We start from the raw sequence: 140,813 nt of genomic DNA, 5'->3' as shown, positions 1-140,813 counted from the left end.
CTTAAATGACTCAGTAACATGGGAGCAGTAGTTTGACTTTTAAGGAGAAATGATTTTCCCTCTGTAAGTATATTATATTGTAATACTTTTTCCTGGTTTCTTCTGTAACTTTTCTTTTTTAGATAAGCTAGTATTAAAATGTAACTTTTAAGAATTCTTGTGTGAGGGGGACAGACACTCCCCCAATATAAATACAAGCACCTTATATGGTATCAAGTATTCATGAGGCAGGCAGTAAAATGTTGTCATGTATTAGGTATATTTAAGTGAACCTAGCAGAATGGAATTTTGAGGGTGTTAAGTCAGGGAAGTTGCATTTACACTTTCTGACTTGTTCCTCCATTGTACAAATGAATGCCTTGAAATAGGACTGTATTTAAAATTTGAATAAAAAATATTTTATGGGAAATATTTGTACAATTATCATCATTTCAGTGCACCTATGAGCAGGGTAGGGCCAAAACTCTGCTCACACTTTTCCCACAGATCCAAGAGCTAATCATATTCTATGAATAGTGCCCAACTCAGAACGCCGGTTAAAGAATAACTTAGCATGCATATTTTTCAGTGACAATTTTTCAGCACCATGTACAGAGTCCTATGGCAGATAACACACTAATCTTTAATGAAAGACCCCTTTAATGTATTTACCTCTTCAGACCACATCTGTTGGCTGCTGACACAACAGATTAACCCAGAAACTCTTCACGTTTAAGTCTGTTCATGCACATATGACAGAAGATCTGGAGGACCTGCACAAAGCCAAAGGACTGGAAAAGATCAGTTTTTATCATACTGCTGAAGAAAGGCAATGCCAGGGACTGAAGCAACTATAGAACAATTGCCCTGATCCCCCATGCCAGCAAAGAAGGAAAAAAAAAACCCCAACAGCAAAGGTGACCACTGGTGCTCATTCACTTTATTGTTTAATCAAGACTTGGCACGATTGTGTTTTGGCCCAGAAGCCCTGCCTCAGGAGTCTGGATATTGATTGAAAAGATCTCAAAATGTGTAACATACACTCAATGCTTGTAGGATTTGTGTAACCTTATTCTGTTGAAGACATGTTAGTCAAAATGATGATAAGCCAGATGTGATTGAGGACTGTTGAGTCTTGATTTTACAATAAAGTGACTGAGCACCAGTGGTCACCTTCGCAGTTGTTTATTTGCTTTTCTATTCTGAGAAGATGACATCTCTTTTTTTGTGGCTTCTAAAGATTATCCAGAGGCACTTGGGCAACATCCATAGTCAAGAACTTCCTGATGCCCATGCTGGATTCCGTAAGGGCAGAGGGACCCTGTGATCACATTGCAAACTGGAGGCGGATCATAGAAAAGGCGAGGGAGTATCAGAAGAAGCTCTACCTGTACTTCATTGATTATACCAAAGTTTTTGACTCTGTTGAGCATGACAGGCTTTAGGATGTACTGAGTGAGGTAGGAGTGCCAGTGCACCTGATCAGGTTAATCAGATCACTCTACTATGATCAAGAAGCTTCAGTGTGAACCAGGTATGGAGATACAGAATGGTTTAAGTTCAAAAAGGGTACAAGGATGCATCTTCTCTCCTTTTCAACCTCTATGCAGAAGTAATCATGAGGAAGCTGGACTTAGATGACTCGAGTGTTGGGGGTGAAAATAGGCAAATGAACCATCAGCAATCTGAGATACGCAGATGATACTACCCTGCTGACACAGAGTGAGAAAGACCTTAAGAAGTTGATTCTGAAGCTGAAAGAAGTAAGAAGATGGGACTTTACCTGAACATCAAGAAAAACAAAATCATGACTGCCAACAAGGAAGTCCACATAAAGATCAAGAATAAAGAAAGAGAAATGATTGACAGCTTCGTTTTCTTTGGGTGCCTTCAACAGCAGAGATCAAGTGTTTACTAGCATTGGTGAATGCAGCCATGGTGAGCAAATATGGACCAAATATGGAAGTGCAAGGAAGTCTCAGTCACCATCAAACAAAGACTGATCACTGCCATTGTATTCCCAATCGCAACATATGGCTGCGAGACATACACTCATGAAAGCAGACAGAAGAAAAATTGACGTCTTCGAACTGTGGTGCTGGAGAAGACTTCTAAGAATCCCATGGACAGCTAAGATTACCAACAAATATGTTCTTGATCATATAAACTCAGTGTTGTTCCTGGAAGGCAAGCTTACCAGACAGAAACTGACCTATTTTTGACATATGATGAAGGTGAATTCACTAGAAAAGGAGATGCTACTCAGAATGGTCCCTGGTAAAAGGAAGCAGGAGAGACCAAAGGCCCATTGGCTGGATACCATCAAGAATGACACAGGAATGAACATCAAGCAATTGAAAGAAGCCATGGAAAATAGGGAAGCATGGTGAGGACTGGCCTACAGAGTATCCAAGGGTCTGACATGACTGAATGGAGAGTAGTAGTAGTAGTATGGACCTATGGGTGTAATGTGTCACCATTTATTCAGAACACAATATAAAATGCAAAAAAAGGAACAAAAAAAAAAAAAAATCCCCTGGCTTTGATTTGATCCTCACACTTTACCAGAAGGATTACATGGATTCTGAAAATAAGTCTGAGTATGCCAGTCTTTTCTTGGCACCTGCATAAGGTGATATAAGATGAACTCTGAGATATCTTTATGAATAGGAGAAATCTAGCATATGTCATATTAACTGATGATTTAATAGTGAGTTCTTTTTCTAAAAATAAATAAATATATCATTAAAACTACAGCATTCATTTAAACAGCAGATGAAAACCAGTTAGTCTACCCAGTCTATCTAACAGATCTGTTACAGTCTCTGTCCTTTTTATTATATGTATTTGTTTTTTTGTGCCTTGTTAACATTCTATTTTTTGTTTTTTATATATGCGTGTCAATTATTTGTAGACTCCTGCAGCAAGCCAAGTTGTCAAGTCATTGTGTCAATAAAGTGCATCAGTTTTTTGGACACCTCTGCTGTTTTTCTGTACAGTCTCTGTCCTTACTACCCTTGCCCTAAAGTTCTCCTTGGTACGCACCTCCATTTAGGTGCCTTGAGGCCATATAATAGAAGCCTATAACAGAACCTAGGTTTCTTTATAGAATACTAGTGTAACTCAGTCTTGATGCACTTAACCTGCAGTTACATCAGTCTTAGAGATGGTGTAGATATGGGTACTTAAATGCAGCAAGGGTGTGCGTTAACTCTCACAGAATAATTCTACCATTGTGGTATAGTCTAATGTTCCATCTATTACTCCAGGTGCCCATGGCCCAGATTCATTAAAGATAGCGACTCAATCGCTGTTGGCCAATTCTTTGGCCGATTTTTAAACAGCGATTGATTCACTATCAAGTTTGCATGCACTAGGGTGGGGCCTAAGGCCCGCATTGCGCAGGAGGCCGGAGGAGCAGGAGGGACTGAGCATCCCTTCTGCTCCTAATGTAAAGGTACGGGGAAGGGGAGGGGGCGTCCGGTGGCAGGAGGGAGTGGGCATTCCTCCTGCCATATTTTTCAACGCGGTGCGGGGAGGGTCGGGTGGCAAGAGGGAGGGGGAATCCCTCCTGCCATGTGTGGGTTGCTGTTTGTTTGGGGGAGGGGGGTTGACAGCTCTGCCTGTGTTTTTTGTTTTGTTTTTTTTTAATAGGGCAGAGGTTTTGCATGTGTAATACATGCAAAATATCTGTGCCATGGAAAAAAATAGGAACCCCCCCCAAAAAAAAACCCAGGCAGACCTGTTGGTAAACCAACAGGCCTACAGCAGTTGGGTTTTAGAATCGTAAAACCTGATGCAAAATAGCCAAGCAAATGTTAGTGAATCAATCATTTGGCTATTTTGTATGGAGTTTACTCATTTGCATGGGTTGGATCAGATCGAAAAATGGGGAAAAACATGCGGTGGGCTGTTTAGTGAATCAAGTGGGTAGCAGCAATCAACAATCGCTGACTTTAATGAATCTGGGCCTTCTTGCTAACCTAGGCACCTTTCAATTAAGTCCAATTAAAGCCAATTATGAGGTGTTAAGTTCCAATTATCAGTGCTGATTAAGCCTATTAATCAATTAAATTAGGCACCTACATCAGCTAGGTGCACTAATGTAGAAACCAAAGTTTAGGCAGACTTTATAGAATTTGCCAGTTTGTGATTGCTGCTCAAATAATATATCTGTCTCCCTAGCTGACTTCTCTGCCTCACAGAACCATCTTCCCTGATCTAGCAGAGTGCCTACTGCATGAAGTCTGGCATCACAGGCATTTAGAACATTTGAGAGATGACTGTTTAAACAACCAGATTCCATCTGTTTTCTAAGGTCTGTCATATATTTAGTTATACTGAACTCCTGTGGCAATGCATTCCGTTCTGTTGCGCCTGTTACTAAAAAGGCACAAGCATGTGCTTCAACTAGGAGATATTGTCTAAGTGACAGAATGTTCTGTTTTTGGGAACATTCTGACCTTTGTGGTTTTCACTGGCCTATAGTGGTTCAATGCTGTATTTATGTGTGGATAACATGAGGCGGGATCTGGTGAAGCTTGAAGAATGGTCTGGTAACTGGCAACTAAGATTTAATGCTAAAAGGTCATGCTCTTGGGCTGCAAAAATCCAGAATGGTATAATATACTACTACTACTGCTATTAATTAATTCTATAGCGCTAGCAGATGTACACAGCTTACAATCTAAACAGACAAGACAGACAAACAGGATGCTATGGATACAGTTAGGAGGAATGGTTAACCTGCTGGCTAGGACAGTGGGGAGTAGGATTATGGATTGAAGGCTACATAAAAAATGTGGGTTTTCAGTCTGCTTTTAAGCAAGGTAAGGAAAGAGGTGTGGCAGAAAAACTCAGATAGTTTATTCCAGGCATACGGGGCAGCTAGATGAAAGGAACAAAGTCTGGAATTGGCAGTGGAGGAGTAGGGTACAGCTAAGAGCAGCTGATCTTAGGTACAGAGTTCTCTGGGAGGTATATATGGAGAAAGAAGAGAGGAGAGATATTGAGGGGCAGCAGAATGAACACATTTGTAGGTTAGTAATAGGAGTTTGAACTGTATGTGAAGGCAGATAGGGAGCCAGTGCTGTGTAGCAAGGTTGGTAGAAGATGAGTCGTGCAGCAGAGTTTGGCATAGAAGGTGACCAGTTAAAATTAGATTGCAGTAATCTAAGCATGAGTTACGAGAGTGTGGACAAGGATCCAGGTTGTGTGCTCAGAAAGGAAGGGACAAATTTTGGTGATGTAGAGACAAAAGTGACAGGCCTTAGCAGTTGGTTGGATGGATCTGCGTAGAAAATGAGAGGTCAGAATCGAAGATGACTCCAAGGTTGCAGGCAGTGGAGACTGGAACGATGACAGCTTGTATCCATTGTAGGAGCAGAGTGCGGAATAGCGTATTAGAGGTTTTCAGTAGGTATGGTGGGCAGTGGTTAAGTTCACAGGCTGCATGACTGTATTTGTTATATAGTTTGTTGAAGTCTGACCATTGTATAGGTGAGAAGTGGGACCAGGTTCTGTCTGCTGCTATTGATTCTTTTTCTGTGGGGAAGGTTGAGATTTCTTCTAGGTGAGTGGGTGTTCCATTGAACGTGGCTCTGATATTTGCGATCTTATTTTTGAAGAATGTGGCTAATACGGTGGCTGAGGGAGGGGGAGTTGTTATTGGTCAAATATGGTGTGGTGTCTGTGAGTTATTTTAGTAACTGGAATAGCTTTTTTGTGTCTTGGGATCCTTCTCCTATTTGCTTTGTGTAGTATGTCTTTCTTTTTTCTTTCAGCTTTTCTTTGTATTTTCGGTGTAGTGTTCTCCATGCTGTTTTTGTGGAATCTTGGCTACTTTTTCTCCATTTTCTTTCTGGTTGTCTGCATTGTCTTTTGAGTTGGAGTAGTTCATTGTCAAACCATTTGTCAGATTTTCTATGTATTCTTGTTTTGGATTGTTCTGGGGCTAGCTCATCTAGGGTCGCTAGAATGTTCCATTGTGGGATGAAGTCTTTGGGGTTGTAGTCTTGGATTATGGCGTATGTCTTTGTCCAGAATTTGGTGGGGTCGATGTGTGGGCATGAGTTGTAAGTTATTTTTGTGTAATTGGTTTGCTTTTGTTTTTGGTCCAGTTGATTTTGAAGGAGTACATATAATGGTCAGACCATAGGGATCGGTACCAGTATCCGTTTGATGTGTAGCTTTCTGGTTGAGTGGGCTGGTGGGACATGTAGGCTGCAATGTCAAGTTGGTGACCTTTTTCATGCGTGGTTTGAGGGTCTAGTATCTTGTATGTTACGGCCTCGAGGTATGCTAGTAAGTTTTCAACTTGTTTGTGGGATTGGTTTTCGAGGTTGAGGTCTCCTAGAATTAAGTTGTAGGTTGTCATTAGTGAGTTTTGGTAAATGAAATCTTCGAATTTTGGTTTTGCTGTGTTCCAGTTTCCTGGAGTTATATAGCAGAGCATGCATGTTAGTGTTCCTTTAAGTGATATGCTTGAGAGCTGACAGGCTAGTAGATCCATGTATGGGGTAGTTGTTTTGTCTTGTATTTTTAGGTCTAAGGTGGTTTTGGCTATTATGGCGATACCTCCTCCTCTTTTGTTTTCTCTGCAGACCACTATTATTTTGTATCCCTTTGGGCAGACTTCCGTTATTCTGGGGTCTGAATCTGAAGTAAGCCAAGTTTCTGTGAGGAAAAGGCAATCTATGTTTTCTTCTTCGATCCAGTTCTTTATGTGTTCTGTTTTGGGGCCTATGGCTCTGATGTTCACATATGCACAAGTGAGAGTGGTATAGACTGTTTGTGTGATCTGAGTTATTTTCGGGTAGATGAGTGATCTTAGGTGCAGTTGCATTTTGGTCTTGCAAGGGTTAGCCGGTCTTCTTCTTGTAGTTTGCGTGGTGGATTGGTAGGTGTAGGTCTGATAGTTTGTGATTTTATCTATTGAAAGCCGTCTGGTAGGTTGGATGGTTCCCTTGGAGTTAGATATGGTTGGTATTGGGGAGATGTTGTTTGCTGTTACCTTCTGGTTGGTTAGGAGTAGGGTAATCAGTAGGATAGCTTGATATTTTTGTGGTGTAGTTTTCATTGTGGTGCCGGAAGTGGTGGGTAAGTTCTTTTTCTTCCTTAGCTTGTTGGGAGTCGATTCTGGTGATGGAAAGGTTGTTTTGTGGTGTTGTGGGTGGCTGGTGTTGGAGTATGTCTTTGTGAGGGCTTGTTAGGTGGACTTGAGATGGTTGTGTTTTGGTCGCATCGCAAAGGCGCTCGCTAAGGCACCTTTGACGGCGCACCGAATGGCTGCGTGTTGTTGGGTGCTGAGCCTTTCAACTGGCTCAGCAGTGGAAAGTTGGGGGTAAGGGGCGGAATGCGCTCCCACGCTTCCTTCCCTCTGCTCTTGGTCCAGGTGAGGCGGCAGCACCGTTGAGTAAAACAAAAAAAAACCAAAGCCCTTTTTAAATTAAATTATATTAAGCGTTGCCGCTGAGCCTTTCAACTGGCTCAGCGGTGGAACGTCGGGGGTAAGGGGCGGAGTGCACTCCCACGCTTCCTTCCCTCTGCTCTCGGTCCAGGTGAGGCGGCAGGGCCGGTGAGTAAAACAAAAAAAAACCCAACAAAGGCCTTTTTAAATTAAATTAAGCGTTGCCGTTGAGCCTTTCAACCGGCTCAGCGGTGGAACGTCGGGGGTAAGGGGTGGAGTGCGCTCCCACGCTTCCTTCCCTCTGCTCACTCATCATTCCAATTTCCAGATCATTTATAAATATATTAAATAGCACCAGTCCCAATACACTTCACTATTTACCCTCCTCCATTGAGAAAAATGGCCATTTAAACCTACCCTCTGATTTCTGTCCGACAACCAATTTCTAATCCACAACTGAACATTGCCTCCTATCTCATGACTCTTTTTCTCAGGAGCCTCTCAATTGGAACTCTGTCAAAAGTTTTCTGAAATCTAGATACATTTCATCAATTGGCTCACATTTTTCCATATGCTTATTCACACCTTCGAAGATGTCCAGTTTATTGATGAGGCAAGACTTTCCTTGGCTGAACCCATGCTGACTGTCCCATGTTTGTCTAATGTTCCACAATTTTATTCTTTATAACTGTTTCCACTATTTTGCCCGGCACTGAAGTCAGGCATACCGGCCTATAATTTCCCACTTCTCCCCTGGAACTCTTTTTAAAAATCAGCATAAAATTGGCCACTCTCCAACTACTACTGATTTTAGTGACAGGTTATAATCACAGCAAATTAGCAATTTAATATTTGTGTTCTTTCAGTACCCTGGGATATATACCATCTGAGCCAATTTGGCTTAGTACCTCTTCCAGGTTAACTGAGATTTCTTTCAGTTCCTCTGCATTTTCACCTTTAAAAATCATTTCCAGTTCAGGTAGATCTCTTACATCTTCTTCTGTAAAGACCAAAGCAAAGAATTCATTCAGTCTCTTTGCTATGGCCTCATCCTCCCTGAGCACCCCTTTTGCTCTTTGATCATCCAACGTTCCGAACTAAGGATCCCCTCACAGGTATTCTGCAACTGATGTACCTAAAAAAATTGTTACTATGAGTTTTTGCCTCTTTGGCAAGTTTCTCTTCATATTCTTTTTTAGCTTATGTCTCTTATTTTCTTCATTTGGATCTGTTTTCCAGTCTTTAAAGGATTTTTTGGGGAGTCTGATAGCCTCTTTCACTTCACCTTTTAACTACGCCAGCTCTCGTTTTCTCTTCTTTTCACCTTTGTTAATACGTGGAATATATCTGGTCTGGGCTTCCACAATGGTATTTTTAAACAACATCCACACCTGGTTTAAAGTCCTAACCTTTGCACCTAACATTCAATTAACTTCAATTAACATCAATTATGAGCTAAGTTCCAATTATCATCACTAATTAAGCCTATTAATGAATTAAATTAGGCTTTAGGTGGACTTTATAGAATTTGGGAACATTGAACAAAAGCTTTACCTCTGTAAGACAGAATGCAAAAATTAATGTGTTCAAAAAGTTCAATGTTCTCTACAATATGTTATATTTCACATTTGCTATACTGCAATCACTGTACCAGACAGATCTAAGCGGTTTACAATCTAAAACAAAAGTTCAAGTGAGAAAAGAAACACTAATATGTACATAAGAAAGCACCTTTTCAAGATTGCCTTCAACCCATAACCCTCTTCCTCTGCTCATCACCCTAGCCAGCAGTTTAACCATCCCCCACTTATTATAACCCCTGCCCTGGCATCCTGTTTGTAGTTTTGAATGATTAAATTGTGAGCTCATTTGAGCAGGGACTGTCTCTTTCATGACTATGTACAGCACTGTGTACGTCTGGTAGCGCTCTAGAAATTAATAGTAGTAAAGCAGAATATCAATCTTTCAGCGCACAAAATGGAGAAAATGACAAGAATCTGCGGAATAATAACTGTGTGGGTGGCCTGGCTGCAGTGGAAATCCCTATCCTCATCCTATGTAGGTTGAAAGTCTTGAGTGGCCATGTCTTTAAATTCGTTAAGCAAGGGAATATTATGAATAGAGAGGGGAAGAGTATTCCATGCAGACAGGTCTATAAAGCAGAATGCTCGATGTGTGAACTCAAGATGTGCTTGTTGTGGTCCAGATAGAATTAGGTGAAAATTGTTCAAGAAGCAAGTCTGAGTTAGTCTGACTCATTTACCAGTTGATTCCAATTTGCATAGCTACATTTTTAGTTGGTAACCTTTATACCAGAACATTATACGAGGGAAGTTAAAGTTTTGTAAATAAATACATCTATCTATCAACTTAGTACTGCCTACATTACATGCAAATCTCTCTCATAAATATTGTGGGTTTCCTGAAAACCTGACTGGCTGAGTTTCCCCCTTTGGCAAGCCTCAAAGGCACCTTAAGTTTCAATGGAATCTGTGAACCTAAACTCTAGAATTTGTTGCAGTGATGGACTATTAAGGCAAATCTACTCAAAAGGCCTTCCCTTTGGATTACTGGAGCAAGTGCTGTGTGCTAACAGACATTCTTGCTGGTAAGTAGATCTAGGCACTCTTGGGAGATCCAAAACACTGCTACCTGACAAGATGCAGCAAGACCTGGAAACCTGCAGCAAGCACAATGCCAGCTGCGGAAACAATGAGCAAACATCTAACCCAGCTCCACGGGGAGAGCATCATTAAATTTGCCAGAGACTTTTACACTCTATGGACTTTCACAACAAAATTCAAATTTCTGACCGACTTTCCCGCCAAAATTCAAATTGGTGGACTGCTCTGTTCCCAATCAGGTCAGTGAACCCACTATTTACAAAGTCAAGCTGCAGACTTCAAAGCATACTCTGAAGAAAGCCACAGCATGGTGGCTGAAACTTTGGTTTCTACCTGACAATACGCAGCAAGACCCGGAAACCTGCAAGAGCACAATGCCAGCTGCGGAAACCCTGAGAGAACTGCTATACATAATCATCAGAAACTGAGAGTCATATTTTACTTTTAGGTATTCAAGCCTCTTTGCCAGTGGGAATCAGTGCTCATCCAGGACAAATAAGTAGCAACATTCTGTAATAAAGAAAAGGGGATGCAGGATTCTTTCTACTATGCACACAGGCAGAAGAAATCTGAGATTATCTGGGATTCTCCAAGGTCTTTAAGACATGACTTTTTAAAGAACTAGAAATTATATATGAGGAAACTGTAATGGGAGTAGAGCAGGCTCTTATATTTTTATATTAACTTTTGCTTTAATCATATAAATACATTTCATATATTGTTGATTGTATATGTTATGTTTTGTAATCATTTTATAAACTTTTGAAGTGAAAAGGTGGATAATAAATTTTAAACTGACTTGTTTACCAGTAACACAGATGAAAACTGTTTCTCTATCTTTCCATGTTTGTCTCCAGATCACCTAACACGAAATATGCAAGCCATAGATATATGACTGGACACTTCCCCTCTCTAACAGCAAAAACTCTGCACAAATTCTAAAAGGTCCAACACAATGACTCACATAGCACCATATTGGCCTCAACAGAACTGTTTTTCTGTTCTCCAAAGACTGTGCAGACCCCGGATCTTACCAACCTTGATAAAGCAAATAGTGGCTTACTTCTTCATCTAAATCTCAAGTTCCTGGCTCTTACAGTACGGAAATAGAATGATGCCCAGCTTCTACTTTTGACTTACCACTGCTAAACCAACACATGTTGGTAGCATTGAGAAAGTGTTCTAGTAGGTATTCATATGTTTTTAAATGGAAGCAGTTTTGATTTTGGTGTTTCATAGACAGATTTTTTTTTTAGGGCCGGATTCTGTATAGGATGCCCAGTCGCAGAAGCCTCCTAAGCGGCTTTTGAGAATCGCACACAGGTGTCCTATAGAGAATTGCATCTGTCCAAGCCTGCCTAATAACCCGATTCTCTAACTGTCCATTTCACAGGCGCCGGTTAGAGAATCGGGTTGCTGCTGAGTTTATCATGGCAAGGGATCTCCCTACTGCAATAAGTTTAGCAGCAATGTGATCCACCTCCCCCGCGAAGACAACTGGCAAGAGGGATGCCCAGTTCCTCCTACCAGAAATCCCCCCCCTGAACATCGCCAGCAGGAGGGATGCCCAGTCCCTTCTGCCTGAATCCCTCCCAAACATCGTAAGCAGGAGGAATGCCCAGTTCCTCCTGCCAGAATCCTCCTCCCTCCCACATCGCAGGCATCCCCCGCTGGACCCTCCCCCCCAAAAACCCTACCTTAAATCATTGGCTGGCCAGAGGCATCCTTCCTGCCTCCATCAGGTTGGCTTGCCATCTCGTGATACAGGCCTGCTCCTTCCCAGTGCACCATGGGATGTACCAGGTAGGGGCCTTAGGCCATGATTGGATCAGGCATTAATGCCCTTCCTATAGGAAGGGCCTTAGGCACCTGGGCCAACTGGAATCTTAGGCTCTATTCACAGTACAGTGCCTGCAATGTATGGGGGGAAGGGGGTTCTGGTAGGAGGGATTGGGCATCCCTCCTGCCACGCAATATACGGGGGTGGGGGTTCCTGCAGGAGAGACTGGGCTTCCCTCCTGCTGCGCGATGTACAGTCTACCACATTCTCCTGGACAATCTTATTTTTCCACTGTCTAATTCTTTTGAGTTTCATAAAAGGGCTTCTGTATGTCAAACCACCAATAAGAGAACTACTTCCCAGGTGAAGGGACACGTATCAGAACTTTAGTAAGTGTCCTTAGGCATATGTTGTTTAAAGATGCAAAGGTAGGCCCTGTTTATCTTTCCCTTCTTTGAAGACAGGTAATGTTTAAACAGAGATAATGTGAAGTGAATTCAATTGTTTTGTTAAGCCGTATTTACAGACAGCTTTAGTTAAGAAGCTCTGCTGGTCAAGGCTTTTTCTTACCTTTTGGACTTCAATCTCTAGATAGGAAAAATGCTGATGTGTTTAAAGTTTCATGTGACCTGTATCCATATATGGTTTGTGTTTACGTCACATGCCATCACATGCTGGCAAACCTGATTCGTATAAATATGTGAAACTCATAATAAAAGACGGACATATTTGAAAGATGGTTTCTGGTCTTTAAGATGTGTCCCCAGGTACCTGACTTACATATGACAGAGACAGAGAAAGTATGGGGCAGGAATTGGGACCTGAATCCTTTTCAGTTGGGGGCACGTCCGCGATGGGCAGATGATATCACCAATATTTTGTGAGTATTTCTGAATTTTTTCTGTTCTTTAATACTCACTGGGTAGTGGTGACCTGTACCCAACCCCTTATTTTAAGTTCAAGCTTTGGGTTCTATTATGGAGTTTTTTTGGGGAAAAATCTCGGGGTACTTTCGGTAAGCGCCCCTCATATATATACGCAGCTGCCATTCTTTCGGAAAGAATGAAATTATTTATAGAACCCCCCTGCCCACTCTGTCATTTGTAAGGTTTTTTATAGAGTATAAGATTTTATTGTCTCTTATTACTGTACCTCGCTTATAAGGTAAGATAAGCGAATATTTTTGCATTGTTATATTGGGTTTTGTAATGAGTCATAAAGGCACTTACTCCTAGACAAATGAGACTTGTACGGCTGTGTGTGTGTATGAAATTTTTCCTTCAGCTCCCATCTTTCTGTGTCACCAATGTTTACCACTGAGGTAGGACATGCTGTTATGTGGAATGAATTGAAAGCGCTGTTTGAATCAGTCTAAGATCTTTCCCTTGTAGTTTGTACACAAGCACTATTTCTTGTCTTCCTTTTGATCCTGACTAATTTTGTGCGTTTCTTCTACCGGCTGCTTTCTTTGTGTTCTGTGCTGGATCATAAAAAAAAAAAAGAAACAAGAAAAAGAAAAAATTCCGTTTTAAAGGTTTTCTTTCTTGTGCAGAGCAAAGCTAATCTGTTCTTTGCTTTCATTATCAGGGTCTGTGCATGAATGTTTTTGTCCCTTCCCCCAGACTTCTCTGTTTGGGCTTCCACTGACCCCCTATAGTGCTTCTTTGAAGTTACTCATTCTTGGTTTTATAAAGCAGTAAGGTGAGATTCCACTGCTTGTCTCTTGACTTTTCTCCGGCATTATCAAAACCACCATCTCTTCTTATAATACGCCCATCGCTCTTGTTGCCAAAGCTGATGGCATTCCCTGTTTCGTCCTAGATTTAGGGCTGTTAGTGTTTTGGTAATTCTCATTGCACTTATGTTTCTTCCACCATTCCACCGGCAGCCAATGATTTTTTTTCTGTCATTTTCCTAAAGAATGCTTTATTTTTAGTCCCTTTGGTGAGGCTGCCTTCACCTTTAAGCAACAGTATACCTAGTGTGGAATGTCCTTCGGGCTATTCTACAAGTCATGCACTGCCCCTCATGGTCCTATTCTTATTTTGTACAACTTTTTGTGTTCCATAATTCAGGAGACCTGTCAGGCTGATAGTTTGTACCTTTTATAATGGTTGTCTGTGTGTGGTCACAAGGTGTCATGAAATAAACTGCACTGGTGTACATCTGAAGTGAAATACCTGGGTTTTGTCCTGTCTCATGGTCAGAGGAAAATCTGCACTTTCTGCACTGCTGCTATTCTGTGTCTGCCCCTCCCAGTTACCAAGAAAGACATGCTTACTTTTCTTGCTATGATTGGTCACTGCCGCCAATGGATCTCTGCTTGTTCCTTCTATGACCAGATTTTGAGACAGACCCTGGTTTCTGAAATGACTGCTCTTATCAGATGGACTTATGAAATGTTGGACATTTAAGATGTGCTTTGGTTTCTAGCTCAAGTTTGGGTTTTCCTGCTTATGCCCACATGTTTTATCTCTTTGTTTGGGACTATTGTAACACCATGAAGGGAGAACATGGCGGTAAATTACGCTCTGTTGCCTTTTTTTATAGTCACTCCTGTTCAAGAAAGCCCTGGCTGCTTGTGCTATGGTGGTAGAGATGGTTACTTCTTTGATCCTAGGTCACCCCATTACCCTTCATACTTTTCACGATGTCCAAGCCCTTCTTTTAAATAGGCTTCTGGGTCTCAAGGGTGAACAGGATTCTCTTCCTCTCTTTTTTCACAGCTTCAGTCCTTTGTTACCACCCCCTCCTCTGAATTTGATGCCTGGTATTTGGCAGGTGCCCAAAGCCGCCCTTCTGGACGGACTTTGGTGCAAAGAGGGGAAACCCTGGATACCAGCTGCTAGCTCTCCCTTATTCATTGCCCAATATCATGGTATTGGTTATCGTAGTGCTCGCTCGACATTTTAACTTCTTGCTAGTGATATTTTCATTCTTGACCTTTTGCTCCTTGATACAGATATATATAGCTCAATAATTACAGCTGGCACGGTTGTGAATTGAAAATAAATTGGAAAATACAATTCCTTTCTATTGTTTTAGCTGAAGTTAGGATGTTGCTAATTTAAAATGGTTTTTTCCGGATTTATACATAGCCATCCCAGATCCATTTTGGCACAGATATTTCTAATGTTTTCCACGGGTCCTCTTTATCACTGCAGAGATAGAGACGCTCCAAAGAGACATTAGCTTTATGCCTTTTTTCAAATATGAGATGGTTATGATATACATTATTTGTTGTTTTGGTTTTTTTTATATCAATGTGTTTATTTGCAGAGTTAAATTCAGCCCTGCACACTTGACAGATGGAGTAATAGCTCCACATTTAAAAAACTTTATGTTTTGTCTGTGTCATGTCTACTTGTTTTAGTTTAATGGGTACCCTAGGATACATAATATTGGCCATTTCTAGAGCTCTTTTTCCACTTCTTACTAGCCTAACTGCGCAATGTTCTTTTACCTATAGCTTTTATATTCTGAATGAAGTTTAGTTAGGGGTTATAAGAAAAAGTTTTACTTTATACAGCATTTATTTCGTGGTGTTCCCTACATATGATCCATACATTTCTGAATACATTCAGTACATCAGTATGGTTTCTCTGAAGTGCATAATAGTTATATGCAGCACGATAAAAACATATCCTTTTGGATTGTTCAATTAAGAACCTTAAGTAAGTGAGTATTGTCGCTCTTTTGCCATGGCTATGCTAAGTGAATGAATTGGTATTGTTGCATGTTGCCACGTTCAGTGCAGGCAACATGGTTTCTCTTGTTTTCTATCTCTTATTTGGATCACATTGGAGTACAGCTGCTGAATGATATTTGGAATGCTTTTCAAGCATTTCTTTTCAAGTATCTCTTTCTGTATGCACAGACATCTGGCTGCTCTCCCTTTGAGGTTCTCACGGGATGACCTTTCCCCGCCCCATGGGTAGATTTTCCCTTGATACAGGAGGAATACGTCCAAAAGCTAATTGAAATATTAGGGCTTGTTCAAAGAAACGTGTCTTGCACTTCTCCTTTCTCTCCACAGATTCCTACCCATTTTTTCCAGCCTGGTGATTATCCAGCAGCTTTCCAAGGATCGGAAGCAGACAGATTTCCCCTTTGGCCTTCCCACTACTGTGATCGCTGTGACCAGGCCCGCTGCACTCACTGAGGAGTTTCCTGTTTGGATCCACGCAAGTCGCTTGAAGAGGGTTAACCTAAAACCCCAGAAGCAAGTCTTCCCTGCGCAGATTTCACCTCCTCCAGTGGAACAACATAATGATCTCATTGCAGCATTCTACCAACTTTATCATTCTCTTACTGGCACCGCTGCTGCTAGTTTTTCTCCCTGTATGGATCATTTCTAACTGGGTCTACAGGGATGATGTGTTCTGGGTCCACGACACTTTCTGCCCATACCCATCTGTAAATGACACTCCTGCTGTAAACAGCACCCCCGACACCTCTTTGCGAACACGACGTCAAGCTGGACTACTCCCTCGCAAAGGCTGTCCTTCAATTGGAATCCAGAAAAGACCGATGCTACCCTTTGGTATAATTCCAGCAGTGTACAAGTTGCCACCTTCTCCTTTGAGTATTGTGACATTGTGGACTGTTTATCAATTGATATCCCAAGGCTGTGCCATTGGTCCTCAGAGATTCCTAAAACTAAGGACATATATGTATATGTTACTGACTTACGTTGGGGGGATAAGTGTGCATTCTGGGGAGTGGTAGGGTGGAATATTAATACTGACTGGGTTTATAAACTAGAAAATACTCTGAAAAACAGTGGACCAAAATGGTAAATCACTGCTTACTTGTATGACCCTTCATAAGGTTGGACACTGTTATAGGAAAAGTGTTCCTGCACAAATTATTAAGCTTTCTCTTACTATTGACAACCCTAGACCTACTGATGAAGGTATGTACATTATGGACATGTGGTTTAAGGGTGGGTCTAGCTATCATCAGTTTTCTTACGGGATCTATCTACCTCCACTCATCTTCTCCCGCCATTTTGTGGGGGCCCCAAAAAATACTAACCCACTGGCCCCTACATTCAATAAACTTACTGACATGATGGCTATTGCCAATCCCACTTTTGAAGATATTGTGGCTGTTGAGGTAGGGTTTTCAGAACGTAACCTTTGGTTAGAATGGATGAAATTCACTGCTGATCAACATAATAAGAGTAATTGTTACATATGTGCTCAAGCTAGACCCCATCTAGGAACCGTACATCTGGACCTCCCTCCTGGTATCCAACCATGCTTTTTTGGGTTATTTACCAGTATCTCCTCTAATTTTACCTATCCTCTTTGTGCACTCCAGTGTTCTAAATACCCTTTGTTGCCAGGACAACAAAAGCTTGATATTGCCGTTATCATCTATAAGGGCAATTACACATGTCATGTTTCTAATCTGACACAGAGTAGTTTTGTAGGTAATTTACCCCCAGGTTATTGTTCTGTCTTGGCTCATAGGTATGCCCCATTGTTGCTGCATCAGATTTGATATTTACTGGCTTTATGGAGACTTTTGGCTCCCTGTTAAGCTACCCAGCCAGTGGATAGGCCAGTGCACTTTAGTTAAGGTTACCATGCTCCTGCATATTTTTCTGAAAGGCATCCTTCCTATTTACATGGTTTTTCCTTTTATTTGTCTTGATATAAATCTGATCACATGTATACATAGATGCTATAGGGGTCCCAAGAGGGGTCCCAGATGAATTTAAGGCCCGAGCTCAGGTTAAGGCTGGGTTTGAGTTCCTTATTCCCTTTATTACTATTAATAAGAATGTTGATTGGATTAGTTAAAATTATTATAATCAGCAACGCTTTGTGAACTATTCTAGGGACGCCTTGCAAAGTATTACTGATCAATTAGGCTCCACTTCTCAGATGGTTCTCAAAATCATATGGCCCTAGATATGATTCTAGCTGAGAATTCTGAAAAATTCTCCTCAGTACTTTAAGCTGTTGTACTTTTCTTTCTGACAATATAGGTCCTCCTATGGACATTCAGAAATTAGCAGACCTCTTTGCTGAGTTCAAATGTAACTCTGATTTATCTAATTTTTGGGATCAGCACTTTAGTTGAATGCATAATCTCTTATTATTTGCACTCTTGTTTTTGACTGCTCATGTACTGTGTTATTCGTATTACAGCTCCTAAAAGACCCCTCCTTGAGAGACATACCTAGAGTATCACTCCCTTCCAGCTCATGCTGTGTATTTGTGACGTCATTTACATGACGTGAGAGGGGATTTGAAGGGACACGTATCAGAACTTTAGTAAGTGTCCTTAGGCATATGTTGTTTAAAGATGCAAAGGTAGGCCCTGTTTATCTTTCCCTTCTTTGAAGACAGGTAATGTTTAAACAGAGATAATGTGAAGTGAATTCAATTGTTTTGTTAAGCCGTATTTACAGACAGCTTTAGTTAAGAAGCTCTGCTGGTCAAGGCTTTTTCTTACCTTTTGGACTTCAATCTCTAGATAGGAAAAATGCTGATGTGTTTAAAGTTTCATGTGACCTGTATCCATATATGGTTTGTGTTTACGTCACATGCCATCACATGCTGGCAAACCTGATTCGTATAAATATGTGAAACTCATAATAAAAGACGGACATATTTGAAAGATGGTTTCTGGTCTTTAAGATGTGTCCCCAGGTACCTGACTTACATATGACAGAGACAGAGAAAGTATGGGGCAGGAATTGGGACCTGAATCCTTTTCACCAGGGACCTGAATATCATTCTTACATCTCTCAGAACTTTTGTCTGAAAGTACTCTTTCTAGTACTAGCTACTTTACCTAGAAGAATCCATGAATTTCAAGTATAAACCTTGCATTAAATTTCAAGTAGCTCTGTGTATTCATTTGAAAGTTCTGCTAAAAAAGCTCACACCTTTTCATGCGAATAAAGAAATAGTACTGCCAATGGTTTATCTTGTTTTCTCCCTTAAAAGAACAGAATACGAGCATTAGAATATCTACAGAGCTGTGTGTCCTTCAGGATCAAAAGATTTGGAATTCCAGTTGCAAAGCACACCCTAACAATTTGGATCATGCTCTGTATTCAGTTTTGCTATTTGCAGACTAGTAGCTCTCTCTGCACTTCAGTTAAACTTCACTAAATATGAACTACTGTAGTTATAACAGCTTTGTTTAAAGTCTGCTTAGCTGGTAGGAATATGCAGAGTGGCTATTTGGTCTCTACTCCATACTCTGTCACTAAGGCCTAGATGAGATTTCAACCGGAGACAGTGGTAAGTGGACAGTAGCTTGTGGTCACCCATTTGTGTTTGATTCAATACAGCGTATCAACAAAGAAAGCAAAGTTGGTTACCTGTACCAGGTATTCTCCATGGACAGTAGGATTAAGCTCACTTGGAAGTGAGAGGACTAATAAGAGCACTGCATGCAGGAAAGGCCACATATTCTAGAACTCTATACAGATTCTGAGCTTTCTCAACACCATCCAATGATGTCACCCACTTATGTTCCCAATTAATCCTGCTGTCTACAAAAAACACATGTTATGAATAAGAAACTTTGCTTTTTAATTCTTTGTAATGTCAAATGATTGAACTGTTTAAACATTTTCATTTTTTTTGTAACCAGGTGATACAATGAAAACACTAAATGATAAGCCTATGCAAGTTTTAAGGCAACTCCTTTTCCTATAAATTATGTTTATTTATAATAAAACCATAGAGAAAAGCATACAGTTCATTACAAACACATATTATACATTAAAGGAAAAGAACCCAAGCACTTTAAATTTAACACCTCCACATCTATTTCAATGTGCTTCCACTGTTTAATAAGAGGCCTTCTCTTATTCGGCCTAACTGCCATTCGGTAACATTTAACAGCTGATTTTAAAGAAAAAAATAAAAGTGAAATACTGTTCATCAGAGGCAATTTAAAAAACAGCACTTTCCACAAAAACAAACTGTCAAAATGATGTGCTCTGATTTCATGAGATACTGTGAATTACCCTCACATTGTCAATTGTCCTTCAGAAGAGCAGCAGAGCAATGGATATGACCAGAGGCATTTCCTGGCTTTTACAAAAATAAAGTTTTTGGGAGTGGTGAAAACCCACTTTGTAGCACTGCTAGAAATGAAGAGATGTTTCAGGGTGTGTGACAAACGCTCAATAAACCATTGGCTTGGCTAATTTTTTTAAGGCTATGTTTAGATGTCTGAAGACCATGAGCCGTTCTTCATTGGGTTGGCATGGAAACTAATCATGAACACTACTTGAGTTTTGCATTAAATGTTTTTCAAATACTAATCTTCCATTTTATTTTCATATGACTATTTACCTGTTTCACCAATGCATATACATACTCAAAGGAACAAATTTGCAGCCTTGATGCCAGCCTCTTTATCTGAATGCACAAAGGTCAAGATAGGAAAAAACAAACAAACCCCAGGATGTCTTCAGCCTCCAACAGATTAATCTCATTAGGAGAGTTGGTTCCAATATATATCAGGTGAATCTACTTATTCCCATCACCTTTAAACTGCATCTTCAGGGCAAGTGTTCAAACCTTTGAACAGCCTTCATGAGTGCTGCTTTTCAAAACCTGAAGTCTTCTGCTCAAAACCTTTAATGTCAGTGCCAAGACCTTTAAAGGGACTTTTCCTATATCTTAACACCTTCCACTAATGTGAAGGTGAAAGTAAACAGAGTCCCAAACAAACAGCTTGCAGCTCCTCAAACATATTACACGTGGTAGTAGTTGGTGGCCCTCCAAAATAACTGTCTTAATTAAAGATGAAGCGCATGTGCTACCCTATTATCTGATCTACAAATTCACAGATTAAAGGAACACAGCAGTTCTTGCAATGATTATACAAAATCAAAACAACTGATGGCTCTTTCAATACACTTTAGAAAAATAAACCTGGATGTAGGGTAATAGCTCTTTTGTCCAGTCTGGAACAGCTGCAGTTGTTTTTGTTGTTTTGGATTTTTAAGAGAAAAAAAAAAGCAGTCTGTGCAGTAGATGGCACTCCAGGCTTCCAGAGCAGACATTAAGGAATGATGCTATAGATGGGAAATAGGGGAACATTCAGTGGTTTACCATTAACCACTGTACAGAGATGAACCAGCCATAGTTTCCCTTGATTCTATAAAACAATAAAACACAATATTATGTAAGAAGTCTCACTAAAGTTACTGGCTGCTAAATGATTTGACATTTCAGAATTTGTGAAAAAGAAAAATGCACTTGCCCATTAGCGACTATTTAGAACTGGATTGCCCACCGATGGTGAAAAGAAGTTCAACTCGATCAACTCAGACCTTGGGGCATAGGGCTAGATTCAAGAAGCTGACCGATCCGTGCAGGTCCAATGGATTCCCCAAACTACAATATGCAGATGGGGGCGATTGGAGGAACGCCCCCATCTGCCTGCCCGGATCGCTCTATAGCGATCCCAGCACATGCACAGACCATGCACTGGACCTCCAGGCCCAGCAGAGATTTTTTTTTTCTTTTTTAAACTTTTTTGGGCCTGTGGTTTTAACCCGCTTAAGTCCGCGGGTTAAAACCATGGGCTTGCACTGCGGGGAAGGGTTGGAGAGTCGGGGAAGGCAGGCAATCGGGGCAGGCAGGCATTCGGGGCAAGCCGGCAATCCGGGGCAGGCAGGAGATCAGGGCAGCGGGAAAGTTGGGGCTGCAGGAGGCGTTCGGGTTAGCAGGATATCAGGGCTGACAGGGCAGAGAGCAGGGCGGCAGAAGGCAGGGCAGTCGGAAAGGGCTTGTGTGACTGGTCCTCAGCAGTCGCTTGTTTGTGATAGGCCAGCCCAGTCGGTGCTGCAGGGTTTTGGTTAGTGATTAGTGTCTCTGCCTACTTTGCATGCCATTGCCCTCATTTGCATGCATGGACTGGAGGATGGTCGGCAGAGAGGTAAGTGAATCAGGCCAGAGGGAAATCAGGGTGCAAAGGGGTTGCAAACCGATCGGTTTGCTTTGTGAATCTAGCCATAGTCAGCCAATCTTGTTTTTAAAATATCCACAATGAATATACATGAGCTAATGTGCATGCACCACCTATACTGTATTGCAAATCTCTCTCATGCATTTTTATTATGATTATTCTAAAAACCTGACTAGCTAGTCCCAAGGACTGGGTTGAAAACTTCTGTCTAACCCCTTGCAGCATTTATTATATTCTTAAAAATATCAATAAAGTAAACTTCCCCATCTGAACAGAATAATTCAAGAGCGAGACGTACTCAATTGTCACTGGTCATTTCTCACAACAGTTTCATGGTTGTGCTTCTTAAGCACAGCAAAAATATACATTGGACATTCAAGTAACAGAAAGATGTCACGATAACTTCGAACCAAATATGTTAATCAGCCACTTATCTGCTAGGGCTAAATGCAAGGAGCGCCTTTTCTGACACGATCACAATTAGGATTGAGGAAACAGTTACAGACATAATCTGTATAGCGGGGAGGGGGGGGGGAACAGAGAAAGAAAGAATCTGCAATAAAGAGGAAAGTTCAATAGGGAGTTAATGTAACAAGAGCGCTGGAGGAGCCTCGACCCTGAAGTAGAACTGAAACATGATTGTGACGGGAGAGGTGCTCCTTGCATTTAGCCCTAGCAGATAAGTGGCTTTTTATTAAAATATAAAAATTATTGCTCCTAACTGTAGGACCTGTGGCCTCAAAAATACTGTGACACCCCTATATATAGATATATATATAACCCCCCTATATATAATGAAATACAGAGAGAACAGATATGTTTTTTTATGAGCCGCAGCAGCTATCCAAATTTATTTTTGTTAAAGGTCAAGTAATCTCCCCCTTGTGACAATTGTTTCTAAGTAGATCTGCTCAGTGAATATGGTTCTGGGGTTGTGAAGCCTCATCTTTATTTTCCTTTTTTAAAGTTTTCCTGAAATGATATTAGTCAGTCTATCTCTCGGCTCTATCTCTAGTAATTGTAGATTAATTATACTTTGAATGTATAGCTTATTTCCTTAAAAGTTGTGGATTAAGAATATTTGATTCTCGTTGTTAGAAATTATTTCAGTTAATTGTATTTTTTTTTTGACAGATGTTTAAAATTGTATAAATAATTAATAAATAAAAATAAAGTTATAAAATAAGAATAAAATAATTGAGAAAAGGAAAATATTGATCCTATGACGAATTGAGTTTTTGTGATGGACACTTGCCTTGAAAGAGCCTGCTGAGGATCAAAAAAAAAAAAAAAATAATGAAAAGAATGTCTGAGGATTGCTTATGTTGACTTGGAAAATTAACCTTGGAAATATAGCAGAATAATTTCTTTTGCAGACAACATAAAATTTAGCAACACAGATGATCACTTGGAGAGTGTGGAAACCATTAGAAGTGATTTACAAAAATTAGAAACTTAGGCTAATGCCTGGCAGTTAAGATTTAATGTGAAGAAATCAAAAGGAGCTGTATATGATAGGAAGTGAGAGATTTATTTATTTATTAGTTAGCTTTATAGCCCGTCCTCCCCAGGAGCCCAAAACAGATTACAGCGGTACATTCACAATATATTGGGGACAGTGGATTAAGGGAACATTCATACTCCTCCCTTAATATTCGCAGGGGTTAGAGGCAGAGCTGGCCAGCCAATATTGAAAATTTGCGAATAACTTTTGATCCACCCCCACCTCCCTCCCGCCTTGTCCCCGGCATCCTAGAACTTACCTGGTAGTCTAACGGTCTTTTGGGGCAGGAGCGATCTTCCTACGCTCCTGCCCCGTGGAGATCACTCATCCAAAATGGCTGCCATGCGCTCCCGTCACGAGAACTTATGGCAGCCATTCGGAAAGCAGCGCGGGGCCGAGTGGGAGAATGTAAAACTTGCTCCTGATGTCCGCACTGCTGATCTGTGCGTGGCTGCCTGGGAAATAAAGAGGAGTCCGAGCACTGTTTGCAAGGTAAGTGCCACGGCAGGGAGGCCGGCTGGAGCTGCTGGGCCCACGAGCAAGGGGGGTGGGCTGGATTTGATAGGACCCACGAGTAGGGGATGGGTGGGCAGGATTTAAAAAGATACAGGGGGGGGGGGCTGGCTGGCTTGGAGCTGGCAGGCTGGCTGGGGGCGGGCTGACTTGGGGCTGCCTATCATTAGACGTGCCCACCACTAGATGTGCCCTGTACCCTGTCCTGGCCTACCACTAGACCACCAGAGGGGGGAAAGGGTACAGGGCACACCATTTGGGTCAGAATTTTTTTCTTGGTTTTTCCTCCTCTAGAGGTGGGTTCGTCTTATGGTCAGGTGTGTTATGGAGCAAAAAATACGGTATTTTGGAAAGGGTTTGTTGTAGGTTTGGGATATTATTGTTGTTTCGTTTTTCTTTTAGACCCGATTACACATTGCTGTATAATTTCACTAAAAGTTGATTAAAATTTTAAACTTAATATCAAAATTCAGCTGGTATTCAGCAACCTGAACATTCATTCACAACTACCAGGAACAATTCCTTTATTCTGCATTCCCTCACTCATTCTATTCATTGTAAACAGAGTCAGAATCAGGGGCCATGTATCAGAGCTCCCTTTGGCACTCTACAATCAAGAGCCCTAGATATGGTCACCAAGTCTTGCCCCTGTGTGGTGGCTGGAACTTATACCCACTGAAGGGGAGGCTGTCTAAAAAGTACCTCCACAGGATCCCCAGCCCTAGCAGACCCAAGATATAGGCCTCCTTTTACGAAACTGCGATAGCAGTTTCTAGCGTGGGGAGCCTCACTGAATGGCCTGCGCTACTCCCGATGCTCATTAAGTTCCTATGAGAATTGGGAGCAGCGCGGGCCATTCAGAGTGGCTCCCGCTCTAGAAATTGCTATTGCAGTTTCATAAAAGAGGGGGATAGTCAGCCTTGTGGTATCATTTTTGGCCTTACAACACACCAGATCAGCAAAGGGACTTAACCTTAATTTTTAGGTATTACCACTTATGTCCCTTTGGGAATGCTATACGGTACAGATGTTAAAGCTATCCTTTGAGACCTGTTATATTTGTTTAATATACCTTATGGGATCTATTTACAACAAAGGTTACATACACCCTTGTTCACTGTGCATATAATATAATGTGCTGTTCTTGGTTTATGAAATCATTAAAAAAAGAAATTATGCAAACATTTAGTACCAAGCTGACAATTAAAAATTCATTTTACACCCATAACATGCTCAAAGCTGGATATGCTTGCAGCAAGTTACTGCTTCTAAATCACAATTAAGCTTAATAAAAATATTTGCAGTTCATGAAACTATCCAGAAGTTCCTAAAGTAAATCTCTCATTTCAGAAATTTCAGCTTTGTTTGATCGATTAAGCTCCTGCAGAGAGCTGCTCAAAATTCCACCACCTAGAAAAACCAGCTATTTAGCAATAATTGCAGTGAAATGACTCATGACAAATGGACTGGGCCTAGTTGATGGAGCTGCAACTGTGGATGCCTGCAAAACCTCTTTTGATGGCACATAACGTAAATCAACTGAATGAAGGAATGGAAAACAAAATAGTGTCCAAATGAGTCACGTAATGTAGCAAAAATAGATGGAACACTAATAGTGTATATAACGTGATTTAAATCAAGGGAAAAAAGACCTCAAAATACCCCTAAAATGTGAACAATGAAGTCACAAATATTTCGGGGTTGGGTATCATCACTGGTCAAAAACCCTTGAAGTATTTTTAAATTTTTACTTTTAATTAATTTTTTAAATCTTTTTAAGTACTTTTGTGAATATAGTGTATATCATTTCTGTGTTCACGTTTTCTTTCTATGAACAAATGAGCAATTAAATGGCTGGCAACCATTCATTCAATGCCAAGATAATCAACATGCTTATACTTAAATGTTGATAAACTTATCTTTGATAACCCGACGGGGGCCCAGTCCGTTTCGCACTGATGGGCTTCTTCAGGGGTAATGAAAAAACTTGTTGAATTGCCAGTTGAATTTCAACTTTTGCTCAAAGATCTTTAAATGAAAGAAAAATATATAAGAATATACATTATATATCAGATATTCAACCGAATAAATCAATAATGAAAAACATTAAACACCCTGTATGTTGATGTTAATCCTGCAATTTCATCTGTAGTGTTATATTGCATTTATCATTAAAGCATTATCACAATAGATTCAAATGTGTCTGAGTTGAACCAATGAAACTATGAGTCAACATATAGTTTAAATGTTGCAATAATGGTTACAAGCTATCTGTTTCTTTGTAGCAATTTAAGAATCTCTCAAATGAATGTGTCAATAGATGTACTGACCAGTATAAACAATTTCTTAAAGCTTAACAATGTTTAAGCAAACGGCAGTACTTTTAGATCTAGCGGTTTGAAACCATATTGTACTTGCCGTTGTTTGAATTCTCACAAACATTTTAGATAGACGTATGTGATGAAAAAATGGCGTCCGTAACTAAACAGAACGCTATGTATTGGTTAGCCAATCCATGGATGTACTAACCAATATAAACAATTTCTTAAAGCTTAACAATGTTTAAGCAAACGGAAGTACTTTTAGAACTAGCAATCTGAAACCACATTATGCTTGCCGTTGTTGAAATTCTCACAAACATTTTAGATGGTCATGTGTGATAAAAAAATGGCGCCCGTAACTAAACAGAACGCTGTGAATTAGTTAGCCAATCAGGATGCTAGATACACAAATGTTCCGTGTGTTTAAAAAAACAATTTTTTGATCTATATGAGTTTTATTTAATTCTTTAATCACTTGTTTTAAGTGTAATAGTTTAGGCATCTGAGTATTTACATGAGTTCACGATCTATCATAGTCAATTGCCATTACACCGACTTAAAATTTTAACGAAGACAAAATATTGTGAACTGTAGCTGTAAGTTCGATTTCTTTTTCTTTTTGAATGCTTTACCAGTCACAATAATGCTCAAAAAGGTTAAACATATAATGGTGTTTAAGTAGGAAGCAATATTCTGCACTATAACCGCTTTAGAGTTAAAAAATATACTTGCCGGTGGTGAAACTTTCATCAACTCCTCACCGAGTTTATACAAAAACAAAATGGCGATCGTATTTAAACTAGACGCTGTGAATTTACTGGCCAATCAAAACGCAGATGCATGACCAATGTGATACACGAATATAATCATTTTAGATTGATTTATTTATATGTTGATCTTAAAATGTTATTTTGGGACATTTGAATTTACCTGAGATATGTGATAGATAATTGCTGTAACGTTTGTGAATGAATACACAAAATTGAAATCGATGTTTATAGCTTTATGTGTTTCAACCCAAATTTTTACACTTAAAGTGACACATTTGAATTTAGATGCTGAAATAAAGTACCAAAATGTGAATGACAATAATTCAACCAGAAGAACATGAAATGCAATCAAGTCATGATGTTTTGTAACAACATGAATTCTAATTTTAATATTGGAATGGCACTTTCTAAAAGAAAGCGTGCCATTCTATTTGGCTATTTAATCCATAAGGCTCAAGAGAATGAAGTCTCGAAATCCAAGATTGTTCTCTTCTTAATAAAAGTTTGTTACGATCACCCCCTCTCTTAGATTTAGGAACTTGGTCAATAACCCAGCATTTCAGTTGTTGAAATTTATGTTGAAAATCATTGCAATGGGCTACCATGGGGGCTTCAATTTTCATTCTTTTAAGATTGGATCGATGTTCATTTAATCTGATCTTTAAACTTCTTATGGTTTTGCCTACATATATTTTGTTGCATGGGCATGCCACAAGGTAAACCACATGTGTGCTGTTGCAGTTACTGAAAAAATTGATCTTGTATTGTTTGGAATCTAATGGATTCAAAAAAGTATCTGATTGTATCATGATTTCACAGTTGGAACAATGTCCACATTTGTAATGACCCTTTAATATAGTAGACTTCATAGTAGATGTTTTAAGTTCAGACGGGCTTAAAAGTTCTTTGAGGTTCTTGCCACGGGAGTAAGCGTTTCTTAGATTGGTGTCTTTGAACATGTCCATTGTTTGCATTACTTTCCAATGGACATGTTCAAAGACACCAATCTAAGAAACGCTTACTCCCGTGGCAAGAACCTCAAAGAACTTTTAAGCCCGTCTGAACTTAAAACATCTACTATGAAGTCTACTATATTAAAGGGTCATTACAAATGTGGACATTGTTCCAACTGTGAAATCATGATACAATCAGATACTTTTTTGAATCCATTAGATTCCAAACAATACAAGATCAATTTTTTCAGTAACTGCAACAGCACACATGTGGTTTACCTTGTGGCATGCCCATGCAACAAAATATATGTAGGCAAAACCATAAGAAGTTTAAAGATCAGATTAAATGAACATCGATCCAATCTTAAAAGAATGAAAATTGAAGCCCCCATGGTAGCCCATTGCAATGATTTTCAACATAAATTTCAACAACTGAAATGCTGGGTTATTGACCAAGTTCCTAAATCTAAGAGAGGGGGTGATCGTAACAAACTTTTATTAAGAAGAGAACAATCTTGGATTTCGAGACTTCATTCTCTTGAGCCTTATGGATTAAATAGCCAAATAGAATGGCACGCTTTCTTTTAGAAAGTGCCATTCCAATATTAAAATTAGAATTCATGTTGTTACAAAACATCATGACTTGATTGCATTTCATGTTCTTCTGGTTGAATTATTGTCATTCACATTTTGGTACTTTATTTCAGCATCTAAATTCAAATGTGTCACTTTAAGTGTAAAAATTTGGGTTGAAACACATAAAGCTATAAACATCGATTTCAATTTTGTGTATTCATTCACAAACGTTACAGCAATTATCTATCACATATCTCAGGTAAATTCAAATGTCCCAAAATAACATTTTAAGATCAACATATAAATAAATCAATCTAAAATGATTATATTCGTGTATCACATTGGTCATGCATCTGCGTTTTGATTGGCCAGTAAATTCACAGCGTCTAGTTTAAATACGATCGCCATTTTGTTTTTGTATAAACTCGGTGAGGAGTTGATGAAAGTTTCACCACCGGCAAGTATATTTTTTAACTCTAAAGCGGTTATAGTGCAGAATATTGCTTCCTACTTAAACACCATTATATGTTTAACCTTTTTGAGCATTATTGTGACTGGTAAAGCATTCAAAAAGAAAAAGAAATCGAACTTACAGCTACAGTTCACAATATTTTGTCTTCGTTAAAATTTTAAGTCGGTGTAATGGCAATTGACTATGATAGATCGTGAACTCATGTAAATACTCAGATGCCTAAACTATTACACTTAAAACAAGTGATTAAAGAATTAAATAAAACTCATATAGATCAAAAAATTGTTTTTTTAAACACACGGAACATTTGTGTATCTAGCATCCTGATTGGCTAACTAATTCACAGCGTTCTGTTTAGTTACGGGCGCCATTTTTTTATCACACATGACCATCTAAAATGTTTGTGAGAATTTCAACAACGGCAAGCATAATGTGGTTTCAGATTGCTAGTTCTAAAAGTACTTCCGTTTGCTTAAACATTGTTAAGCTTTAAGAAATTGTTTATATTGGTTAGTACATCCATGGATTGGCTAACCAATACATAGCGTTCTGTTTAGTTACGGACGCCATTTTTTCATCACATACGTCTATCTAAAATGTTTGTGAGAATTCAAACAACGGCAAGTACAATATGGTTTCAAACCGCTAGATCTAAAAGTACTGCCGTTTGCTTAAACATTGTTAAGCTTTAAGAAATTGTTTATACTGGTCAGTACATCTATTGACACATTCATTTGAGAGATTCTTAAATTGCTACAAAGAAACAGATAGCTTGTAACCATTATTGCAACATTTAAACTATATGTTGACTCATAGTTTCATTGGTTCAACTCAGACACATTTGAATCTATTGTGATAATGCTTTAATGATAAATGCAATATAACACTACAGATGAAATTGCAGGATTAACATCAACATACAGGGTGTTTAATGTTTTTCATTATTGATTTATTCGGTTGAATATCTGATATATAATGTATATTCTTATATATTTTTCTTTCATTTAAAGATCTTTGAGCAAAAGTTGAAATTCAACTGGCAATTCAACAAGTTTTTTCATTACCCCTGAAGAAGCCCATCAGTGCGAAACGGACTGGGCCCCCGTCGGGTTATCAAAGATAAGTTTATCAACATTTAAGTATAAGCATGTTGATTATCTTGGCATTGAATGAATGGTTGCCAGCCATTTAATTGCTCATTTGTTCATAGAAAGAAAACGTGAACACAGAAATGATATACACTATATTCACAAAAGTACTTAAAAAGATTTAAAAAATTAATTAAAAGTAAAAATTTAAAAATACTTCAAGGGTTTTTGACCAGTGATGATACCCAACCCCGAAATATTTGTGACTTCATTGTTCACATTTTAGGGGTATTTTGAGGTCTTTTTTCCCTTGATTTAAATCACGTTATATACACTATTAGTGTTCCATCTATTTTTGCTACATTACGTGACTCATTTGGACACTATTTTGTTTTCCATTCCTTCATTCAGTTGATACTGTGTACACATTATGGAAACTTCGAATAAATCATGGACCTCCGGTCTGAGCTTTACAGTAGATAAAGCCAATTCACTTATGAATGAATTTGAAACATTGAGCACCACTGTTAATTCCATTGAATCAGCAGATATCAATGACATTATCATCAAATATAAACGAATTGTGAGATTGGAATTGAATGGTTCAGCTTTAGTTGAATATTGCAAGAAAGAACACATTCCTCGTGGATTGAGGGTTCATCTAGAACCACAGATGTTTAGAGATGACACTGATTTCATTGACTGTTGGAACAAAATTCTTAACAAATGTTCACTGGACATTATGTTATTAGTGATAGAACGTAGTAAGAAAGTTATCAACACACAAAAAGCTCTATTAGACACCGACTTTGTCAACTTGAAATCTAAACTAGGAGAACAGGAGTTTGACATTAAATTTAAAGATATTACCAGCCAAGTCGACAAACATAAAGAATCTGTAAGAAAACAAAAAATGAGAAAATTAGCAAGAGACCAGAAAGATTATGAATCAGGTCGGGTATATCCTTGGATGTACAGAAAGAATGATGCCAACACTGTTTCAATACCTTCAGGTGTCCAGACTACACAAAGTTCTTCTATCAGCAGTGATTCTTCAGCTGATTTTTTAGCCACAAGAAGACAAAATTACCGGAGACAAAGAGGTGGCAGAAACAATCGACGAGGACGACAACAAAGAAATCTGTATCGACCGTAGTGAATTTATCATCATATCAACTTAATCCCATAGAAGAACACGTTCTATCTTTGGGTCTATCTTTTGTACCGTCAAATCACTTCAATGCTTTTCAATTCCGTATAGATTTTGAAAAATTCATACGTTCATTACAATTGAAAATCTTTTTTAAGGATAAAAAGATTTCTGACCGTTCGGTGGTTTATAATAAATCAAATTGGGTTCCACCAGGTCCAATTGACTCTACTTTAACAGTGTTTAAAGAGTTAATATTACAAGAGATAGACCAAATGAAGTTTTCCTTCCGAAATAACAATCTAACAAAGATGGAACGGAACGCTTTACAAAAGCTTCGTAGCAATGACCAACTAGTAATCAAAAATGCAGATAAAGGCGGTGCTGTAGTCGTCATGAATAGAGCAGACTATATTAAAGAAGCACTGTCTCAATTATGCAATCCATCCATATACAAGGAAATTCGTTTAGATCCAACTTACAGATTAAAAACTGTTATTTCAAAAATCACTAAAAAAGCATTATCTGATGGATATATAACTAAACGTGAACATCAATATTTGAATGTAGTTAATCCAACCATTCCAGTTCTATATCTATTACCAAAAATTCACAAAAACATACAGCAACCACCTGGTAGACCGATCATTTCTGCAAAAGGTTCTTTATTAGAAGCATTATCTTCATATGTTGATAAATTTTTAAGATCTCATGTTGAAAGCCATTTTTCATACATCAAAGATACGACACATTTTTTGAATATTTTGGACACCACATCGCATCAGAAAACAGATGGCACTTTATTTCTGATGGTAACCTTGGACATCAGTTCTCTATATACATCCATCCCTCAATCTGAGGCCATTGAGGCTATCCGACAAATTTTGGAATCCAGGCCACGTCCACATTGTGTTCCCACCGACTTTTTGATACATCTGACAAGATTAGCAATGCAAGAAAACTATTTTTTGTTCCTTGACAAATTATATGTTCAGTTGTCTGGAGTTGCGATGGGTGCAACGTTTGCTCCGTCGATTGCTTGTATTTTTATGAATCTTTTTGAAAAAGAATGGATATTATCATCACCATTTAACAGTAGAATTAAATCATGGCATAGATTCATAGATGATATTTTTCTATTGTGGTCAGGTACTGTTGAGGAATTTGTTTTGTTCTTTAGATGGTTGAACACTTGCAATGAGAATATTATCTTCACATATACACATTCTTACCAAATTATAAATTTTTTAGATGTTGAAGTCACACAAACAACAAATGGATTCATAACAAAAGTTCATCATAAAAGTACAGATCGTAACACCCTATTACATTCCACTAGTTGTCACCCGTTGGGATGTAAGACCAGTTTACCATATTCTCAGTTTCTTAGATACAAACGTATATGCAGTGAAGATAGAGATTTCAAACATCAATCCAAATCACTAAAGGATAAATTTCTTGACAGAGGTTATAGCAGAAGAAACATCAAATCAGCATACACAAGAGCAAAATTCAATAATCGAGAATATTTGCTAAATCCTGTTTCCAAGCATCATCAAAGCAACAACGTTTGCACCTTCGTTTCCAAATACAATAATGCAAGTTCTAAAATCTCATACGTAATGAAAAAACATTGGAAAGTAATGCAAACAATGGACATGTTCAAAGACACCAATCTAAGAAACGCTTACTCCCGTGGCAAGAACCTCAAAGAACTTTTAAGCCCGTCTGAACTTAAAACATCTACTATGAAGTCTACTATATTAAAGGGTCATTACAAATGTGGACATTGTTCCAACTGTGAAATCATGATACAATCAGATACTTTTTTGAATCCATTAGATTCCAAACAATACAAGATCAATTTTTTCAGTAACTGCAACAGCACACATGTGGTTTACCTTGTGGCATGCCCATGCAACAAAATATATGTAGGCAAAACCATAAGAAGTTTAAAGATCAGATTAAATGAACATCGATCCAATCTTAAAAGAATGAAAATTGAAGCCCCCATGGTAGCCCATTGCAATGATTTTCAACATAAATTTCAACAACTGAAATGCTGGGTTATTGACCAAGTTCCTAAATCTAAGAGAGGGGGTGATCGTAACAAACTTTTATTAAGAAGAGAACAATCTTGGATTTCGAGACTTCATTCTCTTGAGCCTTATGGATTAAATAGCCAAATAGAATGGCACGCTTTCTTTTAGAAAGTGCCATTCCAATATTAAAATTAGAATTCATGTTGTTACAAAACATCATGACTTGATTGCATTTCATGTTCTTCTGGTTGAATTATTGTCATTCACATTTTGGTACTTTATTTCAGCATCTAAATTCAAATGTGTCACTTTAAGTGTAAAAATTTGGGTTGAAACACATAAAGCTATAAACATCGATTTCAATTTTGTGTATTCATTCACAAACGTTACAGCAATTATCTATCACATATCTCAGGTAAATTCAAATGTCCCAAAATAACATTTTAAGATCAACATATAAATAAATCAATCTAAAATGATTATATTCGTGTATCACATTGGTTATGCATCTGCGTTTTGATTGGCCAGTAAATTCACAGCGTCTAGTTTAAATACGATCGCCATTTTGTTTTTGTATAAACTCGGTGAGGAGTTGATGAAAGTTTCACCACCGGCAAGTATATTTTTTAACTCTAAAGCGGTTATAGTGCAGAATATTGCTTCCTACTTAAACACCATTATATGTTTAACCTTTTTGAGCATTATTGTGACTGGTAAAGCATTCAAAAAGAAAAAGAAATCGAACTTACAGCTACAGTTCACAATATTTTGTCTTCGTTAAAATTTTAAGTCGGTGTAATGGCAATTGACTATGATAGATCGTGAACTCATGTAAATACTCAGATGCCTAAACTATTACACTTAAAACAAGTGATTAAAGAATTAAATAAAACTCATATAGATCAAAAAATTGTTTTTTTAAACACACGGAACATTTGTGTATCTAGCATCCTGATTGGCTAACTAATTCACAGCGTTCTGTTTAGTTACGGGCGCCATTTTTTTATCACACATGACCATCTAAAATGTTTGTGAGAATTTCAACAACGGCAAGCATAATGTGGTTTCAGATTGCTAGTTCTAAAAGTACTTCCGTTTGCTTAAACATTGTTAAGCTTTAAGAAATTGTTTATATTGGTTAGTACATCCATGGATTGGCTAACCAATACATAGCGTTCTGTTTAGTTACGGACGCCATTTTTTCATCACATACGTCTATCTAAAATGTTTGTGAGAATTCAAACAACGGCAAGTACAATATGGTTTCAAACCGCTAGATCTAAAAGTACTGCCGTTTGCTTAAACATTGTTAAGCTTTAAGAAATTGTTTATACTGGTCAGTACATCTATTGACACATTCATTTGAGAGATTCTTAAATTGCTACAAAGAAACAGATAGCTTGTAACCATTATTGCAACATTTAAACTATATGTTGACTCATAGTTTCATTGGTTCAACTCAGACACATTTGAATCTATTGTGATAATGCTTTAATGATAAATGCAATATAACACTACAGATGAAATTGCAGGATTAACATCAACATACAGGGTGTTTAATGTTTTTCATTATTGATTTATTCGGTTGAATATCTGATATATAATGTATATTCTTATATATTTTTCTTTCATTTAAAGATCTTTGAGCAAAAGTTGAAATTCAACTGGCAATTCAACAAGTTTTTTCATTACCCCTGAAGAAGCCCATCAGTGCGAAACGGACTGGGCCCCCGTCGGGTTATCAAAGATAAGTTTATCAACATTTAAGTATAAGCATGTTGATTATCTTGGCATTGAATGAATGGTTGCCAGCCATTTAATTGCTCATTTGTTCATAGAAAGAAAACGTGAACACAGAAATGATATACACTATATTCACAAAAGTACTTAAAAAGATTTAAAAAATTAATTAAAAGTAAAAATTTAAAAATACTTCAAGGGTTTTTGACCAGTGATGATACCCAACCCCGAAATATTTGTGACTTCATTGTTCACATTTTAGGGGTATTTTGAGGTCTTTTTTCCCTTGATTTAAATCACGTTATATACACTATTAGTGTTCCATCTATTTTTGCTACATTACATAACGTAAATCAGACATGTCCTTCTAATGCATATTGCCAATTTACCAAAGTGCAAGTTCTATTAATTTTGGAAAACTACATTTTGAAAAAAAAAGCCACCATTTACAAATTCATATAACAGGAAGCTACAATCATGTGAAAAAATTAAGACACCCCATTAAATATTCAGTTCTTTCTTAAGAAATGTTCACTTATCGATGTCAAATATTTTTTTTAAAATTTATCTCTGGAAAAGAAAGTGATGTAATTGCAGGTAAAAAAACAAATTTTTCCTCGATTTAATCATGAAACAAAAGATATCCACAAAATTGTGTATTCTGAGGAATAAATTAGGACACCCTCACATATCCTCTCCCACTTAAAGTGCACAAGATTTGAAATAGCTACTTAGCATTTTGAAGGAGGTTTGCCCTACTTAAACCTCAGACATTTAGTTTGGTGTGCTCATGACTGCTGCAGTGAGAGTGAACATCATGGTGAAATCAAAAGAGCTGTCTGAGGCCTTCAGAAAGAAGACTGTAGCAGCTTATAAGTCTGGTATGGGACCTAAACAGATCTCAAAAGAATTTGACATTAGCCATTCCACGGTCCGCAAAATGGTGTACAAGTGGAGGACTTTCTAAATAACTGCCAACATGTCCAGGTCTGGCTGTCCAAGCAAGCTGACCTCCAGAGCAGACTGCAAGATGCTAAAAGAAGTCTCCAAAAGCCCTAAAATATCATCACAGGACCTACCCATCACAAGATGGGCTTCAGCACCATCTTTTCAAACTTTTCAGACAGTTCTCACGCCGAACAGTATACCCGCTCCCGAGGAAGGAGGTGTCCCCTCTGAAACAGAGCTCTGATGAGTGAATACTGCAAGGCACGTTTGAACAAAGTTAAGTACAGTGGATTTACTGACTTTTGGGATATTGATAATTTCACTGCTCTTTGTTTTTTTTCTGTCTGAACTTTTGAATACATATTGATTAGATACTTTTGAGTCTACGGAGACTAGTTTTTCATTTTTTGATTTTGCACTCATCACTTTGCACTTATACACTGAAAGGTCCTGGGATGTTTTACAACTTATTACCCGTTTGGGTAAATGAGAACCAACAACTTACCTAAACAGGGGTTCCTGAGCAGAGTTTGATAAGACTGAGGAGCCTCTACACACGTTTAATATTGTTTTATGATTTTGAACAAACTTATTTACATCTCTGTAGTCTCTTATTTTGAAAGATTTTTCTACGTATCATGGGACCTACAGCAGGCTCTTGCTAGTGTTGATGTGAAAGTGGATGCCTCTACAATCAGAAAGAGACTGCACAAATTTAACTTGCATGGGAGGTGTGCAAGGAGGAAACCTTTGCTCTCTAAGAGAAACATCAAGGCCAGACTGAAGTTTGCCAGAGAGAACATAGACAAACACCAGGACGTCTGGAATAGTGTTCTATGGACAGATAAGTCTAAAATTGAATTATATGGACACCAGAAAAGAGGACATGTTTGGTGTACACCTGTGATACAAATGAGAAACGAATGGAATGTGAGGAATATTAATATTGAGTGAGATTGCCTTGGATACGTGGCAGTTGTTACAGGAAAAACACAAGTACTATGAAAACAAGTTGTAAACACATACTGATTGGTGATCACAGAAGCACATCAGCTCAACATGCAAGTAGCACGCATCTGATTATTCAATCCACAATGAGGGGATGGGTACTCAGCTCACGAGCCAGGCTAGGTGTTTCTAACACATACTGATTGGTGATTATCAGTTCAGCATGCAAGTAGCACGCATCTGATTATCCAATCCACAATGAGGGGATGGGTACTCAGCTCACGAGCCAGGTTAGGTGTTTCTAACACATACTGATTGGTGATTATCAGTTCAGCATGCAAGTAGCACGCATCTGATTATCCAATCCACAATGAGGGGATGGGTACTCAGCTCACGAGCCAGGCTAGGTGTTTCTAACACATACTGATTGGTGATTATCAGTTCAGCATGCAAGTAGCACGCATCTGATTATCCAATCCAAAAGGAGGGGATGGGTAAAAAGTACAATATAAATGGTGCTTTCCCTGAAAAAAGGTAGGGACTTTTCCACTGCTGACGAGCTGTGTGATGACATATTGAATAAGCCTCCTGATCGCGGTCCCCCGACGGAGTGATGATGCAATAACCGGTAACGTATTGATTCAAACTCTGTACTTAATTAATGATTATGGCTAAGAATACTATATTTATGTAATAAAACTTAATTTGTATACTATTTCGAACTCCTGGTATTCTTCCCAGTGAGGAAAAGTGACTGAAGGGGTTTTTTTGGAAACCCCTTTTAAATAGTAATACAACACCAAATACAGCATTCCAGGAAAATCGAAGCTTGCAAAGGTTATACCTCCTTCCCTGCACACCAGCACTGAAAGGACTTCCAGGCCTTAGCATAGGCTGCCACCATTGACTGTTTCTTAGATCTGAGCAATCTGGTGATGACCATGTCTGAATAGCTCTTGCTTGTCAGGGCCGCCTGCTCAATAGCCATGCCATAAGCCTAAAATGTTTCAGATTCTTGATAGGGACTGGCCCCTGAGTAAAGGCTGGCATCAGTTGTTAGTATCTCCCAGGAGGAGATGTGAAGACACAAGCCCATGGAAAGGGCAGCTGACCTCAGCCACCACGGCAGGCTGCTCTTTTCTGTAGGTAACCAGGGGAGCGGATGTTGAAGCGGGTCCATCTGAGGGGACCAGTGAGAGAGGAGAGTCTTCGAGAGGTCTCATGTGCACTGTAGCTCAAGGAACCACCTCTATGGTCACCACCATCGATCCCAGGACTTGTAGTGAATGCCACGTTGTGGGAGCCAGCCTCTGTAGCAGCTCCAAAATCTGCTTCTGGAGCTTTAGTCTGCATGGCTCTGGAAGAAACACTTAGCATAGGGCCATGTCGAACAAGAATCCCAGATACAACAGGGCACTGAGTCAGTTGAAACTGACTCTTCTTGAAGATGACTATGAAGTCCAAGTCTTGGAGGAGTTGCACCACTCTCGAAACGGCCAGTTCGCTTTCCTCCTTGGACGGAGCTCTGATGAGCCAATCATCCAAATATGGGTACACCTGAATCCCAGCTTTGTGGAGGTATGCTACCACCATCACCTTGATAAAGATGTGAGGTGCCACGACCAGGCCGAAAGGGAGAGTGAAGAACTGGAAATGGTGCTCCAGCACAGGTACCTCCTGTGAGTCGGGAAGACGGGAATGTGAAGATGTGAATCCAATTTAAATTTTACTGCATATTATTTAAAACACTACACGGAGACAGCCCATCATACCTGAATAATCGCCTCATCCAAGCAACCAGCACCAGACACAGAAAAACGCACTCCCCATTCATACCCCCCCCATCCAAAGAAGTGAAAAGAACAAAACAACATGACGGCCTCCTAGCCACACAAGCTGCAAGACTGGATAACCAAATCTCCAACCTTCTGATGACCACCCCAGACTATAAGACGTTCAGAAAAGAAATAAAAACCACACTTTTCAAGAAATTCCTAAAACAGAAATAAAAACACGACCACTAAAAGCCCTCAAGATCTTCATATTACCTCTCTAGCTATGCTCTACAATTCATATAATTCTGTCATTCTGTAACGCTGTAATTCTTTATTCATTGTAATTCTGTCCTTAAACTAACCTTTTGTAATCCGCCTTGAACCGCAAGGTAATGGCGGAATAGAAATCCCTGATGTAATGTAATGTAATGTAATAGGCCTCAGTCAGATAGAAGGAGGCAAGAAATTCCCCTAGCGCCACTGCCACTATGACAGGCCGAACATTTGCCATACAGAAGTGCGGCATCTTCAGTGCTGCATTGACCGACTTGAGGTCTAGAACTGGCCTCCAGTCGTCTGAGCCTTTATTTGCCACAATGAAGTATACAGAGTATCAGACTGAGCCTGAATCTGCATCTGGTACCATAGTCAGTAGCCTTTGTACTGTAGCCCAAACTTTGAGGGCTTTTTCCAGCTGACCGGAGAATCTACAAAGCAGACTGATAGGGAGGCACAGCACTTGATTTTATACCCCTCCTGGACAATGTTCAGGATCCAGTGGTCTGCACCAACCTGAGCCCAGACTGATCAAAAGGCCAACAGCCTGTCCCCTACCTGGGAGGCTTGACTCCTGTCCTGGCATCATTGTGCTTTCTTAGAAGCTGGGGAGGAGCAAGAGCCCGAGGCTTGCTGTTTCCTGTCCCCACTGAAACTCTGATGTGGCCCCTGAAAAAGATTTCTGCATCACTTGGCCTCCTGATAAGGACAGACTCTTTGAGAGCCTTGAAAATTGCCCTTTACCAAACTCCAGGCCATCTGGGGGTCTGATGTCTGGCAAGGCTTTGGGGTGACGGTTCACAACACTGGTTATCGGGTCACCTAGGCCCTTGCCAAAGAGCACCTGCCCCTGAAAAGGAAGCCTGCTTAGCATAGCTATAGAGACAATCACCCACCCACTGTCTGATCCAGAGCATCCGTCGGGTGGAGACAGCATAGGCTAAGACTTTGCTCATAACTGTGATGATATAATACAAAGCGTCCACTATATCATTCATCCCAGACAGGAGCATTTGTAGATCCTCATCGTCCTGCGGGTTTGAGGTTTGAGTCAGGCATGTGTGGCAAGCATGTGCCACAAATGAAGCCAGCTGCTTCTTTAATCCCTGGAGCCAAAGCTTCAAATTGCCACTTGAGGAGCAAGTTCACTAGGCGGAGAAGTTTGTTTAGTGGCTGAACAAAGATCTGCTGAAAATCTGGCTCCATTGGATAAACCTTGGTCACAGTCTGTTGATTCTCAGGGATGTCCAGATGTTAGTTAAAGAATGTGGTTGGAGTCATTGAGCTGTTTATAACTGAGCACTACGACGAGGAAGCTGGAAGGACTTCCTACTTTAATTCTCGCAGCAAGACAGAAACAATGCCCAAGAGCACAGGGGCTTTGAACAACCAGCACATTGTTGATTTTTCCCCGTGATCCAGGGTCGCCACTGCCTCTTGACTGCTGTTCTTATGCAAATAAGCAGTACAAATAGGCATTCCACATAAGACTCACAAAATCTGGAGCAAAGCCTTGTACTGGGGGTCTGGAATACCCCAGCATGGACCCCTACTGGTCCTCCTGGGCTCCACAGTCCCCTCATGACTGTGCTTGGCCAAGACACCTTCAGAGAGGCCCGGAAAGGATCGCTTATTATCCTGGGAATGCAACTCCTGTAGATCCCTAGCCTTGGAGGAGTCGGAAGAGGCTAAGCCCAAGGCTTCCACCTCTCCCATGTGCGCCATTGCACTTGGCACATAGACACTCCCCGGCTGGCCATCTATTGCAAACATGGCATGATATAGGAGTAAGAAGGCCTAGGAATACTTGTCGATTTTAAGCAAAATCAAGGGGTTTTGAGGCAGATGGAGACTTCAGAAAAAAAGATTGTTTAAAATCCAAGATGGCCGTCACCAATAAAATTGTGCCAAAAAATGGCCGGTGGGGACTTCTCTGAAAGTCAAAAAATGCAGGGAAAGGGGTTTTAGAAGTGGAAGATCTGGGTACCGGCTGTAGAAACCTTCAAATATAAGTTCTGGAGACCTCTCTAACCCCTCCCCCGATATTCCTCATAGGCTATAATAGCCTTACTCACTGTGCCATTGGTGCCTGCCTGTCTGCCTCAGCACAGGATTTCAGCTGGAACAAATGCAGAAGAACTCTGCCTCACAGATTCACTGGATGAACCTGGTCATCTGGCTGCCAATTGGACTGAGCTTCAACCCCCAGAAAACCTTGCTGCGATGGGGAAAGGGCCACATAGCCGGCCAGCTGTTAGTCACAGCTGAACCAGAAAGGAGCCAAACAGTCTACACTCAAACTCCTGAGTAAATCAAGGATGCAAGCAGCTATGCAGGAGACAGCCCCTGAGCTCAAAAAAATATGAAAGCAGGCTGGCTAGCTAAGTGTTTTCAAGGGCTGATCCTGCTAGCGGCAGACCTCTGCGGCACGGGTCTGGATCTTCTCCCAAGAAGAGGTCCCAACAAGTGAGAACCTCTGGGCACCAGCCTCCAAAGGAACACTGAGAAAAAAACCCCGAAAACCAGCAGATCAGAAATATTTCTGAGCAACTTGCTTGCAGAAAACACAATGAGGGGGCAGGAACAAATCCCTGTGAAAGAGGCGGGGTTGAAAACACAATTGACAGTTTTCTGCAAGAGACTTGTGAATTGAGATACAGAACCCTGTCTTTTCAAGACCACTTGACACATTGCAGTAGAAGTCCTATTAAGGAACCTGGCATTGTGTACCTATAGTTTTGAGCTTTTTTCCCTCTGTATATATCACTATACATTTACCTACATTTTGGTGTTACAGTTCTGCTAGAAGAACAAAAATTAATTTTCCAGCAGCAGCAGAGTGCATTTTTCAAGGTGAACCAGCTCTCAAGCTGCTAAACCTTAAACATATTTATGGGAAGATTTTCATCAGCCAGAATACTGAGAAGTCTAAATTTGGAATATATTGCTTTCCTGCAGAGCAATATCAGTAAGTAAAAAGATGTTTCACATCTTATGTGGAACAATTTATGTTATCAATGACCAACAAACCACTACTGGAAATACTACATGAGAAATAATCTTTCTGATGATAGAGCAGAAACATTAACTTTTTGACTGTCCAATTCCTTCTGAACTTTTATTCACAACTATGCATGGACTTTCCTATATTTTATCACTCCCTTCCAACACAGTCCAGTTGTCATCACAGTGAATGTCTTTAGCTGAGAGTGACTGATTTCAACTCTCTCTAGACTTGGTTAACTTAGACCCACCAAGTCTGGCCACTAGGCATTACTGTTCAACAATGGCTAAGATTACCTTCCCACAGGGGATGTGAATGCTGCCCTGGGTTGGTGCAGAAAAGCCAAATGCTCCACTGAGTTGTGTTGTTTTCCTCCTTTTTTTGAGTGGGATTTCCTTGACCCCCTTTTTTTCACTCAACAAATTCAAGATTAAGCTAAAAATGTTTTTATTCCAAGACGCATACCATAGCATTTAAATATTTCCTCTCCAACAGCCAGCAAAATAAATTTGAACCGCTTTCAAGAAGCGATCCCCTTTCCTGATGTTATATCCTCCCCTTCCCCTTTTTTAATTTGTTTTTAATGATGTAATTATTAACTTTTCCTTCCCCCTTAAGCTTATGTTCGTATCTGTAATTTGTCCATTTAACGTTCACATTTTCCCTCCCCCTATAATAATTTATTTTAGCCTTTCATTTTTAGCATTATAAACCGGCCAGGTGCACATCAATGGTCGGTATTTTTAAAATTAATTAAATTTGAAACTTGTGACTGCGCAGTGCTTGCCACTGGATCAGATACAACACTTTTGGTTTTATATATAGATAAATCACAACAAAAGCATCTGTCCACAGGATGCTGAAAGCACTGCAGTTACCCTCTTCTGCCAAGGAGTAGAAGGGATAAAAATCTTTTAATTTTCATTTTTGCTTCTCACAAAAAAAATTTGGAAAGAAATTATATGCAAGGGCTCTAGACTCCATATGCCTACATTAGGGCAAAATAACTCTGGAAACTTAACAGTATGGGACCAGATTTGGCATGGAAGATAGATATATTGAGTTTGAAAACAGGCTTGATCAAACTAAGAATTCTTGGGAAAGCAAGTTCCCCAAAAATGACCCACTACATTGCTAGAGAAAGCTTTGACAGCTGTAGCACATAAATATTGATGCATTAAAATACAGTACAGTAGTTAGGGCAATGCTCACCAATCTTTCTGCAGAGGCAACCCCAACTCACATGGGTGCAGGTATAGGATGATCCAACCATATGGAGCACCCATCCAGGTTATGACTCCAAATGTGGGTTTTGCAAACTAGTATAAAAAGTTTTGTTGCAAATAACACTTTTGTAAAAGTTACAACAAATAACTATCCACTTCTTTTCCCATATAAAGTACAAACTAGATGTATCAATGATCTAAACCAAGGCTTACTAATTGATGAATTATATTAGTTTGATATACATTAGTTTAGCCTGTCCAATAAGGCAGTTAATAAACAGAAAATTTCTGTACTCCTGAGTTTTTCAGACTTAGAAGACCCATATTTAGAATTTTTATTGAGAATGCAATTTAAAATGCCACCATAAGAGTATTACTTGCATTTTTCTAATTTGTTATCATTTTGATTTAATGGAATCAGAGTCCCTGCTGACTAAAACAACAAAGTGTAGGGCATAAAGAAATACTTTCATAATGTACCCAGTCATCTTGCTTTTCAGATTTTGAATAAAGAATGCATAGAGAGTTTACTGCTGTTATGATTAAAGCACCTCCCAGGGCTCCAGTTACATACAGCAGAAAGCAACGTACAGTACAATTAAAGGAATCTTCTCCATAATTCATACTTTATATTTTAAACCTGGATTCAATCAACATCATCTGCAGTGCATTATCCTTTAGGCTGCATACTGTCAAGCCAAGTTGTTTTTTATACTTTCTTAGTTGAGCCTTCAAGAAGTAATCCCAGTTGTTTAAAATATAAGGCGATTACATGAGGCGGTTGGTTAAACAATACCCCTTGGTGCGGAATAGAAAGGCTTCAACTTTTCAATATAAAGAACTGTTGAATAATAAGTTCATATTTACCTTAGGATTCCCCTTTTTGGTTTGTTTGTTTTTCTATCTTCCACTGCTCATACTTCTGTCTTCATAAATGGTAATTTCGATCTGTACAGCATGGCTGTTAAGAAAACACTGGAAAAGCACACTCACAAAATGACCATGGGATTAAAAGCTTCTAGATTATGCTTGAAAGTAATGTATACTGAACTCATAACTTAGATGTTTATGGGTTGATATTCAGGGCAATTTAATGACCAGTCAAGTTGCCTGTTCAGTTCTAGCCGCCGAAAATAACAGATTAGCACCGAACTGAAAGCTAGCTATATTGGGGGCATTCTGGGGGCAGAGTTGCTATTTGGGTTTTTCCAGGTACTTGTGACCTGGATTGGCCACCTTGAAGACAGGATACTGGACTAGATGGACCATTGATGTAATGTAATGTAATGTAATTTATTTCTTATATACCGCTACATCCGTTAGGTTCTAAGCGGTTTACAGAAAATATACATTAAGATTAGAAATAAGAAAGGTACTTGAAAAATTCCCTTACTGTCCCGAAGGCTCACAATATAACTAAAGTACCTGGAGGGTAATAGAGAAGTGAAAAGTAGAGTTAGAGGAAAAATAAAAATAAAATAAACATTTTAACAAGACAGCATTGATCTAAATACTTTGGAAGGTAGAAGAGAGGAGAGAAAGGAATAGAAGCAGAAGGGGGAGCCGTTGAACAGTAGAATTCTGGAGAAATTTAAATGATAGAAATAGAACAAAACAAAGACAAAAGGCAAAACAATAGATAAGATTAAAGATAAATCATAAGCTGGAAAGAAAAATAAATTAAAACTTTGTCTTCAATCCACGGTTTCAGCGTCAGTGATGAAGTGGAGCAAGTAAGTTTAGGAGGAGCGATTGACGTTTCCAGAAAGGGCTTCTTCATGGAAGAGACTTGGCAGACAGTCCCAGGATGCCTATGTCTCCTTCCCTGCGATGTTCTCCCATCCATGCATTCCCTCCCAGACACACTGCCCGTGCCCCAGCCGCTCCAAGGAGGCTGCCCCAGATGAGGCCCACGGTGAATGCAGGATTCTCTCCTCTGCGGGAAAGCCGCCCGGAGCCGACAGTCGATCTTCTTAGCGGATTGCATGGGGGGAAGAGTTCATTGATCTGACCCAGTATGGCTATTCTTATATTCTTAGTTAGATGCTGAATATCACAACCAGCTTATGTGTTAGTTAGATCCAGAAACCCGGAAATTTAATGCCACCAGTTAAATATTGGGTGGTTTTTAGCTTGTGAGGTCCAGGGCTTCAAAAATCTGACCGGGTAACTCTACAACTAGTTGGGCTTTCAGGATATCCACAGTAAATATTCACCAGTTTTGAAACATCCTCCATAACTTACTCAGTAGGGACAACACAACATACGTACTTATGTACTGCCACTGTCACAGACCCAAGAATTCCAGGACACTGTCCTGGGAATTACAAAATCTAAAACAGTAAAATGATAAAAAGAATATTTAAATCAAAATAAATTTTCTAGGCTAACATCATCTCATGCAACATAACATAGTAAATGACGGCAGATAAAGACCTGAACAATCCATCCAGTCTGCCTATAAATTATACCCATTAAAAATATATATGATTAAATTAACTTGTCTCTTCTTTGATATTTCTGAGCCGTAAACTGTAAAGTTTGGTATTGTCTTAGGTTCCAAATGCTGAAGTTGCCATCTAAGCTCACTCCAGCCTATCCAACCATTCCATTGTTTGCAGGATATCTACCATAAAGTCTGGCCAGCAATATCCTCATGTTCCAAATTAGCGGAGTTCCCTTTGATGCCCACCCCAGCCCATTCTACACCGAATCACCATATATGGGACACAGACCATGCAGGTCTGTCCAATACTGGCCTTAGTTCTTTAATTTACATCCTTTGTTTTCTAATTAGAGATCCTCTATTTTTATCCCATGCTGTTTTGAATTCCATCACCGTTTTACTCTCCACCACTTCCCTCGGGAGGGCATTCCAGGCATCTACCACCCTCTCCGTGAAGAATTTCCTAATATTGCTCCAAAGACTTCCTCCCTGTAACCTCAAATTATGCCCTCTAGTATTACCATTTATTCTTCTCTGGAAAAGATTTGGTTCTATATTAATACCTTTCAAGTATTTAAACGGGAAGTTCTGGTAGCTCCGCTAACTGACCTTTTAAACGAGTCTCTATAGTCAGGAGTGGGACCGGAGGACTGGAGAAGGGCGGATGTGGTCCCTTTCCACAAAAGTGGAAGTAAGGAAGAAGTAGGGAATTACAAGCCGCCTGGACTTTTGCCGTTGGGATTATTTAAAATATGCTGAGGCAACAGAGCTGCTTCAGGAAATTGGACTTCTGTCAGATTTTGTTTTTCTATTTTTTTCCAGTTTATGAATTATTTTAAATTTTATTCCATTGTGTTTACCCCTATTCTTTTTATTTCATTCATTGAATTTCCCCAAATTCTATTGTTTAACCGTTCCTCCCTTCTATTCCTTTTACATATTCCTTTAATTCATTTCATCATTTATATAGATGGTGCTCCTATCTGTAAAGTTAGGAATTTCTATAAAATATTCTATATGCTTCTCTCCACTCCTTCCTGCTCTTCATAGTCCTCCCTATCCTCTTCTAACCCCTTCCTCTGTAATGTCGCCTAGAGCTTGTATAGGTATGTGCGATGAACAAATGGAAGAAATAAGATAAATTAAAAAAAATAAGTCTGACTTCTGGGGTAAGCAAATTAATGGAAATACTTTAAAAAAAATAGAATGGTCAAGTTTCCAGAATCCTGTGGATTACAGGACCGGAGGCAACATGGATTCATCAGAGGTAGATCTTGTCAGACAAATCTGATCAATTTCTTTGACTGGGTGATCAGAGAATTGGATAGAGACGCCTAATAAATAAACTGAGTGCCCTCAGGATGGGTCCCAAAGTGACCAGCTGGAACTGGTTGAGTGGAAAGTTACAGAAGGGAGTGATCAATGGAGATCGCTCTGAGGAAAGGGATGTTACCATTGGTGTGCCTCAAGGTTTTGTTCTTGGGCCTGTTCTTTTAACATTTTTATAAACGATATTGCTGAAGAGTTGTCAGGTAAGATTTGCTTCTATGCGGATGATACCAAAATCTGTAATAGAGTAGACACGCTGGATGATGTGAACAACATGAAGAAAGACCTGACGAAACTTGAAGAATGGTCTGAAATTTGGCAGCTAAAATTTAATGCTAAGACATGCAAGGTCATACATTTAGAACATAAGAACATAAGAATTGACGCTGCTGGGTCAGACCAGCGGTCCATCGCGCCCAGCAGTCCGCTCACGCGGCGGCCCCCAGGTCAAAGACCTATGCCCTAACCGAGACTAACCCTACCTGCGCTCGTTCTGGTTCAGCAAGAACTTGTCCAACCTTGTCTTGAATCCCTGGAGGGATTTGGTCTCCAAACACCTGAGGGAACATTACAGTTTGGGGGTGAAGAACTTTGTGCACGATGGAAGAGCGGGACTTGGGTGTGATTGTATGTGACGATCTTAAGGTGGCCAAACAGGTTGAAAAGATGACAGTGAAAGCTAGAAGGATGCTAGGTTGCACAGGGAGAGGTATGGCCAGTAGGAAAAAGGAGGTATTGATGCCCCTGTATAAGACTTTGGTGAGACATCATTTAGAATATTTTATACAATTATGGAGGCTGCAATCTTCAAAAAGATATAAAAAGGATTGAGTCTACTAAGGAAGGCTACTAAAATGGTATGTGGTCTAATCTAATCTAATGCTTAGTTTTGTATACCGGGTCCTCAATCTGGGAAAGCGCAACTCGGTTTACAGTGGTTAGATAAGATAATAAAAATATAAAACAGTGATTAAATTATACAAATAAAACAGTATAGCAGAAATAGAAAATAAATTAATTACCAAAGTGTTTGGTAAACAATGGTTTTCAAAGAGTTGCAAAAGGATGAAAGAGAACTAAAACTTTGTAGAGAAAGTGGAAGATCATTCCAAAGTTCAGTGAACTTGAAGGGCAGAGATTGACCAAAAGCTTTGATTCTTTTGATATCTTTACTGGATGGACAAGATAGCTTAAATTGTTGATCGCCCCTTGCGAAAGAGAATCTATAAAGATTCCAAGATAGAGGGACTAGCGGAGAGAAAATTCCAAAGAGAATTTTGAAAATAACACAGGCACATTTAAACTGGACTCTAAAATACACAGGAAGCCAGTGTAGATTATAAAGTAATGGTGTTACATGATCGGGCGGATGGCCTGGAATCACTATGGGTTAAGCTACAGGGAGGAGCAGGAGCAGACATTAAACTGGGTCTGTACTACCGCCCACCTGGACAACCGGAAGAAATCGACCAGGAGATGGAGGCTGAACTGAAGCAGGTATGCAGAAGCGGAAATGTGGTGGTGATGGGGGACTTCAACCATCCTGGGATAGACTGGAGTATTGGGCACTCAAACTGCGCAAGAGAGACAAAATTCATAGAAGTCACGAGGGACTGTTACATGGAGCAGCTGGTCACGGAACCAACAAGGGGCGATGCCACTCTTGACCTAATCTTCAACGGACTAGGGGGGACAGCAAAGGAGGTGGCGGTATTACCCCCACTAGGTAACAGCGATCACAACATGATCCAGTGCAGGCTTGAAATTGGATCATCAAAGGGGAAAAGAACCACAACGACGGCACTCAACTTCAAAAAAGGAAATTATGATGCCATGAGAAAAATGGTAGGAAAGAAGCTCAAAGGCAACATAGGGAAGACAGAATCCGTAGAAAAAGCCTGGACCTTATTCAAGGAGACTGTGCACGAAGCACAAAGCATATGCATCCCCAAGTTCAGAAAAGGGTGCAAAAAAAATAGAACAAAAAACCCAGTGTGGATAACAAGTGCAGTAAAGAAGGCGATAAGCGACAAGAAAGCATCGTTCAGAAAATGGAAAAAAGACCAAACAGAGGAGAACCAAAAAGGGCACAAAGAACACCAGAAAGAGTGTCACCGAGTGATTAGAAAAGCAAAAAGAGAATACGAAGAGAGACTGGCAAAGGAAGCAACAAACTTCAAGTCGTTCTTCAGATACGTCAAGGGGAAGCAACCGGCGAGAGAAGAAGTGGGACCATTGGACGATGGAGACAGAAAGGGAGTTGTAAAAGAAGAGAAAGAGATAACTGACAGGTTAAATGAGTTCTTCACGTCAGTCTTCACGATGGAGAATATAACCACCATACCAGAACCCGAGGAGATCGTAATAGGAGAACAAGACGATAAGCTGGTCGATTTAGAGGTAAGCCGAGAGGATGTACTCAAGCAGATTGACAGACTAAAGAGCGACAAATCGCCGGGTCCGGATTGCATTCACCCAAGGATACTCAAGGAACTAAAAGACGTAATAGCGGAGCCACTTCGACAGATATGCAACCTATCCTTAAAAACCAGAGAGATCCCGGAGGATTGGAAAATAGCAAATGTCACGCCCATCTTCAAGAAGGGCGCAAGGGGGGACCCGGGAAACTACAGGCCGGTGAGCCTGACCTCAGTCCCGGGAAAGATGATGGAGGCACTGATTAAAGACAGCATCTGTGAACACATCGAAAAAAATGGGCAGCTAAAACCGAGTCAACATGGCTTCTGTAAGGGTAGGTCATGCCTCACAAACTTATTGTACTTCTTTGAGGGAGTGAACAGCCAGGTGGATAAAGGGGAATCTATAGACATCATTTACCTTGACTTCCAAAAAGCCTTCGACAAGGTGCCACACGAGAGACTGCTTAAAAAGATATGGAACCACGGGGTACAAGGGGAGGTCCACCGATGGATCAAAAACTGGCTGGCAAACAGGAAGCAGAGGGTTGGCGTAAAGGGCCACTACTCAGACTGGAAAGGGGTCACGAGCGGAGTTCCGCAGGGGTCGGTGCTGGGACCGCTCTTGTTCAATATCTACATAAATGATCTAGAGGCGAGAACTAAGTGTGAAGTCATTAAATTTGCAGATGACACCAAACTATACAGCAGGGCTCAAACCAAGGAAGACTGCGAGGATCTCCAAAAGGATCTAACGCAGCTGGAAAGGTGGGCCGAAAAGTGGCAGATGAGCTTCAACGTGGGGAAATGCAAGGTCATGCACGTGGGGAAAAAGAACCCGATGTTCACATACAAAATGGGGGGAACACCACTAGGGGTTAGTAACCTGGAGAGAGACCTGGGAGTGATGGTAGACGCAACACTGAAGGCATCGGCGCAATGCGCCACAGCCTCTAGGAAAGCAAACAGAATGCTGGGTATCATTAAGAAGGGTATTACGACCAGGACGAAGGAAGTCATCATGCCGCTGTATCGTGCAATGGTACGGCCGCATCTGGAGTACTGTGTCCAGTAATGGTCGCCGTACCTCAAGAAAGACATGGCGGTACTTGAGGGAGTACAAAGAAGAGCAACCAAACTGATAAAGGGAATGGAAAATCTCCCATATACCGACAGATTGAAGCAGTTGGGACTTTTCTCCCTGGAAAAGCGAAGACTTAGAGGAGACATGATAGAAACCTTCAAGATCCTGAAGGGCATAGAGAAAGTAGACAGGGACAGATTTTTCAAATTAAGGGGCACCACAAGCACAAGGGGGCATTGGGAGAAATTGAAGGGGGACAGGTTCAGAACAAACGCTAGGAAGTTCTTTTTCACTCAGAGGGTGGTGGACACATGGAACGCGCTTCCAGAGGCTGTTGTAGACAAGAAAACATTAAATGGTTTCAAAGAAGGTTTGGATAGATTCCTAGAAGAAAAAGGGATTGGGGGGTATAGATAGGTATAGACCATTGCCCAGGCAATGGGCCTGATGGGCCGCCGCGGGAGCGGACCGCTGAGCAGGATGGACCTATGGTCTGCCTCAGCGGAGGCAACTTCTTATGTTCTTATGTTCTTATATTTCCTGAAAGTCAATCTGGCAGCAGTGTTCTGGATCAATTGTAATCTAGAAAGACAGTTTTTTGTAATACCAAGATACAGGGCATTACAATAGTCAAGATGAGATAAAATAATCGACTGAATCAGAAAGGAAAAATATTGTTGATGGAAAAGATGTCTGACTTTCCTCAGCATACGCAGATTGAAAAAACATTTCTTGATCACAGAACTAATCTGATCCTTAAAAGAGAGCGAGGAATTGAAAAGGACTCCCAAAATCTTAGCAGAAAATTCAATTTGTAAAGAAGTTCCAGAGGACAATGCTACAGAACTAGGGAGATAATCCAGTTTCGGGCCAAGCCACAATAATTTCATCTTGGATGTATTCAATTTCATCCGAACAAACTGGGCCCACGTTTGGAGTTTAGAAATGCAACTATTAACTTTAGGCACTAAATCAGTAGTGTCTGGCTCAATTTCTATCAAAATAAAGATGTCATCTGCATAACCAGGATACCACATACCTCATATTATCCTCCACCAAGTAAATTCTAGCCCGGCACACCTGATTACCATCTACAGACTATTCTAATAACTTAACCATTCCTACCTACCCCCAATCCTCCCTCAACCAGCCTCCCTCATGGATCTAAACCTTCCCACTGCCCACCCGGATCCTTCACCAACCCAAAAAACCAACTTCACAAAAAAACTTCTAGCCCTCCTCCTCCTCTATCTTCTCAGCTCAAGACAATGGATCCCCAGAGCCTCAGCATTCAAACCCATCCCCACCTACCACACCTGGAACAGAATCGCCAAACCAGGCAAACCACCTCTATCCTTCAGCACCCTCCATGACTACAAGGAATCAGGCCCCTTCCCAATCTCCGTGGTCAATACCTCCAGACACTTCCCTAGACCATCACAAAAAAGAAACCGACTCCTAAAAAGCCTACCAATTACCCAACACACAACCCCCCCAGAACACTACACAATCACTGGCGCCTATCTTTTTTTATTTTAATGAGGTCCGAAATTTCCTTGTTGAATCATTGTGGTTTTTTGTTTCTCCGGCGTTTGCTTACTGTTTTTGAACGAAGCATCTAGCCGCTACGTAAAAACAGTAAGCAAACGCCGGAGAAACAAAAAACCACAATGGTTCAACAAGGAAATTTCGGACCTCATTAAAATAAAAAAAGAAGCATTTATCAACTACAAACATCTTGGGAAAAGGGAGGCAAAAGAAGACTATCTGGCCAGATCTAAGGCTGTCAAAAAGGCAGTCAGGGAAGCCAAACTTCAAACAGAGGAAGATCTAGCACGGAGCATTAAAAAAGGGGACAAATCCTTCTTTAGGTACATTAGCGACAGGAAGAGAAACAAAAATGGAATAGAACGCCTTAGGCAATCAGATGGAAACTACGCAGAATCTGATACTACCAAGGCAGAACTGCTAAACGAATACTTCTGCTCAGTATTCACCTGTGAAGCACCGGGAAATGGTCCACAACTACAAATAAGAGACAGCCAAAATGATCTGTTTCGCGATTACGAGTTTACACCTAGTAGCGTCTACCACGAACTTTCAAGACTCAAAGTTGACAAAGCCATGGGGCCAGACAATCTACACCCCAGGGTACTCAGAGAGCTGAGTGAAGTTCTGGCGGAACCACTATCCGTACTCTTCAATCTTTCCATGCGCACGGGAAAATTACCCCTAGACTGGAAAACAGCTAACGTAATTCCACTCCACAAAAAGGGATGCAGAACAGAGACAGGAAATTACAGACCGGTGAGTCTTACATCCATAGTGTGCAAACTCATGGAAACACTGATCAAACAGGAACTTGACAAAATTCTAGACGAAGAAAGTTTACGTGATCCACATCAACACGGATTTACCAGGGGAAGGTCCTGCCAATCTAATCTGATTGACTTCTTTGATTGGGTGACCAATCATCTGGATGCCGGTGAGTCCCTTGACGTGATATATTTGGACTTCAGCAAAGCTTTTGATAGCGTCCCACACCGCAGGCTGTTGAACAAACTAAAATCAATGGGATTAGGGGATACATTCACTACATGGGTAAAGGATTGGCTAGATGGTAGGCTTCAAAGGGTGATGGTAAACGGTACCCCCTCCAAAATGTCAGCAGTGATGAGTGGAGTACCTCAGGGCTCCGTCTTAGGGCCGATTCTATTCAATTTATTCATAGGAGATTTGACCCAAGGACTTAGAGGAAAAGTATCACTGTTTGCCGACGATGCCAAACTATGCAACATAGTTGGCAAAAGCAGTGTGCCTGACTTTATGACGCAGGACCTAAGACAGCTCGAGCAGTGGTCATCAACTTGGCAGCTAGGCTTCAATGCTAAAAAATGTAAAATAATGCATCTAGGCAAAAAAAATCCACACAGAACTTACACACTAAATGGTGAAACCTTGTCCAGGACCACGATGGAACGTGATTTAGGAGTGATCATTAGCGACGATATGAAGGCTGCCAATCAGGTAGAGAAGGCTTCATCCAAGGCAAGACAAATGATGGGCTGTATCCGTAGGGGTTTTGTCAGCAGAAAACCTGAAGTAATAATGCCACTGTACAGATCCATGGTGAGACCTCATCTCGAGTATTGTGTTCAATTCTGGAGACCACACTACCGAAAAGATGTGTTGAGAATTGAGTCGGTTCAGCGAATGGCTACCAGGATGGTTTTGGGGCTCGGGGATCTCACGTATGAAGAAAGGTTAAAAAAACTGCGGATGTACTCGTTGGAGGAGCGAAGACAGAGAGGAGACATGATTGAAACCTTTAAGTATATTACTGGGCGTATAGTGGTGAAAGATGATATCTTCAGTCTTACGGGGCCCTCGGTAACCAGAGGACACTCGCTGAAAATCAGGGGAGGGAAATTTCAGGGTGATGCTAGGAAGTACTTCTTCACCGAAAGGGTGGTCGATCATTGGAACGAGCTGCCTCAGCGGGTGATTGAGGCCAGCAGCGTGTTAGATTTCAAGAGGAAATGGGATATTCATGTGGGATCTCTAGGAGAGTAAGAATCAGGGAGTGGGTCATTGGTATGGGCAGACTCGATGGGCTATAGCCCTTTTCTGCCGTCAATTTCTATGTTTCTATGTTTCTATCTAAACATTTGCTCAGCTAGAAACAAAGCCCAACTAATTAAAGATTGGCTAGAAGAAACTCAACTCGACATTCTTCTCCTAACTGAAACATGGCTAATTTCCGATCAGGACATCATCATTGGAGATCTACTCCCTGCAAACTACAAAATCATTCCGCTATCACGACATACCAGGAGAGGAGGTGGCCTAGCAATAATCCTCAAAGTTCACTTCCAATTCCAAACCATCGCCTCAATCCCATTATACGTTAAAATAATAGAAGGTCTTGTTGCACAATATCTCACAAACTACCTGGAAAACCATAACTTACTCCATCCCTCACAATCAGGATTCAGAACAAACCATAGCATTGAGACATTACTAGCAACACTACTTGATACTGCCCGACAATACCTCAGTAAAGGAAGTAGGATACTAATTATCCAACTAGATCTCTCTGCTGCATTTGACCTAGTAGATCACACCATACTACTTCAGATAATAGACGCCATAGGGATCTCTGGTGGGGTATACAACTGGATCCAAGGATTTCTTAAAACAAGAACCTATAGAGTAAAGTCAAACGATCTCAAATCAGCCCCATGGTCTAACCCCTGTGGAGTCCCACAAGGGTCACCACTATCGCCCATCCTCTTCAATCTATTCATATCCTCCCTTGGTACCACTCTAGATACCCTAAATGTAATATCATTCAGTTACGCAGACGACATAACCATTCTGCTCCGCTTCGATAACCAAGACCCCACCTCAACAGGACACCTGGAAACAACTCTGAAAGCAGTGGAAATATGGATGGCAAACCACAAATTGAAGCTTAACTCAGATAAAACAAAATTCTTACTACTTGAAAAGGACAAAAAAACCTTCCATAACAGAATTGGAAATAAATGTAACCAACTACCCAATACAGACATCTCTTAAAATCCTGGGAGTATTAGATAGATGTTGCACAATGCAGACTCAAATCAACAAAACCCAAAAAGCATACTTCACCATGCGTAACCTACGAAAAATAAGAAAATTCTTCAACAAAGAACAATACAGGATCATAGTCCAATCCCTTGTACTAAGACTAGTGGATTACTGCAATATCCTCTACCTACCTTGTCCAACAAACTTAATTAAACAACTACAGTCCGTTCAGAACACAGCTCTCAGACTAATCTATTCACTCAGAAAATTTGACCACATCACCACTGCTTACCTAGACTCACACTGGCTACCCATACAAGCCAGAATCCAATTCAAATTATACTGTCTAATATACAAAGTAATAAACGGAACTGCACCTACCTACCTAAACAATCGCCTAAATTGAAACCTTTCACCCAGAATTAGGAGAACCCAGACCCCATTCTCCTACCCACCTCTCAAAGGTACCCAACGCAAAAACTATACGACAGCCTCCTAGCTACTAAAGCAGCAAAACTTGACCCCTCCATATCCAACCTATTGACTGCAACAACAGACTTTAAAGCATTCCGAAAAGAAATAAAAACACTACTATTCAAAAACATATTCAGTTAACCTAACCTAACATGAAATCCATCATGTTGGAATCTTCTTCTCTTTGTCACAAAATATAACCTAAAACCTCACTATGTAACTTGAAACCAACTACCTCCAATGTAATGTAATTTCAAGGAAATGTCCAGCTATCTTCCATGTAATGTAACTTCCTGGAAATGTCCAGCTATCTTCAATGCAATGTATCTTCCTGGAAATATCCAGCTATCTTCAATGCAATGTATCTTCCTGGAAATATCCAGCTATCTTCAATGCAATGTATCTTCCTGGAAATGTCCAGCTATCTTCAATGTAATGTAACTTCCTGGAAATGTCCAACTATCTCACAATGTAATGTAACTTCCTGGAAATGTCCAGTTATCTTCCAATGTAATTCGCTTAGAAACGCAAGGCACAAGCGGAATAGAAATCTGTAATGTAATGTATCTGTGCTTTATCCCAGGACAAGCAGGCAGCATATTCTCACACATGGGTGACCTCCAAGCTAAGCAAAATGGGATGGAGGGAGAGTTGGCAATTTAAGAAAAAAGATTTTGCAAAACAGATTGGCCAAAATGGTCATCCCTCCTGGATAAAGTATAATGAGAGGTGAAAGTATGAACCGAAGACCAAGTGCAAGCCTTGCAGATTTCCTCAATAGGAGTTGATCTGAGGAAAGCTACAGACGCCGCCATAGCTCGAACTTTGTGGCTCGTCACTCGACCCTGCAGAGGAAGACCAGCCTGAGCATAGCAGAAAGAGATGCAAGCAGCCATCCAGTTGGAGATGGTACGCTTCGAGATAGGACATCCCAACCTATTCGGATCAAAGGAGATGAAAAGTTGAGGAGATGCTCTGTGAGGTTGAGTGCATTGGAGGTAGAAAGCCAAGGCACGTTTGCAGTCCAAAGTATGAAGTGCCGCTTCTCCTGAAAGGGAAGTAGGAGACTTACCCACTAAAGACGGTTTCATCGAAGATACTGTCGAGACCTTCGAGCCCAAAGAGGACGAGGTCGAAGTCTTTGCAGGAACAGAAGGTAGAGTCAAGGTCGAGGCCTTCATGACCGAGGCTCCAGCCGAAGCCGAGGTCGAGGCCTTCGAGACTGGGATTACTATCGACGTCTGTGTCGAGGCCTTCGAGACCGGGACTACCGTCGGGGTCGAGGCCTTGTCCGAAGGTTGCTCCATGTCGCCGAAAAGTTGATGGAATTGAACACAGCGATGACGAAGTCCAACAACTAGTCCAACAACGGTGACAATCTTCAGGTGAATGACTCGGGCCCAAACAAGAGAGACAACGGGAGTGAGGGTCGGTGAGAGAAATCACACGAATATACTGACGGCAGCGTTTAAACCCAGTAAGAGGCCGGGACATAGAAAAAATAAAGTCTGTGTCAAACGATGCGAGCGGTTGGGCCTAGGCCCAAGGCCCACCAACCGGACGTAAGGGAGACGGAAAAAAATGAAGTAAAGAAATTGGGGGTTTAAAAAAAAAAAAAAAAGAAACAGGAGAGCAAGACACAGCGACCGAACTTCAAAAAATAAGAAACAGCCGCGGTGAAGAGAAGGCTAAGTGCTGCAGAGCTGAAAAGAACAGGTCTTCTCGGCTCCGCAGAAAACTTTGAACTGAGAATCCTCACAGGAAACGCGCCTAGTTCAGGCGGGAAGGCACACGCGCATGCGCGGTGCAGCACTCGGAAGCTCTTAGAAAGATCTTCAAGCAAGTCTGCTTTCGAGGCTGTCCACTGCGGGGCTCCGTCGGTGACGTCACCCATGTGTGAGAATATGCTGCCTGCTTGTCCTGGGATGTTTGATCCACATAAATTCCCTAGGACCTTAATTACTCAAGAAAAAGTATATTTGGACTGATCAATAAAATTGAAGGTTCTGCAGGTGCTTATGAATTCTGTAGCTGGGGTGATGAGGACAGCCCATATAACCCCAACATTGAAAAGTTTGCACTGGCTACTGATTGAGCAAAAAATTCAATTCAAAGTGTTGTCACTGGTACATCAAATAGTATATCATACTATACCACTTTGGTTTCAATCTCTCTGGTAGATTTATAAACCTCAGAGGGCATTGCGCTCTGAGGGGAAAATGAAATTGGTAGCTTTGACAGCTGATAATGTAAGATATGTGGCAACTCAACTTCAAATGTTTTCCATTGCTGGAATATCATATTGGAACAAGCTTACTGGGCAACTAAGATTACCCCCTCTTTTACAAAACTGCAATAGCAGTTTCTAGCATGGGGAGCCATGCTGAATGGCCCGTGCTACTCCCAACGCTCATAGGAACTCAATGAGCATCGGGAGCAGCACGGGCCATTCAGCATGGCTCCCTTAACTAGAAACTGCTATTGCATTTTCGTAAAAGGAGGCCTATGTGCAGATCACTAAAGCTTTAAGATGTTGAAAACCAAGCTGTTTGTAGACGCATACTTTTGATCTGTCTTTCCTAATGTTGTTAGGGCATTTTTGTAACATTTTTTTTAAATACGTTACTGAAGAATTTTAGGTCTTGTTTTCATGTGTGTTGATATTATTTTGAAGAATGATTTGTATTGTTTATGCTTTATGTATGTTTATTTGGAAACCGCTGTGACTCCAAGCAGTATATTAAGTTTTTAAATAAATAAAATATATGATCAATCAAAAGATCAGCTTTAATGTCTATAAAAACCCAAAACTTGTTTTTATCACTACTCATTCTACCATTAATAATTTAGGTATGGTATGGGGGAGAAAAAGGGTAGCAGAAGTAGATGCTAAGTGCATGTCTTCCCTGACAGATGTACATTCTACACCCCATACAGCCTTCTAACTTCTTCCTCTCCTTAGTCCAATAAGGTCCAGATCTCTCTTTCCCCAGAACCTACCACTCACATCTCTCCTTATCTTCTCAGCCCCCTCTCTCCTTTTTCTGCCCCTCAAAGCAATTTATTAATTTATTCAATTTTCTATACCGTTCTTCCAAGTGAACTCAGAATGGTTTACACAAATTTATTCAGGTACTCAAAACATTTTTCCCTGTCTGTCCTGGAGGGCTCATAATCTATCTAATGTACCTGGAGTAACGGTGAGATTAAGTGACTTGCTCAGGGTCATAAGGAGCAGCGTGGGTTTGAACCCACAACTTCAGGGAGCCGAGGCTGTAGCTTTAACCACTGCACCACACTCTCTCTCGCTCCACCCAATCTCACTTATCTGCTCTACTTCTCTACCTCTGTAACAATCCTCTTTCCTATAGTCCTACTGTTGCTTTAGGCTTTGATCAAGGAAATGTGTATATCTTTATCCCTGCTCCATCTAGTACCTAAGTTTGGTTTTATTAACACTGCCTTACTGTTCCTTTCTACTGCTAACAGTCAACAGCATCTTCAACTTTCCATGAAAATCTTGCTACTCATTAGCTCTTATTTAGAGTTTATGTCACCTTATAATTTCAGAGTAAATTACTTGTATGCGTCACAGAGAAAAATTTGCTCTGTTTCCGCCCCGTCCCTGCGAGCTCAGTCCCTGTCTCTGCCCCGTCCCCACAAACCATTTGATCCCATCCGCAGAAACCTCGAATAGTTTTATACTGAACTTATTTTATTAAAGTATAAAAAGAAACAATATACTGTACAATTGTCATTTTATAAATCAAAGTTCTGGCTGCCGAACTAGAGGAAAAGATCTTCAGCTGGCAGGCCTTATGTTAATCAACACAACTTATATACTACTTTATCCTAAAGCAAAAGAAAGTAAAGAAATAAAAATTATTTTCTACCTTTGTTGTCTGGTTTCTGCTTTACTCATCTTCTCGTCATTCTATTCCTTCCATCCAATGTCTACCTTATCTCTGCCTGGCATCTGCTCTGTTACTATGCCTCTCCCTCCCCCCCCCCCATTGATTTGGCACCCATCTTCTTCCCTCTTCTTCCCCCATAATCTGGCATCTCTGTCTTCTTCCCTTCCATCTTTCCTTTGCTCCCCAGGTGGTTTTTAGCATCTCTCTCCTCCTTTCCTCCCCTCAGATCTGGTATCTGTATCCCTAATCAAGCATGTGACCTTTTTCCTTTATCCCTTCCTTCCATCCAGTATGTGCTCCCCCTCTCTCTCCTCCCCACTTCCCTTCAGCATCTGTTCCACTCTCCCCCCTCCCCATTTTCCTTCAGCATCTTCTTCCCTCTCTCCTACCCACTTTCCTTCAGCGTCTTCTCCCCACTCTCTCCTATTTCCCTTCAGCATCTGTTCCTCTCTCTCCACTTCCCTTCAGCGCCCTTCCCTGCAGTCTAGCAGCCCCCTCTTTCCCGATCACCATGCTCTGGGCATCTCCCTACCTTCCCCTCACCTTTGCTGGTGATTTTCATTGTCTCCGAGTGGCTCGAGCCTGTTTCTCAAGTGGTGTGCAGCTGTCCAAAACTTCTTCGACACAACTTCCTGTTTCTGGTTGCGTCAGAAGTTTCAGGCAGTCACGCACAACTTGTTTAAAGGCTCATGCCGCTCGGAGACAATGAAAATCACCAGCAAAGGTGAGAGGAAGGGAAGGCGATGCCCGGACCGGCACAATTGGGAGGAAGAAGGGAGAGGACTGCTGGACCACGCGATCGTGAGGGGTAATAAGTATTTTATGCATGTTTTCTCACTTAACTGTGGTGAATGGCTTGTCCCTGTACCCACGGCGACCATTTTTTTCACACCCCATTTTGGTGGATTATCCGCAGGTAACAGTCACAGTATCATTCTCTACATCACATCAGTATAAGATACCAAAGGTATTCTCTTTCAAATTCAAATTTAAAATTCAAATTCATTTTCAAATTCAGACCTTTACGTACACTCATTTTAGCAATTATGAAGTTGTACTTTTGAGTGGCAAGTTTATTTTTACCATATGGCAGGCATTTTTATATCCTATATTGCTTCATTACTTATAAGGCTGTCCATACATTTGTCAAGGTCGGAACCTCTTTAATTAAAGACTATGCTGCTTTTCACTCACCTTTGAGCATATAATGCTAAACAGGGCCTTTGTGTTTATTTAAAGTGTGTCACATACACCTAATCAAAGACCTACTAGAATATGTTCATTTGGTACCAAAGGTTATTTTTAACATGCTAGCTCTGAACCTTTTATAAATTCTATAAATGGTGCCTAAAGTTACACACGTATATTGATGTATGCGCACAACTTAATTGAATAATAGGCCTAATCAGCACCAATAACCGAAAATACTTCATAATGTGTTAACTGACATTAATTGAAAGTTACACATGTAATTTGGTAGGCAAAATGTGATAAATGTTATGTGTCAGTTCAAATGTACAATGCTGAAAAAGGGGTATGGTTCAATCATACGTGTGGTTTTCAGTTATGCGCCGATGTGTGCACAACTTAGGCGTGATATACAGAATTAGGCCCACAGTGTTTTTTTTTTTATTCAGCAGGTGTAACCCGAATCCAAGACTGGTAGTATTATTTTTTCTTTCTTTCGGCACAATGCCATCAAACATTATTTAGTTATCCATCTGTCATTCAGTTACTGGAAGTTCATATTCTGGAATAAGATTGTTGAAGCATGACTTTGAACTGCAGGAAGGGCATGGAAATCTAAATACAGTGGTATCAATGGTCTCTCAGTATATTCTGTGAAGCATGACCCTAAAATCTATTGTATCGCATATCAAAGGACTTGAAGCTTGTAGAATTCAGTTTTTTCAAGTCAAGCGCTCAGGTGACAGTACTGTTGTATAGGCCCTTCTCAGGTCCCAGCATAGTGTCTTATTTTTGAGGGGTAAAGGGGAGAGGTAGTCTAGATGAGCCAAATTCATTTTTATCTGTCATATATTTACTATGTTATAATGTCATCCTGTTTTCAAGTCAGAGTTATCATTGGTTTTATTGAGAACATCTCTTAATTTGTAAGAGTAAAAAGTCAAAAATGACACAACACAATGACTTCATGGAAAGGATGGCCTTACGCAGGATGCTAAAAAAGAGTAACTGAATTCAGATAGAATGGGACAAGCAGATGAGCCCTATATAAAAAGATGTGAATAAAAAGTCAGATTAGCTGAAGTATAAGATAATGCAACAGGATGTAAAGAGGACAGACTAGCCAGGCTTTGTTTCCTCATCTGTCCTGAGATTTTATTTCTGTATCAGAATGCTTAGATCTCTTCATCATTTTTAAGATATTCTCATATGAATAGGACTTCTTGTTCCTTTGGGATCAGTAAGAAAGATTCTTATTTTTTTTACATTTATTCAAAAAACAGAAAAATAAAATCACATCATTTCAAACATGTAAAAACGCTGCAGTGAAAATTAAAATGACACGCAGAAGGGAAAACTCAGCCATGTCAAAGCTTCCTGTTCAACTGTACAGAATGGAAATAATAAACATTTCCAAAGGATACAACTCTCAGTCCTCTTTCAAGGGGGTCTGTTAGGAGGAGACCTTGTGGAGCATAGACTTTTTCATTTTGTTCCTGAATGTACTTGGTAATCTTCTTCAAAACCTATCCATATAAAGGCAATGATAAAAAATAAGGTCATAATTATCACCTATTTAAGTGAAAAGGTGACTAAATTTGCAGAGTCTCACTTTTACTTATAAGATCAAAAAATATATGATTTATACTACAGCTTTGTTACAGGATCATCCAAGAAGCCATATAACCATAAAACTGCAAAAGTCAGAAGGTACAAGGACAAAAAGAAAATGTATTTATTGCTTGGATAAAGAATTTGGTTAACATACAATAAAGAAAACATCAACCAAGAACTCCAAAGGTTGAATCCCTTCTGGGCTGGAACACAGATCAAGTGGTACTGGTTAAGTTAAAAAAAAAAATGTACATTTATTTTAAAGTTAACATTTTCATCTTTAGGTGTAGTAAAATTGGGGCCTTACCTTGCCAAACTAGTCATCCTTATCCTTTTTTACCGAAAGCTTTCCCCATCCCTCCCTCCCATTTTAGGGCCTCTTTAACAAAGCCTCAGTAATGATTCCTGTGCAGCAAATGTGACGCAACCCATTCAATTCCTATGGACCGTGCCATATTTGCCACGCCCAAACTCACTACAGCAGCTCTATAAAAAGGCCCTTAATGAGTTTTCTTGCTCTGGAAATTAATTTTTATGTCCTCAATACCTTAAGAATGTAGGGTAATCGACCACAATTTCCAAATACAAATACTGTACATTTAAAATTAAAGCCATAACGTACAAATCAAGAAGCTGCAAAATGCTGACATGTCACGAAACGCAGTTTATTTTAAAAAAGAAATTAATAACTGCCCTTTAATCCAAAATAAGGCTGAGAACTCGGTACACATGGACAAACTCCTGACTGCAGTGGCGTGGCAATTACAATAGATACAATATATACACTATTTTGAAAATGAAGAACTTTCATTTGATACATAAAGAACAGGCTACAGTTACACAAAGCTCAACCTTCTACCTCCTATGCACCTTAAAGTTTCATTTCATTCTGTCTTTCCTTTCCAGCTTTGCTTACTATCTTTCTATCAGCATCTGTCAATCATCTGCAAAACAAAAGCTAGGTTCAGATCTCTCCAAGTACCCAAATAGGTCAGCTGAAGCTGGAAACTGGAGACAACGTATCCATCTCCCTAAATCCATTACTCAAGCATAAGACCCACCTGCCCAATAACTACATGACTGATTCCAAAGAAAGAATTCCTTCAACATTTATGGTAATCTATCTTTGTCTGAAAGGACTGCTACCAGCCACACAGCTCTATTTTAATCACATTTAGTTTTTTTAAAAGGTCAAGAATTTTATTTTAACATTTTAGCTATAAAACACACAAAGTAAGATCAGAAATTATTCTTGAGGAAGCACCACTATCCACATGCATGTTGGATTTGTTATATCCTTAAAATACATTGGATTACCAACATTCACAAATAGGGATGTACAATCAGATTTTTAAAATATTGTAAAAACAGATACCTCAAAAGACTATAATATAGTAGCTAACAGATATTTAAGAGGGTCGTTTTACTAAAAGCTTAGCACACATTAACACAATTAGAGTGCACTAAGGCCCAGATTCTTATAACATTGAAGAATCGGCTGGCACCTGAAAAAACAGCGTCAGTCGCATATCACTCAAACTATGGTGGCGCTTTGATAATTGCAGCCTGTGTTGAAGATAGGCGTTGGAAATGTAGGCCAGGGATTTACAGGCCTACATTTCCAGCACTATCTTCGATGTGGAATCACGCTTAGTGGCGCTGAATGTCAACCCTGCCCATAGCCACACCTCTTCTGATGTTTGTCGCCAGTAAGCATCTGCGTAGATGCTATTCAGGGGTTTTCTTTGTGTGGGCACCTTGTGGCGCCTACTTTTCTTTTTCTTAATCAGTTTTTAATTGGTCTTTAATGGTGCAATCAATTACCGTATTGTTAATGGCCTATTAAACACAACTTAGGCACCACTTGGCGCTATTTTGAAAATCCGGGTCTAAATGCTAAGAAGCCCATAAGTATAAAATGGGCTTCTTAGCATTTAGTGTACTAAGCTTTAGTAAAAGGGTCCTTAAATGGACTACATACATAAAAACTAAATGTCTTGTTACATTTGAAATTATTCTCAAAACAAATCAAATCAGATTTAGAGTGTGCAAAAGAGGTCTTTAGTACTTTAACACATGGCTAAAGAGAAGCTTCTGCCACTAACCAAAGAAGGCATCTAGAACAGAGGTTCCCAACGTGCAATAAGTGTACCCCAAGGAGTACGTGAACCGCTGGTGGGATGTACGTGTCACCATACTAATCTCTCACCCACCTTCCTTCCTCCCCCCATGCCCTGTGGAGCCACTGCTACAATCATTTTGCCTCCTACTTTGGGGAGCAGGCTGAGCTCCCCCAGGTCCCTGCAACCCCCTCTCATTTCAGTTTCTTGATTCAACAGGTCAGTGGCAGCAATTCCTTGCACATTGCTTACTGCTGAACCGGAAGCCTCTCTTCGCCCGCCCTCTGTCACAACTTCTTGTTTCGACATGGCATGGCAGAGGATTCAGAGTCAGCAGCAGGCAGTGTGTAGAAATCGCTGCCACTGACCCACTGAAGCAAGAGAGAGTGTTAGTTTTAAGTGGAATTGGGGGAAGAAGAAAAGATGTTGCAGGATGAGAGAGGGAGAATTGTTGGACATGAGGTGGAAGGCAGGAAGGGACATATGTTACAAATGGGAGGAGAAGGAAAAGTGCTGCATATGGGGTGGAGGGAAGGGAGAGAGATACTGCATGGAGAAGGGTAAAGAGCACGCGAGAGAGAAATGATGAGATATAGTGAAGGAGAGGAGAGAGAGATGGGGAGAGAGGGAGAAATGGACAGGGGGTGGAGGGGAGGGAAAGAAGTTGTGTAGAGAGAAAAATGTTGAGGCATAGGGGTGGAGAGGAGGGAGAGATGGTGCATGGGGAGAGATAGATATGTTATGACATGATGGTGGAAAGGAGAGGTGCATGGGAGATGTTGACCCATGGCACAAGGGGGGAGGGGAGATGATGGATGGTTGGAGAGAGGCAGAAATGTTGGCAAGGCAGAAAAAGGGAGACAATGCTGAATAGGGGTGGAGGAACAGAGATGTTGGACCTAGGGAACAAGGGAGGGAGAGAGATGTTGGACATTGGGGTGCATGATAGGGAAGGAGAGCTACACAGAAGGTGGAGAGGGGAGAAAGAGGAAGATGTTAGATCCAGGAGCAGAAGAAAGTGATGGAGAGATGTCAGAAAATGGGAATGAAGGATGGGAGAGGGCAGGAGGGAAGAGAGAAGGAATAGAAAGATGTCAGGTTACAGGGCTGAGAGGGGAGGAAGTGGGAACAGATGCCGAGCTCAATGGGTAGAGGGAGGAAGATACTGGGAATGGTGAAACCTTACTGAAGAGGCCATTAGGTGGGGAGAGAGGTATGGCAAGGAAATGAATGAGAGGATAGTGATTACAGAGGGTAGAAATGTAGTAATAGGAAGTAAATTAAAGATGAAAGGGAATGGAGGGTTGAGGAAGGAGTGAGATGGGGAATGGGAGAACTAATGGATGAAAGAAGATGGAAATTTGATAGGTAGCTGAAAAGTAAAGAAAGGGTGAGAAAGAGACAGAAAAGAGCTAAAAATGAATAATAAATATCAGAGGCAGGGAAGCCAAGAATCAGATCCTACTGATGCTCCCTATGATCTGTGGCAAACCATTTAACCCTCCACTATCCTAGTACAAACCACCAGGTAGACTTGGGGATCAATATTTCTGGGAATGAGAAATGGGCATTGATCACACACACCCTCCCCTTTCCAATCTACTGAATACTTCCCAAGTGATAATTCACTGGCTAAACAGCACTTTTTATTTACAAAAACATCTTTACTACGTACTTCCCTGGACCTTAATGGAATACCCAAGCCAGTCTACAAATAAGTCTAAGCATTATTTATATATAATACAAACAAAAATAAGCACTTTTTATTTACAAAAAACATCTTTACTACTTCCCTGGACCTTAATGGAATACCCAAGCCAGTCTACAAATATGTCTAAGCATTATTTATATATAATACAAACAAAAATAAGCACTTTTTAATTACAAAAACATCTTTACTACTTCCCTGGAACTTAATGGAATACCCAAGCCAGTCTACAAATATGTCTAAGCATTATTTATATATAATACAAACAAAAATACAAAAACATAATGGATATCTACCATGCTTGGTCACACTCACCCTCACCCCCTAAACAAGTATGATAAGCCATATCTCAAGATCTAATTCTACAGAAGGGTCCTTTTATCAAGCCATGCTAGCGGGGTTAGCGTGGACATTTCATCACGTGCTAACCCCCGCGGCCAGCTAATAAACTAACGCCTGCTCAATGCAGGCATTAGCGGCTAGCGTGACAGGCGGTTTAACGCGCGGTATTATGCGCATTAAACCCCTATCGCAGCTTGATAAAAGGACCCCAGGGTTTTTTTTTTCAAAAAGTAACAGCAAATTTAATATTTTGAGATTATAATTCAATTTGAGCTACAAATTATATGTCATTTTTCTACATAATCACCCTCCTTTTCGCACACCATTGCACCAACTTCTTTATTCCATTAGAAAAAAAAAGGTTTTGGTTGTGCCTTCAGCCAGAAATGCACCACTTATTTGACTTTGTCATCGCTTCCAAATCTTTGTCCTTTCAAAGTGTCCTTCAAGGATCCAAACACATGATAATCAAAGGAAGCGAGATCAGGGCTGTAAGGACGATGCTGTAAGATCCAAAATTTCAATCTCTGAATGGTGTCAAGAGTTGCAGTGCCCGTGTTAGGGTGTGAGCTATCTTGAAGGTGGAGAATGCCTCTAAACAAAAGTCCTCTTTGATGGCTCCATATTTTTGGCTTTAATTTCTCCTCCAACACTGCACTGTATCGGGTACTATTCACGGTTTCACCCTTTTCTTAATAATGTTCCAAAATTGGTCCATTCATATCCCAGAAGAGAGTGAACAGGATTTTTCCAGCAGAGGTTTGAGACTTGAACTTCTTCTTGACTGGAGATGCGCAACGCCATTGTGAAGACTGCCTCTTGCTTTCAGGCTTATAGTGATGCATCCAGGTTTCGTCCCCTGTAATGATACATGCCAGGAAGCCTTCTCCTTCATCGTTATACTGTGACAAAAAGACTGTAGAAGTCTGCACACAAATGATCTTGTGCTTATCAGTTAGCATCCTAGGCACCCACCATGCACACAACTTGCGATACTTGAGAACCTCTGTGACAACGGTATGTGCAAATCTGACACCAACATCTAATTCCCTGGCCAGAACTTCTAAAGAAATGTGCCTGTTTTCATGAATAATGGTGTCAGCATGACCTACATTCTCATAAGTGATGGCTGTGCTGGGAAGACCTGAGAGTTCATCATCAGGGATTTATCTTCACTCACTTTTAAACTCTTCCACCCACTCGTACACTCTTCTCTCGACAATGCAGGCATCTCCATGCTGTTGCAGCATTCTTCTATGGATTTCATGAGGTTTCACACCCTTCGACCAAAAAAATCTAATGACTGCTTGCTGCTCCTCTACTGTGCAAACAGCTACCATATATACTCAAATGGCCCCAAAATGGGGCTCTCGTCCTATAATCGAGCCCGCCGACTCGTACTTTTTTTGCAAGTCTTAATCCCTGGTGGTCCAGCGGTGTTTGGGACAGGAGAAATCTTTCTGCGTTCCTGCCCTGTGCCGAACTGCTGCCTTCGATCTCGCAGTGCACCCCACAGAACCAAGCTATTGTGCTCCTTGCTCGGCCCCACACTGCTCTCTTTTTGACTTCTGCCAGTTCTCGTCTCACGGGGTGGGGGTGGGGAGTTTAAAATAAATTGTTAGGTGGCCAGGAAAGGAGACGAAAGGAATTCCTCCTGTCCTGGCCTACCACTAGACCACTAGTAGGAAGGTAGAAAAGGGTGCAAAGCCTGGCAGGGAGGGGGGCTGGGTGCATAGTCTTGTAGGGCAGGGAAGGAAGAGGTGGGGGCAGAGTCTTGAAGAGCTTGGTGGGGAAGAGGGCTGGGTGCAGAGCCTTGCAGTGCAGGAAGGGAAGGGGCTAGGTGCAGACCCTGGCAGGGGGGGGCGTGAGGGAGGGGGCATTGGATGCAGATTCTGGCAGGGCATGACACTTGAATATTAAGCCCCCGTCTTATATTTGAGTCAACCATTTTTCCTCCTTTTTTTTTTTTTGGGGGGGGGGGAAATGGGGGCCTCGACATATTTGGATCAACTTATATTCGAGTATATATGGTAAATGTATATGGTGTCATACTGATTAAGCAAATCATGCCATCTATTGGGCAGTGTCAACATTTCCTCTAAGAATGTATCTTCCCTGCGCAGGAGTTTGAAATGCCAGGGGTGTTCGTTACTTGAAATACTGTCATTTTGCTGTTACTTTTTGGAATGCCCTAGTACGTCAGGTTTTCAACTTTTTATCAATTTAACAGGAGATTCCTAAACAGGGTCCAACACCACCTTTACTCAACTTCAGTCAAGACTAAAAAGAAAAAAAAAAAAATCTATCTAAATCCAAATCTATCATATCACCCCGGGATGTGCACTCTAAAAACTGACCGAAACATATAGAAAAAAAGGGCAATTCTATAATCTAGGTGCCTGTATCTATGCATTCTTTGGATGTGTAGGTGTCTAGAATACTAGCCCCTATACACGTAAATGTACTTTTACCAATAAAAATGCTAGCTGGATACTTAAGTGCTATTCTGTAACGGTGCACCTAACTTATCTAGAACGTAAATGCAAGAGAAGCGTACATGTAGCAGGGCCCCACAGTTACATGTGTAACTTGCAGAATACTGTAAATTAAGAGCATCCCTGCTGTATTTAGGTGCCTGCACTTATGCCAGCTCTAGGATGTAAATGCTAGGTGCGCCAATACTCGATGACATTAGTATTCTAAAATGGAACCCGGGTATCCTGATGCAATTATAGAATTTATCAAATTTATATCCATTCAAGGTTCTGGACATGTTACATATAAACATACACAACACAAAACAAAATAATTCCCTTTTAGTCAGTTTACCCTGCTAATAAACCAGATCACATTACTATTTAATATAAACAGGACTGTTCTGAGCTTGTTCATAAGCTAACATTACCATAATACTTTCAAAACTATCTAACTTCATTCACATAGTAGTCACTAAACCACACTACCATGTGATTTAACAAACAGAATTGTCTTAAGCTCCTTCTTGAACTGAGAAAATGAATAATCTTCCAACAGGATGCTGATAATTCATTCCACAGCTTAGGGCCCATTACTCTGAACACAGATTTCCTATGTGCTTCCCAATCTAATGAGATGAAAAGAAGGCACCTCAAGTAAATATTGGCTAGCAGAATGATGTGCTCTTGAAGGGTGATAAAATCGTAAACGTGAAGCGATAATAGGAGAAATCATTTTATGAAGTGTTTTAAAAACCAAACAATGGATCTAAATTATACCCTCTGTTCAACTAGCAGCCAAATAATTTTTCAAAATTGGTGTAATACGCCAAAATAGGTTCATATCACGTTCTTGAGGGTGCATTAATGGAGCTATTAAAAGCGTTAAAAGTCAGATCACATCATAAACGTCCTAATGGTGCAGCATCATATTCTATCGTGCACCAAATTAAACCTTCATATAAACATTTTAATAAACTCTTATTTTTCCCTCTTTCTAACCTTGGGCCCACTTTTTGTTTTTTTAACGGCCATTTGTAAAATACACCTGTATATTTATACATTCTTCTGAGTAGATTCGGTGACGAGCCAAAACCACGTGAGATAATCATGCACGGACAATACCGGGCAGACAATCACGCATAGGACGTCAGCACACTGGATTGAAACACTATTTTAAAGCGTTCCGAGGAGGGTGTGTGTGGGGAACCCCCAACTTTACTTAAAACTGTTGGTGCTCCCGTTTGGAGGAGTGGGGAGAATCCCTCCCCATTTCAGAGAAAACTGTAATTTTTCCCTAAAAAAAGAAGGAAAAAGGCTGTTTCCTCTAAAATGGGGGTTCCCCCCAACGGGTGCACCAACAGCTCTAAGTAAAGTGGGGTGGTTCCCCACCTACGCCTCCCCTCAGAGCACTTTAAAATAGTGTTTCAATTCAGCACGCTGGCATCCTGCGTGCGATTGTCTCACACGGTTTAGTCTATGTACCGCAGATTCAGTGCTGGTATTTCATAAAGGCACATAGGCAACTATGCATCTTTATATAATAGGCCCAAAATAGGTGCCTAAGTGGCCTCCCCACTTAGGAAACCTGTTATAGATTGACTTTCATTATGTCCTTGTGAGGAGCCAGCTTGCATGTTTCTGAAGTAATGATTAATATAAACTGGCATCCTGCCCAGCTGAAAAATAATACTTAAATGCATAAAATGATTTCATCATTTATAGCGTGGGTGCCAAGTCATGCAAATGCAAGGATTTTCAGCCTAACAACACAGTAAACAAAGGAAAATTTTCTTTTGGGCTTAATTCAGATACTATGCCATTCTAAGCAAAACTGTTAAACATTTACAAAAGCAGGTTTGTAGTTCACCAATATTGGCTTGTCTTAAATTTCATAACAGGTGCATGTTTAAGAAGGTATCAGTCAGCAAATGGCCCTCTGATGTTATCCATTTAGCTGAATTCTTTAGATGTGATAAGGATTCTTAGCAAATCCAAATATCAAAACATAGTATGGCAAATATCCTCTTTGAAAACTATCAGCTAGCTAAATGCTACCAACTTTTTCTTTAAAGTAATCTCAACTTTAATGAAAAATGAAAATTTCTGTAAACTAAAAGATGTTTTTGAAAGGTTATTTCCATGCAGAAGAGTAATTTATGCAAAAAAAGGTTATAAAACTAAACTATAATTTGGCACTTAAAACCTACTAAAAAATAAATTCATATTTTAGACATGAGGGTTGAATCAAAATTCATCAAAAAATTGCAGCACCGACTCACTACGCTTGTACACTTGTTCTTTGAAATCTCTTCCTTCAGTTTAGTTGGCAAGAAGTATTTGTGTGAAGAGGCTGTTTTGTTATTGTTTCTGAAATGGAAGCATGAAACACTCAGTGTGATTTAGCAATGTGCCATAAGAGATTTCTGATTATGTTTTATTAACATAATTCTCTTGTGAATACCTTAAACATCAATTAGGAATACAGAATGAAGTGAAGACCTTAAACATCGATTAGGAATGCAGAATTAATTTTTGTCTTTCAAATAATCTGATTGTTGATTATAAAAGGTCTTAAATTCGCTCTTTCCTTTATAGGAAGCCAGTACAATTAATTCAATGTCCTAGCACTTTCCCAATGTTTTCAAATTAACACTAATCTTTAAATGTTATATATAATTTTTTCCTAAGCAAGGCATAAAGCCCTACATATAAATCATCACAGTAATCCAAGAGACTCAGTAAAAAGGTATAATCCATTGTAAATAATGACTCTAAAAATGGCTTTAATTGCCTAATAAGCCTTAATTTAAGGTATGCTTTGCTAAAAACTTTAGTAACCTGATCATTCCCAATATCATCTATGGCTAAAATTATGAGACTTCGATAATGGCCTGTTCTGATCTACTATCTTGCTTGACCTCAAGGGGAGAGTGGTTTCCTTTCTGGGAGAGGGGATACCAATACCACACCATGTCAATGCATGTGTATTAGACTTTGATGAACCAAACAGCTTTTTTATTTTTAAATCAGCAACCACAAAGATCACTGTGTATTATTTTCTGACAAGTGGCATGATTAAGAATAGCAAACTGAAGCCCAAAACACGTTAGACAATTCGTAGGTATTGGTTCCAGCTGCCACTGTCTCAGGTACAAACTTAGACTGAAAGCTTTCCAGGGACAGAGAAATGCCTATTGTATCTGAGAATGTACCTAATCTTGAGCTACTATTAAAAAAAAAAAAAAAGATATGAGCTAAATCCAAATACATAAATAAACAAATATCCCTGAAAAACATCAGAACAGACACAAGTTGTGTTTGAGCACATTTAGGAGTAAATTCTCTATTAGTACGTTTAACTTAGGCGTGCTTTGGACGTCCGGTAAACGTAAATAACAATTAACTATATTTAGGCGTGAGATAGACGTCCCGCAAAATAGACGTGCGCAAAATAGACGTCCCTCGTCGCGCAAAATAGACGTCCCTCAAAATAGACGTCCCTCGTCGCACAAAATAGACGTCCTTCATGGACCCGTGATAGACGTGAGTACGGGTTTGTTTTTTGTTATTTGTTTTTTTTTTAAAAATTATACTTTATATATACTCTTTATTATCACACATTCAGCATTGATAAGTATAGGATGATGAAAAACATAACTAAAACACTGTATCAGAATTGTACAATTTACCATTAATACAAGGAAAAGAAATATGTTATGTTTCAAAGGAAAACTAGAAAATGAAACGTACCGAGTGGGTGTTGAACTTACATTATCAGTAATGGAAGGTGGGAACCAGTAGATGTGTGCTATACAGAAAGCTATACAGAAAGCTATACAGGAATGTCATACTCACCTCCTATTAGAAGTGGAAAGGATAGGACTTTGAACACCATATAGACTTTTTATAAACTTCGTATAACTTCCACAAAGACTGGCAGGAAAGGCACCCTAACTCATCCAATAAGCTTTCTCTCGATTTGCCAGAGACATTATTTCAGAGAGGATAGTTTAGAAGTGATATCTTGCTCCAAAGAACACTCTCCTGGTCTTAAAACATTCCTACTATCAGCTCATTCTTCACAACAAGAAACACAATCAAAACACAGATTCAACCTGAATGTGGCTTCCAGTTCACAGGAAGAGGAAATAGCAAGCAGCACAATGCTGATCTCATTGTGACATCATCAAGGTGCACCTGGAAGGTAGATATGCCACAAGTAAAAGACAAGCCGGGACTTGAACTCACAACCTACAGATGATCGAGATAGTGCTTTTACTCACTGACCTACACCTGTGTCTCTAATTCCTCTGTCATAGCATACCTTAGTAATGTGCTAAAGTATACTCTACTTAGCTATCATATCACAGTCAGTTGAGGCTCAATGGTGTAAAGCACTGTTGTCACGGATGCAACACCCATATTCTTAAGTATGGTTCAATAAATGTAATACAGAGTCAAAATTATGCTGTTTATTTTATCAAACCCAAGCTCAACTTTTTAATGTATTGTGTATAGTCTCGCTAATGTGTTTGTGATGAAAATTAGATGTGATACGTGTATATATATAAACCCTAGCCACGCATGCGCACATACCTGCGTGCTTCTGTGATCTCTGCTCTGTGATCAGTAGGTCTGTGGCCAGCAGGAGTGCAGATGCAGCAGCCAGGTGACTCCCCCCCTCCCTCCCTCCCTCCCTCCCTCACCACCAAAATCACCACCGCCAAAGCTTCCTCCTTCTGGCCAGGCGGGAGGAGGGCTCCGAGTCGCTGAAGACTGTCCCAGATCGCTCATAAATTAACCTTTTCATCTGAGGTGTGAGGCTGCGGTGACCTTGCTCCCCGGCTCACTAAGGTTTCATCTTAAGAAATTCAAATGCATTGTAGAAAATGCAAGTGACTATTCTGTGTCATCCTAGACACCCCTGCAACACCCTCCTGCAGCATAAACCCCTCATGTTATAATCAAGTAAAAGACAAGCTGCGAGTTGAACTCATAACCTATGGATAACTGGTACAGCTTGTTTACTAACTGAGCTACCAAGCTACTTAACTGTAGCCCTAACCCTAACCATAAAGTAGCATCTGACATTATAGAAGCCGTTAGAATTTTGAAATAGTTTTGGACGTTCCTTGGGTGTTCTTAGATCAAATATACCTGTAGATACTTGCAATGATTACCCCTTGTCAAAGCTTGTACCTAAAGCCATTTCTGGAGACTCCCATTCCCAAGTCCCCAACATAGCTCAGTGCTTAAAAGCACTGCTTGTATCTTCCCCAAAGGTCAGGGGTTCAAGTCCTGACTAAGGTTACCAAAGACAGAATATTTTTTTTTTCCACCCACCCACCCAAACATGCATAGCTAAGCATGTGAACCTCTTCATTTATTTAATTTATAACGTCACTGTGTTTGGGGGGGAGGTGAAGTTTCATTAGGTTTACATGGTAAGCTTCTAAGCTTGTACCTAAAGCCATTTCTGGAGACTCCCATTCCCAAGTCCCCAACATAGCTCAGTGCTTAAAAGCACTGCTTGTATCTTCCCCAAAGGTCAGGGGTTCAAGTCCTGACTAAGGTTACCAAAAACAGAATATGATTTTGTTTTTCCACCCACCCATGCATAGCTAAGCATGTGAACCTCTTCATTTATTTAATTTATAACGTCACTGTGTTTGGGGGGGAGGTGAAGTTTCATTAGGTTTACATGGTAAGCTTCTAAGCGTTCTGCTGTACATTTTTGTATAACAGCGATATCGGCGTCGTTGCGCATGTAATGAACTGTATTGATGTAGAGTATAGTAGCTGCTTCAAGTACGCTCATGAGGCATATATACGTCATCGATGTTTTTTTCTATACTTGTTCTTCACATGCAGTTATTTCCTATAAAATGGCAGCCAGGACACAGCCAAACCAGGCTCTTCCTACCAAACGAGCATCACTACTTTGTAGTGCCTGGCCATCACAGGTCATATCTGCAATTGAGAAACTCCTGGATTTGCCTGACCTGGTGGTATAACAGAAGAGCCTCATGTCCCAGGGAAGTGGAAAGGATAGGACTTTGAACACCATATAGACCTCATATAAACTTCGTTTAGGTTCCACAAAGACTGGTAGAAAAGGCACCTAAGTCATGCAATAAGCTTTCTTTCGATTTGCCAGAGACATTATTTCAGAGAGGTTGCTTAAAAGAAGACTCTCCTGGTCTTAAAACATTGCAACAATCAGCTCATTCGTCACAACAAGAAACAGAATCAAAACACTGATTCAACCTGAATGTGGCTTCCAGTTCACAGGAAGAGGAAGTAGCAAGCAGCACAATGCTGATCTCATTGTGACATCATCAAGGTGCACCTGGAAGGTAGATATGCCACAAGTAAAAGACAAGCCGGGACTTGAACTCACAACCTACAGATGATCGATATAGTGCTTTTACTCACTGACCTACACCTGTGTCTCTGGTTCCCCTGTCATAGCATACCTTAGTGATGTGCCAAGGTATAATCAGCTTAGCTATCATATCACAATTAGCTGACACAAAAAAGTGGTAGGTCAATGGTTTAAAGCACTGCTTTCACTGACTCGAAATCCATATTCTCAAGTATGGTTGAATACATAGTTCAAAAGTGCTGTCTTGATCACACACAAATTCAACTTTTCAAATGTTTTGTATCTGGTATTGCTAATGTGCTGTTTCAGATGAAAATGAGATGTGATTGGTGTGTATCTTGTAATTTTATTCAAATGAGTATTGTGTCAGCTGAAGGAGTTGAGGGTGTTAAAACCGAACTGTACTACTGAATGAATCTATTCCGTTTAGGCGCTTAACATTCGCCGTCCTATATGCTACAATAATGGCATTCCTTTGGTAAGTAATCACAACATCCTTAAGTGGTTTAAGATTTTTATTGTAGAATATTATGTCATTTCATTGACACTCAAAAGTCCAGAAAAGCGGTGTGAAATTGTAACACATGCAACTGCAGTTTGCTGAGATGGATCACAGCTACACCGGTATACAGAGTAAGCCCCTCCTAGGTCCAAATCAACTCCCAGCCTACAGGAGGAAAGGGTACAATGTCAGTGCATGTGAAATATTAAGATTTGCTCATGGTAGGGTAAGGCAGGATGTAGGAAAAAGACAGGAAAGTAAGGAGGTCAGAGAATAAAGGCCAGAGGTTTATGCCAGAGAAGCAAGGGAAATAAAAGCCATCCTCCTTGTTACAGAGTCCATATGTGAGCTAATAACCTACACACACTGGTTGGAATGTTGAAGGTTAGTAGAAGTGAGCACAAATGTCTCATACCTACCTATGCACAAGTATCAGGAATACGTCACAGGATCCGCCCGTATCACAGGAACAGCTTCACGATGAGATGCTAGCCACATGAGGAGGAGGAGGAGATCAGCTGGGCCCGAACACCTGCAAAGAGGGGAAGCATGTTAATACATTGGAAAAGTCCCCCACCTCAAACTGTTACAATACCTACAGTTATCCTATAGCTTCAGTTGAACTTGAAGTACCAGCATGGAGAAGGGAGGGGGGGGGTGCTAGTCTTATTCTACACAGAAACTTGTAGACCCATACCATCATTAACTCCTACAAGGTGTGGAAAGCTGAGCAGCATATAGGCTTCTGATAGCCATAGTTTTAACATTTTAGCAGTATAACTCATCCAATCTGCTTTCTCTGAGCTCCCAATATAGATGTCATTTATACCTAAAACTAAGGGGGTGTTCAATCAACACACATGCTAACCTAACACCAGCATGTGTCGATATACAATTTGTTGTTGGTAAAACAACAAAAAACCAAGAGGTCCTAAACTGCTAGCTCATACCAGGCCATCGAGAAGCACATTACGATGCCCTTGTATGGTGACGATGAAAGTCTTGGACATCCAACCTGCAACAAGAGTATGAAAGCTGTTAGCTATTTGACATGTGGGCAATTCATCATAAAGCCTGCTAATGGAATGATATACAGGAGCAACATAGTGAATGAGGCCAAAAACAAAGATAGCTTACCTATTATTCTACCTTTAATACTTGAGCTGCTACCAATAACTTCTTGCTTTGCTGGTCAGGGACATCTGAACTTTAACTTCAGCCTAGAGAAAGAGGCATCATCACATTCACTCACATGAGACAGAGACAGACAGAGAGAGAGAAGCTGTTTGGGGTTCACATAAATATACTCACCATTATCCCAAGAAATGGGCTCTTATTAGGTTGTCCCTGACCACCTGCCCTCTCCTACGCTCTTCTTGCTCAGGTAGAGGCCTGCGTCTAGCTTGGATGTCCTCATCATCGTCACTGTCTTGGACCGGCTCAGGAGGGTCTGGCATCCGTCTTCTCAGCGCTAGGTTATGTAGCATGCAGCAGGCAACAAACATCCTGGACACCTTGTCGGGCCTGTACAGCAGTTGCCCTCCTGAGCGGTGTAGACATCTAAAGCGGGACTTGAGCAACCCAAACGCACGTTCCACGATGGTCCTTGTGGTGTTCAGGGCCCGGTTATATCGCTCCTCCTCTGGCTGTTGGGGACGCACAATTGGGGTCATCAACCATGTCCTCAGGGGATAGGCACGATCACCTGCAAGGAGAAACAATATTAGAAAAGGGGCACATATCTGTTGTCCATTGTTCTGCATCACCTCCAAAGTTAGCCATGACCCTGTGGTAAAATGAGAGAAAGGCGGTTAATGTAGCAAAGCTTTATCTGCAGTAGTACGTTAACTCACCAACCAGCCATCCACCTTGGATTTCACCCCTCTGGAACCTGCCACCTAGGCCAGAGTGGGCCAGGATATAAGCGTCGTGGCAGGACCCTGGAAAGCTGGCACACACATCTGTCACCTCCATGGTAGCACTACAGACCACCTGCATGTTCATGGAATGATATGCCCTCCGGTTCCTAAATTGCCTTTCAGTTTCAGCAGGTGGTCTGAGTGCTACGTGTGTGCAGTCTATAGCTCCCAGGACAGAGGGGAAACGTGCCAGTTGAGCAAAACCCCTCATTGTGCGTTGCCGCTCTGCCTCACTCATTGGAAACTGGATATACATAGCAATACGCCTTAAAAAGACTTCCAAAAACTTATTGATTATCCTGGATACAGACGGTTGACTGATGCCAGCCCCAGCTCCCAGGGGCCTTTGGAAGGTTCCTGTAGCCAAAAACCCCAGGGCTGTAGTTACTTGTACATAAACTGGAAGGGAATGTCCCCTAAGAGTGGTGCGCTCCAAATCCACCTGCAGTTGCTCACAGAGATGAACTATGGTCTCCCGATTAAATCTAAAGAGACCAATACACCGCTCATCTGTCATATCAAGGAAGTTTGCCCTGGGCCTATATACCCTGGGGGCCTGGCGTCGGCGTCGGCCTGGGCCTCTGCCTCCAACCTGGCCACGCCCCAGGGCCACAGCCGGACCTCTTCCTCTACCTCTAACCTGCCCACGCCCCGGGGCCGGGGCCAGGGCCAGGGCTGGGGCCGGGGCCGCCACCAGACCCCTTCCTCTGCGCAGCAATCTATCATGGGCCACCACATGTAAGACAAACTCAAACTCATCAATCATCTCTCAAACCAATACCAGACCAAAGACACAACTGACAAGTACACAACAAAAGGGAGAAGATGGGGGAAAGGAGAAACAATACAATCACAGTACAAAGTCACACTATCACAAATCAACCACCAGAAGCACGAACGCACGGGAGTCTAAAGGAGACAAAATAATGATTTTTTAAAGATCCTTATATACTCTCGACGCCGATGTAGCGTCTGACGTCATAACCGTTACAATTTTGAAATCTATTTGCACAGTCATTGGGTGTGCATAGATCAAATACACCTGTAAATACTTGCAATGATTACCCTTTCTCAAAGCTTGTACCTATAGCCATTTCTGGAGACACCCATTCCCAAGTCCCCAACATAGCTCAGTGCTTAAAAGCACTGCTTGTATCTTCCCCAAAGGTCAGGGGTTCAAGTCCTGACTAAGGTTACCAAAAACAGAATATGATTTTGTTTTTCCACCCACCCATGCATAGCTAAGCTAAAATATGTGAACCTCACTTCCCAATCTTCATTTATTTAATTTACAAATTGTCATTGTGTTTGGGGGAGGTGAAGTTTCATTAGGTTTACATGGTAAGCTTCTAAGCGTTCTGCTGTACTTTTTTGTATAACAGCTATATCGGCGTGGTTTAGGATATAATCTATAGTGTTGATGTAACGCGGAGCGGCTGCTGCAAGCACGCCCAAGCGGCACAAACACGTCATCGCGTTTTTATGCGTTGTGACGTCATAGAATCGCCCGTTCTTCATACGCAGTTATTTCTCCTAAAATGGCTGCCAGGAGACAGCCAAATTTCTCAACAGAGGACTCCAGGCTGCTGGCCAGGCTCTTTTTGGTACATGAGCACCACTATTTTAGAGTGGCAGGCCATCGCAGGTCATACCTGCAGTTCAGGGACTCCTGGAGCCGCCTGACCCGGCGCTACAATCGTAGAGCCTCCTGTCCCAGGGAAGTAAGTATTCCAAGTCAGGCCCTCACAAATAATCATGTAAAATGTAATGATGGAAACCTGTCTCAATCAAATTGTTCATGTTTTTGTGGGTAAATTTTGATTCCTTTTAAAAACTACAATTGTGCATAATAAATCTTTTACATTGAATACTGAAATTAAAGCACATCCCAAAGGAGCAGTAGTAGGATTTCAAATGACAAATTCAGCTCCTAGAAGGCATCTATTCCATTCACAACATGCACACAACTAATTTTTGGGTCACAAGCTTCACATTTGTAATCGAAACATCTTGACATCAACTTTCCCAAAGTGCTGCTATGTCATTTCAAATACCTTAAACACTCCTGTATCAATCTGCTGGTCTAGGGAGATAGTGGCATGACGTTTAAAGTGACAGCGTCAGTACCCTGACGTCAGGGGTTTCAAGCCACGCTGCTCCTTCTGACCAAACTATTTTATTGCCCCTGCTGCATGATTGTAAGCTCACCAGGACATGCTGTAATGTGGGGCAGTGCTGATAGGCTACAGCCTCAGCACCCTGGGGTTGTGAGTTCAATCCCACCTCCTCCTTGTGATGCTGTCCATGTCACCTCACACACCCCCTCCCCCCCCCCCCCCCCACTGTCCCAGGTACAGTAGAGAGATAGCGATGCCTCCAGCACAGAAAGGGGAAATGCTGGTGTACGTGAATAAATTCATGTAAAACATGTGGCAGAAGGGGGTGGAGGCAGACACCAAAGCGGATAGGGGCTCTTGGAGGGCAGTGTACTCCATTTTTTGTGCTTATAGAGGTCAATACTTAAGTAAACATGTTATGCCATAGTGCTAGATGGCACTCATCATATCCCTCCCTCTCTGTTCTTTCTTTCTCTCTATTATCCAGGTTGAGGATCTCAGGAAAAGGGGGCGACTGCTGAGGCGCCAGGAGCGGGCCTTCCTTGAGGGGGTGAGGGAGGAAATGCGTGCACAAGCCGGTGAGTAATGAGTCCAGTGTGTGTTTCTTTGTGATCACCAGAATAAATAGATGAAAATGCTTGAGTAGCTGTAAACCATTCTTAATCATAAAATCTGCAGTAAAGCTGCTATTGTGATATCATGTCACAATGGCTTTATGGTGTTCTACTTGCCTCACTTACTTACGCTACATTTTGATGTTTACAGTGGAGTAGGTGCTTTGCATCCTGTTATTAGCATTTGAAGAAAATAACGTAGTAAATAATGTCATGTTCAAAAGTGTTGTGGACATATCTGACTGTATCCTATTTCTCTCTTGTCAAGCAGCAGCGCAGGCACCCCCTCAGGAGGCCCCGCAGGTGATGGAGGGAGCCCCACCCTGGTCCTCGGCAGAGGAGGAAGAGGAGATGGAGGAGGAAGAGGAGGAAGAGGAGATGGAGGAGGAAGAGGAGGAGATAGAGGAGGAGATAGAGGAGGAGGAGGAGGAGGCCTGGCAGCCCTCAGGACCGCCCACACCACCACTGCCCCCTGGACCTCCACCACTGCCCCCACCACTGCCCCCTGGACCTCCACCACTGCCCCCACCACTGCCCCCTGGACTGCCTGCCCCACCACTGCCCCCTGGACCCCCACCGCCTGCCCCACCACTACCTCCAGGACCACCACCACCATCCCCTGTTGGACCTTCCCCTTCCCCCACCCATAGCCCTTCCCCTCACTCTCCTGCCCTTCCTGTTCCCATCCCACCCCCTTTCCTTGCTGTTCCCCCCCAGGAGCAGCCCGACCAGCCTCAGGAGGGGGTGGCCAGGGAGATGGCAGCCTACTCTGCCATCTTGGAGGAGGTGCAGGTATTGAGAGGGTGTGTGGAGAGGATGGAACATGCCCTCTTGCGGCTGATAGCCGAAAGAGGGCATGGTGCCAGCAGCCATACACCCTCTCAATGACTGCACCTCTTCTGCCCCCCTCGCCTGAGGTAGCTCAAGCTGCTCTTGGGGGGCACCCACCCTCTTTCCCTGTGTTATGTGTATGTAAATAGTTATTTAAAAAAAAAGTTTTCCAAGTTTTAAAAAGTTTATATTTTAATTAAAAAGTTGGTTATGGTTTAAACTTTCCTGTGTGGTTTTAACCTTGTAGCATCAGAAGTTTAGTGGACAGAGTCCAAGGTAGATAGGGGTTCAGGAGGGACTGCTGAATGGGCCCTTTTCAATATAACAACAAGGTGACATATAGAAAGTTTGACAATCTTTATTGGGGTCTGTCATTCATTCTATTACCTGCTAGCCACTTTGATGTCAAATCATTGCAGAATCTAGGAAAAAAGTAAGTGAATGCAAGGGTATATGCAACTGTAGGTAGATGACAACATCTCAGCTATGATGTGCAAAGTAAGCCAGTCCCTGTTCCAAAGTAAATGGCTACATAAGGAAGAGAATATAAGTCACTCTGGTAGATTTGTTGTTAAGGAATAGGGTTATTTCTAGTAAGAGTTGGCTCCACACCAGGAGAATCCAAATGAGACATGTGGGTTTTTCTTCATTTCACGGAAGGTGATGGAAGTAAAGGCCAGATACCTCAATCTATCCTCCTGGTTCAGGTGTGGAAACCACAAAGATGCTCACAGCTGCACTGCTCTCAGTACTATAAAAACTCCATCTGACAATACTGCACTTGCCTGTCTAAGACACCTGAAAACAGAAAAGAGGAGAAGCTGGTTTACACAACGTTCACAAACAGGGGGGTTCAACCCCCAAGGTCCTCCCTTCCCTGAAGCAATGTGTTAACCTCATATATGTTGAGCTGTTTAGATGTCACTGTGGTATAGGTGTTAAGGCAATAACCTTAACTTGCTGATGGTGTGGGTTAGTATCACCTGTAATCCTCCACTGCTACTGTTTAGAACTCATGTGAGGGAATAGACTAACTGAAAACAAAAAGTTTGTGTGCATATAACAGCAGGAATGCGTGCCATGGTGTTCTATGAGGCCAACATTATCAATTTACTATTGTTCCTGAAAGTCATTAAGGATACCTGTGTGAAGAGTGACTCAAGAGTAAGCAAATAAAGGTTACCATATATCATTCTCACCTACAACTGTTTGGCTAGGTGCAAACTGGTGTGCTGAGCTGCTGCTCTGGTCTGAAATGAAGAATACAGAGAAACTGTTAACAAAGACCTATGTCTCCTAAATTAAACACTGAAGTTGTGGCAGAACACACACCTAGAAGTAACAGAGCTGCTAACATACCTTTAGAATCCTTATTAAATATGGCAGCCATTAGGCACTCATTAGGAGTTTTCCACCTGAACCATGTTGATTGGATATCCATTGAATGGCAGTGTTCCCCCCCCCCCCCCAACATACCCGACCTATTCTTATCAATGAGTTAGTACACAGAACCATTCCTCACCTGATTTTAATTTGCCTGTAATTAGATTCTACAAAGAATTAACTTTAACTCTGAGTAAACCCTCTCAGATGTATGAACACATCCATTTTACTTACATATCCATTTGTGTACCAGCAAAATATATACCAGTATGGTCTTTATCAGTCTTCTCAGTCATTTTTATCAGCCCTGTGGAATGGAGAGTAGGAGATATCAGAAATAAAATAACTAGTATAAACAATAGCACACAATGAAAGGCCATAAAGAGAAGTCACTTTTGGTTGGTTAGTTTCTTTAGTTCTATGATAGTTCAAAGTAGCTTACAAAATATCATTCTCACCTGGACTTACTATCTGAGCTGCTTCTAGAAAAGATAAAACCACATATTAGAATGGCCAGTATTAATGGCTCTGTGGAATAGAGGGAAATGGGAGGCAGAGATAGGGAAAGAAATGTAAAAGACTAAGACAGAGTAAAGTCTGAAACATCTGCATAAGCGATAGGATAGTATAGAAAGGAAACGCTGCTCACCTGGACCTTCTTATACTCATGCACGCCTATGTAGCGTGAGACGTCATCATGGTGGGAAAACTTTCTCTATGCCCATTGGGCGCCGTTCGGGTGCGGTTCCTTAGCCCGCTTCCTAACCACGCCCATCACACCTCATTGGGTGTTGTACAGGGGGTGTTTTTGAACGTGTTCTATAAGTAGCCTGAAAAGATGGCTACACCTTGCAACATGGCTTCAAAGCGAAAATCGAATTTCTTGCATGGAGAGTTGCAGATCCTTGTGGCCCAAGTTGGGGCCAACTATGATTCCCTCTTTGGGAGGGAAGCTGATAGGATTGGGATAGAAGGCCAGCATGCTATCTGGAGAAGAATCTGCAGTGACATAGATGCTGTATACCATCAGGGCCGTGATATAGAGGCTCTGAAAAAACGGTGGCGTGCCCTGCGGAGAGAGGTCCGGCGGAAGCAGGAACGAATTAATGCGCAGGGTCCTTGCGGCAACCTCCAGCTGACTGTCCTGGAGAGTGAGGTGATGGACATAGTGGGTCCTGGAATAGGTCCTGTTGTGGGAGCCATTGATACTTCCCTGGGGCACCAAGGTAACATCACTTTACATAGAAGCCATTGACTTGTTGGTGTTTTTACTCATATTTTATATCTTTCTAAACTACAACAGTACTATACAACCAATGCAATTCATAGTAATATAATAAAAGCCATTGCCTGTTTTGATACTCTTGGAAGCCTAACATGTGGAATACGTTGCTAATGTTCCATATGTTAGCCTGCATAATACCTTGTAAATGACCAGATGTACAGTATTGTGACCTGTGATGCAATTCAAATGATGTTCTCAGATGTTACCGCTTTCAACTAATACCAATGTGTATTTTCTTGTCTTTTTGCAGAGGCGTCCCATCCTCCTTCTGCTGCTGCTAGGGATGAAGGGGATGAGGAGGAGGAGGAGGAGGAAGCAGTGGCTGGAACATCATACGCCACCCCTCCTCCTCAGAACACTGCTACACAAGCTGCACCGGCGCCCCCCCTTCATCCCCACGATGACAACAGGGCAGTAGAGGAGGGGGAAGAGTTGGAGGGGGAAGAAGAGGTGGATGAGGTTGGAGCCCTGGGGGAGGAAGACTTCCATCAGGGTGATGAGCTGGAGGCCCCCCCTGATGAGCTCCACCGTCAATTGGTGGAGGTGGGTAACCACCTCCACCAAAGACAAACTTTGCTCATCAGGGAGGTGGCTGAGATAAAAGAAGCCACACATGTAATGAACCAGCACCTGGCCTCCCTGGTGGCCGAGCAGTCTGCAACACGTGCTGTGCAGACTGCAATCCTGGAAGAACAGGCAGGGACTCGCCGGGCGCTGGAGAACATGTGTGGCATTCTTTCACAACTTCTCCCCCAGCTCATCACCCAGACTGCCTCCCATGGGGATCCTGGACCTCAATCCACCTCCCAGACCTCCTCCAGCCAGGCTCCCACCAGGCAAGGTTCCCCCCCGGCCACCCGTGGCCGGAGTCGAGGCCGTGGCCGGGGAAAGGGAAAAGGAAAGGACCGCCATTAGGACCCACTATGTCCTCTGAACACTCCCAGGCCAGTCATGCCGCATGGACCCTGGGGCTCCGCTGGACCTCCTCTGCATGTACACGCCACAGCCTCTATATCACGGTTCAGTCACTGCAGATCTTTCATCCAGATAGCATCCTGGCCTGAGTGCCAATCTTCATCAGCTTCAACTCCCATCGAGGGCATCATAGTTGGATAATAACTATTACACCCTTCCAAGGATCTGTAGCTCTCCAGGAGCCATGTTGCCGACTTCATCTTAAGGTGCAACCCGTTGCCATCTGTTGGCAGCCTGGACATTTGCCTGACTTCATCTTAAGGTGCAACCCGTTGCCATCTGTTGGCAGCCTGGACATTTGCCTGACTTCATCTTAAGGTGCAACCCGTTGCCATCTGTTGGCAGCCTGGACATTTGCCTGACTTCATCTTAAGGTGCAACCCGTTGCCATCTGTTGGCAGCCTGGACATTTGCCTGACTTCATCTTAAGGTGCAACCCGTTGCCATCTGTTGGCAGCCTGGACATTTGCCTGACTTCATCTTAAGGTGCAACCCGTTGCCATCTGTTGGCAGCCTGGACATTTGCCTGACTTCATCCTTGTCACAGGAAATGAAAAACTTTTTTCTTTGAACCAGGAAGCATTTAATAATTAATTGCACACAGCACAGCGGGTTCTCTGAAGAAGCCTCCTTGGCAAAACGCGTCTGAACCCTGCCGGACCATCGCTGTATGGACTTTTAAGTTAAGTTTGCTTGCACGTTTTGAAAGTATATTTTTTGGAATCATTGAATACTCACCTATGTTATGGACATGCTAAACAGAATGAAGCACTTTCAATGACCAATCTCTTTAGGGGTTTGTTCCCCATCCTGAGTTTTTTGTATTCCATCCGTGGATTCTGAGCACCATCTGAGTTAAATAAGGTATTAAATACTTCTTCAGGCTTGTTCCCTTTTGTTTTTTGTGGTTGCATCCTATATTATGCATATTTCCATCTATTATGTACAACAGCAAGTCAATGGATTTATGTTTTACAATAAAATCCATCAAATAAATGAAACATATATAGCTGACAGTGTGTTTGTGTTTCAGCTTATATTGTATTCGTTAGGTGCTTCCCAGAGCTACATTGCTGTATCATGTGGTTTACAGAGGTATGTCCCAACAGTGTCATGAACGACCACTAGGCCAGTTAAGGGTTTGAGGATACCCCTAATGGATATGCATCGTGGTAGATTTGATGGCTGACACCTCCATTAGATGCAGGTCTCTCATGCATGCTCATTAGCGCTATCCCTTACAATCCTCTTATCCCACCTTTCACAACCTAGCTCCCTATGCATCAACATCTGTCCCTCTCTTTTGTTATTTTCCTTGATGCATACCAGGGGAGGGGAGGAGAGGGCTGGAACCTACATGCCATCTCTCCATTCCACCTCAAAACCTAGTGTTACTCCCTAATCTCCTTCCATCCCCAGTGGCAACCTTTCACCCTTTCTGTTAGCAAATACCCTTGCATCCCTAATCTCTCCTTGCCTCCATGACATCCTCCACCTCTTGCTTTTATCTTTTCTCATTCAAGACTACTATCCAGCATATCTCTGCTCCCCCCTCCTCCAAGTCTGGCCATATCTAGACACCTCTCCTGCATTCAACTTAAGAATCTCATTAATATGTATCCCATCTGGTGCAGTAGCTGCCTTGGTTGATGACATATTTCCCATATTTAAACAAAGGTTCCCATCCATTCCACATGGAGTTAATTGAATGTTGTAGGCCCCCTCTGCTCTTTCTTTTTGGTGTACTCTGCTACTATGGAAAATGGAGGTGGGGCAGACAATGACATTATGAAAGCAGGGAGAGTGGTGGGTGTGGGCATCTGTGTGTAACCTGACCTGGCCCCTTCTTTTCCCTAACAATTTATTCCCCTCCACACTTAACACAAAATTTAAGTCCCCAACAATCCCTCACACCAACACCCAGAAAAATCCATAAACTAAGGAAATACAGATAATGGGGGAGGGGAGGAGTGTCAAAGGCAGAAGGGAGTATAAAGGAGAACAGGCAAGTCATAGCACAAAGTTTCATCATTGAGGAAACAGAACACCACAAACACCAACTCACATGAGGGGGTCTTACATAGGCAAAATGGCTGTGCCAAAGCTTTCTATATACTAAGCACGCCTCATTAGCGGCGGACGTCATAGAAACCGTTAGGATTCAAATCTAATTGGATGTGCATTGGATGTGGTTTTGCAATATACAGCTGTAGTGACGTTGTAGTCATTTCCTTCACATCTCTAAGCTCTATGTTCTAAACAAAGTTACCTCTATAGCTCTATGCCTTAAGGCATTGCTTTTTTTCATCGTCCATACATCAGGGGGTTCAAGTCTTGAGTAAGGTTAGCAAATAGGTTATATTCATTTCTCAGCCAGGACACCTGGTAACTCTTTAGCCTTGCCTTTACATATCAATATTTTGCTTCAGCTTTTATTATGTGCAGCCCATTGTCTAATAGTTAATGCAACCTGTTCTCTCTCATGCTGAACACCCTCCCCCCACCAAAAACATCCCCCCCTAACTGGATCATTCTTCAACACCTGTCCAAGCCCTCTGAAGTTTGATTTAACTCATAGAAAACAAATATGAAATATGTATTAAAGAATTGCAGCACAAATAACGCCTAAACGGAACAGATTATTTACAGTCCTATATGCATTAGTACAGTGCTCAGAATGAAGATTAGCGTGTAAGAAAAACAGAGCTCCACCTCACATGCATTCAAGCACACTTGGGAATATGGGTTTGGGGCTCAGTGAAAGCAGCGCTTTTAGCCATTGAGCTAACACTCTTTTGTCTCAGCCTACTATGACATTATAGCTAAACTCCTTTTCCCTTAGCACTTCACTAAGATATGATATGACAAGGGAACGAGAGGAATTGGAGGTGTGGGTCAGTGAGGAAAGGCACTCTCTACCAATCGTGCGGCCTTTAAGGGTTCAAATCCCAGCCTGTATTTTACTTGTGGCGTATCAGCTTTCCAGGTGCACTTTGATGATGGTTTCCACTTCTTATAGGAGTTGAATATAACATTTCTCCATTTAAACATGGCATACGTTGTTAGTTTTGATCGTGGTAAAGTATACATTTCTGAAATGGTGAAGAAACAATAAGCGGTATAAGCAAATCCAAACTGCTATAAGCGCAAGAAAGCATTTGTAGCTCAACACGCTAATGCTCCTTTTCTGAGCTTTGCCATCTAAAACTCCCCGGTTTGACTCCCACCTTTGCTCATTTTAATAAGGTCCTCGTTTTTTCCTATTAGATCTTATAACATTTCCCTTTGCAGGCAAACCTATTTTCAACTTACCATGGCTCGGACATCCTACGCAGTGATGAGAGCACATTAACCAGGCGATCCACAAATGTCATCTTGCTGCTTATCACTGCTTAGGATGTCCGAGCCATGGTAAGTTGAAAATAGGTTTGCCTGCAAAGGGAAATGTTATAAGATCTAATAGGAAAAAACGAGGACCTTATTAAAATGAGCAAAGGTGGGAGTCAAACCGGGGAGTTTTAGATGGCAAAGCTCAGAAAAGGAGCATTAGCGTGTTGAGCTACAAATGCTTTCTTGCGCTTATAGCAGTTTGGATTTGCTTATACCGCTTATTGTTTCTTCACCATTTCAGAAATGTATACTTTACCACGATCAAAACTAACAACGTATGCCATGTTTAAATGGAGAAATGTTATATTCAACTCCTATAAGAAGTGGAAACCATCATCAAAGTGCACCTGGAAAGCTGATACGCCACAAGTAAAATACAGGCTGGGATTTGAACCCTTAAAGGCCGCACGATTGGTAGAGAGTGCCTTTCCTCACTGACCCACACCTCCAATTCCTCTCATTCCCTTGTCATATCATATCTTAGTGAAGTGCTAAGGGAAAAGGAGTTTAGCTATAATGTCATAGTAGGCTGAGACAAAAGAGTGTTAGCTCAATGGCTAAAAGCGCTGCTTTCACTGAGCCCCAAACCCATATTCCCAAGTGTGCTTGAATGCATGTGAGGTGGAGCTCTGTTTTTCTTACACGCTAATCTTCATTCTGAGCACTGTACTAATGCATATAGGACTGTAAATAATCTGTTCCGTTTAGGCGTTATTTGTGCTGCAATTCTTTAATACATATTTCATATTTGTTTTCTACTTGAAAACGTTCCAAATCTTTAGGCATTCCTTTGCTTAAACTTATTTGAGTTCATCCTGATATGATACCTAATGAAGCACAGACAGCTCAGTCAAACAGCTGTAGCTCTATCAGTTAGGAGCCCAGCCTATGCTGCTAACATCCAGAGGTTGTGGGTTCAACACCCACCACGTCTTTTAATTGTGGCATATTACTTTGGAAGATGCAGATTGATGAGGTCACAATGAGGTCAGTTTTGTGCAACTGAACACCTCCATTTTGCAATGAGGGAAGCTGGAATGTTAAGGTGTGTATCTGTTTATTCTCTTTTTAAGTGCTGATAATGTGTGCTGGTTTTTCTTTGCTTTCAAAAGAGAGCCGATTGCAGTGCTGTTTGTTGAGACAAAAAAGGGGGTTGTAAAAGCCATGGGAATATTATATTATGGTTTGGGCTGAAATGTGGTTTGTTATCCATGCAATATAATGTGTTCCATTGTTATGGTGTCATTCTATTTATTAGGACAGAGAAAAGATGAAACATACCTATTGAAATTTACTATTGGAATTATTGATACAAAATACAGCAGACGTCTGCCTCGCGTGTAACAAAGAGCCGCAATTACGATAGTTGAAACGGCATTGAAATCCAAGTTAGACCAGGGTTTTTTACGTCTACATAATTCACGAGAGTTAGACGCACGCGTTCGCCCAAGTAGCGCCTATCCAGCGTCCCCACTTGGCACGCCCATAGACCGCCCACGGAACGCCCACGTCCAGAGCTGCAGACGGGACTATGCTTTCGATAGACGTTAGTTCCTTATGTACTACCTAGGGACGTCTATGTGTCGTCTATTACCCAATTAACATTAATTAAGACCCTTAACTCCATGATTATTCACTTATATCTGACGTCCAAAGCACGCCTAAGTTAAACGCAGTAATAGAGAATTTAGGCCTTAGCGTCTATAAAGAAGCTTAACCGAGTAAGCTCAAAAAAGTGATATGTTCTGCCTCTTAAATTGAATACTACATTTACAGTAGCAAATACCAAATTGGAAGCAAAGTTGAAATTTCACTCCAATGAAGGCCACTTCCTGCTGCAGAGCTAGGAATTTCTTCTACATATCATAAGTCCACCTTGAAATATCTAGAAAAATGTGATTTTTTTTTTCCTCTTATGAAACATACATCTGGAGCTCTGTGTGTGTGTGTTAGGTGCCTTTGATTCAGGTTCAAGTCCTAGTGACTTGATGAATTACAGACCAACAAGAAGTTGATTCTGTGCTTGTCCAACAAGGTCTTCCAGCATCATCCCTTCAGTGTATCCAGCCATCTAGTTATAGGACACCCTCTTTGTCTAATTCCTTCAATCTTTCCAAACATGATGTTTCTCTCCAATGAGCTCTCCCTTCTCTCCAATGAACTCTCCCTTCTAATGATATGACCAAAATAAGACGGTCATAACTTCATTATGTGGCTTCAAATGACTTATTTGGTTCAATCTCTACCAAAATTGATTTATTAGTTCTTCTGGAAATCCACGGCACATACAAAATCCTTCTCTAGTACCAAAATTCATCAATTTTCTTTCTGTCTTGCTTCTGTAATATCCAACTTTTGCATCTGTAATTATCTACTGAGAAAATAAGTGTACAAAAGTCTAATCTTCATTTTGAATGTCTGAGGAAACATCCACCATAGTAAGACCACAATGTCCCTCAGAGATTTTTTGCAATGAAAAAAGGCATGCATCATATCTTTTGAGCTGGTAGAAAACCATTTTCAGGATACTTCAAAATATATTTCAAAAACCAATGGAAGGAGATTATTAGATTCCAAAGTCTACCAATTTTTGGACATATTGACCTATAGAAATTTAATATGGGGCATAGATGACTATTTCAGACATCCTTTGATATTTGACTCCCAATCAGACACTATCACCACAAAGACTCTCTTCCCATCCATGCACATTAGCCTTTTATTTATTTATTTCAATTTCGATCCCATTGTCCCCAAAGAGACCAGAACGGGTTACAAGTTAAACATACATAGTATATAGTTAACAGGTTACAATTTACTCTAGATATGCCATAATTTCAGTACAAGTTTCCAATACAAGTTTTTTCCTAGCTAGACACATATTTATGGTCTATTACTAATATACATAAAACAGTACCCGCTCTAAATCTGCGGTTTCCGTACCCACAGATTTGGTTATTTGTGATTTTTTTTTTTTAAAGAAATGCTGCATCCTGGACCTTCCCCAGACCTTACCTGGTGGTCTAGCCGTGACGCAGGCCAGGATTGATCATCTTACGCTCCTGCCCTGTGCAGAGCCTGTAGGATTATACTGTATATTCTTTGCAAGCTTATTTTGCTACATATGAATGTTCAGAGACTGTTACACTGAAAGAAGTCACAAAACCTTTTTTCTCTTTGTTAACTGTAGCTATGACTGCTCCTGTTGGCTTTGGAATTTCCCTCCTCCCCTCCCTGCTTGTTTCTAAGATGATGTTATACATAAGAAATGAAACTGCGTTTTCCTCAAAAACGAAACCTTAGTTGTCTTCAGAAACTAAACTAAACTAAACTAAATCTTGGGTTTATATACCGCACCATCTCCACATTTGTAGAGCTCGGCATGGTTTACAAGAATTGTAATGAGAAAGGAACTCTGAGGGAGGGATGGGTGAGGATTAGAGGGCAGGGATATCAGAAGAGGAGGGGGTGTTAGGTTTTTGAGAAAAGCCAGGTTTTCAGATGTTTACGGAAGGGTTCGAGGGCGCTCAGGTTCCGAAGAGGGGAGGCAAGGCTATTCCAGAGCTCGATGAATCTGAAGAGGAGGGAGGTCCCCAGTTTTCCTGGGTGGGAGATGTCTTTTAGTGAGGGGAAGGATAATTTTAGTTTTTGGGTGGGTCTGATGGTATTGAGATTTGAGGAATTCCAGGAGAGCGGAATTAATGGAGGAAGGGTACCATGGAGGATCTTGAAGGTTAGGCAGATGCATTTGAAGTGAACTCTGGAAATTATCGGGAGCCAATGAAGCTTGGAAAGAAGCGGTGAGACATGATCGAATTTACTTTTTTCAAAGATAAGCTTGGCCGCGGCATTTTGAATCCGTTGGAGTTTGTGAAGGTTTTTCTTTGTTAGGCTTATGAAAATAGAATTGCAGTAGTCCAATCTGGAGAGGATGATGGACAAGAACAGCAAAATGTTTTTGGTGGAAACAGGATCTTACTTTCCTCAGCATGTGTAGGCTGAAGTAGCATTTTTTTACCAGGGAGTTGAGGTGGTCATTGAAAGACAATGTGGAGTCAATGATGACGCCCAGGATCTTGCTGGAGAATTCAAGCTGCAGTGTGGAGCCAGAGGACAGTGGGATTGAGGCGGGTAGGTGAGCTAATTTTGGGCCGAGCCAAAGGAGTTTTGTCTTGGTTTCATTCAATTTCATTTGGACGGTGTAGGCCCAAGATTGGAGGTTCGAGATACAAGAAGATATGTTCTCTGAGAGAAACGACCCCCATAACTAGCTTGTGAATGCGCATGCACAAAGGGGAGACTATAAATATATCTGCTTGCCTAATAAATAAACAGACACTCTTTAGATACAACTGGTTGCATGAGAATGTTTGTGGTTTCTTTCTAAGGGGTGTCTCCGGATGCATCCGTCCCGAGACAGCAGAGTTTGGGCGAGGCTGTATTGGGACCAGAACCTTTACAGAACCGTTATCAAAATGGCTGCTGCGAGTTCCCGTTGTAGTCTTAAGACTACAACGGGAACTCACGGCAGCTGTTTTGATGATGGATCTGCAAGGGGCAGGAGCGTAGGACGATCGATCCTGCCCCACGTCGTGGCTAGACCACCAAGTAAGGTCTGGGGAAGGTCTGGGATGCAGGAGGGAGGCAGGGGTGGGTCAGAGCCGGCCCTGAAAGTTATCTGTAATATTTCAATATTCGTGGGCCGGCTCTACCCCTAACCCCCGCAAATATTGAGGGTCTGCTGTATACAGTTTACTGGTTATAATTTACCCTAGTTAATCTTACAGTGCAAGTTTTCCAGTACAAGTTTTATCCTAATTGACACACAGTTTATAGGTTGGATTTGCCATAGTTATAATACCAGACTTTACCTTATAAGCTTTCCTTACATGATACATAATGGGTTCTGGTACCAATGTACATCTTTCTATGGCAATGGAAGGGAAGGTACCACCCAGCACATACTGCTCTCTTGGAATTCTTCTCCCAAATGCAGTTCTTTGCATTGAATTTTAATTATCAGATGTTAAGGCCATTCTTCTAACTTTTGCAGATCCTTTTCCACTCCCTCCAGAGTACAAAAATGTTACAAATCTTGGAATCATCAGCAACAAGACAAACCTCAATTTCTAACCCTTCGGCAATGTCACTCATAAACATATTGAACAGAATCAGTCCTAGCACTAATTCTTGTGGCACTTCACTATTCATCTTTCCTTCATCTGAGCGAATTCCATTAACTACCACTCTCTGGCATCTGTCCGTCAACCAATTGCTAATCCAGTTCACCACTTTGGTCTTAACCTCAACCTGTCAAGTTTATTCAAGAGCCTGAAATCTAAGTAAATTATATCTAGCATACATCCTTGATCCAATTCTCTGGTCGCCCAGTCAAAGATTTCAAACAGATTCATTTGGCATGATTTACCTTTAGTAAACACTTATCAAAACCTTTTCAGGACTTCATAATCTAATAAAATAAGCTATACAGATAAATATATATGTGTTACACCCCACCAAAAGTGCAAGGTGTCAACATATAGTTAATGAAAGAAGAGCTTAGTGCCTTATATATTTCCCAATATGAAGGAATAAAATGATTGGAACCATCATTACACTTCTTACGTTCTCCTTTAGAGTCACTTATCTGAAACATTCAGATGATGATCCAGTAACAGTCCACTTTACTTACTGTTCATACTACTCATGGTCCTGCTTTCTTCACTCCATAACAATAATCTTCACATAGCTAAAAACTGTCCTTTAACTCGCAGTCCTTGTCGGCTCTCCCCAACAAAATGAGTTAATGGACAGGCGTCCTGCCTAGGTTTAGGAAAACAAAGATGTTAGCAAGCCCCAATGTTGATGAAAAACATGCATGGAGAAGAGAGAGAGGGAGAAATGTGGACACGGTGCATGGGGAGAGAAAGAAATGTTGCACATGATAATGGAATGAAGGAATGGAATGATGCTGCTTGGAGGAGAATAGAGAGGCAAAAGGCAGGGAGAGAGGGAGAGACAGAAGAGATGGTAGATAATGGGAAAGAGATGATGGATATGGCAATGGAAGGGAAGGTACAGAGATGGAAGATAGATGGTGAGCACGGAAAAAAGAAGAAAACTTCAAATGAGCAGGAGACCCTGGTGAGCAAGTTAACAGAAGACAAACAGAAACCAGAGCCTGGGACCAACATGATTTGAATAATAAAATGACCAGGCAACAAAAGATTGAAAAAATAATTTTATTTTCTATTTTGTGATTACAATATGTCAGATTTGAAATGTGTATCCTGCCAGAGCTGGTGCTAGGTCCTAGCTCACGCTCTCTGTCTAACAAAGAGAGGAAAAGTCTTTTTTGTTTACACCACAGCGCCAGCGTAGGGTTGGAGAAGGCAAAGGAGGGGTTGGGTGGGTGAAAGAGGCTACAAAATAACCCCCCCAGGCCATTTGAAGAAAAAACAAAACCCCAAAATATCTGATTCAGCAGGAAAAGTGAATCAAATTGAATAGAAAATATCAATTCAATGGGCCAAATCGAATCGAAAATTTTTTCGCTGAATCGGGCAGCACTCATCCAAGCATATCCTGTACCCCTGATCCTCTCAAAGCCACTGCTGCAACTGAAGCCTGTCCAAAAACCAGTTTGGAAACTACAGCACCTGGCAGGAGGTAAGAGGGGAGGGAAAGGGAATGAGACTTGTATACTGCTTTATTGTATTTACACATTGAAAACGGTTTACATATATACAGGTACTTATTTTGTACCTGGGGCAATGGAGGATTAAGTGACTTGCTCGGTGTCACAAGGAGCAGCATTGGGATTCGATCCCACAACCTCATGGTGCTGAGACAGCAGCTCTACCACTAGGTCACTCCTCACCTCCTGTTCACTCTGTTTTTGCCCTTGTAAGGGAGTCTAAAGGAAGGTAAAATATGAGGGGTTGCTGAATTGTTCTCAGCCCAACCAACTTCTTTAAATTCTGAAAGTTATTTTGCCACTGTAGCTGAAAAAAGCATTATTTTGTTCAGTGCCAATTTGCAGAAACAAAATTCTATATTTTGACATTGCTTCAGATCACTGATTAAACCATATGCATGCCATTCTCTTCTTTTCATCATCCCTTATAGGTCTTACGCGATCATTTTCTTTCCTTTAGTCACAGTATCCAGATAGATGGGTTATGTCCATGTACCAGCAAGCGGTGATAGAGAGCACTGAATTTCATGATAGATACCAGATGACACGCTCCTAGCACTTCAGTATTACTTGGAACCTTTTAGCAGTTCCACCAATTCCATGGCTTGTGCCAAAGAAATTCCACTCAGCATGAATACCAAAGTCAGAATAGTGATAGTGGAGATTAACTAAGAAAGAGTTGTTTATGTATAACTCCTCATACACTAACTGCATAGTTTGACAATTAAAAATCAACATGCATACGCATTTACCAAAATCAATAAAAAGATAACAAAATCTTGACATTTGTTCTCTACAGAATATATTATCCAATACAATCTCATATTACTATTATCTAATGATAGCCTTGTTGTTTCCAGAACTACACTATTCTCTCTAACTCTCTCTCAATTTGGCTATTACCTTTTCTTGCCCTTACCACTGCACTTTGTGCTATAGGAGATCTCCCAGCTGTCATACAAGTCTGACTACATAAAATAAATAGAAGCCCATCCATACTTGAAGCCTGGTCACTAGGCCCTATTAGTCTGAATAATGGATGGCAAGCTTCTCTGTTGTTAATTTTACCTGTATATGGGAAACCAAAGAGAATCAGTAATTGCTCCAGTACCAAGTTCAGAATGGCACTTTTTCAGGGAGTGGGGGAGGGAGTATGGGGAATAAGACAAACAAAACAGCAGTGCTCACCTTTTCATAATGTGTTTCCATGCATAAGAAGATTGTGTAAGCTGTCAAGCAAGCCAGACAGCCTTCGAGGTATGACTGCCCCCCTAGTTTCTCTGCTTCTGCATAAAGGTTATTCAGAGTTCGAACTGTCTCTTCAAACTGCTGCCTGTCAATCTGCAGGAAAGATCACATTTAACAAGAGTGCTCAGCATGGTTCCCACCATTCATAGCTCACTACAATTCAGAAACCAAGGTCTAGAGCTTATTATCTGTCATTCAAGTGCCACTGACTGCCACTGGTTCATTAGTTAAATACAATGAGCAAACATCCAGCTCAGAACCAATGCTCGGGTCTTAAACAAAAATGATTTACAGATGCACACTGTGTGGTTCCTGGTTATCTACAGGTTACTTAAATTGATTTAAAGCAACTTGATCTGCAGTGTGTGTCCTTTTAAGAACTTGGATAAAAGACTTTTATCAATACCAGCTTATTTCTGATAAAGCGGTAAGCCTTCAGATTGCTAACAGCCCTAATAAAGAGAAAATGGGATGATTGTCATTACTACCACAAACATCCTTGGTGGTGGTGGTGGGGAAACCAGGCAATTTTGAAAGAAAAATATAATTTCCCAAACTCGACATGTTTCCCTTTCTAAGCTCTTGTCTTTATATTTCTGTACAAATAGTTACAAGTCAGTGATCAATGATCAGCATCTGGAACTTGGATGGCAAGCGAGATTCGGCCCTCCAATAGAAAATCAAGGAACATGAAACACTGAACAGTTACATGAACCTTTAAGATTAGAAGGTAATTGTCAGCCTAGCTATCGCTACCATTCAGCATTTGTTTTTAGAGAGTGACTCGCTGGGTAATAAAAGTTCTTTGAAAAGCACTACTGTTGAGAAACTCATTCTCAAAACATATGGACTGATATCAGGTCACCAGACAAGCAAGGAACAAACACTACAATGAGTTCTGCTGAGAATCCAAAGTATACACAGTCGAGTCACATTATTATGACCACGTCAGGGACGTACAATCAAATAACAAATGCACGTGTTGCATGCAGACTTTGTCGGTAGTTAAGACGAGATGTCAGCAAGTTGCCAATAAAGCAACCGGAGGAGTTGTTATGGGGAAAAAAGCATAATTTATCAGTCACTTAAAAAGGCATGATCATCAGCTACAAGGCCAAGGCGACAGCATTTCGGAAACAGTGGAGTTTGTGAACTGTTCACAGGCTGCTGTGTACTATGTACTGTGAGTGGACTAATGGAACCTTTTTGACAACCCGACATGGTAACTGTGGGGCAGCACAAGCAATCAATGCAAGAGGTGAACGTTGACTGAAGGTTAGTGCAGGCCGATTGGCAGGCTACCTTGGAGCAACTCAACATCCAAATGAACTAGCAGGCTTCCAGATGTACGTCCAAAATGACTGTGCAGCAAACCCTGTTGCGAATGGGGCTCTGGAGCAGATGGCTGGTGACTGCACCCATGCTCATGAGGGTTCATCACAAAAAAATAATTGCAATTTGCACAGGAGTACCATCATTGGACTTGCCTTCTCTGCTGAGTCATATTTTGAGCTCCATCGAACAGATGGACATTGGTGTGTGAGGCGTGAAAACGCCGAGAACAAACTCCTTGATACATCTGGAAGGCACTCTCAACCAATATGGGCATCTCTCCATCTTTGCCGATCAAGTACACCTGTATATGTTGACAGTCTTCCCTATGGCCAATGGGATATTTCAACAGGACAATGCAACAAGTCATACCACTAGAATTGTTCGGGAGTGGTTGGAGAGCATGACCAAGACTTCTAGCTACTTCCCTGGCCTCCAAAGTCCCCAGACCTTACATTTGGGACCACCTTGACTGACATGTTTGATGACTGAATCCAGCACCACACGCCTGTCAACTGTAGAACGCTCTAAAGTCTGCATGGCTCCAGACACTTCTAGCAACCATCCAGCATCTTACTGAGTCACTCCCATGGCATCTGGCTGATGTCCATGCGCCCTTAGATAATTTCAGTTTAAATTCGCTTTAGGACCTCAGCTAAACGGATTGTGTAGCATTCATGGAACCGGCATAACAAAGGTATTTGGGAGAACTTTAAAGCTTAATAAGATTACCTTTATAGATCTTAAGTTAAGTTTCTGTGAGGGTAGTTAAAAATTTGCTATGACTGTTATGGCTGAATTATATTTACTGTTATTTTTCTCTTTTATTGTCAGGGGGAAATACCTTGATAAAGCCCTTTGGGCGAAACATAGCCTTTGTTGGGAATGAAGAACCCCTGCTATGCTTTATGAAAGAGATGAGTATTAAAATCAGATAAATACAGAGCTATAAAATTATAAATTATATATATATATATATATATAAAAATGGAAAACTACTAAAAAATAGACCGATGAAGACCTTGGTGCTAATGAAACTGTGAATGAAATTTACACACGGTATGCACCGCTGAGGTCCTAAAGTGAATTTAAACTGAAATTATCTAAGGTTGCTTGTGGTTTTTTGATATTAGAAATAAAACCTTAGAAAAGAACTGCTGTATTGCCGTACATAGTTGTGATGTTCATGCTGCCAGAGGCGGTTATTCTGGATATTGGAAAGTGGTCATAATAATGTGATTTGACACGTGTATTATGACTTTTTAGAACCAATGGGCAATGTAATGCTCCAACCGGTATAATTTTTTTCTGGAGAAACCTAGAATCTTAATAGATATCTTTTAGTTCAACAAATACGTTTGTGCTGTATTATAAGAGTTTTCAAGAGACAACAGATAATCTTGTCATTTGAATAAAGGGAGCCACATGATATATCATATATTACAAAATATAGCATCTTTTGAATATTCTTACAATGAGCTCGCACATGGAATTACAGCCTACTTTTAATTCTGACAGCCTGGCCACATCACTTTTCTAACCCTGCCTTTTTTTTCCTCAAGATAATGTTTTCTAAACTGCAAGTTTGTGCAAAGTTATCCAGATTAAAAAATATTTTTTTAAGGTCTAATATTTACATAAAGTACCACAATAAATCTTATGACTATAGGCCTCCAAGTATACCAGCGTAAGCATTTTACATGAGCTACTTACTCTGTTCTCAAGTTCTGGAGGGAACTTGGTTTGAAATTGGCACAGGGTGCCATTGGTATAATCTCTCTGGATAAACACTTTACCGGCCACAGCTGCCTGTTGCTGTCTCATGGCCACGTCCTGAGAGTGAGAAAAAAAAGGGAGAAATCAATGAGAAATTCTAATCCCCTAATGCAAGAAACAAATACCTCTGTGTCTTGGTGTTCTGTAAACCCCACACTTTAAGAAGCATTCCATGTTGTGTTTCTAAGATTTTAAAATGAAAATATGGGTCTTATATCAGACAATTGCAAGTTCCAGGAGACTATCAGAACCCCAAGTTAAGTGTCATAATTTAGCTAAAATAGATAAGATTTTTTTTTTTTGGGGGGGGGGAAATTATGGCTGCACATTAATCATGATCAACACATTTTAACAAAACATAATAATCTGCATTTCCCAGCAATGCTTCAAAGCAGTTCACAAACGATTGTCAATTAAGCATGTTTACCTAATAATTGTTTTTCTTTGAGTCCTACCAGACAAAAGGGCTATTCCTTCTACTAGCCGAGGAAGATAGCAAAACTGCTTGTCTTCCTTATATGGGAAGATTATGTACCTACCTTGTTTATCTTTTCTCTAGGAGAAAGGAACCAGTGGGTTCTTGAACCAGTGGGATTATGCACCTTCACCGGCGTGGTGGGTGTAGAAAGCCTCATTTGCATTTTTTCCCTCCACCTCCCTTCTCCCTGGCTTGTCCGGTACTCCTCAGTTTAAATCAAAGCAGGAAGTCAATAAACATAAGAGGGAAGGGTATGGGGATTCTCCCCAAGAAACAAGTCTGTTCTGCTCATGATGAACACTTTATAACCCATAACAAGGTGGAACACAGACCACCTACTTTGAGTGCAGCCTGTACTAACAGGCATGGTGTTCTATAGCAGTGTTTTTCAACCTTTTTACACCAGCAGAAATAAAAGAATTATTTTGTGGACCGGCATCAGTCCATGGACCGGCGGTTGAAGAACACTGGGCTAAGTTGTGGGCCAGACCCCGCCCATCTCTACCCAATCTCCACTCCAGACCCCGCCCCCATAATAGTACTAATTGCACCTTGCACGTCCCGTGCCTCATCTGGAAGCCTTCCCTCTGAAGTTGCAATGTCAGAGAGAAGGCTTCCGGTTCAGGCGCAGGACGCCCGTAGGAACCACTGCCCGTGGCTTTGTGCACTGAATCAGTTAGAAAGAGGGAGCTGGCTCGAAGATAACGCCGCATCAATCGCACCGTGGACCGGCGGTTGAAGAACACTGTTTTGGGCCTGAAGCATGTGCTGGTCCTGTGGATCAGCAGGAAATTTCTGTGGACCGGCACTGGTCCATGGACCGGTGGTTGAAGAACACTGTTCTATAGGACACCCCCTGGTTTCTTGAGATAGATGAGCTTCTCTTACTCAGTTCTTGCTAGAGGCCAAGGGAACAAGAAAGCTGTCCAGAGCTACAGACAAGTCCAAGACAGAATGGCAGGCCACTGATAGGGCAGGCTTCAAGACTAATGTTCCTATCTCCTAGAAAGAAAATAAACAAGGTAGGTACATAATCTTCCCTTCTAGTCTAATATAATAAATCGGTAAGCCGAGCATGCGCACTTCCTATGCATACTTCCGTTTTCCGTGAGCTGTAGCATACATAGGAAGTGCGCATGCGAGGCAAGACAAGTGGCATGCGCGCCCTTCCCTGCTCTTCACCGCTGCCGGCCGCTAGCACCCCTGCCCTCTCCGTCGCCTCCCGGCTCCAGCGGCGTAGGCAGCACTATAAACACGCTGCTTTGCGCCCTTCTCTGCCGATTTCCTCTGCCGCGTCTCTGATGACATCATCGGAGACAGATGCGGCAGAGGAAATTGCCAGTAGAAGGCCGCGAAGCAGCGTGTTTAAAGTGCTGCCTACGTGGCTGGAGTCCCGAGGTTTGTCGGCGGTGGGAGGGTCAGGAGCAGGCCGGATCAACAACGGCAGTAAAAGAAGGGGGAAGGGCCGAACGGAGCAGGGAAGATAAGGTAAGAAAAGGGAAAGGGGGAGTGGGGGAAAATGCTGCTACTGCTTCTACACAGGAAAGGGGGGATAGGAGGGAAATGCTGTTGCTGCTGCATGGGGAAGTGGGATGGAAATGCTGCTGCACAGGGGCCATGGAGAGACAGGGAGAGGGATAGGGGGCTGCTTTGGGGGGAGGGGTGTGCTGGGGGGACACAGAAGGGGCCATGGAGAGATAGGGAAAGGGGACAAACAGCTTTGCTCTGGGGGGAAAGACAGAAGAGGGCCATGGAGAGACATTTGGGGGGGAGGTGGGTGCTGGGGGCAGACAGCGGCCAAGGAGAAAGAGATAAAGAAACACAGACAGACAGACACATCTGTTCTAGCACCTTTTAATGTAACGGGCTTAAAGACTAGTTCAATAATAATAATAATTTATTTTTATATACCGCCATACCCCAGAGTTCTAGGCGGTTCACAACAGGAACGTCAGTCTTGAACAATTGGGACCTATCAAAGCAGTCCCTGGAATCAATGGTGGGACAGATGAGCCTGCTGACAATACTAAAGCTCCGAAAGTGGTATCCAATTTTACCGCTACATACACCCTTTAAAATTTTGTAAAAGTATGGAGAGAGGACCAAGTGGCCACTCTACATATCTCTTCCGTGGACACTGCTTTTGACTCCACCCAGGAGGAAACTACACTCCTAATGGAATGGGCCTTTCAAATCCACCTGGAAATGGTTGCTTTTGAAGCCGGATGTCCCCGGCAGCTAGTGCCCACTAATACAAAGAGTTGATCCGATAGCCAAAGCTCATTAGGCACTTCTAGGTAATGCAGCAACACTCTGCATACATCTAGCAACTTCATGATCCTGTCAGTTTTCTTGGATCCCAAAAGCGTACATGCTGACAACCGGACCTCCTGGTTGACATGAAAGCTGGACGCTACCTATGGCAAGAAGGATGGGACTGTACGCAGTATAACTTCTATCTCCAATATTCTGAGGAAAGATTCCCTGCATGATAGAGCCTCCACTTCTGATACTCGTCGTGCTTTCACAGTGACTTCTATTCTTGATACCTCCTCCAACAGCTCAGATGGAGCTCTGGCTAGAGCTTGCAGAACGAGATTCACATTCCACAATGAAAAAGGGTGCTATATTGGCAGATACAGACATAATGCTCCCTTCAAAAATCTGGATACATCTGGACAAGAGGCCAATGTTCCTTTGCTGGTCTGAGGTCTGAAGCACGAGAGACCTATGACTTGTGGAGCCCACTGCTAGGCCTTTTTCAAGCCCTTCTTAAAGAAATGCTAGCACCACTACAATCAGGGCTGTAACTGGATCCTCGTTCTGTTGCGTTCACCAGCTCTGGAAACTCTTCCAGGCCTTTGCTTAATCTAACAGCATTGTGTGCTTCTTGGACATCAGGAGAGTGGGAATGACCACTTCCGAATAGCGTTTGCAAGCTAATGTGCACTCAAAAGCCCAAGCACTCTAGATGGTCCAGGACATTAGGGCTCTGTGTTAGCAATCCTGGATGACAAGGTAGCCTGAGACCCTGGTCCCGCTTTAAATGGACCAGATCTGCATACCACAGCCATCTCAAACAGTCTGGAGTCACTAGGATTATCAGTCTCCTTACTTGGCATCAGCAGCAGAAGAAACAGTGGGATTCTTGTCCCCCCACCATGACAGAGCCCTCTTCAAACTTGAGTCATGAGATGCCAGAAATACAGGTTGATCTTGCAGTTTCAATTTTAACAGTACTTGAAAACTGCAATACCAATCCAATGGCATTTCATGACTCAAGTTTACAAAGAGCCAAGTCGTGATGGGGAGTGGTAACTACTGGCTTTTTATAGAGGTCTGCTGAGTAATTTTAAATACAAAAATAGATAAATATGCATGGGTTAGCTCCTAATTATATAAAACATCTCCTTATTTTTCCTTCATAATCAAGAATCTATGACACTTCATTTTCCATCTAGGACATATTTCCTATCAGACAGCTTTAACCAGGAAATCTTTTCTTTTGGATGTTACAATTTCAAACGAGTAGAAGGTTGAAAATGTACCTCTTCCAGAAAGCATTTAATTAAGATATTTCTTTGATGAATAATGTAATTTGACTACTGTACTTCCTACAGCTGGTATATAGCTATCTGGAATTCTGTAATCCATATAGAACGAAACTGGATGAGTAACTGTACTGTATTATGTTATGTTAACATACTGCAGCAAAACCGGTAATAGGTGAGATCATGTGACTCATCTGCTCATTCAGCTCCACTGGTTACTAGTGTTTATGCTTCTCCCATTTGTATGCGACAGGATTCCAGATTACCTGACTAACCCTGACTTATTATTATAGAGCCCATGCCCTTCCAAAATTTGTTGTTTGGAGCAAGAAATGAATCACCAACTTGAAAAAGGATCTAGGTGTCATCTCTGATGATATGTGGCAACTCTCTGCTCAGTGTGCAGTGACAGCTAAGAAAGTAAATGGAATGTTAAGATTAGGAAAGAATGGAAAACAAAAATTTTGAACAACAACTTTGCATCATTTCATGGTGCAACTGTACCTTGAATATTGTGCACAATTCTGAATCTCAAGAAAGATAGAGCAGAATTAGAAAAGGGACATAAAAGAGCGATGAAAACAAAGAGATGGAGATGACTTCCCTCTGAGGAAAGGCTAAAGCAGCTAGGGCTCTTCAGCTTGGAGAAGAGATAGCTGAGAGAAGATATGACATAGGTTTATAAAATGCCAAGTGAAGTGGAACAGGTAGACATGAATCACTTGTTGACTCTTTTCAAAAATACTAGAACTATGAGGAAGCAATGAAGCTACTAATTAGTAAATGTAAAACTGGACAAAATATTTCTTCATTCAATGTGTAAAACTCTGGAATTTGTTGCCAGAGAATGTGATAAAAGAAATTAGCTTAACAGGGTTTAAAAAAGATCTGGCTAATTTCCTAAAAGAAAAAGTCCTTAAGCCATTTTAAAGATGGACAGGAAAATCGAATGCTTATTTCTAGGATAAGCAGCATAAAATCTGACTTACTCTTTTGGGATCATACCAGGTACTTGTGACCTAGATTGGCCACTGCTGGAAACTTGATACTGGTCTTGATGGACCTTCAGTCTGTCAACGGTTATGCTCTAATGCTTACGTTCTTACGATGCTCTAGCTATGTACTACTGTTGCTTTGGAACTCCTAAACCATCTCCAGTTACTTATCAGCTTGTACAAAATTAAAGCTTAGTTATTTCATTTGGTATTCCCTGAATGTTGATGAAGCATAGGGTGCAAAGAAGAACTGAGTGAAGTGAAGATAAATGGATTAGAAAAATCCTATTTTTTTCATTTTTTAAAATTATGTTTTGTTTATTATTTAACTGTTTTGTTGAACACTTTCATTGTCAACTGCCCTGATTTGGTTTTGAGAAGAGCAGTATATCAAATTAGAATAAATAAATAAAAAAGAAGAATCAGAAGTTGACACCAGTTTCCTTGATTAATAATTCTTCATGGGGCAAATTCCTTACACTTCTCATATTTACTATAATATCCAATGACCTAACACCACTTCTTTCTCCCAATAATTTGAAAGAGGATGAAGCAATCTAACAATGACTCTGGAACCAAACAATTAAGTCCTTCAGAAATCCACATACCAAGCCATTCAAATCAGATATAAACTCTGTTGACCAATTGAAGAAATGCAATAAAAGACTAGAAAATATACAATAAAGATGCAGGAAAGCACAGTTACTTACCGTAACAGGTGTTATCCAGGGACAGCAGGCAGATATTCTCACATGTGGGTGACGTCATCCACGGAGCCCCAGCGCGGACAGCTTTTCAAGCAAACTTGATTGAAGTTTCAAGTTTGCACACTGCACCACGCATGTGTGTGCCTTCCTGATCCACTAGAGGGCGCATACCCTCCTCATGGTCCTCAGTTCAGATAGCTAGCAAAGAAGCCAACCTCGGGGAGGCGGGCGGGTTGTGAGAATATCTGCCTGCTGTCCCTGGATAACACCTGTTACGGTAAGTAACTGTGCTTTATCCCAGGACAAGCAGGCAGCATATTCTCACATGTGGGTGACCTCCAAGCTAACCAAAAAGGGACGGAGGGAAGTTGGCAATACAAGAAAACAGATTACGCAAAACCGACTGGCCAAACCGGCCGTCGCTCCTGGACAGAGTATCCAGGCAGTAGTGGGAGGTGAAAGTATGAACCGAAGACCAAGTGGCAGCCTTGCAAATCTCCTCGATAGGCGTCGACCTGAGGAAAGCTACAGAAGCCGCCATCGCTCGGACTTTATGTCCCGTGACTCGACATTGCAGCGCGAGACCAGCCTGAGCGTAGCAAAAGGAAAAACAAGCAGCCAACCAGTTGGACAAGGTGCGCTTGGAAACTGGGCGTCCCAACCAATTAGGGTCGAAGGACAAAAAGAATTGAGGAACCGTCCAAGGAGACTGAGTGCGTTGAAGACAAAAAGCCAACGCCCTCTGACAGTCAATTGTGCGAAGCGCCACCTCGCTAGGAGGCGAGTGGGGCTTCGGAAAAAAGACCAGAAGAACAATGGAAAGATCGAAAGGAAAGTCCGAAACCACCCTGGACAAGAACCGGGGTTGAGTACGCAGGACCACCGTGTCATGATGAAATACAGGAAAAGACGGGTCCGCAACCAGAGCTTGCAGCTCACTGACTCTGCGAGCAGACGTGAGAGCAACCAGGAAACCCACCTGCCAGGTGAAGTAATTCAAAAGAGCTTCATCAATGGAATCAAATGGAGGTATCACCAATTGAGCCAGGAACACACAAAGATCCCAAACCACCGGAGGGATGTACAATGAAGAAATCCCTCATAAAACGGGAAACCATCTGGTGGACGGAGAGCAGCGTCCCATTTAGCGGCCGAAGAAAGGCAGCAAAAGCACAGAGGTGGACTCGAATAGATGTAGATTTGAGACCAGACCGAGACAAGTGCAACAGAAAATCCAGCACTGAAGGCAAGGAGGCAGAGAGCGAATCCATGCGGTGCTCAGCACACCACTCAGCAAATCAGGACCATATCTGGGAAAAGCATTGCCGAGTGGAGATCTTTCGAGAGGCCTTGAGAACACCCCCACCGACTGAGAGAAACAGAAGGAGGGAGGCACGTTGCGAGGAACCAAGCTGATAAGTGTAGAGACTGCAGATTGGAATGCAACAGAAACCGCAACACTGAGACAGCGGAGACGGGAACATAGGTAGAAGCTGAGTCTCCCTGACACGCTGGAGGAGCCGGGAGAACCATGGCCGCCAGGGCCACAGAGGAGCCATCAAGATCCTGGTGGCGCAGACCGACAGGAGGTGTATCAAAGACCCGAGAATCAGAGTAAAGGGAGGGAACGCATAGAGGAACCTGCCCATTCCATCGAGAAGGCAAGCATCCTCCTCGATGCGAACCCAGGAGAACATCCTCGAGCAATATCGAGGCAACCAGTGAGTGAGGGGCGAAGCGAACAGAACTACCTGTTGGGTTCCCCACCGAACAACCACATGCCGCAGAGTCCGAGAATGGAGCAACCATTCATGCGGTCGAAAAGGGCGACTCAACGTGTCCAACAGACAATGCTGCACGCCCTGGAAAAACACCGCCCGAAGAAAGAAGCAGTGGTGTAACGTCCCCTGCCAATGACGAAGGGCTTCCCTGCAAAGTAACAGGGAACCTGTACACCCTGGCTTGGTCACAGAAATAACGCCACCGAGATGTCGGGACGCACCAGGACCCCGCAATCTTGCAACCCATAACGAAAATCCACCACGGCATTGTAAATGGCCCGGAGCTCCATCAGATTGATGCGGCTGCGACAGTCTGCACCCGACCAAGGACCCTGAGTCCGAAGGCCGTCGAGGTGCACCCCTAAGCCCATGCCGAGGAGTCCATCGGCAGAACCTTCTGATGCGGGGATACGAAGTGGTGGCCCACCAACGAAACGAGCGTGTCCAGGAGGGAGGCACCACAATGTGCTGGGAAGCGGGATCCCGATCCTGCCATCACTGAGATGCTCGGGTCCAGCGGGGAACACGAAGATGAAACCAGACGAACAGCGGGACATCACCGTGGAGACCCCTGATCCAAAAAGGATCAGCAACAGCTCAGCCGAGGCCGAAGACCGCTGAGACACCAGCTGACTCAAGCGCCGACAGGCAGCCTGCCGAGGCAGAGGCAGAAAAGACCGGAGGCGGACCGAGGACAGAGGGGCCACCTTCCGGCATAAACAAACAAGGGCCTCCCCCTGAGGCCGAGACAAGAAGGAGCGCAGACAAACTGGGTCCAGGTCCGCCCCGACGGACTCCCGAGACCGGGGTGGGCAGAGTCTGACCCACTCCCGTACTAGAAACTAGTGCAGGTCACGAAGGGCCAGGACTAGACGCAGAAGGGAGGATGGGAATGCCCAACCGACAGAAGAGAGGCAATACTCCCGGTGCGTAGACACAGAGACACCCCTCCCGAAGGGAGGGGAGGAATCCCCAGAAGGGGAGCAACCCAGAGGCTATGCGAGAATAGTCAAAAGGACGGCCAGGAGTCGCCGAAGCCGGCGGCTGAACCCTAACCCGGCGCTGCTGCAGCTATTGCGGCTGCTGCGAAGGAGGCCGAGATAACACAAGAAAGGTATCCAGAGGGCCCCTCCGGAGAAGGAGACCAACCCACCAAGGCAGACGGGATTTAGCTGGAGGCGTCCCGAGGGGCGAAGGACCGGTCGCGGTCTGAGAGGCGGTTAGTGGCCACCGCAAGAGAGGCCTGAAGAAGCGCAGAACTCACGCAAGTAAAAGCGGCAAGACGACCCTGGAGGTTCGGATCCTCAGCCACACTCTGCGCCAAGCGAGATGACGCATGGCGGGAGCAATAGAGCCGGAGCAGGGAGAGAGTCTCCTCCAGGAAACCAAACTCCGCACTACAAGATTCCGTCACGGCTGCCCGTAATGAACCGAAGAGAAAGCGGGGAAGCCTCTCAAACCGGAGCTGGAGACGCCGAGGCGCAAACCCGCAGTCGACGCCGAGGCCCAATACCTCAGCCGCTGCCGAGGTAAAACGGCCCAAGTGACGTCAAGGCACAAAGCTTCCGTCGACGGCACGAAGCCTCGGCAACGACGAGGCACCGAGCTCCAGCCGACGATGAGGCCCTCAGCCTCAGTCGACGTCGAGGCACAAGCCTCAGGCGACGTCAAAGCACCAGCGTCAAATGACGCGGAGCACACGGCCGCAGCCGACGTTGAAGGTACAAAGACACACAGCCTCAGTCGACATCGAGACCCCAAGCCCCAGTCGACAGTGAGTCAGAAAATCAAAGCACAAAGCCTTAGACGACGTCGAGGCACCCAGCCGCATACTACGTCGAGGCACAAGGCCTCAGGCGGTGGTGAGGCACCAAGCCGCAGTCGACGTCGAGGCACAAAGCCTCAGTCGAGGCACCAGGCCCCAGTCGACGTCGAGGCACCAAGCCCCCAGTCGACGTCGAGGCACGAAACCTTCGTCGACGTCGAGGCACGAAGCCTCCGTTGAGGCACGAAGCCTCAGTCGACGTCGAGGCACGAAGCCTCCGTTGAGGCACGAAGCCTCAGTCGACGTCGAGGCACGAAGCCTCCGTCGACGTCGAGGCACGAAACCTCCGTCGACGTCGAGGCACGAAACCTCCGTCGACGTACGAAGCCTCCGTCGAGGTCGAGGCACGAAGCCTCCGTCGAGGCACGAAGCCTCCGTCGAGGCACGAAACCTTCGTCGACGTCGAGGTACGAAGCCTCCGTTGAGGCACGAAGCCTCCGTCGACGTCGAGGTACGAAGCCTCCGTTGAGGCACGAAGCCTCCGTCGACGTCGAGGCACGAAACCTCCGTCGACGTCGAGGCACGAAACCTCCGTCGACGTCGAGGCACGAAGCCTCCGTCGAGGCACGAAGCCTCCGTCGGGGCACGAAGCCTCCGTCGGGGCACCAAGCCTCCGTCGGGGCACCAAGCCTCCGTCGGGGCACCAAGCCTCCGTCGGGGCACCAAGCCTCCGTCGGGGCACGCAGCCTCCGTCGGGGCACGCAGCCTCCGTCGAGGCACGCAGCCTCCGTCGACGCACGAAGCCTCAGTCGACGTCGAGGCACGAAACCCCCGTCGACGTCGAGGCACCAAGCCTCCGTCGAGGCACCAAGCCTCCGTCGAGGCACCAAGCCTCAGTCGACGTCGAGGCACACAGCCTCCGTCGAGGCACGAAGCCTCCGTCGAGGCACCAAACCTCCGTCGAGGCACCAAGCCTCCGTCGAGGCACCAAGCCTCAGTCGACGGCGAGGCACGAAGCCTCCGTCGAGGCACGAAGTCTCCGTCGAGGCACGAAGCCTCCGTCGAGGCACGAAACCCCCGTCGACGTCGAGGCACACAGCCCCCGTCGAGGCACGAAGCCTCCGTCGAGGCACGAAGCCTCCGTCGAGGCACCAAGCCTCAGTCGACGTCGAGGCACGAAGCCTCCGTCGAGGCACGAAGCCTCCGTCGAGGCACGAAGCCTCAGTCGACGTCGAGGGACGAAGCTCCAGTCGACGTCGAGGCACGAAGCTCCAGTCGACGTCGAGGCACATCGAGTTTCAGAAGTCGGCACCGTACCAATGAAACTGGTAATAAAGGTGCAGCAGTGCACTCCATAAGGGCAACCTCGATATGAGTATTCCCATGAAAGGAGGCACGCTTTGAAGGTCTCGTAGAGGCGGGCACGATCGCACTCGATGCCTGGAATGCCTGAGACTCAGCCGGTGGCGTTACCGAGGTAACGCACCTAGAAGAAAGAAAGAAAGAAAAACTTACCGGGGATCGAAGCTGCACAGTCCGATTCCAACGAAGGAAAGAGGGTCCCGGCCATTCTGCTCACACGAGGTGAGCCCAGAGAGAGGCCAGGGAAGAAGAAAATACAGCTGCAGGCAAATGAGGCCTAGCCGCATGGCTGAGGCCCAAGAAGGGCCTGCCGGAGGAAAAACACAATAAAAAGTCCTCTTTTTTTTTTTTTTTTTTTGAAACAAAGAAATACACGCACAGCGACTCCCTAACAAAATAAAGAAGCCGCGGTGCCAGAAAGGCACTTAGAAGAACGCAGAGAAGAGAGACAAGGTCTTTCTGGCTCAGCGGAAAACTAAGAACTGAGGACCATGAGGAGGGTATGCGCCCTCTAGTGGATCAGGAAGGCACACACATGCGTGGTGCAGTGTGCAAACTTGAAACTTCAATCAAGTTTGCTTGAAAAGCTGTCCGCGCTGGGGCTCCGTGGATGACGTCACCCACATGTGAGAATATGCTGCCTGCTTGTCCTGGGATAAAGGTTTTACTGGTCTGATTAAAAAGAACTTTCAAGTTCAACTTGGTAAGCTTGCCTCTATATGATAACACACAAGCTCTGGAAGAAAGATGCTTGACAAAATGCAAGAATTATTAATGATTTTATTAAAGGGTTTTGTTACTGGTGCAAAAATATGGAACACTTCAATAACAACAAAACCTACTAGAAGTAAACTTCAGTGTGAGATCATTCCCAAAATATCCTAACAAATGAGATTCATTCTTATTGTAAAAGCAAAATAAACCTAACATAATCCTACATCTCCAATGGAGATAGAGGCAATGTTCCCTCTAAGGATTGAGCTGATGTGAGCAAAACTTTTTCAATCCAAGCAAAGGACAAAGTTGACGTGAGAGAAATTTTTTACATTACCTTGTGAGTACTTCTTACAGATACACACACATATTATACATAAACACTAACAAGGAGGTTGAAATGTGCCATACTCTGTATGCTTTCCCTACTTGTTTGCCAGTACTTCATAGCTACTCTGAATTTTATTTAGATACTGGGTATTTAGCACAACTCCCCCTGTATGAGCACCATTCTTAAAAAAAAAAAGGGGAAAGGGACAATAGGGGCACTTTTGAACAAAGCAGAGACGAACCCCTTCACTGTCAACAAACTGCCACTCCCTTGTTTTTGATGGTATTATATACACTGTACGCACTCCAGGGAATTATGTACCAAAAAACAAAATAATGCACAGCAAAGTGAGACAGAATATCGAACAGAATAGAGTTTACAATATTGTGGAAATATATGCAGATACTTTAACATATGGCTCTCAGTCAGCTCTAGCTGTCCAGTCCAGCATTTTCCTGTTGGTTATATTAACAGTAATGTTCAGCAGTATTCTAACAGAAATTCTGGAGGTTGTTGTTAGGTATCATTGACTCGTGAATTACCGATCTAAAAAGAATTTGGTTTTGTGCTAGTCCGGTAAGGTCCTCCAGTGTCATCCCCATTGTTGTTTTCAATGTGTCCAGCCATTTGATTGCATGTCGCCCTTTTCACCTGGTTCCTTCAATCTTCCCAAATATGATGTTCTTCTCCAGTGATCGCTCTCTTCTGACAGTGTGACCAAAATAAGACAGACGGTCATAACGTCATCATTTGGTCTTCGAGTGACATAACTGGTTTTAGGTAGGTTTCCAAATATGAAGTAATACAAAATACTACTTATGTCACTCAAGACCTACAGAACAATTGCAAATTACCATATCTTCCACAAGTCACAAACGCTTCCATACAGCGTCTCCCCCTTCTCTCCCCCCCTTCCATCCAGCGTTTGCCCCCTTCTCTGTTTCCCCCTCCCCCGCTTCCATCCAGCATCTGCCCCTTCTCTCTCTCGCCCTCCCCCCGCTTCCATCCATCTGCCTCCTTCTCTCTCTCCTCCTCCCCTCGCTTCCATCTAGCGTCTGCCCCTTCTCTCTCTCTTTCCCCCATCTTCTGTTTCCATCCAGCGTATGCTCCTTCTCTCTCCCCTCCCTCCTGCTTCCATCCAGCGTATGCTCCTTCTCTCTCCCCTCCCTCCTGCTTCCATCCAGCATCTGCCCCTTCTCTCTCTCTCCTCCCTCCTGCTTACATCCAGCATCTGCCCCCTTCTCTCTCTCCCCTCCCTCTTGCTTCCATCCAGCATCTGCCCCTTCTTTTCCCCCTCTCCCTGCTTCCAATCAGCGTCTGCCCCTTTCTCTCTCCCCCTCCACTCTACTTCCATCTAGTGTCTGCCCCATTCTCTCTCTTTCCCCCTCCACCCTGCTTCCATCCATCGTATGTCCCCATCTATCTCCCTCCTGAGCGGCCTCCTACCCAAAGGTGTGCAGCCACTCAGCTTAGAGGGAATAGTGGGGTAAAGGTTAACTAAGATTCCTTCCTTGACCTCATCTTTTATTTCCAGGTGTCACCTCAATACCTACTTTGGAAAGATTAGGTTCTTTACCTCATTAATCTTCTTTCTTGTAAACCCACATTCTATTCCTGAACCCTCGGGGAGTCAATCCTTTCTTGCGAGATCTCTTGTAGGAAGCTTCATTTGCATACTTTTGCTCTTCCTCTCTTACTTTTGAAAAGATCAAACAAGGCATCAGCTATGTAATCCACTCCAGTAATCAAAAATGGGAGATATGTGTCCACATTAGTGACCGGACTGTATCGAAACTAGAGTGACAGGTCCTAGTGACAAAGGATGCTGTGGAGTTTGAACACAAAATCTATTCTGCAATTGTGGGTGTCCTTCAACACCACACCGTCTTCACTGGGAAGAGAGGTGCATTTGGCAACCTGCACTACCAAAGAATCCTAGGGGTAACAAAAAGCTAGTTAAATGTAGCAGCCATCACATGGAGCTTAGTCATAGCTTTTGCCTTCTGCAGGGGTCTTTCTGGCACTTCCCAGTGATGTCTTGATGCTATGGAAAACAGGAGGACTGAGATTTAGAACTGCGCATAAGGAAGCACTGCGCTTCAGAGGCCTGAGGAGTCTTAACTCCTGGAGGTAATCCAAAATTAATCTTATTAGCGCTAATGACCTGGACAGTCTGCGCACAGTGGGGTCCTCCCCAAGTTCTGGAGCATCCCCCAGATCCAGGTCCAGCAGCCCTGTGGATGCAGCATCATCACCCACTGTAGAAGTTCCTGTCAGGGAAAGTAAAGGTATAAAAATGGAATTCTGATCATCAAAGTCAGGGCTGCTCAAGTCCGGTCCTCGAAATCTACTGGCAGGCCAGGTTTTCAGGATATCCACAATGAATATGCATGACAGAGATTTGCCAAGAGGAAAAAGGGAGTCCAACCTTGTTGGGTCCCTTGTTTGGTAAAAAGGTTTTTAAAATATTTTGGTTGTCACATTAAAGTTTGCCTACATCGTTGTATATTTCAGCAGTTTTGGTTTGTTTGTTCCTGACAGAGATTTGCCTGCACTGCCTTCTTGGTATGCAAATCTCTCTCTCATGCATATTCATTGTGGATATCCTGAAAACCTGGCCTGCCTGTAGATCTCAAGGCAAATATATAGAAAAGGGTAAACTTAGAAGAATCAACGAAGAAGAGTGATAAAGAGCATGTGTTGAAACAAAAAAATCACTCTAAGTGATTCTTATAAATATGCTGTATAGATGATATAATAGATGTGCAAAAAAGTTTTATATGCTCAGAATCATGGAGGTGGAAACTGAGGGAAACCCCAACCCTACCGCCTCACCGTCCAATCATCGCATATGAAAAAAATGAGCAACAGATTATATTGTAACTTTATAAATAAAATGCCAAAAAAGGCTTAAGGTCTTAAAGGGTGTACGTCATATCATTCAAAAGAACTCAGCAAACTTATCTTTTTAGCTTGCAGGTTCTGACGTGACACGTTTCGTTCCTGCCTCAGGGAACCAATGAAAATATGTAAAGAATTTTAATATGGTGGGCGTCAAAGATTCAAAAATGATAACACATGTCTCACGTAAAAAAACGGAGAGCATTTCACACAGCTTCACATCATAAAGATAGAAGCTGTGTGAAATGTTCTCCATTTTTTTACGTGAGACATGTGTTATCATTTTTGAATCTTTGACCAGCTGCTTTTACCACAACCTCTGGTAATGCGTTCCAGAGCTTAAGTAGACTGAGTGAAAAAATATTTTCTCCTATCGGTTTTAAAAGTATTTCCCTGTAACTTCATTGATTGACCCCTAGTCTTTGTAATTTTTGAGAGTGGAAAATTTGATCCATTTGTACCCTTTCTATTCCACTCAGGATTTTGTAGACTTCAATCATATCTTCCCTCAGCCATCTCTTGGTCACTCTTCTTTGAACCGTTTCTAGTGCCGTTATATCTTTCTTGAGACAAGGAGACCAGAACTGAACGCAATACTCCAGGTGAGGTCGCACCATGGAGCAATGCAGAGACATTATAACATTACTAGTCTTGTTAACCTTTCCTTTTTTAATAATTTCTAGCATCCTGTTTGCTTCTTTGGCCGCCGCACATTGGGAGGAAGGTTTCATTGTATTGCCTATAATGACACTCAGATCCTTTCCTTGGCCGCTAACCCCAAAGGTGGACCCTAGCATCCGGTAACTGTGATTTGGGTTATTCTTCCCAATGTGCATCACTTTTCACTTGTCCACATTAAATTTCATCTGCCTCTTGAACACCCAGTCTTCTAATTTCCTAAGGTTTGCCTGCAATTTTTTTTACAATCCACATGCATTTTAACAACTTTGAACAGTTTAGTGTCATCTGCAAATTTAATCACTTCAATCGTCATTCCAATTTCCAGACCATTTATTAATAAATTAAATGGCACTGGTCCCAGTACAAATCCTTGTGGCACTCCACTGTTTACTTTCCTCCATTGAAAAAAATTACCATCTAATCCTACCCTCTGTTTTCTATCCAATAACCAATTCCTAATCCACAACTGAATGCTGCCACCTATCCCATGACTCTTTAATTTTCTCAGGAGCCTCTCATGAGGAACTTTGTCAAAAGCTTTCTGAAAATCTAGATACACTACATTGAATGGCTCACCTTTATCCACATGGTTATTCATACCTTCAAAGAAGTCAAGCCAATTGGTGAGGCAAGATCTCCCTCGGCTGAATCAACAATTTTATTTTTTTTTTAAACTGTTTCCACCATTTTGCCTGGCACTGAAATCAGGCTTACCAGTCTGTAAATTCCCGGATCTTCCCTGGAACCTTTTTTAAAAATCAGCGTACCATTGGCCACCCTCCAATTTTCAGGTACTACAGACAATTTTAGCGAAAGGTTACAGATCACTAACAGCAGGACAACAATTTAATGTTTGAGTTCTTTTAGTACTCCGGGATGTATACCATCTAGTCCAGGTGATTTATCACTCTTTAACTTATCAATTTGACTTAGTACGTCCTCCAGATTCACCAAGATTTTTTAGTTCCTCCGCATTATCACCCTTGAAAACCATTTCTGGTTCAGCTAAATATCTTACATCTTCTTCTGTAAAGACAGAAGCAAATAATTCATTCAGTCTCTCCGCTATGGCCTGATTCTCCCTGAGCGCCCCTTTTGCTCCTTGATCATCCAACGGTCCCACAGATTCCCTCACAGGTTTTCTGCTTCTGATGTACCTTAAAAAAATTGTTATGAGTTTTTGCCTCTTTCGCAAGTTTCTCTTCATATTTTTTCTTAGCTTTATCAATGGAAACTAAGCCAGAACCTGCTCTGCCTGCCAGAAACTCTCTAGCAGAAGGTTCAAGCTTACAAAACTGTATAACTGTAAAAGGCTATTGTCCTATGGAGACTAACTAAGTAAAGTTTGCTCTTTTAAGATCTAAACTTTCTATAGAAGAGAACGTACAATTCAGCTTTTATTCCCAAACCTATCAAAGCTTAGAGCAAAATAATGCATACTTACCCAAATATATATCTTCTACTCTTCTCCTCCTCTCAGAAAGAGAATGCCCTCTTCCTCTCCCCTCAGAAAGGGAAGTGTGTGGTGCAGTATTTAAAGCTACAGCCTCAGTACTCTGAGGTTGTGGGTTCAAATCCACACTGCTCCTTGTGACACTAGACGTCACTTAATCCCCCCACTGCCCCATCTACAGTATATTAGATAGATTGTGAGCCCATCAGGACAGACAGGGAAAATGCTTGAATGCCAAGCCCCTTGAAGCATGACTTCAAAAGAGTTTGAGCCACATAGTACATAATTACTTTATTGGTCTTGGGGTGTAAAGCATCACAAGATCCACAGGGAAGTTCTTGTGCCACATTGCTTAAATTCAACATAAGCTGCATGGTGCTAAACTAAACTGTTTTGAGTGGTAGCAGTAAGAAAAATAATTGCACACTTGTAGGGAGCCTTGGCATGGACAGCTAGACCAGAAAAGTTGGCCCACTTCAGTCTGATGATTATGTTTCCAAAGTTAATGTCCTGACAATAAAGAATAAAAACAACTTCAAACAAAAGCAAAACATTGCCAGTATTGATAACCAAACGGTACAAGTAATGGTGAAGGACAAGAAAAACGTAAATACAACAGCTGAAAACAAAAGACAGAAACTTCAGCCTATTAAGAATCCAAAAGAAAAGAAAAAAGAGCTCAAATTCTACAGGAACAACAAATGAATTAAACAAACGTCAAAGACTGGATGAATAACACCACTTTAACCCATCCTCGTCCCCTCCATAAGTACTTTTAAGGATCAAAGATGCTAAAGGAATATTGAGTCTATGGGGGAAATACTGGTATCCTGAAGACCACAAAAACAAGACAATGTAAATTATCGATGAGACTAGAGACTCGAGTCTTCTTACTTTTTCCTTCTCGCTCAATGAAGTTGGAGAAATAATAGACACTAAACGATCATTTAACACCTGTTTGACAAGCTAGTCCCTTCTAAACCAGCTCCCCTTGTCTGCAAAACAGGTAACAGAAAAACAGTGACCAGAGATCTGGCTGCCCTCCTCACACGCATTCGGAGAAGCTAGTACCCCCAACCCCGTACGCTTCGTTTCTTATCACTACCCTCCCCCGCCCACGGTCCGTCATCTCGCCCCCTTGCTCCCCCTCCCCCGCCCTCGAGCAGCCATCTCTCTTTCATTCTCCCATCCTACCTTCAAACTTGTTTTTTGCGGTCGCCGACAGCGATTCACACAGGTTGCCTGGGGCAGCCCCGTACCTTCCGTCTACTGCGTCCCGCCCCGCCGGAAATAGGAAGTTGCGTCATTGCAGAGGGACGAGGCAGAAGGTAAACAGTGTCGTCAGAGGGGGGTGGGGCACGGTAAAGGGAAGGCTCTCTGGCCTGTTTCGTTCCGTTCGTGTGAATCAGGGCCAGCGACTTCAGATCGGATCGAAGACGAGAGAAGTAGTCGGTTTCGTTAATGAACTTCTGTCTCTTCTGGGGTTCCTTTTACCGCACCTGGAGATGGTACGGGGAGTGGCCTTGACTTCTTTAACGGCCTCGTATTGGGCTTAGAGGGGCACGATACTACTATCCCCCTAAGGAGAGCGTTGTCTCCAGAGCCACAGTTTGTGATAAGCCTTGCGTGTGTATGGTAAAAGGCAGTGCAAGCCCGCGAAGCGTTCCCTAAACTGATGAAATTGCACCCGAGTTTGCTTCTGGACTTTTATATGCACTCTGGTCCCCTACACGTTCCGCCTTTGAATCTGTAAATGCAAGACTTATCTACACAGTTTTATTTTATCGCGATCTTGGTTAATAAATAAATAAACGTTCTTCTTTTAACCACTTTGAAAATATTTTTGTACAGCATTTTCTAGGTGTGGGAATGGCTTTTTATAAAATTGTGGGTTTGTATGCATGTGCAAATGCATTTGTCAACATTGACCATACATAATTTTAAGTGGCCTGCCTATAGGATTTCTGGGTTTTGTGTTTGGATGGTGCTGTAGTTCACGCAGCAGCAGCGTAACATATGTGTAGCTGGCATGGATCACCAAGCCCCATCAGCTGAAGACTCAGCAGCCCACTGACCCTCTTCTTCAAAAAGTGCAATGCTTCGCAACAGTAGTACTATCTGCAAGCTTAGTTTGTGTGAAAGCTGAGCATGCACAGGGTACCAATATTGGAACACAAAAAAAAGCACAAAGTGGTTTTACTTTTCAGGTGGTGGGGCTTGAGGATCCCCACCAGCTAAGGTATTTTATTTATGTGGGAGGGGGTGTGTGAGAGGGGAAATATATGCCCACCTGTTGGCCTAACCAAAAATTGCCTTCTAGCTAGCCCATTGGTATACATTTACATATCTTGGATCAAGTGAAACTTTTAGTGAGAGTGTGTGCTGCTGGGGATTATTGTGGGAGCTTGTATGGAAGGGAATGGGGACTTGTATACCACCTTTTTGTGGCTTTGGCATTCAAAGCAGTGGGCACTGAAGGATTAAGTGACTTGCCCAGGGTCACAAGGAGCAGCATAGGGATTTGATCTCACAACCTCTGGGTGCAGAGGCAACAGGGATAGTTGGCCCTCTTGTCAGCTGGGAGGAGAGGTAAGCAGCAAGAATCTTAAAATCTGCAAGTTCTGAGTTATAGACAAATCTGACTTAAGAACAGCTTTAAAGAGGTAACTCGTTCTTAACCCAGGGACTGCCTATTTTATTTCATATGGCAACATGGTAGGCCAATAAAGTTATCTCTGTCTGTGAAGAATGTTCCTCCCTGCACATTGTATTAACTACAGTAAGTTTGCCATTGTTCTGATAGTCTAAACCCTAGTATTATAGTTATGTATCATCACTGAATGGACTTTCAGTTCTTAAGCAGATCTTTTTTATATAGAACTTAAAACAAGGTAAGAAAAAACTTAGTTCAGCTGATTGGAAAGAATTGCAGCTTCTGCTAACAGCCCATTCTTAATCAGTGTGATTTCCTGAGCTCAGGGAGCTGGGAGAGTAAATTCAGCATTACCTGGAGGTAATGCTTGGTGACCATAAGGATAATGGTACTTTTTCTTATTATCCCACTTCATTTTCCTACTGAATTTTATGGATTTTATACTGTGAACCACTTAGCTATAATGACTGCAGAATGACTGTTGCAATTTGAATAGGAGAGTGCTAAGCAAGGCAGGGATATGTACAGTGTTTAGAAAGGACTGCCAAGGGGAGAGGGTGACTTATTAATTTATATGCTCCCAATGAGGACCAAGAGGAATGCTATAAGGCAGTACATAAGAACAAAAGAATTGCCGCTGCTGGGTCAGACCCGTGGTCCATCTTGCCCAGCAGTCCGCTCACGTGGCGGCCCTTAGTTAAAAAACCAGTGCTCTAAATGCATACGTTCCAGTTTAGCAGGAACTTGTCCAACTTTGTCTTGAATCCCTGGAGGGTGTTTTCCCCTATAACAGACTCTGGAAGAGCATTCCAGATGTCTACCACTCTCTGGGTGAAGAAGAACTTACTTACGCTTGTATGGAATCTATCCCCTTTCAGCTTTAGGGAGTGCCCTCTTGTTCTCCCTATCTTGGAGAGGGTGATCAATCTGTCTTTATCACCTAAGTCTATTCCCTTCAGTATCTTGAATGTTTCAATCATGTCCCCTCTCAGTCTCCTCTTTTCAAGGGAGAAGAGGCCCGGTTTCTCCAATCTCTCACTGTATGGCAACTCCTCCAGCCCTTTAACCATTTTAGTTGCTCTTCTCTGGACCCTTTCGAGTGGTACCATGTCCTTCATGTATGGCGACCAGTGCTGGACGCAGTACTCCAGGAGAGGGTGCACCATGGCCTCGTTACAGCGACATGATAACTTCTCCGATCTGTTCATGATCCCCTTTATCATTCCTAGCATTCTGTTCGCCCTTTTCACCGCCACCACGCATTGCATGGACGTATTCATCGACTTGTCAATCAGAACTCCCAAGTCTCTTTCCTTGGAGGTCTCCAAGTACTGCCCTGGACATCCTGTATTTGTGCATGAGATTTTTGTTACCGACATGCATCACTTTACACTTATCCACGTTGAACCTCATTTGCCATGTCGATGCCCATTTCTCGAGCTTGATTATGTCACGTTGCAGATCTCGCAATCCCCCTGTGTCTTCACTATTCTGAATAACTTTGTATCGTCTGCAGATTTTTAATCACCTCACTCGTTGTACCAATGTCCAGATTGTTTATAAAGGTGTTGAAGAGCAAGGGTCCAAGCACCGAGCCCTGCGGCACCCCACTGGTGACCCTCTTCTAGTCTGAGTATTGTCCATTTATCCCCCACTTTCTGTTTCCTATGCTCCAGCCAGTTTTTAATCCATGTGAGTATTCACCCTCAGTTCCATAGCTTGCAATTTTCTGAAATGGTCGTTCATGTGGAACCTTGTCAAACGCCTTCTGAAAATCCAGATATACAATGTCGACTAGATCGCCCTTGTCTATCTGCCTGTTTACTCCCTCAAAGAAGTGCAGCAAGTTCATCAAACACGATCTGCCTTTGCTGAAACCGTGCTGACTGGTCCTCATCAGCCTGTCAAATTTTGTGCAGGGGGAAACTTTAGTGTCACAGTGGATGCTAAGTTGGATCATTCATTACTGGAGTAAAGCACAAGGAAAAGGTTTGTTAACACCTGATGTAGATACTGTACTTGGTGGACTTTAGGGCCAGATCCTTTCTGACCAATTGCTAATTTTGATATTACATACTGTAAACATCAGCTCACACTGGGAACCTTCCCTATTGATAAATCTGTTCTTAAAATTGGAAAGCATTTAAATGGGTATTAAAATGAAATTGAATTCAGCTGCTTTTTACAAGCAAGAATGGCTGTGATATCTGAAAAGCTCTTGTGCGGTAACATTCTTGAGAAATTTTTACACTGGTCCAATAAAAAGTTATTTTATTGCCCGTAAGACCTCAACAGCAAATTTAAGAACAGCAAGACAAATCAACCAAGAGAGATTTAAGGCATGACCATATCACAAAATGAAAATGAAAGAAAGGAAAAAAAAATAAAGCTTTGGAATAAACGTAAGAATAAAGGGGGTCTTTTACTAAGACACACTAGCCGATTTAGCGCGCGCTAAATTCTAATGCGTCCATAGAATATAATGGGCATGTTAGCATTTAGGTCACGCTAAATCGGCTAGCACGCCTTAGTAAAAGAACCCCAAAATGAATTAATTAAGAATAAAATGATTAAGGGCTATATTCACCCAAGAAAAAAAACCTTAGAAAATAAAAAAAAATCAGGTTTCTTTAAAATTCATCTATGTGTTAGTTAATTAAGGCTCAAAGATTTTTTGCCTAGTTTTATTTAATAGATAAAACAACTGTCATTTCAGGGACTTTTGCCTAGTTCCCCAGGGCGTATCACTGAGGCATCTGTTAACACATGTTTTACCCTCATATTCACGGAAGCAGGCTGTTTATTGGTTTGTTTAAAGTATTCATTGTGCTTTTAAGATTGAGATTGTGCCTTTAAGATTGAGATTGTGCTCTTTGATTGTGTAATTTTAGTTCTTTTGTAATAGGCTCCTTCAGAGCACGTGTACAGTACAGTAGAGAATGATGCGGGGACAGAAATTCATCCCGGTCCCCTCTACTCAGTGAAGTGCATTTTTCGTCCTCTCCCTGTCCCTACAGTCTTAATTTTCTTCCCTGCGTCTCTCCCTTCTTAAAGTAGAAACATGATTTTATGCAATTTTATGAGCTTAGGGCATTGCAAATATTTTAACCAGGGAAGTTGGAAAGAATGCCATATTCTGCATGCTTTCCCTACCTATTCACGTTATAGCTACTCTGAATAAAATTCAGATATACTGTATTCACTCCAGGGAATTAAGTATATATATAAAAAATTAAGACAATGTACAGAAAAACAACATATTGAGCAGCATAATATTTGCAGTATTCTGGAAATATATAGGGGTATTTTAATACTTAGCTTGGCATTTCAGTATCTTCCTGTTGGTCGTGTAAACATTGATATTTCAGCAGCATTAACCAAACATCCTGAGGTTACTAGCAACCATAAACCTTATGCCCCCTTCTACAAAGCCGCTAGCTGCGGCACAGTAACGGCCCCAAAGCCCATAGAGATTTAAAGGGCTTTGGGGCTGTTGCTGTGCGGCTTTGTAGAAGAGGGGGTTAGTGTTTTTGATAGATTGCCAAATGGCCACCAGGCTTCAGTTCTGCTAACTGCTCATTGGAATATTGGACAAGTCACTCAGCCATCCATTGAATCAGGTACAAAACATTAAGCCCTCCAGGATGATAAAAATACCTACTATACTTGAATGAGACTTGCTTTAAGCTATTACTGAGAAAGGTGTGATCTAAATCCAAAATCTAGTAAGGGGGTGCTGAGGCTGTAGCTGTAACCACTACACCATGGCTTCCCGATGTCACTGTACAATTATTTTGTTAGGATTTATTTACCGCCTTTTTGAAGTATTTCACTCAAGGCAGTGTACAACAAGAATATGATGCTTATGATGCTGGGCACAGATGCAAGTCTCTGACACACTTCTCTAATGCAGGATAGAGGTTTCTGGGTTCTTACAGGTTTCGCTTGAAGCTTCATCAACCCTTCTGCTGCTGTTCTGCCTCCTCTTTGCGAACAGTGCTGCATGTTGGTTCATGAGATGCTAGACAGAGGTGAACATCAGGACTGCAAGCCAAAGAATCTAATAGTAGGCCATGTACTGTTGGCTGAGAGGGTCTATAGTATTTTGCCTTAGATTGGTGGATAGAGATCTTAGAAACCGAGAAAAATTAAGGCAGATAAAAGACCATATGCTTGCAGATCATTCAGAAAAAAGAAAAATATTCAGATTACAATACAAAGTATAGCATAGTATGTTACATTACAATTTCAACACAATGCGTGATAAAACATTTTAATACAGTGTTTCTCAACTCGGTCCTGGAGTACCCCCTTGCCAGTAAGCTTTTTAGAATATGAATTGAAGTTTTAGAGTATGAATTGAAGTTTTTCCTCATGAAAATAATTTGTAAACATTTTTAGGGCTCCTTTTACAAAGGCGCGCTAGCGGTTTAACGCACGTAATAGCGCGCGTCGGACACGCTAGCTGCTACCGCCTCCTTTTAAGCAGGCGGTAGTTTTTGGCCAGCGCAGGGGTTAGCGCATGATTAAAAGTTGCGCACGTTAACCCTGCTAGCACGCCTTCGTAAAAGGAGCCCTTAAAATCCATCCTCAAAGCCATTGATTACATAAAGTTCCGTTTTTCTTAAAATTTGCTACAACAATCTAGAGCAAATATCAAATATTTTGGTTCCTTTTTCTTTTTCTGTTTATTTCTGAGCTAGGTATTGTATGGACAGGATTTGACATTAGACAGATTCTTGTACTGGAGGTTTGTATCTACCTTAGCACCTGTCTCCTCCAGCGAGTTTTCCGGTACCTCCACCTTCTCCATGCAATTCCATCAGTTTGCCCAATTCAAACTTGGGCTTCTTCAACATCTTCACCTTGCGCACAACACATCATGAAGAGGATATATAGACTGGCAAGCCTTCTCAATATCTTTGCCAATGCCGCCACTGTTTCACCTGCACTCTGCTTCTCCTTCCCTGCCGTCACCACTCCACCTGCACTCTGATCCTCCTTCCCTGCCGTCACCACTGATCCTCCTTCCCTGCCGTCACCACTCCACCTGCACTCTGATCCTCCTTCCCTGCCATCACCACTCCACCTGCACTCTGCTTCTCCTCCCTGCCGTCACCAATCTACCTGCACTCAGATCTTCCTTCCCTGCTGTCACCACTCTGATCCTCCTTCCCTGCCGTCACCACTCCATCTGTACTCTGATCCTCCTCTGCCGTCACCACTCCACCTGCACTCTGATCCTCCTTCCCTGCTGTCACCACTCCACCTTTACTCTGCTCCTTCTCTGCCGTCACCACTCCACTTGCCCTCTGCTTCTCCTTCTCTGCCATTACACTTCACCTGCACTCCATTTCTGCTTCCTTCTCATCAAAACTCTACCTGCAATCTGCTCCTATTTCCTTTCTATACCAACTCCACTTGTTACCTTTTCCTTCCCTGAAATCACTGTCTTGCCTACAATCTACTCCTCCTCCAGTATACACTTCATTCATGATCTGCTCCTTTGCCTTGCACTACTCTATCTACTATCTTTGGCTGGATTCAGTCTTGCTTACAGGGTCTTCAAGATTACACCAGATAGTTCAAACAGTGAATCTGAAACATTGTTTCAGATGCTGGCAGAGGATGCAGCATAGAGTGCTGCTTTGTACCCATTGCTGGGTGGGGGTGGGGGTAGGTAATCACTTGGTGAAAACAAGTGAAGAAAGATTACAGGGAGAGGTAATGTCACCCAATACCTGCTTATGATGCTGGGCACATAAATAGGAAACTAGAGGTCCAGTGAATTTTCACTATCCTGAAATGCCAGAAATTTACAGGCTACTGGCTATAACAAAATGTTTCATTGGAGAACAGTATGGTACCTCTAAAGTAAGACTTAAGGATAATGGTTTGGTCTCTTTCAAGATTTTTATAGCCAGGGAGGACAATAGTAGAATGTAGCACACACTCGTGACCTTAAACAGTGTTATCAGTGTCTGAAGTGTACCTGCTGGGTTATGAATTTTTCAAATCATTAACAAATCATTGTGCTTCTTTTCCTTATGATTTTAGTGATTGCTGACAGGATACATTTCTTTGGATGCAGAATATTTGAGGTTGTGTTAAATACTTTTTTCATAGGTGGAGCTACTGTATGTCCCATGATTTGCAAATGTTTTATATATCTGCCATTTTACAGGCTTTAGATAAATAAACCCGCACATCAGATCCCTTGCAGGACTCCTCAGCTTTAGGAAAGTAATAAAAACATATCTCTTCATCTAACTCCCCTGCCCATGACCGATGGATTATAAAAAAATGTATATTGGTACTAGATCCTGGTATGTGTCACATTAGGATAAAAACTTGTATTGAAAAATCTTGCACTGTAACTATGGCAAATTTAACCTGTAAACTGTATATAATGCATATTGATATTAGAACTCTAGTGTGTGTCAAGTTAGGATAAAACCTTGTAAAAACTTGCACTGCAAGGATAACTATGGTAAATTGTAACCCAGTGTATCGCAAACTGTGTGCCTCCTGAGATTTCAGGTGTGCCGCAACACACTGGCGAGGAGGAGAGTCGTCCACACCAGCTGCCTGCCTACAGGACGTGCCTCTCGTCTTGTAGGAAGTCAGCTGGTGCAGATGATGCTCCTCCTGGTTGGCATCTCTCCTCCTCTCCCCACACCTCCCGGATCGCTCCACCAAAGCGGGTCGCAGCCAGATGGGCCTCCGCGCATGCGCGGATGTTGACGTTATGTCATCACGTATACGTGTGATATCATCACATTGACATGCGTGCACTTCCAGGTGTCTTCCGGCCAGGGTACTGGATTTAGTGTGCTGCTAGTTGGAAAGTTAATGAGACACTGTTGTAACCTGTATACAGTGGAACCTTGGTTTACGAGCATAATTCGTAAACCAATTTACTCGTATATCAAAGCGAGTTTCCCCATAGGATGTAAGGGAAACTCGCTTAACATAGAAACACAGAAGATGATGACAGAAAAGGGCTACAGCCCATCAAGTCTGCCCACTCTGCTTACCCACCCCCCTGTCTATGTCCTAATGACCCAATTTCCTTATCTTGACCCTCGTAGGGATCCCACATGGGTATCCCATTTATTCTTAAAGTCTGGCACGCTGTCTGCCTCGATCACCTGCACTGGAAGCTTGTTCCAATGATCGGTGTGTGCCGACGCCATTTCTTGAGAAATTTTGTTGAAGCGCATACCGGCTCCGTAAGTTTGCTAATAGATTGAATATATGCAATTTAAAATTTAAGCTTTTGCATTCATTTAAACACCATTTTATAGATTAATTATGTCTTTTGTCATCTGTTACAGACACTGGTTACCAAATTCCCCTGAAGAAGCCACCTAAGGTGAAACGGTGGCCCCGTTGGGATCAAACACAGTGTGAACAACGTTAAGATAAGTGCTTTCCTTTCAAAATTTGCACTATCTTACATTTCTCATAGTCTTTGGTGTTTAAGATGTTTATACATCTCTTTTGAAAATTAAGCATTAGTAAAGCAAAGCTGAGCAAAAGCAAAGCTAGTATATACATAGTGAAAGTAAAAATACTCCATACCACTTGCCAATGATTGAGATTTGAACCGAATCAAGTATATTGCAAATTTTGCTATTATACTCGGTCTCTGAGGCGTGGTATAGTATATACTTAAATAACTGCATTTTCTATTTGTGACCAAGAGGTGATTTTGGATATTCAGTAGAGGTTTACACTTCTTTAGTATTTGACTATTGGATTTTTCCACATTGTACTAACATGTCTTCAAGCAATTGGAGCACGACGTTTGGATTCAATACTGAACAAACTGAATCCATACTTAATGTACCATCCCAGTTTGAAATCAATTCTATTGGTACAGATAACTTAAGCACAGATTGGGGGCTCTTCTTTAATTTAAATAAAAAAATAATTAAAACAGAACTTAACAGTGGAATATTAGTTGAATACTGCAAATGCGAAAGAATACCAAGGGGCTTACGTATTAATAAAGAACCTCAAAATTATAAAGATGACACAGATTTTTTAAAGAAATGGAACATGATTTTAAATAAATGTTCCTTCGATCTAATGTTGTTAATTATTGAAAAGAGCAGACAACAAGTTGAGAATCTTAAGTCAGAGGTTGAAAAAATTAACAATGTCCTTAAATCCACTCAAACATTGGAAATTTATCAAAATCAACTTACTAAAACCAATGAAAATTTGGATACATTTCGAGATAATATTAAAAAATTTAAACTTAAAAAGTTTTATAGGGACGAAAAAGACTACTGTAATAACAAGGTTTATCATTGGATGACGTCCCGTGAAACATCCAGCACAACAGGCACAATGGATAAAACAGATTCTAGCTCATCCTCTGGCAATTTAAGTTCCGCTGGTAGTTCTAATACATCAAAGCCTTTTTTAGGCTCAAGAGGAGGCTTTCAAAATCGAAAGAACAGACGAGGCAAAAATCAAGCCAGAGGCAAACCATGGACGAGATCACAACAGCAATCCAGCCAAATGTAACAGTCAACCTTTCTCAACAACATCTAGATCATTCTGATATAGAACTATTAAATCGTGGTTTATCTTTTGTACCAACAGTTCCGAACAATGAATTTCAATTCAATATAGATTTTGAAAGGTTTTTTAGACTCCTGGAAGTAAAACTATTTTTCGCAAACAGAGTTGATTTTGCAGATAGAACAACTATTGCTCCTAAATCCACGTGGAAACCAATTGGACCCGTGGATCCCACGTTAACTGTTTTCAAAGAACTAGTACGTCTTGATTCACAAAAAATTTTTCAGAATCCAAGAACGCAAAAGTTCAAATCTAATTTAACACAAGATCAACATAAATCATTGAAGAACCTTCAGAACAATACCAAAATTATCATTAAATCAGCAGACAAGGGAGGAGCTATTGTAGTGCAAGATAAGTCAATTTATTTAACTAAGGCACTTGAACATCTTCACGACACTAAAGCTTATATGGAAATCAAATTAGATCCTACAAAAAGACTTCAAAACATTATCAGAAAAATCACAGATTCAGCATTGAAAGTGGGATATATTACCAATCGAGATTATCGTTTTTTAAATATCAAACATCCAGTAACTGCAAATATATATTTTTTACCAAAAATACATAAAAACTTGACTGATCCTCCTTTTAGACCGATAACATCGACTCGTGGGTCAATATTGGAACCTTTGTCAAGATTTATAGACCAATTCATAAAATATGAAGTTCCCAAATGTAAATCATATATAAGAGATTCTAAAGACTTTTTGAACAAATTGCAAAGTATTGATGTAAAAGAAGGACCTTTTATTATGGTGACCTTGGACGTATCGTCACTATATACATCTATTCCACAGCAGGATGCCATTGACGTCATCAGAAAAGTGCTAGAATTACAATCTAAGCCTCAACTAGTTCCCACAGAATTTTTAATTTCTTTGACTTCGTTAGCCATGCGTGAGAACTTTTTTGATTTTGAAGGAACTTTATTCAAACAAGTACAAGGTGTGGCGATGGGGGCAGCATTTGCCCCCTCTGTGGCCAATTTGTTTATGATAGCATTTGAACAGAATTGGATAGAACATTCTCCTTTTGAACAACTTATTTTTATTTGGTGGAGATATATTGACGATGTTTTTCTTTTATGGAGAGGCACAGAAGTACAGTTAAAAGCATTTGTTGAATGGCTAAATTCATGTGACAACCATATCCAATTCACTTTCTCATATTCAACAACACGCATACACTATTTAGATATAGAAATTACTATAGAACAACAAATGTTCATTACGCGGACATATGAGAAACCATTAACTAAAAATACTTTTTTGGACTATACAAGTTGTCACCCAAAACATTTAAAGAATAGTCTTCCCTTTTCACAGATGCTGAGGTTACGACGTAACTGCACACTACTATCTGAATTTAAAATTCAAGCCAAATCCTTAAGTAAGAAATTGAGAGCTAGGGGATATCCCAAACAAATTGTTAAGAATGCATACAGAAGGGCCAAATATAATAATAGAGAATTACTACTAAATGACTACAGACAAGGTGGAACTGAAGAAGATCCTTGTATGACATTTGTTTTGAAACATTCATCTAACAGTTTTCAATTAACCAAAATTATCAAAAAACATTGGGGTATTATTCAATCTTTACCCAACTTTAGGCAAGAGGCAAGAATCTTAAAGAATTCTTTAGTAGCAACCGAGAACAGCCAAGTAGTTCTATCTCAACTCTATACGGACATTTCAGATGTGGTCACTGTATGTACTGTGATTTTTCGATCATAACTAAAGAATTTATCAATCCCTATAATCAACAAAAGTATCCAATTAAACATTTTAGTACCTGCCAAACAGACCATGTAGTCTACATGATTCTATGTCCTTGCCAGAAAATTTATGTAGGCATGACTACCAGACCATTCAAAACGCGACTTGCTGAACATAAATCAAACATCAAGAGAATGCAAGTTAAAGAACCACTAGTTCAACATTGTAAAGATTTCTCCCACTCTTTTTATCAACTCAAAGGTCTAGTGATTGATGTCACAAAAAAGAACAGGAGAGGAGGAGATAGAGTCACTGCACTTAAACGTAGAGAAACCTATTGGATATATACTCTACAATCTTTACATCCTCATGGTCTGAATGATAGAATAGATTGGTCAGTGTACTATTAAGTGAATCATGGATCTATTTTTGTTTCATATTTGTTTCAGTTTGACCTATTTGGTTGAAGATAAAAAAATTTTTTTTTGTAACTTTCCCGACTTGTCAGCTCTGTGCACGTCATTACGTTTTGACGTTTTTGACGTTTTTCAACGCTGTACCGACAGCTGATTCCAAGCCCTTTAAATGGCTCGGCGTCGGTGTGTGCCGACGCCATTTCTTGAGAAATTTTGTTGAAGCGCATACCGGCTTCGTAAGTTTGCTAACAGATTGAATATATGCAATTTAAAATTTAAGCTTTTGCATTCACCATTTTGCAAACCATTTTATAGATTAATTATGTCTTTTGTCATCTGTTACAGACACTGGTTACCAAATTCCCCTGAAGAAGCCACCTAAGGTGAAACGGTGGCCCCGTTGGGATCAAACACAGTGTGAACAACGTTAAGATAAGTGCTTTCCTTTCAAAATTTGCACTATCTTACATTTCTCATAGTCTTTGGTGTTTAAGATGTTTATACATCTCTTTTGAAAATTAAGCATTAGTAAAGCAAAGCTGAGCAAAAGCAAAGCTAGTATATACATAGTGAAAGTAAAAATACTCCATACCACTTGCCAATGATTGAGATTTGAACCGAATCAAGTATATTGCAAATTTTGCTATTATACTCGGTCTCTGAGGCGTGGTATAGTATATACTTAAATAACTGCATTTTCTATTTGTGACCAAGAGGTGATTTTGGATATGTCCTAATGACCAAATTTCCTTAACTTGACCCTCGTAGGGATCCCACATGGGTATCCCATTTATTCTTAAAGTCTGGCACGCTGTCTGCCTCGATCACCTGCACTGGAAGCTTGTTCCAATGATCAACCACTCTCTCTGTGAAGAAATACTTTCTGGTGTCGCCATGAAATTTTCCGCCCCTCAGTTTGAGCGGGTGCCCTCTTGTGGCCGAGGGTCCCTTGAGAAAGAAAATATCATCTTCCACTTCGACACGTCCTGTGAGGTACTTAAATGTTTCGATCATGTCTCCCCTCTCCCTACGTTCCTCGAGAGTGTAGATATGCAATTTATTCAGTCTCTCTTCGTACAAGAGACCCTTGAGCCCCGAGATCATCCTGGTGGCCGTCCGTTGAACCGATTCAATTCTGCGCACATCTTTACTGTAATGTGGCCTCCAGAATTGCACACAGTACTCCAGATGAGGTCTCACCATGGCCCTGTACAACGGCATTATGACTTCAGGCTTTCGGCTGACGAAACTTCTATTGATACAACCCAATATCTGCCTTGCCTTAGATGAAGCCTTCTCCACTTGATTGGCAGTTTTCATGTCTGCACTGATGATTACTCCTAAATCTCGTTCTGCTGAAGTCCTAGTTAAAGTTTCTCCGTTCAAGAAGTACGTCCTGCATGGATTTCCGCTTCCGAGGTGCATGACCTTACATTTCTTAGCATTGAAGCCTAGCTGCCAGGTTGAGGACCAACTTTCCAATGTAAGCAGGTCCTGCGCCATATAATTCTGTAAACTGCATTCACTTACTATATTACATAGTTTGGCTTGATTCGTTCCACCTCCTCCCCCCTTCCCGTGGCCACCGACGCTGCTCTACCTTACCCTGCTGCTGCTGCTGCATCCCCCTCCCCTCCCCCCCGTGATCTGGCGTCGCCCCCCCCTGCCGTGATCTGGCATCCCTCACTCACCCACCCACCCAAACACATTCACTTACCCCATCTGGCACCGAAACCAGCACCAAAGCACAGGACATGCCGGTGCCCGAAGATCTTCCCTCTTCCTTATGCTGGGCTTTGAGCATTTGCACATGCTCAAGGCCTTCCAGTTCTCGCTGTCTGCGAGATTCTCGGAGATATCTGAGAATCTCACAGAGAGCGAGAACTAGAAGGCCTTGAGCATGCGCAGATGCTCAAGGCCCAGCACAAGGAAGAGGGAAGATCTTCGGGCACTGGCATGTCCTGTGCGTTGGTGCTGGTGCCGGTGCCAGATGGGGGTAAGTGAATGTGTTTGGGTGAGTGGGGGATGCCAGATCATGGCAGGGGGGGGCGACGCGAGCGGGGGGAGATGCCGGATCTCCGGTGGTGGGGGTGGGCACTCGTAAATCGAGTCAAGCTCAGTTTCTGAGGCACCGATTTTGTGAATGTTTTGCTCGTCTTGCAAAACACTCGCAAACCAGTGCCCTCGTAAACTGAGGTTTGACTGTATTATGTATTTTGATATTGGACCCTCTCGTATGTGTCGAGATAGGATAAAAACGTATCATAAAACTTGTACTGTAATTATGGTAAATCATAACCCATTAATTGTATATTATCTATACCTGTAACCTGTTCTGAGCTCTTTGGGGAGGATGGGATAGAAAATGATTTAAATACATACATGCATAAATGAATGAATAAATTTGAAAAGCAATTGATTAGGGCCCTGGGGGCTGATCCTTGATCAGACTAAAATGTTATCTTGAAAACAAAGGGGTCCTTTTACAAAGGCGCGTTAAATATTAGCGTGTGCTAACCATGCGCTAAACGCTAACGTGTGCATATTAGTCTATGGACACGTTAACGTTTTGCACGTGCATATATTTAGCGCACGCTAAAATGGCTAACGCACCTTTGTAAGAGAGGGGGAAGTTCCTGATTTAAGGATAGGAAGTTAACTTTAGACAAGGTAGCTAAATTGAACTGTTATAAAGATATCTTTAAAAAACAAAAACAAAAAACTAGCTGGTTGAATGGAAGACTATGACCTCTAAGTCTTGAATTGAGAATTGCTTGTAAGGTTACTGATTTGATGATGGGTTATTTGTGTATTAATAGTGAACCTAACTTTGGTTTATAAAACTGAGAATTTACGACACCTCACGGTCACAAGGTTGACTGTCACCAGTAAAAGATCCTGCTAGCAATGGTTGTGATGTGTATTATGCAATTATAAATATCAACGTTGAAACTGTAGAGGGGAAATGAACTTCTGCTAGTATTGCAATGAGTAATGGCAAGTTGGCCAAGAACCAAGTGGTGAAGCTGATTGTTTCTATTATAAACAACTCAAGTACTTGAGGATCCTATCAACAGATATACCACTCCCTCAAGATAATAGCATACTATAACACATAACAAACTCGCTAAGAATCCCAGATCTTGTTGGTGAATATGTTCAGAGACCAAAGCCCCAGCACTCTGGTCAGATATTGTAATAAACACCCAAGAAGTAGGAAAAAGCCTCAGAACCCCTTCCACACCAACCAAATGTTAGGCTCTAAAGGTGGGAAAACCATACTAGAGTGGCTTACCTCACTGGCATAATAAAAACCTCCTCAACCGGGTATTCACCAGAAAAGCCATGTGCAATGCAGAGACTTTAGGTGCCAAACAGTTCCCTCGAAGATATTAAATGAGAAAATAAATTATTAATTAATACTTATCGTTAGATGAATCCACCACAGGCCAGCATTTTACCAAAGTGTAACCAAACAGGTTGAAAAGGTGAAGGCAAAAACTAGAAGGATGCTAGGTTGCATAGGGAGAGGTAAGGCCAGTAGGAAAAAGGAGGTATTGATGCCCCTGTATAAGACTTTGGTGAGACCTCATTTAATAATAATAATAATAATAACTTTATTTTTGTATACCGCCATACCCAGGGAGTTCTAGGCGGTTCACATCAATTAAACAAAACTTGATAAGAAATTACAATAAACTATATTTACAAGTAATGAAGATATTGGAACAAAAATTAACAAGAAATTACAATTGATTATAGTTACAATTGATCATAATGAGTAGGTCCTTGGAGTTAGTGAGATGGGGGAGATCAAAAAGAGGGGGGGAGGGGACCGGGAGAGTTGGGTCGTTTGAGGGGGGTAGAGGAAAATGGACGAGAGGGGATTAGGGATATTGAGTGTGGAATAAATGAGTTTTGAGTATTTTTTGGAAATCAAGGTAGGTGTGGGCCTTGAGTAGAATTTGGGCTAGCCAAGGATTCTGTTTGGCTGCCTGGAAGGCGAAGATTTTGTCGAAGAACCTTTTGAGGTGGCATAGTTTTAGGGAGGGGAAGGCAAAAAGATTGATTCTGCGGGAGTTCTTTTTGTTGCAGTTCAGGTTGAAATGAGGGGTGAGGTAGCTCGGAGATAGCCCAAAGACAGTTTTGTAGCAGAAGCACGCGAACTTGAATAGGATTCTAGATTCCAGGGGTAGCCAATGTAGTTTGTGGTAAAAAGGGGTGATGTGTTCCCATTTGTTTAAGCCAAATATAAGGCGAACGGCGGTGTTCTGGATAAGTTTCAGTCTCCTGATGGTTTTCTTCGTAGAGGCCAGATAAATGATGTTGCAGTAGTCTAGGATGCTGAGAATGGAGGATTGTGTCAACAGGCGGAATGAGGTGTCGTCGAAGTATTTTTTTATGGTGCGTAGTTTCCAAAGAACTGAAATGCATTTCCTGACCGTAATATCAGTATGTTTTTCCAGGGATAGATGTTTGTCTAGGGTGACTCTCAATACTTTTAAGGTTTGTTCGAGGGGGAAGGCCATACCTTTCACTTGGATTGTGGTGTCTTTGATTTTGTCGTTGGGGTAGCTAGGAAGAATTTGGTTTTGTCAGGATTCAATTTTAGTCTGTGGGATAGCATCCAGAGTTCTATCTGAGTAAGTGAGCTTGAAAGAGAGGTGAGCAACTCTGGAGTAAAGCTGGTTAGTGGGATGACTATTGTAATGTCATCTGCGTAGATGAAGAATTTGAGCTTGAGGTTTTGCAGGAGGTTTCCCAGGGAGGCGAGGTAGATGTTAAACAGGGTGGGGGAGAGGGGGGAGCCCTGTGGGACTCCACAGGCATTATCCCAGCAGTATGAGAGGGAGTCATTCTTGAATACCCTGTATGATCTATTTTTTAGAAATCCGCGGAACCAATTGAGGACTTGGCCAGAGATGCCGATGTAGGCAAGGCAGTCTAGGAGGATGGAGTGGTCGACGAGGTCAAATGCACTGCTAAGATCAAGGCGCTAGTGCCCTGGCTGAAAAGTGAATGAAGGTGGTCGAGTAGAGCGGCAATGATGGTCTCGGTGCTGTGGTCCTGGCGGAAGCCTGATTGGTTGTTGTTTAAGATACTGAATTTTTCTAGGTATGTGGTGATTTCGGCATTTACTAGCCCTTCTGCTATTTTGGTGAACAGCGGGATGCTCGCGATCGGTCTGTAGTTAGACGGGGTGTTGAGTGGCTCTTTTGTGTTTTTTATAATAGGGGTTATTATTATATGGCCTTGTTCTGCCGGGAAATTTCCTGTGGATAGTGTACTGTTTATCCATGCCAACATATTGGCTTTGAAATGAGATGGTGCGGTTTTCATGATGTTTAGAATATTGTGTACAATTCTGGAGGCCGCACTTTCAAAAAGATATAAGATGGAGTCAGTCCAGAGGAAAGCTACTAAAATGGTATGTGGTCTTCATCATAAAGCGTATGGGGACAGACTTAAAGATCTCAATCTGTATACTTTGGAGGAAAGGCGGAAGAGGGGAGATATGATAGAGACGTTTAAATAACTACATAATGTAAATGTGCGTGAGTCAAGACTCTTTCATTTGAAAGGAAGCTCTAGAATGAAAGGGCATCGGATGAAGTTAAGAGTTGATAGGCTCCGGAGTAATCTGAGGAAATACTATTTTACAAAAAGGGTGGTAGATGCGTGGAACAGTCTCCCGGAAGAGGTGGTGGAGACAGACTGTGTCTGAATTCAAGAGAGCTTGGGATAGGCACATGGGATCTCTTGGAGAGAGAAAGAAATAATGGTTACTGCGGATGGGCAGACTAGATGGGCCATTTGGCCTTTATCTGCCATCATGTTTCTATGTTTCCCCATGGATTTAGCGAGATTTTGAAAGTGAATCTTAATAGAAAGAATAGCATGAGCACAGCATATAAACATCCCAGAGCCTAGAGGATCAGCCCAAACTTAATGAATACACATCAACTTTGTGTACATAAGTGAATAGACATTCAGCTACCTTGCTTGTAGGTTTATAAATGCATTGCATTCACAGATTACATATGAGCTTGATTTCTAACCCCTGTGGTGTTTTGTTAGGAATCTGAAACAGTGAGAACAGACTGACCTTTGGGCAGACATAATTCCAGGCTTATTTTGCTGATAAACATTATCAGTTCCAGGCTAATTAACCTCTTGACCGTCAGAACCCTTTCCTGGGAGCAAGCTGGATCAAAGGTCATTTACTTTAAGGAAACATAAAAAGGTATTGTACAAAAGTGTTTAGAATAAAACTATAAAATTAAGAGCTTCCCTCCTGATGCTTCTTCATGATCCTTAGAATGTGAGTAAATGAAATGGTAGCTCTTTGCCACTTTTGAAAATGTAATGAATGTGAGCTCTCTAATTTTTGGCCATTAGCTTTTCTGTTTGTAAAGAGCTTTTCTCTTCTTGACAGGGAAATATTTAAGAATTATGATTTCTTAGCAGTTTGAGATCTTTCAGAATCCAACCTATACCTGGAATGGTTTGAACTGTTAGACAAAGGGTGCATTACATTTACCATATCCTCCTTTCTAATTTTCATATTAATCTTCATGGGATTTGGGCCTACAAGTGTTCACTTCCGGCACTTTGTCCGGGTTTTGAAAAGCCTCAAATCGCGTTGGACATGAAGGAAATCCGCAATGATGTCACGTGCGGATTTCCTCCCAGCTTGACAAGAGCAGGCAGCGGGGGGGGGGGGGGGGGGAAGGGGGGGTTTAGGGAGGGGATGGGTGGAACTGGGCAGGCCTGGGGCTAGGGAGTCTGGATTTTCTGACTGGAAAATCTGGCAACCCTACCCAAGAGGCACTACAGTGAAGTTCACATAAAGGATGCTAGTTACACATCCCACTATAACATGCTTACATTGTTTAGGGAACCCAAGTTTCCAAGTTTATTTAATCTTTGATATACCGTTTATCAAAAACATACCAAAAAAGATTACAGTTATCAGAATATTGTTAAAATAAAATATAAACTTCAAAGTAAAAAAAATGGGGGGGGGGGGGGGGGACAACAAAACAAGTAGACTTACTGGAATATAAAGGAAAAATGGGAAATGGTAAGAGCTTAAATACAATGGAAAAAAAAATTAAAAGGGAGGGAAGAAATGGGAAGGCATTAGCACACTAGGTAAGGGGTCGCTTCGAAAGAAGCGTTTTAATTTGGTCCTGCTGATTACAAGGATACTATTGGTGCTCAGGGAGAATAGAGTAAAACTGAAAAAGCGTCTTTAAATGGAATGTTTTTAAGTTATATTTGAATTTTTCGAGAGATATTTCTTGTCTGAGATCTGATGGAAGGTTGTTCCATAATGTGGAAGCAATGGCTGAGAAAATGGTTTTACGGGTAGAATCAAGAAATAATTCACCAAAAGGAGGAACAGAGAATAGGTTTTGAGTAGTGGAATGCAGATTCCCGGAAGGGGTATAAGGAATAAGTAGTTTATCGATGAATGCAGGTGAGTTGGACTGCTTGGTTTTTAATGTTCAGTCAAATATAAGGGACAGGGCGAATTTGAAGCAATTCAGTAGGAAGAGTGATAAGGACAAATATTACAACGAAAAAAATGCACTCTAGATAATACTTATAATTGGTGCAATGGAGATAGTATAATTAGGTCTACAAAAATTTTTATGCTCAGAATCATGGAGGAGTGACTGGGGAGAACCCCAGAAAAAACCACCTCACCGCCCAATCATCGTATGTACAAAGGTAGACAGCAGGTTATATCAAGTCTTTTAAAGATGTAAATTGTAAGAAGCCCAAAAAGGACTAAAAAGTTCTCTTAAAAAACATGCATTAGGTGATTTGAAAGAACTCAGCAAACTTATCTTTTAGCTTGTAGGTTCCAACATGCACGTTTCGCTCCTGCCTCAGGGAACTAGCGATAGTGTATAGAAAAACGCTCATGCGATGGGCATCAAAGATTCAAAAATAGCACCTGTCTCACTTGAAAAACGGAGAACATTTCTCACAGCTTGTTTCTTTAATGTTAGCAGAAGTATTTTATAAGTAATGCGATGAGGTATGGGTAGCCAGTGAGATTTGCGCAAGAGGGGAGTCACATGGTTGAATTTTTTAACTTTGTAAATAAGCTTGACTGCGGTGTTTTGTAATGGTTGTAACCGACAAATTTCCTTTTGAGTAATTCCTTGATACAAAGTATTGCATTAGTCAATGTTGGAAATAACAAGGGAGTGAATTAGAATATTAATGGAGGGAGGATCTAATAAAGAAAGAATAGAATGGATGAATCTTAATTTGTAAAAGCGTTTCTGAGTGACATTGCTGATTTGGTGTATCCAATTGTCTATCACCCCAATAGCATGCAGGTGTCACCTATATGTCAATATAATAGGTTTTGGTGGGCTCTTTCCATCACAAGTGTATAAGTTAGAGTGGCATAAGGGCCTGGGTTCCCTTCTCTGGAGTCCATTGTACTGACCACCAGGCTACTCCAGACACTTGTTTGCTGTTCTGATAAGACTGGCCATTACATCTGCTGCTGTTAGACAGATATGTACTATTTCATTCAGATTTTCGGGGGGTGGGAGGTCAGTGACCATTGGGGGAGTATGGGAAGTTATGCCTTCATACCTCCAGTGGTTATCTGGTCAGTTTAGGCACCTTTTTGGCCCTTATTCATTCTTAAAACAGGTCTAGCCCTAAACGTCTAAATGTCCTGGACATTTTGTGAAATATTCAAATATCACAGCAAAATGTCCAAATCCTAATCCCATCCAAAACATGCCCCCTTTAAATTTAGATGCACTGCAGGCAAATAGCTTAGAAGAACGTCTAGGAAGAATATTTCAAAAATGGTGATTAACACGTCCAAATGTCACTTTGTTTTTATTTTATGTCTCAATATTTTGAAAATGGGCCCTTTAGTAACAGAACATTTCTTTGAGTATGCATGCCATCTCTAAGAAAAACATTTAAGTACAGATAGGGCCTTTGAAAAGATTCAAAGAAGAGCGACCAAATAAAGGAGATGGAACTCCTCTTGTATAAGGAAAGACTAAAGAGGTTAGGGCTCTTCAGCTTGGATAAAAGATGGCTGAGGGGGAGATATGATCGAAGTCTACAAAATCCTGAGTGGTGTAGAACTTGTACAAGTTGATCAATCTTTTTTTTTTACTGCATCAAGATTTTTAAAGAATAGGGGACATTCGATGAAGTTACAGAGTACCGGTAATACTTTTAAAACCAATAGGAGGAAATATTTTTTCACCCAGAAAATAGTTAAGATCTGGAATGCGTTGCTGGTTTTAAAAAAGGTTTGGACAAGTTCCTGGAGGAAAAGTCCATAAACTGCTGTTGAGACAGACATGGGAGAAGCCACTGCTTGCCCTGGATTGGTGGCATGAGATGCTGCTACTATCTGGGTTTTTGCCAGTAGTTGTGACTTGAATTAGCCTCCTTGGAGATGGGATACTGGGCTAAATGGACCGTTGGTATGATCCAGTAAGGCTATTCTTATGTTTTTATTAGGGCATAGATCTGATATGCAAATGATATATCCATGGGAATCTGACCACATGCACAGTAACCAAGTCCTTGCCTACATGGCAGAACAGATCACCGCATTTCTAAGCCCTGAAAATTCCTAAAAGTTTGCTCCTGTTATAGGCTGTGTGAAAGGATGCCACTAGCAACATTCAAAGTGTATGTTAACCAAATTTGTGAATGTGGTCCATATACCAGTTAGACAACAACTGAATGGTCTTGTTATACAATGGTTTGAGTCTTTTTTGAAGAATAAGAAATTGGGGGCTTATTTTCAAAAGAGAAAAATGTCCAAACAATGGCATAATGTGATATTTAGACATTTTTCCTGCTGACAAGTCCAAATCACTATTTTCAAAACCCATATTTTAGATGTTTTTTTAGGCTGTTTGTCCCCTGTTCTTCTAAATTTCAAGGGGGGGGGGCTGGGGGGTGTTAGTGCTGTGCTAGTTACTGTTTTCAGTTACTCTTCACTAAATGTAAATAGTTACTTTACTAGTTACTAAAAAATTTAACTAGGTAGCAGTGGCATACCTAGCATATGTTAGATAGAGTAAACACTTTCAACACTGAATGTGAAGATGCCCAAAAATGTAAGACAGCATAGACCTAACTCAATCCAAAAAATGAAGGAAAAAGCCTCAGAAAGGGCCCTCCCACCTCACCAAAACGGCTTAAAGAGCTGGTCGAGCGTTCACCCCACTGGCAAAAAAACCTTCATTATGTGATAAAGTCTTATGCTGTGCTGTAATGTGCCAACGAAAATTAAATAATAGAGGAATTATTCCACTTATCTTCACTGATCGGTACCTAGCATATGTGACACCCGGGGCCCATCATTTTTTGACCCCCCCTCCCCCATCTATATGAAAAATATGATTTTTAGTAACAATCCACATATCACACAACAAGAGTGTACCTAGGAAAAGGCAGCATCTTAAACACTGCAGTGAGCACTAGAACACTGACACATACATTGTAAAACTAAACAAGCCAGATCCCGCACAGTCAATTGATCCTGCAGTCAATGCCAACTGAAAACTATGTTCTTTTCATACACACAGAACAGAGATACACCTTCGCCCAATATGGAATAATCACAAACTAAACTGAACCGCCAAGAAACCAGACTCTGCATACAATGCAACACCACAAAAACAGTAACACATGTCCTCTAATACTGTCCAAAATATAAAGACAGTAGATGTAAATTTGAAAAAACTGATACATAACAATCACCACTTTACAAATTAACAAACAAAAATAAAACAAATAATGAGAAATAAGAAAATACCGTTTTATTGGACTAATCCATTTTTCAATTAGCTTTCAGAGGCCAAATCTTTCTTCAGAACAGTACTGTTATGGGGGAAGGGGTAAAACACGGACCTCGCGGATCTAAAACCGCACGTCCTTAAAAAACTGAGGTCCGTGCCTCTTTCTGGCTCTGATAGACCTCGATGGCAATTGAGCTCTGACGGATCCATCTCACATGCCCATCGTATATTCCTCATGACTGTAATGTATCCACATTATTCTAGGGTTTTCATGGGTCCTTGTTTATGTTCTGTATTGGGTATGTTTTCACCCTTTTGTTTTTTTTTTTTTTTTGCATTTAAATTCCATAAAAATACCCAGACTTAAACAAATGAGTATCTGCGCTCTGGTTCTCGCTTGCTAACATCCTGCTAGCTGTCATTATCTGCTCCATTTCTTCCCACTCCTTAGATCGAATTTAGCACGAGTCCTTCTGAGGCTGCGGACCTGGGAGAGCAGGGGCTGCAGGTGCCAGGAGGAAAGAGAATCAAGGGTGGCAGGTAACGATAATAAGCACGCACATCGGCGCCCCCAGTCGGGGCAGAGATCGGGTGGCTCGGAGCAGGTAACGGAAGCGGTTCCCTTGGTTTGGGCAGATTTCATGGACTGGGGGGTGGGGTGGGGGACCCTAGAAAGGCGAGGTGGATGAAACTTTTCCAATCCACCTT

The 140,813-nt window shown here is 41.7% G+C and overlaps 1 protein-coding gene across 3 annotated transcripts; it reads right to left on the bottom strand.

Annotated features, from left to right (window-relative positions):
* Positions 1 to 19,462: 19,462 nt before the first annotated feature.
* On the bottom strand, positions 19,463 to 117,256 carry GOLGA7 (golgin A7). 3 transcript variants are annotated; one of them, XM_033949718.1, is made up of 6 exons: positions 117,104 to 117,256; positions 99,128 to 99,247; positions 96,023 to 96,175; positions 61,900 to 62,001; positions 43,919 to 43,999; positions 19,463 to 20,932 (listed from the first exon to the last, which is right to left on the bottom strand). In XM_033949718.1, exons 2-5 carry the CDS (start codon positions 99,236 to 99,238, stop codon positions 43,952 to 43,954), a joined length of 414 nt encoding a protein of 137 aa, XP_033805609.1. In that variant the 5' UTR covers positions 99,239 to 99,247; positions 117,104 to 117,256; the 3' UTR covers positions 19,463 to 20,932; positions 43,919 to 43,951. The 3 variants fall into 3 exon arrangements, with proteins under 3 accessions (XP_033805609.1, XP_033805610.1, XP_033805611.1); XM_033949719.1 differs by lacking the exon at positions 117,104 to 117,256 and adding an exon at positions 116,804 to 116,825; XM_033949720.1 differs by lacking the exons at positions 43,919 to 43,999; positions 61,900 to 62,001.
* Positions 117,257 to 140,813: the final 23,557 nt, after the last annotated feature.

Source organism: Geotrypetes seraphini, chromosome 6 (assembly GCF_902459505.1).
Source record: "Geotrypetes seraphini chromosome 6, aGeoSer1.1, whole genome shotgun sequence".
Lineage (NCBI taxonomy): Eukaryota > Metazoa > Chordata > Amphibia > Gymnophiona > Dermophiidae > Geotrypetes > Geotrypetes seraphini.
The sequence above is the reverse complement of the archived record's forward strand: the minus strand, read 5'-3'. Positions and strand labels throughout refer to the sequence as shown.

Coding starts and splice junctions, on each gene's coding strand:
- GOLGA7 (XM_033949718.1), bottom strand. CDS start 99,238: ATGAGACAGCAACAGGCAGCTGTGGCCGGTAAAGTGTTTATCCAGAGA. Junction 96,176..99,127: donor CTCCAGAACTTGAGAACAGA/GTAAGTAGCTCA, acceptor TCTTTCCTGCAG/ATTGACAGGCAGCAGTTTGA. Junction 44,000..61,899: donor TTGAAAGAGGACTGAGAGTT/GTATCCTTTGGA, acceptor CATGCTGTACAG/ATCGAAATTACCATTTATGA.